The sequence below is a fragment of the Pseudophryne corroboree genome, chromosome 7, assembly GCF_028390025.1.
Source record: "Pseudophryne corroboree isolate aPseCor3 chromosome 7, aPseCor3.hap2, whole genome shotgun sequence".
NCBI classification, from domain to species: Eukaryota; Metazoa; Chordata; class Amphibia; order Anura; family Myobatrachidae; genus Pseudophryne; species Pseudophryne corroboree.
This window is the reverse complement of record NC_086450.1, coordinates 410,512,495-410,634,390: the sequence shown is the minus strand read 5'-3', so window position 1 is coordinate 410,634,390 and position 121,896 is coordinate 410,512,495. Positions and strand designations below refer to the sequence as shown.

At 47.7% G+C, this 121,896-nt stretch overlaps 1 protein-coding gene across 2 annotated transcripts; it reads right to left on the bottom strand.

Annotated features, from left to right (window-relative positions):
* Positions 1 to 1,181: 1,181 nt before the first annotated feature.
* ABCA3 (ATP binding cassette subfamily A member 3) lies at positions 1,182 to 91,657 on the bottom strand. Of its 2 annotated transcripts, none has more exons than XM_063934691.1 (31): positions 91,316 to 91,657; positions 50,390 to 50,480; positions 49,979 to 50,234; positions 48,931 to 49,058; positions 42,381 to 42,546; positions 40,833 to 41,092; positions 40,345 to 40,461; positions 39,882 to 40,002; positions 39,614 to 39,787; positions 39,307 to 39,488; positions 37,398 to 37,544; positions 36,829 to 36,958; positions 36,202 to 36,356; positions 35,965 to 36,120; positions 34,158 to 34,368; positions 33,546 to 33,696; positions 32,937 to 33,035; positions 32,624 to 32,807; positions 31,530 to 31,836; positions 30,832 to 31,105; positions 30,462 to 30,666; positions 29,925 to 30,144; positions 29,622 to 29,780; positions 26,952 to 27,109; positions 21,475 to 21,609; positions 20,182 to 20,376; positions 19,732 to 19,919; positions 5,241 to 5,411; positions 4,948 to 5,132; positions 3,416 to 3,489; positions 1,182 to 2,517 (listed from the first exon to the last, which is right to left on the bottom strand). In XM_063934691.1, exons 2-31 carry the CDS (start codon positions 50,441 to 50,443, stop codon positions 2,386 to 2,388), a joined length of 5,094 nt encoding a protein of 1,697 aa, XP_063790761.1. In that variant the 5' UTR covers positions 50,444 to 50,480; positions 91,316 to 91,657; the 3' UTR covers positions 1,182 to 2,385. The 2 variants fall into 2 exon arrangements, with proteins under 2 accessions (XP_063790761.1, XP_063790760.1); XM_063934690.1 differs by having other exon boundaries at positions 91,328 to 91,657.
* Between the last annotated feature and the right edge of the window lie 30,239 nt (positions 91,658 to 121,896).

Sequence of the window (121,896 nt, the reverse complement as noted above, 5' to 3'; positions counted from 1 at the left end):
AGTATGCCACAGAGAGACACAGATTAGAGCCAACCCACACACAGCGCTTTCTGAGGTATAAATATCTAGCACTTACTGTGTACCTTAATAGACTACACAGTATTTACACAGCCTCCCCCCTCCCTTATACAACCCCCTGGTACAGCACAGGATAGCTGGAGTTGCTTGGAGGGACAGCTCTCCCTGTCAGCGTCTCTGTAGAGGATCTACAGGCAGGAAAATGGCGCTGAACGCTGCTGGGTCCGCTCTGAGAAGCTCCGCCCCCTGAACATGGCGTTTCTTCCCGCTCTTCCATTCTTTATACTGGCCTGAGGATTTCTGCTGGCAGTGTAACCGAGGTCCCTGACAGGCTTGCTGACCAGTGTAGGTTATAGGTGCTGGTTCAGGGCGCCCCTCACAGCGCCGCACTATGTACCGCTGAGCCTTCGGAGTGCAGTTAATACTGTGATTCCACCCTGTTGCCGCAATATTCACACCGGCTCCCCGCTTGCTGAGGGGGCCGGTGACTCACTCACCACCGGAATCTTCTGGCTCTGTTAGGGGGTGGCGGCATGCTGCGGGAGTGAGCGGTCACCTGGGGGCGACATAGAGGGAGGAACCAGCCCACACACTCAAACTCTTGAGGTGCCAGTGGCTCCTAGTGGTCCTGTCTATACCCCATGGTACTAATGTGGACCCTAGCATCCTCTAGGACGTAAGAGAAATACATTTGTTAAAACAATTCCTATAGTAGAAATTAGCCCCCAGTTCCTGGTAGACATCCAGGGTATAAAGGGGGAGGAGCTTAGGCTTTTGGAAGTAATTTAAAATCTTAGATTAACAGAAAGACACTGATTCAATCTGATGTCATTTTAAAACCTTATTGCTATGAGGCAAATTATAATATTTTACTAGTCAGTCATTCCTAGCTGTCTAATAAGAAACTAAGGGGTCTATTTACTAAAGCCATGGACGGAGATAAACTGAACGTAGATAAAGTACTAGCCAATTAGCTCCTGACATTTTTTCAATCCCAGCATGTGACATGGCAGTTAGACACTGATTGGCTGGTACCTTATCTCCATCCAAGGCTTAGTAAATTGCCGCTGACTCTGTTGTTGCTCCTCCTCCTGACCTAAGGACCCGCTCTTCAAAAACAGCTAGATGATGCAATTTGACTGAAATAAAGTTGTCAAAGTCTGTGGCTTTCAAAAGAGCAGCATAAATAAGATTTATTTATATATTTTGTTTTTGTACAATCAAATGCCTGTCTGGAGCAGTTAAAATACGTTCCAAAAGACGAAGAGACCTTACATCACACACATTGTTCCCGGTTCACAGAAGAACACAAGCGTTGGGTTAGTTTCGCAACAAGGGCAATCAGTGCAGACCATGCAGTGGCTTTCTGTCCCACAGGGAAGATGTACATTCACTTTAGTTATTCCATCTTTGGGAAGGTGGAGGCTGAGTTGCATTATAAAACAGCACCCCCTCTTGTTAACAGGTAAAATATCAGCTGTTCACTCCCTAAGTTGAAGCTGACATTCCTTAAAGCTCCCGGCACCTTCGTTGGTACCCTGTAAAGCTGTAAGGCACTGTGGGAGTAGTGCCACCGCTGCATGTAATGTTACACTACAAGTAATCTCTTTAAGTATTCATGATTCTGAAATACGAAATCCCTTCTTTGCTGAACTCCCTTTTTGGCCTAAAGTGTCCACCTATATATAAAAAAACAAAAACAAACAAAAAGTTGCATGATTTGAAATCATCGTAGTGCTAGGCATGTTTTGCAATCCAGCAGTAAAACAATTAGGTCATCACAATGGTCTTCTGATGGACCAGTGCCTTGTAGGAATGGATGCCAAGCAGACAAATGTCAGTGGTTGATCTTGGTTCAGTGCGGTCACTCCCGGAAGGACAAAATGATGGACAGAGGACAAGGGAGAGGTGGACATCAGGTTATCACAATATGTAGTGGACGTATATAAAATGTAGGAAAAAAGGAGGCACCAGAGGAAATTGGTCATCATTGTAAGCGAGCTGGTCACAGTAGTCCAGCAACAGACGGCCGCAGCCCTCACTGGGATGTTTAGAATTAGGACAATCTTCGTCGTTGAGTCTGGACAGAGAAACCCTCACTGTTGTAACTGAAATGGTTAGACAGACACGGACACACTACTTCCTCTGCGGATAAAAGTCCTGGCTAGACGGCAAAAACAGAGTAGATCTGGACGGAGACACTGTTGAGGAAAACCACCCTGGACGGACACACAGAGGAAATTGTAGGACAAACATAAAATGACTGTTAAAATTATCCAGTCTATCTGCACCAAAGGCAGTGTCTGCATTCAGAAGTAGACCAACTGTGTGGTCCTTTGAGACGCCCCAAACTTCTGCCAGGTCCTTCTATACTACACATGCCTCTGGTGGCTGCTGGAAATGACTGAAGCTCAGGAAGACTTGCTCCAATGAGATCTGACTGACACAGTAATCCTCCAGGTCAAAGTTCTCCTTGGCCTTTTCTAAAGTACCGAACACCTGGCAAGAGAAAATGTATTATTGAAAACTTGGAAATAACTGGACTTAAGTTAGAAAGTCTATAATTTGTTCAGCTGTCGCATACAGGTGCTACCATGCTGTAGATAAATAAAGGAGGTATAATAACATGATAGACCATAAACATAGAAGTTTGCTTAATATGTGGTTTTCAAACAGGGATACTTCTACCCCCTATGGGTACTCGCTATGATGTTCCAGGTTTCTGTAATGGTGGGGCGGTACATCTAGCTGATAATTATACACATAGGCAAACAGAAATCCCTGGCCCCATGCATCCTAGTAGAACCATGATGACAAAATTAAGAAGTCTACCTCTGTAAAAGAAAGATTATAGGTGTTCTTAATTTTATTCTTGTGACATTTTTTGTTGTTATTGTTGAATCTTTTATCACTTTTATATATAGTGGCGCCTAAATATTTTATTTAATAACAATTATATTCATTATAAATATATTGCTTTGCAAATGGTGGGGGTACAAATAGAGCAAATAGGCTGCCAGGTGGAAAATTATGAAAAACCCAACTGATTTGACGTGGATAATGACAAAGTCAGGCTGAAGAGCATAAGGAGACCCACTAAGCAGTGTGCTGAATGGATATAGCTCTAATCTAGGAGGCAATCAACTAACCAATCAGAGGTCATCCTAAAGCACGCAGAACATTTAGACAAGGAGTCAGTGTTTAAGCAGATCACAATGGAAAAGCTATGACAAGCCAGGATTGCAGGATAAAAGTAACAGGCTTGAGGGCATTTTAAGGATATGCGAGTTAAATAGTTACCTAGTTGGTAAAGTTAAAACATTAAATGCAGATATTTTTAATCTAGTTTAATATTAACTCATTGTTATGAAATAAAGCACCAGAATCATTTTCTTACCTGTGCCCAAGTCAGCTCCTGGTTTGTTATATGGTAGTGGACCATACCCTGGTGCTCGTGTTTCAGCTGGCTGCCTGCAGGGGGCATCAAATCATATGGCAACGTAAACAAGGGCACCCAAAATCTAGTGAATATTTTCTGCAGTAGTAAAAATCAATGTAACTGCATGGATTTGACCGTTTGGTCTAGGGGGTGGTATTCATGTGACCGCCGGTCTGCTGACCGACAGTCACATGACCTCCTCCACCATCCCGCCGGCTCAGTATCCCGATGGTCGGCATGCCGACCAACAGGGACTATTTCCACTCGTGGGTGTCCACGACACCCATAGAGTGGGAATAGAACCCGTGGCGAGCGCAGCGAGGCCGCAAGGGGCTCGCTGCACTCGCCCCTCCCCGCCGGGATCCCGGCGTCGGTATGCTGCCGGGATCCCGGCGTCGGTAAGCTGACCGGCGGTCAGGAGACCGCCGGTCAGCCATACTACACCCGTTCTAGGTATAGAAATCAAACAAATAAAGTGATGACAGCCCTGGTCAAACTTTGGCATGCTACATGTTGTGGAACTGTAAGTCTACGTATGCACTGCCAGGAAGAGACAGAGCAACAGCGGTAGAATTAAGGAAAACTAAGTAGGAACATCAAAGTAAGCAGCTGTGCACGGATGATAAGAAAGCCTTGGTGAAAAGCACATAAGCCACACAAGAAGAGAGGAATGCAGTTAGTACAAGTTGTTGAAGGCAATAAAGCAGATCGTACATTTGCCTGAAGGTGGACAATAATCTTTACCTGCAAATATTAAAGATTTCCAACTGCAAATGCTGCCCCTATAGTATTCTATGGGGGCTGCTATGCAGATGGCGTTAGCCTGTGGCTACTAGATCGTAAACTTTTACGCCGGCCATCCCGTGACGCATGCGCCAGCTGACATGAACGAGGAAGTAATGTGATAACGTAAGCTATTACTCTGCTTTAAACTTTTCTTATCGGATCCCGTCTCCTAGCGAGCGCAGAATGGTGAATGTGCGTGTGCAAATTTATGCAAAAGCAATTTATCATATCTGCATTAAAACTGTGGATTGTGACAAATATGGGATACGGTCACTAAGTCGACAGTCGTTAGTTCAACCACTATTGGTCGACATGCATTAGGTTGACATGGTCACTAGGTCGACATACGTTTTAAAACATTTTTTTTTAAACTTTTTCATACTTTACAATACACGTGGACTACAATTGGGAATAGTAACATGTGCTGAGCGCAGCGGAGCGAGGCACCTTGCCCGAAGCATGGCGAGCGAAGTGGTGGGGACACGGTGCACTAATTGGGGTTCCCCGTCACTTTACGAAGAGAACAACACCAAAAAAAGTTTTCAAAAAATCATGTCGACCTTTTCACCATGTTGACCTGATGCATGTCCCGATAAATATTTCCCTTAATGTTAAAGGGGCCGATGTATCAAGCCTTGGAGAGTGATAAAGTGAAGTTGCCCAAAACAACCAATCAGCTAAGTGGTTACCATCAATTGACTCACCTGGGAAGACGCTCTGTACAAAATCTTTAAAGGCAACCAAATTCTCTCCCTCTCTGGAAGTCTTGGCAAGCAACGTGTACCCGCTACCAAACTTGCTTTTTAGGTGTTGAGGGCTGCCGAGGCACTTGAGCTGACCGTTCACCATAATGGCGAGCCGGGTACAAAGTGCTTCGCACTCCTCCATGCTGGGTGAAGAGGGGAAAAAAAGATAAAAAAGACAAATTAAATTTCCGAATCTTGGTCCATATTCCGAGCTTCATATTGCTTCACACTCCAATGTGTAACACTTTTACCTATGGGAAGTGATGATCACAGCCTTTCCACTCTCCCGCATCCTTGTCACTGCATCCCACAGCAATCTACGGGCCACGGGGTCCATTCCTGTGGATGGTTCATCCATGAAAATGACTGGTGGGCCGCCAATCAAAGCAATACCGGCACTGAGCTTTCTCTTGTTCCCACCACTAACAAAGATAAGAAAGAAAATGCGTGAGATGAAGAGTGATGCAAGAAAATAGGATTTTGGGACTTACCAGATAAATCCTTTTCTTTGAATCCATAGGGGGCACTGGAGTACTCTTGGGATATGGACGGCTTTAGCAGGACAGGCACTGAATATTTAAATTTAGTAACTCTCCTCCCCTCCATACTCCCAGAATACTTCAGTGTTTTTTACTGAGCCGAACAGGAGCGATAGAGAGGATGAACAATGGAGAATTACATATAACATTACGGACAACAATAAAGTTGACCCATAACGTAACTGACAACTAAACAGTTGACAACATAACCCAGAGCCGGCCTTAGGCATAGGCAAACTAGGCAATTGCCTAGGGCATCTGGTATGCCTAGGGGCACAAGCAGCTTCTGCTGATTAAAATGATATGCAGCATGCCTATATTCTGTGTGTAGCATTTTGTATGCAGATACAGCCACAGTCGCACACAGTATATAGGCATGCTGCATATCATTTTAATCAGCAGAAGCTGCTTGTGCATCCTAGCCACATAGCAATGCAAATAAGATGCATTTTCATAAAAAATAGGCACCAGACGTTAGCAGAGCTGCCAGTTGATTCACGGCAGGAACTACATATGTGTCATTATTTGTATAAGGACATTAATAATGTGTAACATATGTGTAAGGGGCACTATGTGTGTCATTATGTGTTTAAGGGCACTAATAATGTGCAGCATATGTGTAAGGGACATTATGGGGTATATGCAATTGCGGTCGAATTGCCGCAAATGTCGAAAAACGGGGCATTTTCTACGCAAAAAAAAAAATTCGACAATGCAATACAGTACTTTTCGACAAAAAAACGGACGTTTCAGATTCGACTTTTTGAAATTCGACAGTTGTCAAATTCGACATGTCTGCAATGGTAAAAATGCGGCTTTTCGACAAAAGTATATTCAATTGAAGAATGTCGATTCGACAACAGTGCTTTTCGACAGTAATTTCGTCAATTTCATTCCGCCTCACTTTGCTGGCGGAATCTAATAAAAATTTTTTAAAAACATGTTTTTTTTAGTCTTTTTTTTATTGCTAATAGTATATCTATTTATATTAGAAGGGATTATTTACTTGGTTTGTCTATTAGGAGACACAAGTATTATTTATATATTTTTTAAAAGAATATATATATATTTTTTTTAACTGACTAAAATATTATGGAGAGATCAGAGCATGGTTTTCAGTGGGAAGCGGTGGGAATGGGTTAAAATCAAGAAAAAAAAATGCGTGGGGTCCCCCCTCCTAAGCATAACCAGCCTCGGGCTCTTTGAGCCGGTCCTGGTTGTAAAAATACGGGGGGAAAAATGACAGGGGATCCCCCGTATTTTCACAACCAGCACTGGGCTCTGCGTCCGGTCCCGGTGCCAAAAATACGGGGGACAAAAAGCGTAGGGGTCCCCCGTATTTTTAACACCAACACCGGGCTCCACTAGTCAGAGAGATAATGCCACAGCCGGGGGACACTTTTATATCGGTCCCTGCGGCCCTGGCATTAAATCACTAACTAGTCACCCCTGGCCGGGGTACCCTGGAGTGGGGACCCCTTAAATCAAGGAGTCCCCCCCCTCCAGCCACCCAAGGGCCAGGGGTGAAGCCCGAGGCTGTCCCCCCCATCCATGGGCTGCGGATGGGAAAAAGCTGCAAGGTCTATGCAGCGAAACGCGTCATGCATTTACCCTCTGGAACAGGACAACTCTGAATTGGACCCGAACCAGCCCACATCACCAACCAGCTATCCAGTGGAGTCCTAGAGAGGCACCATCCTATTTCCGCATTGCATGAGGTACCCACTACACACGGGACATTGCTATAACCCTCTAGCGGCATATGGAACTTTCATTTGGACTCTCTATAATACCATCTAAAAGGGACTCTTTACAGTGGAATCTAACTGGACATATCATCTATGGGCAAAATGTGGAACGGATCCTAGAGAATATAAAACATCAGTCCTGAATCATTACCTGGGGTAAACTTCATCCTTCTTATACCATTGGCAAAATCACTTTTTGCTTATAATTGGCTGATTTTGCACAAAATACTGTTTTTTTTAAAAAGAGTTATTGTTTTTTAATAAATTGTTTTAAAATTTACACACTTAGTGATTGGTACTGTTCTTTCCTCTGACAGCGCAGCCTTCTTTTCCTTTTCTTTGTACTCTGAGGACACCTTGCAGAAAGGTGTGTACAGACGGCAAAAGAGCCAAACGTCTTTGAAAGTAAATTGATAAGGCAGAGACCTGCACCTTTAGTGTAGATAAACGCACTCCTCCATCCAACCCCGTCTGTAGAAATAACAAAAGACGGGATAACTTGAAAGATGATGTCGGAAACTTCCGAGCTTCACACCAACCTATATAGGCACGCCAAATTCTGTGATAATGAGCTGCCGCAACTGGCTTCCTAGCACGTAACATGGTTGGTATAACCGATTCTGGAATGCCATCTCTTCTTAAGAGGGCGGTCTCAACAGCCACCCCGTCAAACGCAGCAGCGCTAAATCAGGGTAAAGGAACGGACCCTGTTGTAACAGGTCCGGACGTAGCGGGAGCGGCCAAGGATTGTCTGCGAGTAGTCCGCGGAGATCCGAGAACCATGCTCTCCAAGGCCAATGAGGCGCCACTAGTATGACTGTGGCGGACACTCGTTTGATCAGTTTTAGCAACAGAGGGAGCAGCGGAAACGGTGGAAACAGATACACGAGGCTGTACGGCCACGCGATTGTGAGAACATCAACCGCCACTGCCTTTGGATCTCGCGTTCTGGACACATACAGGGGCGTTTTGCGATTGTGGCGAGATGCCATCAGGTCCACTTGTGGGTAACCCCACCTCTGGACCAACATGTGAAACACTTCTAGATTTAATGCCCATTCTCCTGGATGAAAATCCCGACGGCTGAGATAATCCGCCTCCCAGTTGTCCACTCCCGGAATGAACACTGCCGACAATATCACTTGGTGATGCTCGGCCCAATTGAGGATTCGAGCTACTTCCCGCATGGCCATGCGGCTTCTCGTTCCTCCTTGTTTGTTGATGTAAGCGACCGCCGTCGCGTTGTCTGACTGCACCTGGACAGTCTGAGACTGAAGCATGTTCACTGCTTGTCGTAGCGCATCGTAAATTGCCCGGAGTTCCAGGACATTTATAGATAGCAATCTTTTGTGATCCGCCCAGAGACCCTGGAGCTGACAATTTTGAACCACAGCTCCCCAACCTCTGAGACTCGCGTCCGTCGTTAGAATTATCCAATTCCAGACGCCGAACCGTTTCCCTGTGAGATTGTGTACTTTGAGCCACCAGAGTAGAGATACTCTGGCCCGTGGAGACAACCTCACCCTCTGGTGAATTTGCAGATGCGAGCCCGACCACTGTGCGAGCACATCCAGTTGAAAAGGACGTGAGTGAAATCTTCCGAACTGAAGCGCTTCGAAAGCCGCCACCATTTTCCCTAACAGTCGTATGCACAAATGTACCGAGACTGTGCGTGGTTGAGCACTAACTGTACCAGATGACGAATACTTTGCACTTTCTGGTCTGGTAAGTAAATTCTTTGATTCACCGTATCGAGAATCATTCCTAGAAATTGAAGTCGTTGCGACGGAATCAGATTCGATTTCTTGAAGTTGACAATCCAACCGTGCTGAACTAGCACATTGAATGTCAGCAAGGCATGTTGGTGGAGCATCTGTTGAGACGGAGCTTTGATGAGTAGATCGTCCAAGTACGGGGACTATTATCACTCCCAGGAATCTGAGATGAGCAATCATCACAGACATCACTTTGGCGAATACCCGAGGCGCTGACGAGAGGCCAAACGGTAGAGCCTGAAATTGGTAATGGTTTTGCCGTACCGCAAACCGTAAGTACCTCTGATGCGGTGGCCAAATCGAAATGTGTAAGTACGCATCCTTGAGATCCAGCGCAATCATGAATTCCTGTGGTTCTAAACATGCAATTACTGACCGCAGGGATTCCATCTTGAATCTGTAGTAAGTGACGTACTGATTGAGACCCTTTAAGTTAAATATTGGTCTGACCGAGCCATCCGGCTTTGGTACTACAAAAAGGCTGGAATAATAACCCTGACCTTGTTGGTGAACAGAGACCGGAATCAAAACTGCTGAATCCAGCAGAGACTGAATGGCAATTTGCAGAACCGCCATCTTGTCTTCAGACACCGGCAGTCCTGTCTTGAAAAACCGCACAGGTGGGAGACAGTCGAACTCTATTTTGTAACCTTTTAACACTAAATTGCGGATCCACCCATCTGTGGACATCTGGAACCACGCCAAATGGAACGTCTAAAGGCGTGCCCCCACAACTGGAGATCCGAGATGGGCTGGTAGCCCGTCATGCCACTGGCTTTTCGGTGACCTTAGTGTCTTGACGACTGGTGGTGGTTTGTTGAAAACCACGTCCTCTACCTCGTCTACCAGGTGTGGTTGTTCCTCTACCACGGCCTCGAAAGGGCTGAGGTCTAAAGGATTTAAACGCTGGTCCAGAGTATTTCCGTCTAGGTACCGTTGGAGGCAATGGTAGGAAAACAGACTTCCCCCCCGTGGCCTCGGAAATCCATTTGTCCAATTCAGGACCAAACAACTTCTCGCCACCCCTCTGCCTCCGCCTGCCAAGAACGCAGCCAGAGTGCTCGCCGTGCCGTAACCAGTGACGATGAAAGGCGAGAACTGACCTGATAGACGTCAGTAGAAGCTGTACAAAGATAATCAGCAGCTTTGCAGATTTGTTCAGCAAGAAGTATAAGGTGATCGTCCTGTAGGGCGGACTTGAGTTCCGTCATCCATACAATTAGCGCCTTAGTTACCCAAATGCCAACCAAACCAGGTCTAAGCAACACTCCTGCTGCTGTATACATCGACTTTAGCATAGCCTCTATTTTACGCTCTGAAGGGTCTTTAAGCATAGTAGCAGTTGGCACTGGAATGGTTAATTTTTTAGTAAGTTTTGACACAGACGAATCCACCATTGGTGGATTCTCCCATGTAGATGTCACAGACTCTGGAAATGGGTAACTAGACTTAAATCGGCGAGGTATAGAAAACCGTTTATCCGGATTCTTCCGTGACTCTATTAACATCTTGTTAAGAGATTCAGAAAAAGGAAAACACACTGAAGATCTGTGTCGTTTAGTAAATACCACCTCATCATTTGTCAGAGTCTCTTCAGGCTCTGTAAACTTCAGAGACTGATGCACCGCCCTGATGAGATTATCAATGCCCGGACTGTCAATATCCTCACTATCTGACTGCTGGTCTAATTCGCCATCCTCATGCTCATCTTGGGCCGTGAGGTCTGGCATAGAATCGTCAGAAAACAACATAGCAGAAACTGGTAAATCATAAGACAAATGAAAATTATCCTTTCTACCCGAAGTGGACTTGGACCTTTGCAAAGGCTGAGAACCTTCTGGTATCTCTGGCGGTCTCACCCTAGACTCAGATCTTGCAGTTTCCCGCTCGTGACGAGCGGCGTCCAATTCAGATTGCAACCCAGCCATTACATCCGCTAGTATTGCCCATTGAGGGTCGGGGGAAGAAACCGGAGTAGGAACCGGAGAAGAAATCGTATTTGTAGCTGAATTTACAAATCATACTGTGCACGTGGTAGAACCATCCGGTAACACACTCTTACAGACATTGCAGTGAAACTGCTTTTTTGTTTTTGCCTGTGCCTTACTCATTATGCAGGCAGACAACACAAATAGACAAAGACAGACAGCTCGCACGACTCAGTAAACTGTTACTAAGGTGTGTCTCTATATGGCCGAAATGCAGTGCACGTGGCCAGAACTATAAGAAACCTGATCCAAAATTCCCACTAACACCCCTGCGCCATCCGGTGGAGTAGTGTTGTAGGACAGGAACGTTCTGGAATCATAAACAGGAAGAAACAGGAAGCATGGTTAAAATGGCCCCCATGCCATGCTTACAGTCATAATCACAGTTTAGGTTATAAATACAGGTTGAGTATCCCATATCCAAATATTCCGAAATACGGAATATTCCGAATTACGGACTTTTTTGAGTGAGAGTGAAATAGTGAAACCTTTGTTTTTTGATGGCTCAGTGTACACAAACTTTATTTAATACACAAAGTTATTAAAAATATTGTATTACATGACCTTCAGGCTGTGTGTATAAGGTGTATATGAAACATAAATGAATTGTGTGAATGTACACATACTTTGTTTAATGCACAAAGTTATAAAAAATATTGGCTAAAATGACCTTCAGGCTGTGTGTATAAGGTGTATATGAAACATAAATGCATTCTGTGCTTAGATTTAGGTCCCATCACCATGATATCTCATTATGGTATGCAATTATTCCAAAATACGGAAAAATCCCATATCCAAAATATCTCTGGTCCCAAGCATTTTGGATAAGGGATACTCAACCTGTACTTGTCTATACATTTATAGCCTGTAACTAACCCCCTGTTAATAAAACCTTAATAGCCTATTCCTTGTTAACCCATGCAGCCTTGCTATATTTTGCTGCTGCTATGGGCATTCACTCCCCCTCACCCCGCCTGCAGCTGCGTTGCTTGTGAGGATAGGTTTCTCACCCCTACTGCTCCCCCCGTGTACCTCCGACTATCCAGCGGACGGGAGCGGGTGCAGGGAGCCGGGGAGCGCTGTGCATAGCGCCGGGGAGCTGCGGTCCGGAAGTGCGGCCGGCGTCTCCGAGTGACGTGCGGCCGCTCCGAGCGGTGTCCCCGTATACAGCGGCGGGTGGAGCGTGGCGGGCGCTGAGTAGCGGCCGAAGACAGTGGCGGGTGGAGCGGCTGGGTCGGGCGGCCCCGTAAACAGCGGCGGCTGTGGCGGGCGGCTTAGTGTGTAAGCAGCGGCGGGAGCAGGCGGCGTTAATGGAGCACGTTCCCCACACAGCGGGGCGGCAGCGTGAACTGACCGCCCTGTTCCCCAGCATACCTGATGTCCTGTAGTGAGGGCTATGACGGGGCTTCTTCTGTAAGCTTCCTCCAGCCTTTCCTGCAGCTCAGACAGAGTTGCTGTTGGCTGTGAGGGTGCTCTGTGTGAGGACCGACATGCCAGTAGCTGCCCGTGCAGCATGCACTATCCCGGACCAAGCTTCTTGCTAAGCTGGGAAGGGATGTGCTGAAGTTGTAAAAGAGAAAAAAAAAAAATAGTATAAGAATCAAAGTATGAGTGGAGGTTCCACTCGCACGCGTCACTGCTGTGAGCACAGAAAAAACACTGGGGTATTCTGGGAGTATGGAGGGGAGGAGAGTTACTAAATTTAAATATTCAGTGCCTATCCTGCTAAAGCCGTCCATATCCCAAGAGTACTCCAGTGACCCCTAGTGGATGAAAAAGAAAATAGGATTTTAAAACCTACCGGTAAATCCTTTTATCTTAGTCCGTAGAGGATGCTGGGGATGCTTCAAGAACCATGGGGTATAGACGGGATCTGCAGGAGACATGGGCACACTATAAGACTTTGAATGGGTGTGAACTGGCTCCTCCCTCTATGCCCCTCCTCCAGACTCCAGTTATAGGAACTGTGCCCAGGGAGACGGACATTTCGAGGAAAAGGATTTATTTAATTATTTTAAACTAAGGTGAGATACATACCAGCTCACACCTCAAACACGCCGTACAACATGGCATTCAACAACAACGCATGCAACGGCATTGACTAACATCAGCCACAGACTGACTGAACTCAACACAACATATGTGTAACCATAACCAATAACTGCAGATACAGCCTACACTGGGACGGGCGCCCAGCATCCTCTACGGACTAAGAGAAAAGGATTTACCGGTAGGTATTAAAATCCTATTTTCTCCTACGTCCTAGAGGATGCTGGGGATGCTTCAAGAACCATGTGGTTTATACCAAAGCTCTAGAACGGGCGGGAGAGAGCGGATGACTCTGCAGCACCGATTGACCAAACAAGAGGTCCTCCTCAGCCAGGGTATCAAACTTGTAAAACTTCGCAAAGGTGTTTGATCCCGACCAAGTAGCAACTCGGCAAAGTTGTAACGCCGAGACTCCACGGGCAACCGCCCAGGATGAGCCCACCTTCCTGGTAGAATGGGCTTTTACTGATTTCGGTAACGGCAACCCTGCCGTAGAATGAGCCTGCTGAATCATATTACAGATCCAGCGTGCAATAGTCTGCTTGGAAGCAGGAGCCCCAATCTTGGACAAACAGAGCCTCTGTTTTCCTAATCTGAGCCGTCCTGGCGACATAGATTTTCAAAGCTCTGACCACATACAGAGACTTCGATTCCGCCAGGGCGTCAGTAGCCACCGGCACCACAATAGGCTGGTTCACATGAAATGATGAAGCCACTTTCGGTAGAAATTGCTGACGAGTTCTCAACTCCACTCTATCAGCATGGAAAATTAAATATGGGGCTTTTGTGAGACAAAGCCGCCAACTCAGACACTCGACTTGCGGACGCCAAGGCCAACAACATGACTACTTTCCAAGTAAGGAATTTTAACTCAACCTTACGCAAAGGTTCAAACCAATGCGACTGCAGGAACTGCAACACCACATTAAGATCCCACGGTGCCACAGGAGGCACAAATTGAGGTTGGATGTGTAGCACGCCTTTCACGAAGGTCTGAACTTCTGGAAGGGAGGCCAATTCTTTATGAAAAAAGATCGACAAGGCCGAAATCTGTACTTTAATAGAGCCTAACTTTAGGCCCGCATCCACACCTGCTTGTAGAAAATGGAGCAAACGCCCCAGGTGAAATTCTTCCGTAGAAGCCTTCTTGGATTCACACATAGAAACATATTTTTTCCAAATACGGTGGTAATGCTTTGCCGTTACTTCTTTTCTAGCCTGAAGAAGTGTGGGAATGACTTCACTGGGAATACCCTTTGGGGCTACGACCGTCAAACGCAGCCGAGGTAAGTCCTGATACACGCACGGTCCCTGTTGTAACAGGTCCTCCCGAAGAGGAAGAGGCCAGGGATCTTCTATGAGCAACTCCTGAAGATCTGGATACCAGGCCCTTTTTGACCAATCCGGAACAATGAGGATCGCCTGAACGCTTGTTCTTCTTATAATTTTTATCACCTTTGGAATGAGTGGAAGTGGAGGGAACACATATACCGACGGAAACACCCACGGTGTCACTAGGGCATCCACCGCTATCGCTTGAGGTCCCTTGACCTGGAGCAATATCTCTGAAGTTTCTTTTTGAGGCAGGACGCCATCATGTCTACTTGAGGAACTCCCCAACGACTTGTCACTTTTGCAAAGACCTCTTGATGAAGACCCCACTCTCCTGGATGAAGATCGTGTCTGCTGAGGAAGTCTGCTTCCCAGTTGTCCACTCCTGGAATGAAGACTGCTGACAGAGCGCTGGCATGTCTTTCCGCCCAGCGAAGAATCTTCGTGGCTTCGGCCATCGCCGCTCTGCTCCTTGTTCCGCCTTGGCGGTTTATGTACGCCACCGCTGTCACATTGTCTGACTGAATCAAGACAGGCAGACCTCGAAGAAGATGTTCTGCTTGCAGTATGCCGTTGTAAATGGCCCTTAATTCCAGAATGTTTATGTGTAGACCAGCTTCCTGGCTTGACCACTTTCCCTGAAAGTTTCTTCCCTGTGTGACTGCTCCCCAGCCTCGGAGGCTTGCATCTGTGGTCACCAGGATCCAATCCTGAATCCCGAACATGCGTCCCTCCAGAAGGTGAGAACTGTGCAGCCACCACAGAAGGGAGATTCTGGTCCTGGGAGCTAGAATTATTTTCCGGTGCATGTCCAGGTGAGACCCGGACCACTGGTCCAAGAGGTTCCACTGAAACACCCTGGCATGCAACCTGCCATACGGAATGGCCTCGTAGGCCGCCACCATCTTCCCCAGCAACCGAGTGCATTGAAGAACTGACACCTTTGCTGGTTTCAAAATCTGTTTTACCATGTTCTATATTTCCAGAGCTTTTTCCACTGGAAGAAAAATTATCTGCAATTCTGTATCATTCTGAATCATACCCAGGAACGACAGCCGTGTCGTCGGATCCAACTGTGATTTTGGCAAATTTAGGAGCCAACCATGTTGTTGCAGAATCGTCAGTGAAAGGGCAACATTCTTCAGCAATTGCTCCTTGGACCTCGCCTTTATGAGGAGATCGTCCAAGTATGGGATAATTGTGATTCCCTGCGCAAGAGAACCATCATTTCCGCCATTACTTTGGTGAAAATCCTCGGAGCCGTGGACAGACCAAACGGCAACGTCTGAAATTGGTAATGACAATCCTGCACAGCAAATCTCAGGTAAGCCTGATGTGGAGGATATATGAAGACATGTAAGTAGGCATCTTTTATGTCGACCGACACCATCAAATCCCCCTCTTCCAGACTGGAGATCACTGCTCGGAGACATTCCATCTTGAATTTGAATTTTTTTAGAAAGAAATTGAGGGATTTTAGGTTCAGAATCGGTCTGACTGAGCCATCCGGCTTCAGGACCACGAACAGGCTCGAATAAAAGCCTTCCCCCTGTTGTGACGGAGGCACTGTGACAATTACTTGATTTTGACACAACTTTAGTATTGCAGCGCTTACTATCTCCCTTTCTAGAAGAGAAGCTGGCAAGGCCGATTAGAAAAATCGGTGAGGGGGCACGTCTTGAAACTCTAACTTGTATCCTTGGGTTACTATTTCTACTACCCAAGGATCCAGGTCCGAGTGCACCCAGACCTGACTGAAGAGTTGGAGACGTGCCCCCATCGGTGCCGACTCCCGCAGAGGAGCCCCAGCGTCATGCGGTGGATTTGGTAGAAGCCGGAGAGGACTTCTGCTCTTGGGAACTTGCCACAGCCTGTGACCTTTTTCCCCTTTGTCACACGCCAGGGGCAGCGGCGGCCACGCTTACCCCTGCGTGTCTGCTGGTCGGTCCGGCGGCTCTCACCTCCGGCGGTCCTCGGGTTCCGGCGTCTGGCTGGCGCGGCTCCCGGCGGTTCCCCGGAGCGTGGGCGCCGCCATGACGTCCGGCGTCACGGGGGCAGAGAGCGGCTGACGTCACCTACCCACTCCACCAATCGTGAAAAGGCGGGGAATTCAAAACCAGACGCTGGGCAGAGCCCCGGCGCCTGAGTATCGTCTTTTCCCCTAAAGTGGATGCCAGTGCTCCTGTTCACCGTGTGTCTCCCTGCAGCTGTACTCTAGTGCTTCCAGCGTTTCAGGGTGTCTTTCGGCAGCCGAGTTTCCAGAGTTCCCAGCAACCAGCGTGTTTCTTTGCAGTGCAGTCATCAGTGTCTTTCACCATCGCTCACAAGTTCTTCATTCTTCAGTGTCTTTCACCATCGCTCACAAGTTCTTAATTCTTCAGTGACTTTCACCATCGCTCACAAGTTCTTCCTTCAGCAGTGTCTTTAAACATCGCTCACAAATTCTTCAGTGTCTTTCACCATCGCTCAGAAGTTCTTCATTCAACAGTGTCTTTAAACATCGCTCACAAGTTCTTCATTCATCAAGTGTCTTTCACCATCGCTCACAAGTTCTTCATTCAACAGTGTCTTTAAACATCGCTCACAAGTTCTTCATTCATCAAGTGTCTTTCACCATCGCTCTCAAGTTCTTCATTTGTCAGTGTCTTTCACCATCGCTCACAAGTTCTTCATTCATCAAGTGTCTTTCACCATCGCTCACAAGTTCTTCATTTATCAGTGTCTTTCACCATCGCTCACAAGTTCTTCATTCATCTGTGTCTGTAGACATCGCTCACAAATTCTTCAGTAACCTTGGACATCACCCACAACTTCTCTCCCTTTTATGTGTCGCTGTATTGCTCCCGTCCCATAATAAAGTTCTTTAGCATTTTTACACCAATTCTAACTGTCAGAGTCCTGTATTAGGAAAACCTATATCCGGCCATCTCTGCTCCGACCCAGCTGTGGTTCCTCTTCCCGACCATCGGAAGAACCCCCGAGTTCACAACACCCAGGTCAGTGACACCCTGCCTCTCCCCCTCGCAAGGAAGGAGGACCCACGTCCTTTTTTGAATTTATTGGGCCAAAAGGACTGCATCTGAGAGTGAGTCGATCTCTTCTGCTGTGCAGGAACATAAGGTAAAAATGAAGACTTACCCGCGGTAGCCGTAGACACCAGGTCAGTGAGGCCGTCACCAAACAAGACCCTACCGTTAAACGGTAGAGACTCCATCCCCTTCTTAGAGTCAGCATCAGCATTCCATTGTTGAATCCACAATGTTCTCCTTGCTGAGACTGCCATGGCATTGGCCCTTGATCCCAAAAGGCCAATATCCCTTACAGCTTCTTTTAAATATGCTGCAGCGTCTCTGATGTGACCCAGAGTCAAAAGCACACTATCCCTGTCTAGGGTATCTATCTCAGATGACAAGTTATCTGCCCACTTTTCAATAGCGCTACTAACCCATGCCGAAGCAACGGCAGGTCTGAGTAGCGAACTCGTAGTGACATAAATGGATTTTAGTGTATTTTCCTGCTTACGATCCGCAGGATCCTTTAGGGCTGCCGTGTCAGGGGACGGAAGCGCCACCTTTTTGGATAGACGCGATAAAGCTTTGTCTACCGTGGGGATTGACTCCCACCTTTCCCTGTCCCCAGAGGGGAACGGATACGCCACTGGAATTCTTTTGGGAACCTGTATCTTCTTGTCAGGATTTTCCCAAGCCTTTTCAAAAAGTGCGTTCAGTTCATGAGAGGGAGGAAACGTTACCTCAGGTTTCTTTCCTTTAAACATACAGACCCTCGTATCAGGAACAGCAGGGTCCTCCGTGATATGTAATACGTCTTTTATCGCCACAATCATGTACTGAATACTCTTAGCCAGTTTTGGATGTAATCTGGCATCACTATAGTCGACACTGGAATCAGGGTCCGTGTCAGTATCTGTATCTGGGTAAATGCACGTTTCTGTGACCCCGAAGGGGTCTGGGCTTGTGACAAAGCATCCTCCATGGATTTCCTCCATGTCTGGTTTTTAGACTCAGATTTATCAAATCTCTTAGTCAACCTAGTCACATTTGCGTTTAAAACACTCAACATATTCACCCAATCATCCGTCGGCGGTGCCGACACGGCCACTCCAGCATTTTCTGTCCCCACTCCAGCCTCCTCCTGGGAAGAGCATTCAGCCTCAGACATGTCGACACACACGTACCGACACCCACAACCACACTGGGGCTATAGGAGACCCACAACAAAGCCTTTAAGAGAGACACAGAGGGAGTTCTGCCAGCTCACACCCAGCGCCTATCCCGGTACTGAAGCAAGTAAAAAAAGACTGCCCAGACCTGTTAGCGCTTTATATATATATATATATATATATATATATATATATATATATATATATATAATTTAGCACCAAATCACTTGTGCCCCCCCCCTGTTTTGCACCCTGTTACTTGTACAGCAGTGTGGAGGTCAGGGCCAGCGTCTCTGCAGCTTCTGTGAAGAGAAAATGGCGCTGGTCAGAGCTGTGTGGGCTAAGCCCCGCCACTACATGGCGCGCTTCAGTCCCACTTAAATTTATCTTTATACTGGCGGGGGTCCCTTAACTAGTGCCTAGGCACTGTTATCACTTATGCCAGTGGCGTTTGTGGTGTACATGCTGCCCAGGGCACCCCCCCCTGCGCCCTGCAGTGCCGAGTTGTGTGTGGGAGCATGGCGCGCAGTGCGGCCGCTGCGCGGTACCTCAAACGCCGTCTTCTGCCGTCACTGAAGAATTCTGTTCTTCTCATACTCACCCGGCTTCTGTCTTCTGGCTCTGTGTGGGGAGTGACGGCGCGGCTCCAGGAACAAGCAGCTAGGCGTACCAAGTGATCGAACCCTCTGGAGCTAATGGTGTCCAGTAACCTAAGAAGCAGAGCCTTTGAACTCAGAAGTAGGTCTGCTTCTCTCCCCTCACTCCCACGATGCAGGAAGCCTGTTGCCAGCAGGTCTCCCTGAAAATAATAAACCTAATTAAAAGTATTTTTCTGAGAAACTCTGGAGAGCTCCTCAGTGTGCATCCAGTCTCACTGGGCACAGAATCTAACTGGAGTCTGGAGGAGGGGCATAGAGGGAGGAGCCAGTTCACACCCATTCAATGTCTTATAGTGTGCCCATGTCTCCTGCGGATCCCGTCTATACCCCATGGTTCTTGAAGCATCCCCAGCATCCTCTAGGACGTATGAGAAAAGGGAAAGATGTGAGGAGGACAAGGAATCTGCAAATTACATTACTTGTAGCGGCACTGCATGCAGGAAGTGGTCACACACAGGGGAAATAGCCTCACCTATACGCCCGCACCAGCTTATTGGCATGGGCCTCCAGGAGCAGTCCCCGCAGCATATCCTCTACACAGCTGTTGATATAGGTCTCAGGCACGCCCCTAAGTCGAGCATACATGTACAGGGTTTCCCGGCCTGTCATGTGGTCCAGCAGGGGGTCAAACTGTGGACAATAACCAATCCTTTGCTGGACCTTAAAATAGAATGCAAAGGTAGTAAGAGGATGTTTCAAAGGTCAATAGAACTACTTCAAAATAGTTATACAAGCTGTAGCCCTGGCCTGGTCAACCTGTGGCTCTCCAGCTGTTGTGCAACTGCAAGTCCCAGCATAACCTCCCACCGATCAGCTGTTAAAGCATGCTGGGAATTGCAGTTGCACAACAGCTGTAGAGCCACAGGGTGGCCAGGCCTGCTCAAACCCATGCGCAAATTGTATCGTGTGTGTTCGCAATCACCTTCTTGATGTTGTGTAGGATGCTGTACCCATCAATATACGCATCCCCTGAGCTGACGCTTTCGTCCCCAGTTAGCATCCGGAACGTGGTGGTCTTACCCGCTCCATTAAAACCGAGTAGCCCAAAGCATTCTCCCCGGCTTATAGCTAGAGAGATACGGTCAACGGCCAGGACAAAGGCTCGGCGCCCATAAACCTTATGAATTTGCAGGGGAGAAATAACAAAAATAAATGACAACTTAACACAAAAGTAGAAAATTTGATAAAATTAAGAACTAAAACAAACTGTAGCTTAATTACAAAATCATGTTTAATGTTTAGATAGGAGATTCCCAACCCACCTCCCCCTGCTGCATGAAGGTCACAGCCACGCTAACAATCCATACAGTATCTATATCAGAATAAAAAGCTCAAATAATAAAGCGTAGCATGTCAGTTATACCTGCTGTAATATTACTGGCCAAACCAGTGCAAGAATCCACCAATTTGTGGACTATACACAGTGGCCCTCATTCCGAGTTGATCGCTAGCTGCTTTCGTTCGCAGCGCAGCGATCAGGCACAAAAAGGCGCTTCTGCGCATGCGTATGGGGCGCAATGCGCACGCGCGACGTACTTTCGCAAAAGCCATTGCAGTTTGACACAAGGTCTAGCGACGCTTTTCAATCGCACTGCTGGCCGCAGAGTGATTGACAGGAAGGGGACGTTTCTGGGAGGTAACTGACCGTTTTCGGGGAGTGTGTGTAAAAACGCAGGCGTGTCAGATAAAAACGCAGGAGTGGCTGGGGAAACATAGGCGTGGCTGCCCAAACGCAAGGCGTGTTCGTGACGTCAAAACAGGAACTAAATAGTCTGGTGATCGCAAGCTAGGAGTAGGTCTCGAGCTACTCAGAAACTGCACAATAATTTTTTGTAGCAGAGCTGCGAACCTTTCGTTTGCACTTCTGCTAAGCTAACATACACTCCCAGAGGGCGGCGGCTTAGCGTTTGCACGGCTGCTAAAAGCAGCTAGCGAGCGAACAACTCGGAATGAGGGCCAGTATTTCCATTACATTTGGAAGTCTATCACACCGGTGCTGGCTTACATCTGCTCCAGACTGATGCAAGATAGAGGAGAACCACCCATGTAAGTTGTGTCTGCTTTTCAGCAGGACGGACAGAATTAGTAATGTATAAGCTCACTGGTTATATCCCGTATATGAGTCAGCTCTATCATACAAGGGCTTTGACATACATTACTGTCCAAGACATGTTTTACTTTTGCTTAACACCCTCATTAACCAATCCCTTCTCACCTTGCTGAGTTCTCGGATTACTAGTGGGCTGCTGAGTGCAGACAGCTCCTCTACGGGAGACTCTAAAACCTTCTTCCTCTCATCAGCCACATCTCGGTCCTCTGGGGGAGTCACTGGGGACTCGGGAAACGCAGACTGCAAGATGGAGAGAGTAGGAATTGTGATATGTACGTACATGAATCATCTAAATCAGAGGTGACAAATCCTTGGTGCACACACAAAATACCACACCATTGTATATGAAGTATCTATGCATTTGGGCACCAAGTCATTCAAAGACTGAGGCTACCGATTATAATTGGGGGCTAGAGATCTGGATGGGGGATTGTGGACCCTGGTTTGGGATTCAGATGAGGTACTATGTATAATGGAGAAATCAGGCTGTGAGCAAAATACAAATAATGGAGAAAGGTAGTCAGAGAATGTTTTAGTGATTAGTAGAAAGGAGCTCTATAATGTAATGATGCTGGGGTGCGGTGTGATTTCATATACACCGAGGATGGGAGTAGCAGTGTGTGATAGGATAGATACTGTGGGGGGTGGGGGCTGTGTGATAGGATGCATGCTGTGGTGGGTGGGGATGTGTTCTGTAAATGTGTCACATACTGTGGTGGGTGGGTGGTGGTTATGTGATATATACTGTGGTGGGTGGGTGGTTGTTATGTGATATATACTGTGGTGGGTGGGTGGTTGTTATGTGATATATACTGTGGTGGGTGGGTGGTTGTTATGTGATCTATACTGTGGTGGGTGGGTGGTGGTTATGTGATACATACTGTGGTGGGTGGGTGGTGGTTATGTGATACATACTGTGGTGGGTGGGTGGTGGTTATGTGATACATACTGTGGTGGGTGGGTGGTGGTTATGTGATACATACTGTGGTGGGTGGGTGGTGGTTATGTGATACATACTGTGGTGGGTGGGTGGTGGTTATGTGATACATACTGTGGTGGGTGGGTGGTGGTTATGTGATACATACTGTGGTGGGTGGGTGGTGGTTATGTGATATATACTGTGGTGGGTGGGTGGTGGTTATGTGATATATACTGTGGTGGGTGGGTGGTGGTTATGTGATACATACTGTGGTGGGTGGGTGGTGATTATGTGATACATACTGTGGTGGGTGGGTGGTGGTTATGTGACATATACTGTGGTGGGTGGGTGGTGGTTATGTGATATATACTGTGGTGGGTGGGTGGTGATTATGTGATATATACTGTGGTGGGTGGTGGTTATGTGATATATACTGTGGTGGGTGGGTGGTGGTTATGTGATATATACTGTGGTGGGTGGGTGGTGGTTATGTGATATATACTGTGGTGGGTGGGTGGTCGTCATGTGATACATACTGTGGTGGGTGGGTGGTGGTTATGTGATATATACTGTGGTGGATGGGTGGTGATTATGTGATACATACTGTGGTGAGTGGGTGGTGGTTATGTGATATATACTGTGGTGGGTGGGTGGTGGTTATGTGATACATACTGTGGTGGGTGGGTGGTGATTATGTGATACATACTGTGGTGGGTGGGTGGTGGTTATGTGACACATACTGTGGTGGGTGGGTGGTGGTTATGTGACATATACTGTGGTGGGTGGGTGGTGGTTATGTGATATATACTGTGGTGGGTGGGTGGTGATTATGTGATATATACTGTGGTGGGTGGTGGTTATGTGATATATACTGTGGTGGGTGGGTGGTGGTTATGTGATATATACTGTGGTGGGTGGGTGGTGGTTATGTGATATATACTGTGGTGGGTGGGTGGTCGTCATGTGATACATACTGTGGTGGGTGGGTGGTGATTATGTGATATATACTGTGGTGGGTGGGTGGTTGTTATGTGATACATACTGTGGTGGGTGGGTGGTGGTTATGTGATATATACTGTGGTGGGTGGGTGGTGGTTATGTGATACATACTGTGGTGGGTGGGTGGTGATGTGATATATACTGTGGTGGGTGGTGGTGGTTATGTGATATATACTGTGGTGGGTGGGTGGGTGGGTGGTGGTTATGTGATATATACTGTGGTGGGTGGGTGGTCGTCATGTGATACATACTGTGGTGGGTGGGTGGGTGGTGGTTATGTGATATATACTGTGGTGGATGGGTGGTGATTATGTGATACATACTGGGGTGGGTGGTGGTTATGTGATACATACTGTGGTGGGTGGGTGGTGATGTGATATATACTGTGGTGGGTGGTAATTATGTGATACATACTGTGGTGGGTGGGTGGTGATTATGTGATACATACTGCGGTGGGTGGGTGATGGTTATGTGATACATACTGTGGTGGGTGGGTGGTGGTTATGTGATATATACTGTGGTGGGTGGGTGGTGATGTGATATATACTGTGGTGGGTGGTGGTTATGTGATACATACTGTGGTGGGTGGGTGGTGATTATGTGATACATACTGCGGTGGGTGGGTGATGGTTATGTGATACATACTGTGGTGGAAGTGTAGGATATGATGTATACTGTGGTGGGTGGGTGGTGGTTATGTGATATATACTGTGGTGGTTATGTGATACTGTGGTGGGTGGGTGGTGATTATGTGATACATACTGTGGTGGGTGGGTGGTGGTTATGCGATACATACTGTGGTGGGTGGGTGGTGATTATGTGATATATATACTGCGGTGGGTGGGTGGTGGTTATGCGATACATACTGTGGTGGGTGGGTAGTGGTTATGTGATATATACTGTGGTGGGTGGGTGGTGGTTATGTGATATATACTGTGGTGCGTGGGTGGTGGTTATGTAATACATACTGTGGTGGGTGGGTGGTGGTTATGTGGTACATACTGTGGTGGAAGTGTAGGATATGATGTATACTGTGGTGGGTGGTGGTTATGTGATACATACTGTGGTGGAAGTGTAGGATATGATGTATACTGTGGTGGGTGGGTGGTGGTTATGTGATATATACTGTGGTGGGTGGTGGTTATGTGATACTGTGGTGGGTGGGTGGTGATTATGTGATACATACTGTGGTGGGTGGGTGGTGGTTATGCGATACATACTGTGGTGGGTGGGTGGTGGTTATGTGATATATACTGTGGTGGGTGGGTGGTGATTATGTGATATATATACTGTGGTGGGTGGGTGGTTGTTATGTGATACATACTATGGTGGGTGGGTGGTGGTTATGTGATACATACTGTGGTGGGTGGGTAGTGGTTATGTGATATATACTGTGGTGGGTGGGTGGTGGTTATGTGATATATACTGTGGTGCGTGGGTGGTGGTTATGTAATACATACTGTGGTGGGTGGGTGGTGGTTATGTGGTACATACTGTGGTGGAAGTGTAGGATATGATGTATACTGTGGTGGGTGGTGGTTATGTGATACATACTGTGGTGCGTGGGTGGTGGTTATGTAATACATACTGTGGTGGGTGGGTGGTGGTTATGTGATACATACTGTGGTGGGTGGGTGGTGATTATGTGATACATACTGTGGTGGGTGGGTGGTGATTATGTGATACATACTGTGGTGGGTGGGTGGTGGTTATGTGATACATACTGTGGTGGGTGGGTGGTGGTTATGTGATACATACTGTGGTGGAAGTGTAGGATATGATGTATACTGTAGTGGGTGGGTGGTGGTTATGTGATACATACTGTGGTGGGTGGGTGGTGATTATGTGATACATACTGTGGTGGGTGGGTGGTGATTATGTGATACATACTGTGGTGGGTGGGTGGTGATTATGTGATACATACTGTGGTGGGTGGGTGGTGATTATGTGATACATACTGTGGTGGGTGGGTGGTGATTATGTGATACATACTGTGGTGGGTGGGTGGTGATTATGTGATACATACTGTGGTGGGTGGGTGGTGATTATGTGGTACATACTGTGGTGGGTGGGTGGTGGTTATGTGATATATACTGTGGTGGGTAAGTGGTGGTTATGTGATATATACTGTGGTGGGTGGGTGGTGGTTATGTGATATATACTGTGGTGGGTGGGTGATGGTTATGTGGTACATACTGTGGTGGAAGTGTAGGATATGATGTATACTGTGGTGGGTGGGTGGTGATTATGTGATACATACTGTGGTGGGTGGATGGTGGTTATGTGATATATACTGCGGTGGGTGGGTGATGGTTATGTGGTACATACTGCGGTGGGTGGGTGATGGTTATGTGGTACATACTGTAGTGGAAGTGTAGGATATGATGTATACTGTGGTGGGTGGGTGGTGGTTATGTGATACATACTGTGGTGGGTGGGTGGTGGTTATGTGATATATACTGTGGTGGGTGGGTGGTGGTTATGTGATACATACTGTGGTGGGTGGGTGGTGGTTATGTGATATATACTGTGGTGGGTGGGTGATGGTTATGTGGTACATACTGTAGTGGAAGTGTAGGATATGATGTATACTGTGGTGGGCAGGGGTGTGTGAGGTTGTAGGTGAACAGCTCGTTGAATTGTAGACTAATAGAGATAAAAGCATTTAATCTGTGGAGCAAATACACCTCTTGCCTGTAGAATCAGTCAGCACTGAACCCATGGATCTTAATGATCGACTAGAACTTAATAAGCTATTCACCTATACCTGGTGATATGAGAGAGAGGGACAAATGGATGGCTTCTGTGACAGCCCACCTGTGACCCCATGGGTCAGTAAGTATTTGGGCATATATTATAATTTGTGCATTATTTATCCTGGCTATTCTAAGTTGCATTCCAAACCTCTAATATCAGTACCTTGCTCAGGCCCCACCCTGAGAAATATCACCAGCCCCTATTCCTAATGCCTAAATTCAGTCCCCAATGCCTCACCGTAGCCCAAATCCCTAACATCATATACCCAATCCCTAACTGACTAACCCCAGTCCCTAAACCAGGCCTGACCAACCCTGTGGCTCTCCAGCTGTTGTAAAACTACAAGACCCATCATGCCTTGCCACAGTTTTGCTATTAGGCAATGCTAAAACTGTGGCAGGGCATGCTGGGATGTGTAGTTGGAGAGCCACAGGTTGGCCAGGCCTGCCCTAAACCAATCTCTAACCAAAATACCACTCCTCAGTCCCCAAACCATATCCCAAATCAATATGAAACCATAACCTAATACAAAACCGAGTACTTTGCCATTGCTAGAGTACCCTATATGACTTCCAAAACCCAATCCCTAGTCCCAGCCACTAGTATATATTCCAAGGATTGGCGCCCATGTGAATAGAACCATAATGAACAACATGTATCCTTATCCTATACTGCTCTATGTGCCTGGATGGACCAGAGACTTGTGAACAATACAAATACTGCAGCTTAGGAATGTCCCGATTCATGCCAGTGACTTAGGATGTGGGACAGACTTCCACGAAATGATGGCATGCAAGGAGCAACTCAGAAACGAGGTTCTAAGTAAAATATTTTTAAAACCACTGAAAGGAAACCTAGCACAATGTACTTAACAACCACCGCATTCCCCAAATGTAATTAATCATACCCAGTGATGACGTCGGAATCGGAACAATTGGCAGAGAATCTGGCTTTCGATTATGAAAAGGAGGCAAAGGAAGGTCAAGCCTTGAACAGCCATAGACGTCAAGTAGCGCCCCACTCCCGGCTCGGAGAAAGAGTAGTAGTTTGTTTGATAGGAGATGTCTGGAAGGAGGAATATGAATTAATAAAGGATTCTGTCTGTCATTACATTTACCAAAATTATTTTGTAATGGAATCATAATCAGATGTGCAAGAAGGGTTGTCTAGTCCCATCTATTTAGTGGCCACCCCTGGGTAGTAACTGGGCAGGAATTCCCCTTCTGGGACCTTAACCCATTACCTGGTTCTCACGACAGCCTGCCTGCTAGACAGGCAAATTCTCCATCCTGGAGGACCTCAGCCGCCCATGCAATTTACTCTACATGTCAGAGGTATGAACACCGGGCCTTATTCATGTTTGTAAGAAAACCAAATTAGCCAGCAATTGGGCAAAACCATACTGCACTGCAGGTGGGGCGGATGCAACATGTGCAGAGAGATTTCAATTTGGGTGTTCAAACTGAAATCTAAACTGGAGTGTAAAAATAAAGCAGTCTTAACATTTGTGAGCTGCGTGCAAAAGCAGCAAGTATTTGCCCTGCACACAAAAAATATAAATGTATTTGCACCCCTTGAATGACAACATGGTTTGTTCCAGACACAAAGTTGCTTGCTTTTTTTGCTTTACTTACAATTTGCCCTCTGCAGCGCATTAGAGCAGAAAATTGTGCTGTCAGCCTGCAGTTACATGGCAAGGACCTGCGGTTATAATCAGGCAACAGCTGGAGTCAGGTGCTTATTATGTAATAACTTCGTTACACCAAACCTTTATAAAGAGACGTGCGCACTTCCAAATAAACAGAACAGGCTTATGCGAGATCTCCTCACAATCTGACCCCAGGTTCCCAATGCAAAAGTATTTCTGGACAATACCCACATACTCTACAGTCTCCGCACATAGGGGCTGATATACCTGCCTTTAGAAAAAGACGCCCTGCTGGCGTTGAAACGCGTTAGGATACAGGCTTTTTTTTTTTTCACAAGGATCCACACTCTCATCAGCTGCTGCACCCACGGTTTGTCCGTGTAGAGAAGCCCACGGACACAGCGCTGCCATTGGGAGCACCTGCACCTGCAATCCACTTCCAATCCCCGTAGCTCCGGCTGAGCACGCCATCTGGGGAAAAGATATTCACGGGTGCTGTTCCCTTGCAAGCCCGGCGCATACCGGCGCACTCCGGAAAATCAGCCCAAATAGCCTCCTGTCTGCAAGTGCGGAGGTACCGGAGGCAGTGTGATCTACCTGCACGGCCTTACAGGCACACTGCACGGCGCAGCAATACCATACCCGCTGAGGCTCTGGTGTGTGTCTCTGACAGCACAACGAGACGACACCAGGGAGCAAGGAAAACACAGGCTCCTGCCCAGCGGAGGTAACTTACCAATGTATCTTTACAATTAACCATCTATACATATGGATCTGTGACGTATTCAGTACCTTGTGGCTTACCAAGGCGTGAGTGACTTTTATTATGTTACTATATTAATCAATTAATTCACATACATTTTATATTGAAGTTTGTTTGCATTTTAGTGCATTTAAAAAGTGAATAGCCTCAGGCACAGCTTTATATATTTTTTTCAAATATGTGCATATAAGTTTACAATTTATAACTGGTTTCCTGAGGAAATTGATTAAGAAGCTCGCATACAGTGCACAGTTTTTACAATTGTGAAATTTTGTTCTATCATTTTATTTCTCCCGGGAGTGTGTTGTAACCTTAAAAATTGTATTTGAATAAATGTTTTTATAAAATTCACCCGATTGTCCAGCGCCACCTGTTATTTTGTTGGTAGTGGTTTATGTAAGGGATTGGCAATTCCCTTTATCAGGAGGCTGCTGACAATCTCAGTGCAGTGTTTTTCACCCAAGCGCTTAGTTTCTTTTCCTTCTTATGCGAGATCTCCTCACAATCTGACCCCAGGTTCCCAATGCAAAAGTATTTCTGGACAATACCCACATACTCTACAGTCTCCGCACATAGGGGCTTATTCAGGTTGGATCACAAATAGTGATCCACCCGGGAATTTTTACGATCGCCCTGCGGGTGCATGTGCAGGGTCCATCCAGAAAACGCAAACGCCTCTGACTGTCAATCAAGCAGAGGCATTCGCGGGGCAGCAATGCACGGTTTCCTAGGCGGAAACGGAGCGTTGCAGGGGCACGGCTTAAAAATGGGGGCGGCGGTAGTCTAACGGGGGAGCATGGCGTGGGCGTGATCGGGGAGGCTGCATGACGTCACACGCAGCCGATGTGATCACAAAAATGACGGCGGGCCTCCTGGCGGCGCAGCCAGCCTGCGCCGGCAGGAGGCTATCCTATTTTTAGCAATCACGTTGAGATTTCAGCGTGCTCTGGGGGGGGGGGGGGTTGCAGTTAGCATGCTGGGCGGCCTTACCATGCGATGGGCGGCCCCCAGAATGTGATCAAAAGGATTGCAAATTCCGCTACTTAGCAGAATTTGCAATCCTTACTGAATCAGGTCTATAACCTTTATAAATAAGTTTGGTGTAACTAATATATTACATTAGAAGTGCTCGCACTTTATTCCCTGACAAGCTGCCAGATACTCACTCAGTAATTTGCAGGCAATTTCCGATGTGAGGGAGGAGGAGCAGAATTTCAGGGTGTGGTAGTTTTTGTAAAAGTCACTGAACGATTTCCCCAAGCAATAGTTGGGGAGAACCAGAAAAACAAGGTCCAGGGTCTTAGAGAGATCCACCAAACCGAGGGCTGCCAAACAAAATAAAAATGTTATAGTGAGAGCCTATGAAGGAGAAGATGACAACGTTAGCACAACAGATTGGGGGCGACAGGGACACCGGGTCTGACCACACAGCACATGAGAGTCAAATGGAAAGGGCGCAAGTTTCTCACCTGGAATGCTCATGATAGTGACAGATAGGAAGCTGGCAGTGCCTGATAGGATGTTGAAAATTGTGAGTCGGGTGTATGCAGTGGCAGTGGAGGTGAACAGAAAACTGAAGAGGTACATGAGAGGAATGACCGCCCAGCCGTACAGCAGTAACATCAGCATCACATCCACTAGGTGGTGATCATCCGTGTATGCACGCACTCCAAAGGCCTGGAATACCACCTGTAGAAGAAAAGTGACAGAGATCAAGGATGTATAGTCCACGCAGAAGGAAGGATTTAAAAAGTGGGAGTGAAAAGTGGAAGCAAATAAAAAACACAGAAAAAAAAGTGCATCCAATGCAGCGATTAAAACGGAACCCTTCCTTTTTCCTTATGTATCATCTGTAACAATGCTACCACTGCCAGAGATGATTACTCAGGCCTTCCCACCATTCCATCTGTGTAACCCAGAATTACAATATAAAATACAGGCTTACATCAAACAGCAGAACACAGAGATGCCAGAATGAAGATAATACAGATGACGGTGCTACTTACGAGCATCAGGGCACACGGTATTAGGAAGTTGAGCAAGTCCCAGGTCAGCGCAGACAGCCAGTAACTGAAGGAAGACGCCCCGCTCACGAATTGCACGTGCTTGGACTTCACCGCCCTCTCTCCAACTAACAGCAGAGAAAATGTGCTAGCCAAGGAAGCCATTCCATACAGAAGATTAATGGCGATGGCAAAACCGGTCTGACCCCTGTAGATGACACCAAATTATTACACTCTGACAACATGACCTCAATCTTTACTGTACATCTTGTGGCAGAAGCGGACAATGGCTCAGTATGGCAAAAACCCAGTAACAGCATATGGTGGTGAAAGAGTTACACCCAAGACATTCCTACCCCTACGCCCTGCTTACTCCAAAAGCTCATCCTGAGCAGTCTCGGAGGTGTTTCGTGGCTGAGGGTAGTTGGTGACTGAAATGGAAGCATTGGGGCCGGCAATCAGCTTGAAGAGAGCGTTATCAGCCAGAGCGAGGGCAGCGGCCACTGAATGATACGCCTGGTTATTGAAACGGGCCGTGACACGAGTGCGGGATCCGTCGTTCAGGATCTCAGCAGCACAGAGGCAGTGTTCGGCAAACAGGGCGCCCTCCTCAGAAGCCTTTGCCAGGAGATAGTCATCAAGGTTGCCTAAAGAAAGACATGTGAATAAAGTATATTCTAAGTAAAGTGATCAAAGATGAAACCAGGATAAGGAGACCCTTTACAGTTCCACTATAAATGTTATGACCAGAACTCCCCTTCAAGAAACCTTAAAAAGGATAGTACAGTAATGATAACAAATAAATATCAGATTATTCTGGAAACAGTCTACAGCAGGCATTCCCAACCGGTCGTCAAGGCACACCAACGGTGCAGGTTTTATTGTTATCCAGGCTTCAGCACAGATGGTTAAATCAAAATATCTGAGGTACTAATTAAGTCACCTGTGTTCAAGCCTGGATATCACTAAAACCAGGACTGTTAATGTGCCTTGAGGACCGAGGTTGGGAAACACTGGTCTACAGACTACAACACTTTAGCTGTCAATTTGAAAAATCTAAGAGGAACTCACCTAGCACTTCTTGTGGCTCCACATATTGTCCGTCAAGCTGATCTCTGAAGCTTTGCGCCAGGCTCTGCAGCAGGAGAGAAGCATTGGGAGGGAGGGAGTACGGCACAGCCGTGTATCCATAGGGTGCTAAGGTCATCTCCAATGCTGGGGAGTCTTGGGGTCCTGGGAATGTTTTCCCTACAACCAGAGCCAATGTGGTGAATACCAGAGGGACCAAGAACTGCCCCACAACCATCTTCCAGTTTCTCCAGCTGTAAGCTGCGCGTTTTACGAAAAGGGCGTAGAATTGTTGGCACCAAAGGGAAAACTGGGGATATAAAAGGCATAATATACATGTTGATTTCATCTCTCTCTAATTGTAAGACAGTAGGCAGTAAAAGGGGTAAAGAGATTGGGAGGGGGTGGTAAGGTGAAATGCAGGAGCAATAACGGGGGACACGACTCACAGAAAGCTGCAACACAGAACTGCAGTGTCTACCTTCACAGGGGTCACCAGAGTGCACAATACTAGCCAGTAAGGGAGGACAAAGAACAGTGTTCCCAAACCTCAGAGTGTAAGCTCATTTGGCCAGGTCCACCCTTACCTTCTGTTTCATATTACTGTTTGCAATTATCTCCTACGCTATTATGATCACCTCAATGTACAGTGCTGTGAAATATGTTAGCACTGTAGAAAGTTTATGAATAATAATAATAATAATAATATTAATAAAAGATCCCCATATAGAACAGGTTAAGAAACCCTTTGGAGCAAACTTTTATGCCCAGCTCCTAACAATACCTCTCCATAATTTCAATGAGGGCTCATTTCACATTGAATACACGCTCTACTACATGCTGACCGATCACTTGTGTATCCAAAGGGCTTAATGTAATAGCCAGCGCCATTCCAGCTAAATAGTCACTGCATTTATAGCACCAATTATTTTAAAGGCAAGACCAGGTTTGGTTTATCCTTTAAACTTAATTTCTGCTTTAAATGTAGTTACTACCTAGACGGAATCAAACCAGCTCCCACAAAATGGCAAGGTATTACGTCGGGGCCCATGTCATCAAACCCCAGTGCTCCTCTATTTCATGTCACTTCCGCTCACCCCTCCATTAAGCTTGATGTTGGAACAGTCATCCGTAATCAGCGTTCCGCTGTCCTCTGTGCAGTCGCTCATGGAGCAGGACTCCTCGGCTGCCCAGTCATTGGCCCGGCGTTCATGCTGATACTGGAGAGCAGGCAGCTGGATAGCCTGAAGGTCCAGACTGCTGTCCACAAGTTTCCCCACCCTAAAATGTATAACCATAGCCTCAAGATTTCCCAGCAAAGACAAAACAATAAATAAAACATGCACTATAAGTGGAAATAAAAAATTTTAAAAAAAAGGAGGGGGAAAAAAAAAAAAAAAAAGGTCTCACCGTAAAAATACTTCCTCCATAGTGGTGACAGATGCTCCATAACTGGAAATGCCCAACTCATTGTGGCGACGTTCCAGCTCCGAGAATAGTGGCTCAAATCTAAGAGTAGCGGAAGGGAGAGATTTAAAGACATCGGCAGTTCAGAACAGAGAGGATCATATCTAGGTACGGAGGACGAAGAGATTCAACATGGCGGAACAAAGGAGAAAAAGATGGGTACAAGAAGGGGGCACGGTGATGGCAGAGTCATGAGACATTAAGTTGAAGTAAAAATGAATTATAGAATGAGATGAAACAATGGTTCCCTGTGTGCACCTGCCATGCACATAAACTATGGGGGGGGGGGGCTAATGAAAAGAAGCTACAATTAGAAGCAGGAATAATGTTGCTTTCAGCCCCAAACGCCATCAAAATTGAAACGCTACAAAATGACAATGCTAAAAAATACACTTCATATTAATATCAAGTGTTAACCACCAAAAACGGAGCCTGGGACGAGCAGCACATCCTGAGGGTGCAGGCAGGTATCAGAATACAGGTTCATATTCTACACAGAATTAAAGTTCTACTATATGTACATTTTGTAAGGCCATGCCATAGGTCACCTACCTGTGGGTACTCTCTTTGGGCAAGATGTAAGATAATTCTGCTCCTGCATTACTCTCCAGGGTGGCACAGGGTACATAGCTGGTGATGAGGTCTGTGATTTCCTCCACCTGGCAGTGTGGTTGCTTTACCATCACCATATGGTATCCGGCACCTGTGAGACAGGAAAAGGTGACATTGATTGTGGGAACTTTAGCTAGAGCCCCAACCCAATGACACTTGGGGAAGGGGGAGGGGGGGGGAATATAATAGGGTGTGAGAATCAGGATGAAAACTATCTTGATTTTGCCATGTAAATGATTGCCACTTTAAAAAAACAAAACAAACAACAACAAAAAACAGGAAAACTCACAAAATCTCTCAAATCCTGATTCTCACACCCTATTATATCCCCCCCTTATGCTTCAATAAAATGTGTTTAAAAAAATAGAGCACTTTCTATTTCTGTTATATGTGTAGGACAGCAGTGATGTCTGAGGGTATCTTCTTTATAGGGGGAAAACCTGACCACTATGCAAGTCTATCCCCAATCTTCTGCTGCCTCCATCCATGTTTCTATGCCCTGAGGAATGGAGCATGGTAAGGATCTAAATGTGCCTCTCCCTCTCTCCTCACCATATTTGCTTTTGAGGAAGAGCGGAGATCCACAGCACTGCAACTGGCCCTGAGCCATTATGGCAATTCTGTCTCCCAGCAGGTCAGCCTCGTCCATGAAATGTGTGGTGAGGAGGAGGGTGCAGTTCTTTTTGTGCTGCCGCAGAAGCTCCCACGTATCTCTGCGAGAGGCTGGGTCCATGCCAGATGTAGGTTCATCCAGCATCACAACCTAAAAAGAGGAGGAAAAAAATCCCAATAAAGTCACCCAATTACATCTATTTTCTGTGGCACTCACACATGTTATATATGTATAAACATTATCACAACATTAATGCCGGACTTTTACATTAGACTTGTCGATTGTGCCCCCTTCCTCGGTGCTAGCAGATATCCTACTGGAAAGATAATAAGATTTTGGTACTTACCAGGTAAATCATTTTCTTTGAATCCATAGGGGGCACTGGAGTACTCTTGGGATATGGACGGCTTCCGCAGGAACAGGGCACTGAATATTTAAATTTAGAACTCTCCACCCCTCCATATCCCAGAGTACCTCCGTGTTTTCCTACTGGAAAGATATACTACATTCTAATGAATGTTGTTTCAGCCGACAGCTTGGATGCCTAAGCTGTATGAAGATGCTTAAAACATACCATAAGTTCAGTGGGCAAGCTCCTACGTGTGGGTGATACCTTTGATGACTTCTCTTCATAGTCCACCTCCTTCAGCAAAAGCTTAAAGGCCATATTACTTGTCATATTAATCTCATAGAGCAGACTATGTATTTATATTTTCCCCAGCATTCCATGGTTTAGATCTCTAACAAGACCTTTACAGCTATCCAGAGCCAGACTCCAGGCTTCCTATATGTAGGACTACTCTAAAGCTTCAGGGGGCTAGCCATGCCAAATGTTAGTCTCTATTACGTTGCCTCTCAGCTTGCCTATTTAGTGGAGTGGGTGCAGGATTCTCAGCTCAACACACTGGTGGGTTTCCTTATGGAACAGACAGGGTCTCCTCTAACCTCCCTACAGGTGGTTATAAGGGCTACCTCTGTTGCACCGCTTATCCAGTAGGCTTCCATCATTTCAGCGGCTAGGTTCTTGTATATTAATCTCTTTCCTTTATTCTGAACTCAATTCCCATCATCTACTGGAAGCACTTTTACCTTTGAAATTGAAACAGTAAGTGGACTTGCTCTCCCCAATAATGACTGGAGGCAGATTATTGGATGTATTGGGGGCGCTACCTCATGTCTATGATATCAGCAGGTTCATCTGTATGTGACTCAGATAATACCAATCACTCTAGGTCTGATTAATGTGCGTCTCTGCGGTAGTGCTATTTGTCTGAGGTGTGGGTCGTCTGATGGCAACTTTGGCACATGCTCTGGGGTATACAAATTCTGGGTGGGAGTTGAGAATTTATCAAGTCCATTGCTCCTGTGGTCTTGCCCCTTGATCCGAAGACCTCTTTCTTTGGGCTCCCACTTGGGTAAACTATTAATAAAGTTATTTATAAATATATGTTCTAGCTCTCCAGGTGGTCATTGCTAGAACCTGGCTTGTGCCTGAGAACCTTGCCTGCATAAGTGGAGAGTGTTTGACAATGGTACTGCTGACCATGAAAGATTTCTCTGTACCAGCAGGAATGCTATCCATAATTAACATAAGATTTGGGGTCCCAGGTGTTGCCTTAGACATGGCTTATGCCAGGATGATGCTCCTAGCAAGCTTACTCTTTCAGACCACATGTAATGCTAGGCCCTGCACACTCCCTTTTTATCGCAGCTTCTTTGTGGACATACGACTAAGGGCTCTCTTACTTTGGACCCTCCAATTAAGGCAATCCCGATAGACAGTTTGCGGCAGGTTCCCCCAGACAGCTGGGTGCTCAAAGCTGAACGTTTCTCCTCTATCCTCAGGATTTGCAGGATCTTGTCCACCTCCTCGGGGCAGCGCCAGCGCGGACATCCTTTTAACTAAATATTAGAAAAAAACTATTTAGATCCAGGCAGCATGAATACAATATTATGTAGCATTAGCGCTACAGGGACACTTACGCCTGCGTAGAAATATAGGTGCTCCTCAACTGTAAGACCCTGGAACAAGACGTCATGTTGCGGGCACAACCCCAGATTTCGTCTAATAAGAGCAGTATCTCGAGAGATCTCATAGCCACCAATATAGCATTCGCCAGAGGATGGGGGGAAAAGGCCTAAACAGAAGATGAAAATGGTGAATGGGGAATACATTAGTGACCATCTGGCTGGCAATAGTTGAGTGGAATTAAATAGCTTTATTGGGCACCATATAAAGGCTTTCTAACTATGAGAGGGTGGGGAACAGTGGAAGAGCTGAATGTACTTTACCAACAGGAGATAAAATCAATGTATACCAGGGAAGCCCCTAACTCTTATTTAAACAATAAACTCTGGTCATATTCAGGTACCATCAAATAGGCTGTCCCTTCCCCCCATTGTCATTACCCAAGGCTTCCCTGGTGTAATGCTGAAATATCTGGTTCAGTTAAGTATAAGGTAGGTGAAGGCATCTCAGCAACTACCACCGACATAAACACAGAGATTGGGAATCACTGCTAAATACACACCGTCATTACCTGCTGGTTATAGACACATTTGGAAAGAGAAGTACTGAATGTGAAGTCTGTTAGAGGCAGTGATACTCACCGGTCAGCATGGACAAGGTGGTACTCTTGCCAGCTCCATTATGTCCCAGTAGCACAGTAATCTGTCCTTCATACATGTTAAGTGTGAGATCCCTCACGGCAACACGCCTCTTACCATTGACACGGAACGCCTGAGAGATGGAGAGTGAAATGTCCAGCCGGTATTTCATCACAAGCCACACGATACATACTCTTCTCACAACTACTCACATATAACATTACGGGGGAAATACTGCAACCCAGATACGCATATAACACCCAATGGGTTATACGTGCACTAGCTGTTCCTATAAAAAAGGTACCGAGCATCTGATGACAGAGTTATGGAAATTGAGGAAAAGTCCGCAAAGAGATGATCAAGGATTGTAGTGGCAGACTCTTTCAAATGGGACATAAACGGCAAGGATGTGTCAATGAGATGATGGAACTAAGAATGCTGAAAGAGAATATGTGGTGTACAAATGATATACTGTATTTACAGGCTTCATAAAGGCAGCTATTGCTATTGGAAAGAGGAGCTCTTAAATGATCCTGATGGGGACATCTAGTGGACATGTGGCAGAAGCTCACCTTGGTTAAATGTTTAATACGGACGCCTGTTATCAAATCCGATGGGTCTTCTTCCAAGTACTCCCCTCTCAGCATCTTTTCAGGATCTTCATCATCTTCCCACTCGATGAAATCTGCGTCTCTGGGAGTCCCACACCAATATGAAGGCTACAAGGACACGGACAAACAGTTACGACAGCAGTTTAATCTGTTTAGCGCAACACTGCATTTAAGCACAGCTCGAATTGTGGTGCCCTTGTAACATCAGATTTAACTCTGTAATGGTTAACAGAAAGGGATGCGAGAAAAAGAAAAAGAAAGCAATTAAACTTAGCTAAAAGCCGAGGAGAAAAAAAAAAAATGTGTGCCTTCCTCCAAGGCACAAAAAAACAACACGGAGGTTCTACTGGAGGTGGGAGGGGTTAGAGTGGGGTGGAATTAGTTCTTAGTGGGTTTTTTTTGTGCCTAAACTCCATAGCCCACAGGCAGGGGCATCAGAACATTTATAGGTTGGGGGGGGGGGGGGGGAAGGCAAGTTAAAGCCTCAGTTTGGCGCCCCTGGGGGCGGAGCCATCAGGAGGAGGAGGCGGAACTACGAGGACAAAATAGAGACGGCACCACGGTCAGGATAAAGAGGGAGAGTGTCAAGGATAGAAAGAGGAAGAGAGAGAGGACGTGTCTGGGAGAGAGAGAGGGAGACAGTGTCAGGGAGAGAGCGAGAGGGAGAATGTCAAGTAGAGAGAGACTGTCGGGGAGAGATAAAGAGTGTCAGGGAGAGAGAGGAACAAGAGGACAGAGAGTGTTCAGGAGAGAGAGTGGGACAGGGAGAGAGACAGAGAGTGGAGCGAGCAGGAAAGACACTACCTGATTTCACAGCACACTGCACAGCCACACAGATCTCCTATGGAGACAGGCACTCCTCTGCACTAGGCCACGCCCCCTAAATAGCAGTGAATCGCGGCACTTTGATGGGAGTTGGGGGTGGGGGAGCATTGATTGGTCCCTGCACTGCACGGAGGTTGTGATGTGCGGTCTTTCAAGTTTCAACTGACCGCACGTCGCTGCCCCTGTATATCAGCCGGTGCATCTCATGTTTGGGGGGGGGAGCTGCCCCCTTGCCCCCCCTGTTCTGACGCCTTTGCCCAGAGGTAATGATGCAGCGTCCCCCAGATGGATGAGAGAGGAACGTGTACAGTCATCCCTATATTTTGTATAAAAGGGTACACCCTGAGCCTAGTATTCAGGAAACAGGACTCCCAGATGGATCAGATTTAACAGAGACTAACATCACAAATGCTTGTGTACATATTTTCATCTTGCGAAAACACCAGTTCATGAAGAAAGTCTCACTTACATGTGCACAATCTATATAAAACTTGTCCCTTCCCCAGCCAACAGTGAACCCAACTTTACAACTGCCATTAATAACGTTAGACAGACTAAACCAGGCCGCGATCAGGCCGGTAAGCAGCTGCCAGTGACTCACCCTTGAAATTCAAATTTGGGCAACCTGACTTAAGGAACAACATTAATGGTCCTTACAATTGTGCTTTGGATCAAAGAGGTGTGTACCCCAGGTGGTGGGGTACTACATGTAAGAGGGCAGGATATAGTCAACAGTGATTGGGGGCAAAAGATCTAAACAACAGTAAGGTGCCTGGCAGTGAGATGGCCATCGTTCTGTCATGTCAGGGCAGAAATAACAGGATGTTGATGGTTTGTATTCCTCACTACATAAAGCACTGGTGAAAGAAGACTTGGTTGGAAATGACAATATGTTACAGCTACCGCAATATCAATTCTAGAGAACTTACGGAATGATGTTTGGAATCCTCGTGAGTTGAGGAATTACTGGTAAACATCCTATGGGAAGGTCCTATGGGAAGTGCAATACGCTTACTGTGGGAACAGTAGAGAAATAAGTCCTCACCAGAATGCAGAAGTACCAAGGCTGGGGCACTCCATAGTCTCCCGGCATGACAGACTCCACGTACCACCCAATGATGGAGTAGAGGATAGAATCAAGCAGCAGCAGTCCCAAAACTTGACCCAGAGTGAAGTTGTCATCCACGCTGACTGGGGTAAATAAATTTGACCACTGGGCTCCCGTGCCTAAAAAACAAATCAGAAAAGCCTAATTGAAAACCAGCTGTGGTAATTGCAGAAGTCTGGCACAAGCACACTGACATTACAGACAATAAAAGGGAATGTTTCGGCCCCCGGTTGTCCACACTGACCTTTCCCCTCGAACATGCCGATAAGTTGCGCTCCCATGGCCATACCCACGTTGGAAATCAGACAAGATACCAGCTTCTCACTATGAGTTATTATGTCGTACCGTGGAGAGATGAAGAAGTAAGGGATATAGGAGAAGAAATACAGGAAACCACCAGCTGCAGCTGCCATGTTTGCTATGGGAAGGAAGACAATGTAGACGGTTAACTGTTATTTCCACCGTCAATACCATCGTCAGTGTCCACCAAGGTGTTAAGAAACATTCCTCACCTCTTGAGAAAAAGCTGCTGATCATGAAACTGAAGGAGATGGTGGACACTGCAAAGACCATGAGATAGGCAAAGACTACAGTAGGATCACTTCGTGTGAGTACTGCTCCCTGGCCACTGACCTGAAAGAAAAAGACAAATTAAAACATGTCGGGCTTACATGGTCACTTCTGACACTAACGTGCCACCAAAAAACCTAAGCTGGAAAAGGTTATCAATGTCTTTTCAAAACGTGGTGACGACTCTAGGCTGCCTAAATGAAAACCTGTTTTGCTGACACTGTTGTGACATGTCCTAGGTTATCTCAATCCAACTAGACTGACAGCTACTCGTCTATGTGACCCTCTGCTGTCCACGGTGATCTTATGTTTTTAACTGTCAATTTCTAAGGTTAAAAAACACAGAGAGAACATGTGCTGCTGCTAAATAAGGTATATTACCTGCAGAGAGCTGCTGGTACCCACCTGGACACAGAGAAGGAGAGTGACAAAGGAGACTGACACCAAGAGGAGGAGGAAGAAATGGATGAACCAAGCAAAGGAGTGGAGCCAGGACTTCAGTCCCATCACACGCATGTACTCCTGTAAAAGACAGACATGTCACCTATGTACAGCAAATGACAAAATAAAATACTACACGAATAGAAGAGGCAGAGACAGGAAAACGGATATAAGACATGGAACCACGTGTATTCATTTTACATCTTGGGTAAGTTTTTAGCCGAATTATACATGTTTTCATTGTATGGATTTTATACTTTTGTTGAGCTAGAGTACATTATGTTATGTTGCTCCAATTAGATGCGATAGGTCGATTTATCTGTGGCCCAGAAGAAAGCATTTCTAACTAATATTCACTGATTAACACAGGCACCAAAACACCAAGAGCTGGAACTCACAGGGGTGAAGTCACATAATGATGGATTCAGCTACGTACTCATCACTGTCCTCACCTTCAGTTTCCGCTCCTTCTCCAGGACCAGGGCACGCACAATGCTCAAAGAAGTGTAAGTGAAGCTGAGCATTAGGAGCAAGGGAAGCTGGTTCTGTATAGCCAGGATGAAGAGGTCATTGACATACGGTGGGAAAGGAAAGCGTCGTATGGCAACATCGACTGTTTCCAGGAAAGTCCGTCCAGTTTCATTGGCGTGATAGTACATAATCGCCCGATCTACATGGTGCTGCACTGCCAGGAAACCTTCTCGCTGATACCCTGGAAGAGGAGAAGATGTTCATTTCATACAAGGAGCCAGCAACAAAAGTGATGAATTGTAGCAGAACAGAATGACTACATAAAACTGCACATTAACAACAGCTTATTCACAGCAAAGTAACAGTATACACATAAATTACACCACCAAAGGCACTCAAATTTCCTAAAAGCCATAGTAGTACACAGACAAAATGCCTTTAAATAATAAATATAGGGAAGACACCAAGGGCGCTGATGAATGTTACATAGGTAAGAAGCAGGACAAATAGATGCAGATAACTTACTGACTGCAAAGACGCCCATATATACAGGAATCAGGGTGTAGCCAGAACTTTGTAAGCCCCATAGCAAGATATTGAAGGGGACCCGGTCTGAAAGCTTTTATAGAGACAGCTCTCCACAACAGTTGTTAATGCTATGCCCCATAGTAGTGCCCTACCTTCTTTTCTGAACCATAGTAGTGCCCAAGTTCACATGATGTCACATTGTAGGGCTGCCGGTACACATTATACAACAGTACCCCCAATTCACATTATGACATATAGTGACCCCAGTTTGTTTTATGCATTACAGTACCCCCTGTTCATACTGTGCCACACTATAGTGCCTACACTTCATATTGTGCCATATTACAGTGCCCCAATGCATATTATGTAACATTATAATACCGCCCAGTTAATTTTTTACCACATTAGCAGGTCCAGGGGCATACTTAGATATCTTGCAAGCCCCAAGGCAAGTTTGCAAGGGCCCTTATGCACCACCCAATTATGAAAAATTATATAACACATGTAACTTTGATAGGGAAGATGGGCCCCTCTCAGCTCTGGGTGCCATAGCAGCTGCACTCCCTGCACCTATGGTAGCTACGCCCCTGTATATAAACACATGTAACTGTGACAGGGAAGGTGGCTCCTCTCAGATCTGGGCCTATAGCAGCTGCACTCCCTGCACCTATAGTAGCTGCGTCCTTGTATACAACACATGTAACTGTGACTGGGAAGGTGGGCATCTCTCAGCTCTGGGCCCCATAGCAGCGGCACTCCTTGCACCTATGGTACCTACGCCCTTGTATACAACACATGTAACTGTGACTGGGAAGGTGGGCATCTCTCAGCTTTGGGCCCCATAGCAGCGGCACTCCTTGCACCTATGGTACCTACGCCCTTGTATATAACACATGTAACTGACAGGGAAAGTGGGCCTCTCTCAGCTCTGGACCCCATAGTAGCTGCACTCCCTGCACCTATGGTAGCTACACCCTTGACAGGTATAACACAATCATTACCTGGTGTGCCACCACTCGCATCTGTTCGCTCCCGTGGTCCTGGCAGCTGGAAGAGTGGATACAGGTACCTTGTACGCCAGTTACGATCCACGTTTGGGTTGATACCTATTTTTTCATTCATCGGAGCATTACGAGGGCTGTATTTAAACCGTAACTTGTACCGGACCTATGTCAATGGCATGGAAAAAGAGATTTATGGTAGACTTACCATGGTTAAATCTCTTTCTGCAAGGTACACTGGGTTCCACAGGGAATACATTGGGGTGTAGAGATGGATCTTGATCCAGAGGCACCAACAGGCTAAAGCTTTAGACTGTCCCAGAATGCACTGCGGGCCCTTCTCTATAACCCCGCCTCCAAGCTCCGTTTTGGTAACCAGTCCAATGCAGAAGCAGGTAAAAGAGAAGGCAGATGTTGGTCACATAGAACCACGTTCTCACGACAGGAGAAGGGACTAGCGGCTAATGCCATACAAACCCAAAGAAGCTAAGTGCGTCAGGGCGCCCTGTGGAACCCAGTGTACCTCGCAGAAAGAGATTTAACCATTGTAAGTCTCCTTTTCTGCAGCGGGGTAACACTGTGTTCCACACGGAATACATCGGGGATGTCCTAAAGCAGTTCCTCAAGGGAGGGGACGCACCTTAGCGGGTATGAGCACCCGGTGTCCAAAGGAAGCATCCTGGGAGGCGGAAGTATCAAAGGCATAGAAGAACCTAATAAACGTGTTCACTGAGGACCACGTAGCCGCCTTGCACAATTGTTCAGCGGACATGCTACGACGGGCCGCCCAAGATGGTCCAACAGACTGAGTAGAAAGAGCTTTAATAGCAGCAGGAGCTGAGATTCCAGCCTGCGCATAAGCTTGTGCAAACAGCATTCTAATCCATCTGGCCAAGGTTTGCCTATTCGCAGGCCTGCCACGTTTGTGGAAACCAAACAGAACAAAGAGGGTATCTGACCTCCTGATAGAGGCAGTCCTCTCCACATATATACGGAGAGCCCGTACCACATCCAAAGACCGTTCTTTGGAGGACAATTCAGAAGAGATGAAGGCTGGAACCACAATCTCTTGATTAAGGTGAAAAGATGACACCACCTTAAAAAAAACCAGGGCGAGTTCTGAGAACTGCTCGGTCACGATGAAACATCAAAAAGGGTGGACGACAGGACAAAGTCTGACACCCTTCTAGCAGAGGCAATAGCCAGCAGAAACAGGACCTTGGCTGTGAGCCATTTAAGGTCCACTGACTCGAGAGGCTCAAATGGAGACTCTTGCAGGGCATTCAGGACAACAGACAAATCCCATGGAGCCACAGGAGGGACATAGGAAGGCTGAATCCGCAGTACGCCCTGAGTGAATGTATGAACGTCAGGTATAGACGCAATTTTACTTTGAAACCACACCAACAAGGCAGATATGTGAACCTTGAGGGAGGCCAGACGAAGTCCTAAATCCAGGCCTTGTTGCAAAAAAGCCAGAAATCTGGAAGTACTAAACTTAGAAGCATCATAATTTTTAAAGAACACCAGGTGAAGTAAGAATTCCAGACCCTATAATAAATCCATGCAGACGCCGGTTTGCAAGTATTTAGCATAGTTTGGATAACCACCTCGGAGAATCCTTTGGCCCTCAGGAGTAAAGCTTCAAGAGCTACGCCGTCAAAGCCAGTCTGGCCAGGTCCGGGTAGACACAAGGGCCCTGAATGAGGTGGTCTGGGCATTGAGGAAGTAGAAGAGGACGCTCTATCAATAGACCCTGTAGGTCTGAGAACCAATGCCGTCTGGGCCACGCTAGAGCGACTAGAAGTAGTATTCCTCCTTCTTGCTTGAACTTCCGTAGTACCCTGGGTAGAAGTGACACTGGAGGGAACACGCAAGAAAGCCGAAAGTTCCATGGAATTGCCAGTGCGTCCATGAACGCTGCTTGAGGATCCCTTTTTCTTGATCCGAAGACCGGAACTTTGTGATTGTGTCGTGACACCATCAGGTCTACATCTGGTATACCTTGTACACTTGTCCACTAGGAGTTGAAAGACTTCCTGATGAAGACTCCACTCTGCGGCGTGTACGTCCTGACGACTGATGAAATCCGCTTCCTAGTTGAGGACTCCCGGAATGAACACTGCCGATATTGCTGGCAGATGGTGTTCCGCCCAACGAAGGATTTTTGACACTTCCATCATTGCCATGCGGCTTCGAGTGCCGCCTTGATGGTTTATGTATGCCACCGTGGTGGCGTTGTCTCACTGTACTTGAACAGGCCTGTTCAAAATCAGAGGCAGGGCAAGAGTCAAAGCATTGAACACTACTCGCATTTCCAGAATGTTTATCGGGAGGAGGGATTCCTCCTTGGTCCACCGATCCTGGAGAGAGTGTTGCTCCAGCACCGCGCCCCAACCCCTCAGACTGGCGTCCATAGTCAGTAGGACCCAGTTGGAGATCCAGAAAGGACGGCCCCTGCTCAACTGCTGGTCCTGTAGCCACCAGCTCAGTGACAGATGAACCTCCGGAGTCAAGGAGATCATTTGAGACCTGATCCAATGAGGCAGGCCATCCCACTTGGAAAGGATTAACCTCTGTAGAGGGCGGGAATGAAATTGAGCGTACTGTACCATGTCAAAAGTCGACACCATGAGGCTTAACACTTGCATCGCCGAGTATATCGACACTGTTGGGCGAGAGAGGAAGTATCTGATCCTGTCCTGAAGTTTCAGGACTTTCTCTGAAGACAGAAACAGTCTTTGGCTGTGTGTGTCCAGCAGTGCCTCCAGGTGCACCATGCTCCGAGCAGGGACCAGCGAGGACTTCTTCCAGTTGACGAGCCACCCGTGGGCTTGTAGGAAGTGTACCGTTAGTTGCAGATGACTGAGGAGGACATCTTGGGAGTTCGCAAGGATCAGCAAGTCGTCCAGATACAGCAGGATCGTGATACCCTGACGACGCACATGAGCCGTCATAACCTTGGTGAAGATCCGAGGAGCCTTGGCCAGTCCAAACGGCAGAGCCTGGAACTGATAATGAAGGTTGCCAATTGCAAACCGCAGATATTGCTGATGCGATATGGCAATAGGTATATGCAGATAAGCATCTTGTATATCCAGGGATACCATATAGTCTCCGGTATTGACCAGTACAATTAAGCGCAGTGTTTCCATACGGAACGTGGACACTTTCACAAACTTGTTCAGTGATTTGAGGTTGAGGATAGGTCGGAAAGACCCATCAGGTTTCGGGACTAGAAACAGGGTCGAGTAGTATCCACTGCCTCTCTGGGACAGAGGTACCGGCACTACCACTCCTGTATCCAAGTGGGAATGCACAACCATCTGTAGAGCTTGCGCCTTTAACAGATCCAAAGGGATAACCGTTGTGCAGAACTGGCGAGGGGGACGTCTCTTGAAAGAGACTGCGTAACCAAGAGAGACAACTTCTCGCATCTGTGCGTCTGAAGTGGTCATTAACCAGACCCAGATGAATGGTAGAAGTCGGCTCCCCACCCTGGGAACCCCCAGCGGGAGGCCTGTCCCGTCATGCAGCAGGCTTGTCATGAGAAGCAGGCTGACGAGCAGCCCAGGATTGTTAGGCCTTGGGCTTAGTAGTTGTTGGGAGCACGTCACAATCTTGGGTATGTCTGACTTTCGCTTTCCCTTTAGGCCAAAAGCAGGGAAAAGTGGTACCTTTTGCCTTCTGTGCTAAAGGAGTAGCATTTGGGAGAAAAGCAGTCATAGTAGCCACCGATTCAGATCCAATTTTTAATTAGGTCTTCCCCAAATAAGATGTCCCCAGTAAAGAGGAAAACCTCCAAGGACTTTTGGAGTCCAGGTCCATCTTCCATGACCTCAACCACAGAATACGGTGAGCCAGGACAGACATATTCGACGCCTTGGCAGCCAACACACCCGCCTCAGTGGACGACTCCTGGTATAGAAAAAGGTGGCAGTGGTATTGTGAGACATGGAATGTCTGGCATTGTCGGATATATCCTCGGGCAGCTCTTCCTCTAATGCCTGATCCAGTCATCAATCTATTTTGCAGCCCCAACAGGATGCAATCGCGGTCTATGTACAACACCCGTAAGGGAGTAATAGACTTCAGGCATCCCTCCACACGCTTACCTGTCGGGTCCTACAGTGAGGGGACAGTGGTGAGAGGCAGAGTGGACGACACCCGATGGGTGACACATGAGTTCACAAGCAGTGAAATATCTATTTGTTATATAACACTGCAGGGGGAAGATATCGAGCTAATGCCCGTTGTAGACAGGGGGAATGTCTTCTCTGGATTAGACCAGGGGTCTTCTTGTCTGATGTACACTTAATGGTCAGATTGTAGTAACAGAGTTTTATTTACCCTCTGCGTGTGAACATATCAGTTTGCTTAACCACAGTAGGGGAATCCTCTTATCAGTGATTTGTAGGATTTGCTTCCCAGTAACCACAGGGGCAGTGGTATCATTTAGCAATGGAAAATCCTTGTCAAAAACACCTAATATAGGGACTGACAGGACAGCATGATCCCCCTCTCTTCAGATAAAATATCAGAGAGATTATTGGATAGAGAGGAGAAAGCAGCCCGCTCAGATGACCCAGAGACATGAGAGTGACCTGGAATAGGGTTTTGCCTGACCAAGGAAGGAGTCATACACTACAACCCGTGAAGCAAAATTTTCCAGCCCAAAGCGGAGTAACCATGGGGACATCAGAGACTGTAATGTTACAGGTGGTCCCATAGGGGGCATAAAGCGTTCAACTAAAGAACCCAGTAGGTTTGAGAACACAGCCCAGGTTGGCTTCTGATTGATTACAGGAGCTGCGGACTGACTGGGAAATGTATGAGACATTGGGGGTCATTCCGACCCAATTGCTTGCTGCAGTTTATCGCAGCGCAGCGATCGGGTTGGAACTGCGCATGCGCCGGGGCTTGCCAGACGGCCGAAGCCCGTCGTTGCCTAGCGATCGCCTCTGAGGCAGAAGCGGTCGCTGGGCGGGAGGGGGCTGGACGGCGCTGTTTAAGGGGCGCGGTCCGGCCAACGCAGGCGTGGCCGGACGGTTGGGGGGGCGGGCCGCGGCGGCTGGGAGACGTCACACGCAGCTGCTGCGACCCGGGGCAGCAAAGAGGTTCTCCCGGCCAGCCGCAGGACCTGCGCTGGCCGGGAGTAACTCCTGAGATGCAAAAGTATTGCCGCTGTGCGATGCTTTTGCATTTCTGCGGGGGGGGGAAGCAGGCACTGACATGCGGGGCGGCCTAGCCCTGTGCTGGGTGTCCCCCCACATGTTGAGTGCCTGATCGTAGCTGTGCTAAATTTAGCACAGCTACGATCAACGATCTACACAGATCATCACACAAAACTTCCCCCTCAGGTAAATCCGTTGCACATGCTATGCAGGAGCGTCCCCAGATTTACTGCCCTACATGTTAAACATTATACATAAATGCAACAGAGAGCGGTTTAGTACGATGAAGCCAGCCAGAGTACAATACCTGCGAATAAATCAAAACAAAGCGCGGTCTGAGAGCGGATGTATATATCAGAATACTCATACAATATATTCTGGCACAGGTACACTTGTTCTTAGCTAACGCTGTCTTAATATTGGCATGTAGAATACTTAAGTGTTTGCAAAATCACAGCGCTGATGTACAGGCGGGTTTACAAAGGAGACCTTGCCCTGCAGTCCCGGAGACCAATTGCATCTATTTTAGAAAATGGTGCCCAGTGTCTCAGTCAGGGAGTGAGGGAGAGTGTGAGGCAGCTCCAGGGCGGGAACACCAGCAGTAAATGGCGCCCTGGGCCGGGGGAGAGGCTACAGGTCAAGCGCCGGCTCCCCTATGCTGGACTTCACCACCTGGTACTATGGAGTCTTATTAAAATGGATATTAGTATATCCGACCTGTACTCCTATGCCCTGGTGGACATAGTGGGGTCTCTGCTCAGTGACAGTGTCCACGCCAGCTTCGCAGTCCATCTCACTAGACTGTGATCGGAAACGCGATTTAATGGCGAGTCCCGCCTGGGGGACCCTCTTACCTCCTCCCTTCTGTAGCAGCCACGCGAACCAGGAGAGCGTCTGCGATCGTGTGCCTAGAGCTGGAGCGTCTCCGCCGCAAGTACCCGGGAACACAGCCAGTGGGAGTATGCGACGACGCTGGGGAGGTGATGGAGCACGCAGCACAGTATGTCACACTGACATATGAAGTGCTGCAGCCCTTGAAGTCTTCTAAAAAGCTTTTTCAGGGCTGCCTAGCGCATCCCCCCTGTTAAGTGACCTGCTTCATGCAGGCACCAACTCTAAAAATGAGCTCACAGTGCCTGGAGGCGGGGTTATAGAGGAGGCCCCGCAATGCATTCTGGGACAGTCTAAAGCTTTAGCCTGTTGGTGCCTCTGGATCAAGATCCATCTCTACACCCCCAATGTATTCCCTGTGGTACCCCGCTGCAGAAATTACAGATTTACACAATGTCTGAATACCCCCACAGCACAACCCAAGTCTTTACTATACCACTGCTGCATCCCAAAGCTATATAGGGTTGTCCCTGCCTGAGTATTACCTGAAGTGGTAAAGGATCATCACTGCTGTTGAACTGGTGCTCAAAGACCAAAGAGGCCAGGACATTACCCGACTGGTTGTCATGTTTGATAAACTCCTCAAAATCCCTTTCGGTGGGAAATCCTCTGGCTGAAGAGACGGCAAAAATACACATATACCATTACAAGGCTTTGCCTACCAAAATTGAGTAACCAAAAAATTATTATTTTATTATTATTTAAAAGATAAGGGACTTTAACCTCATTAAAACTTTTACATCTGTTGACCAAACCTTGAGAACGGTGTTTACACAATTTTTTTTACAGGTCTCTAGTTGTATATTAAACTATGAAAGTGTAGTATTGGACGATAGTGTTGGACAAACTCATCGTACCCGTGGGAAGGGAATTTAGCAAGGGACAAAGGGCCTAATTCAGACCTGATCGTAGCAGCAAATTTGTTAGCAGTTGGGCAAAACCATGTGCACTGCATGGGGGGGGCAGATGTAACATGTGCAGATGTAACATGTGCAGAGAAAGTTAGATTGGGGCGGGGTGTGTTCAAACTGAAATCTAAATTGCAGTGTAAAAATAAAGCAGCCAGTATTTACCCTGCACAGAAACAATATAACCCACCCAAATCTAACTCTCTCTGCACATGTTATATCTGCCCCACCTGCAGTGCACATGGTTTTGCCCAGCTGCTAACAAATTTGCTGCTACGATCAGGTCTGAATTAGGCCCAAAGTTAAGGAGAAGGCGTTTGACACAGGGAAAGATGATACAATGCTACTGGAGTCCACCAATGACAGTGAGACCTGCAGATGGGGACGGGTCCCTGGGTTGTGACCATCTTCTGCAAACAACCTTATTTGTTGTTACAGCCAATTAAAATGAAACCTACAACAAAATCTCACTGAGTCCCCCTCAACACTGATCCCTGTACCCACAACAATGACGTCCCTATTGGTAACAGAAGGGGAGAAAAAAGAAGCAGCTGTAAGATCCAATGGGATTGGAGAGTACCAGTAAAGAGATGGGATCCAAGAACTTGCAGCACAGCGGCCTTACCACGGATATCGATGCCCAAATTCTTCTCCACCGTCTTTACAATATCCCGAACAGAGTCACTGTGAGATGGAACATACGCTAGCTCCCATGTGCGCTTGGAGTAAAAGAACCAGGGCATGGTGGGAAAATCCATATCATTGTATATTGTAGCATTGGGGTACGTCACCGACTCAACCCTTTGTCTTAAGGCAATGAGAATAGCGGAGAACAGGAGCGGGAGTGCCAACTCAATCACCGTCACCACCACCTGGCGTTTCTGTGGAAGGAAGAGGCACAGCTATAGTTGTAACACTACCCGCGTGCAGCCATATCTATGACAAGCGCACCACACTTCTCACTAGTAATCAGTAATGCCCCAATAATGTCTACAGTCACCCTCAGTTCCCATCACTCGCTCTCATCTCATCTCACCTGTAGAATGTAATTCTTCCAGAGTAGGAGCCCCAGCTGTCGGAACACGGCCATGGTGAGTTAATCTGGGCTTCGGGAGGCCTCGGAGCAGCTGTGTAAGAGAAGACCAATGTCAGCAGTCACAATTTGTCTGATCCTAACTCAATTTCCATTCCAGTTTCTTACATCATCGCAAAAGCAATAATAGTCCAACTTCACTCATCAGATACATAGTACATCCTTAACAACCTCCCCAAGGTAAAGAATCACTGCGTCCTTACCAGAGCTCTGACCCTAAAGCACTGCTCTATGCAGAGAGCTACTCACTTCACCATCTGACCTAGGGACCAGAAAATCCACCTGAAGCAGAAGTTTCCTATGTGCACTCCACACAGGGAGGCTCTTACACCACATTGTGTAATTGCTTTTTGTAAATCACCATTCAGCCCTTATTAAGTACAAATCCCATAGGCGCGCTCCTCTTTGAGCACACAGTACTTGTTGCTTTTAAGTGTCCTACAGGTTTAACTATCAGTACAAGTGGAATACCTAGGATGGGGGAAAGGGAGAGCCTAATGACGCAGACTATTGCAACACGCATGCCATAGTGCAAAGCTATGCAAAGTGTGCACTCCTGAGCTGCCACGTACCAGGAATAAAACAGTTGTAAGAACAATGCTCTGCAGATCTAGTGGTTGTTAGATGTGACGCTCTGCAGAACTTTCTATAATGAAGGTTATAATGGGATGTTGAGCATGAAGCAGAGTGTATGGAGCACTCTAGAGACAGCAAACTTAAATATAGGACTGTCTTCACATAACCGTGACACAAGACAGCATACGGTGTTATAGTGCAGCTTATAGTGTCACAAGATGTAAGAGAAATGCATAGATCTGTGGGTTAGATGGGCATACAGTGATTCCGTGCCCTACATACAGCAGCTAGGCCGCTTCATTTCCAGGAACAGTGCAGCAATAAGTCCCTATACTGCACAGTACCACTTCCCTGTGTTCTCTACACAAATCTCGTTCTATATGTAGAAGAAAGGGTTCAGAAGGATGGTATTGAAAGTCCAATAACAATGGCATGTAAGGCATCACATTTTACCAACTATGACCATGGTATGCCACTTTTTGCAGATCGATATAAAATAAGTATTTTAGTAGCTGATGCCTGCACTTCTCCAAAAGAGCAGAAAGCAATGTTCTGTATTATCACATTCGGACTGTGAATCTCAAGCTGCAGTTATTGGGCAAAACGCATTTAGCCAAAATGCTAAATAAACAATTCCTTGCAGATCTATAACAAGAATACTGTATAGCAGCGCTGTAGAAAGGGGGAGATGTATCAAAGCTTGATGAGAGATAATTTAGAGAGAGACAAAGCGCCAACCAATCGGCACCTGACATTTTTCAAACACAGGGGCAGATGTATTAAGAAGGGATAAAGAGGTGATAAAGCAGTGATAAGCGCAAGGCATACTTACCAACTTTTTGGCTGCTCTCACTCGCTAAGTGGGCGGCTGGGCAGGGGGGGACCCCTGTAATCGGGAGATTTGCCTGCTCTTCCGGGGGGCCGGGAGGGTCACCCGATTTTCGGGAGCCTCCCGGCCATTCCGGGAGAGTAGGCAAGTCTGGCGCAAGGTGATAATGCAGGCAGCTCCTAACTGTAATTTTTCAAATTCGTAATGATTGGCTGGTGCGATTGGCTGGTGAGTTATCACCTTGCACTTATCACTGCTTTATCACTTCTTTATCATTTCTCCAGGTTAATACATCTGTCCCCCAGCTTGTAACATGGCAGTTAGGAGCTGATCATCGAGTACGTTATCTCTTTCCAAGCTTTACTAAATCTCCCCTTTAATCTCCTGGAACGGACAGTGTATTTGGGTCACAGAACAGTGCTTCCACTTGCATTTCCAACTACTCCATATTTTGTCTCATTACAGGGCAATTCAATTCTGATTAAAAATTATCTTTTCACGTTTTTTTCCTACACACTCAACCAGTGAATGAACGGTTAAGGGAATTTTCTTGTTTGAAAGAGTATGGTATTTGTAGCGGTACAATAAAAAAACTATTTTGAGACCTGTGTCATCATTGTTACTAGAAAATAGGATTTTGGTACTTACCGATAAATCCTTTTCTCCTAGTCCGTAGAGGATGCTGGGGACTCCAAAAGGACCATGGGGTATAGACGGGATCCGCAGGAGTTTTGGCACACTGAAAAGACTTAATCTGGGTGTGAACTGGCTCCTCCCTCTATGCCCCTCCTCCAGACCTCAGTTATAGGAACTGTGCCCAGGAGAGACTGACATTTCGAGGAAAGATTTTTGTTTAAACTAAGGGCTACCAACATACCAGCCCACACCACAAACATACCGTACAACGAGAGTAACATTAAACCAGATAACAGTATGAATTAACAACAGCAACAAGCTGAAACAAGAATACATAACCCGTGTATAAACTAATTTAACTAGCAAGAAAACACTGCAAGTAACAGTTCGCACTGGGATGGGCGCCCAGCATCCTCTACGGACTAGGAGAAAATAAGATTTTACTTACCGATAAATCTATTTCTCGTAGTCCGTAGTGGATGCTGGGGACTCCGTCAGGACCATGGGGAATAGCGGCTCCGCAGGAGACAGGGCACAAAAGTAAAAGCCCTAGGATCAGGTGGTGTGCACTGGCTCCTCCCCCCATGACCCTCCCCCAAGCCCCAGTCAGGATACTGTGCCCGGACGAGCGTACACAATAAGGAAGGATTTTGAATCCCGGGTAAGACTCATACCAGCCACACCAATCACACCGTATAACCTGTGATCTGAACCCAGTTAACAGCATGATAACAGCGGAGCCTCTGAAAAGATGGCTCACAACAATAATAACCCGATTTTTGTAACAATAACTATGTACAAGTATTGCAGACAATCCGCACTTGGGATGGGCGCCCAGCATCCACTACGGACTACGAGAAATAGATTTATCGGTAAGTAAAATCTTATTTTCTCTGACGTCCTAGTGGATGCTGGGGACTCCGTCAGGACCATGGGGATTATACCAAAGCTCCCAAACGGGCGGGAGAGTGCGGATGACTCTGCAGCACCGAATGAGAGAACTCCAGGTCCTCTTTAGCCAGGGTATCAAATTTGTAGAATTTTACAAACGTGTTCTCCCCCGACCACGTAGCTGCTCGGCAGAGTTGTAATGCCGAGACCCCTCGGGCAGCCGCCCAGGATGAGCCCACCTTCCTTGTGGAATGGGCCTTGACAGATTTAGGCTGTGGCAGGCCTGCCACAGAATGTGCAAGTTGAAATGTGCTACAAATCCAACGAGCAATCGTCTGCTTAGAAGCAAGAGCACCCAGTTTGTTGGGTGCATACAGGATAACAGCGAGTCAGTTTTCCTGACTCCAGCCGTCCTGGAAACCTATATTTTCAGGGCCCTGACAACATCTAGCAACTTGGAGTCCTCCAAGTCCCTAGTAGCCGCAGGTACCACAATAAGCTGGTTCAGGTGAAACGCTGACACCACCTTAGGAAGAAACTGGGGACGAGTCCGCAGTTCTGCCCTGTCCGAATGGACAATCAGATATGGCTTTTGTGAGACAAAGCCGCCAATTCTGACACTCGCCTGGCCGAGGCCAGGGCCAACAGCATGGTCACTTTTCATGTGAGATATTTCAAATCCACAGATTTGAGCGGTTTAAAATGTGATTTGAGGAATCCCAGAACTACGTTGAGATCCCACAGTGCCACTGGAGGCACAAAAGGGGGGTTGTATATGCAATACTCCCTTGACAAACTTCTGGACTTCAGGAACTGAAGCCAATTCTTTCTGGAAGAAAATTTACAGGGCCGAAATTTGAACCTTAATGGACCCCAATTTGAGGCCCATAGACACTCCTGTTTGCAGGAAATGCAGGAATCGACCGAGTTGAAATTTCTTCGTGGGGCCTTCCTGGCCTCACACCACGCAACATATTTTCGCCACATGTGGTGATAATGTTTTGCGGTCACCTCCTTCCTGGCTTTGACCAGGGTAGGAATGACCTCTTCCGGAATGCCTTTTTCCCTTAGGATCTGGCGTTCCACCGCCATGCCGTCAAACGCATCCGCGGTAAGTCTTGGAACAGACCTGGTACTTGCTGAAGCAAGTCCCTTCTTAGCGGCAGAGGCCATGAGTCCTCTGTGAGCATTTCTTGAAGTTCCGGGTGCCACGTCCTTCTTGGCCAATCCGGAGCCACGAGTATAGTTCTTACTCCTCTACGTCTTATAATTCTCAGTACCTTGGTTATGAGAAGCAGAGGAGGGAACACATACACCGACTGGTACACCCACGGTGTTACCAGAACGTCCACAGATATTGCTTGAGGGTCTCTTGACCTGGCGCAATACCTGTCCAGTTTTTTGTTCAGGCGGGACGCCATCATGTCCACCTTTGGTCTTTCCCAACGGTTCACAATCATGTGGAATACTTCCCGATGAAGTCCCCACTCTCCCGGGTGGAGGTCGTGCCTGCTGAGGAAGTCTGCTTCCCAGTTGTCCACTCCCGGAATGAACACTGCTGACAGTGCTATCACATGATTTTTCGCCCAGCGAAGAATCCTTGCAGTTTCTGCCATTGCCCTCCTGCTTCTTGTGCCGCCCTGTCTGTTTACGTGGGCGACTGCCGTGATGTTGTCCCACTGGATCAATACCGGCTGACCTTGAAGCAGAGGTCTTGCTAAGCTTAGAACATTGTAAATTGCCCTTAGCTCCAGTATATTTATGTGGAGAGAAGTCTCCAGACTTGATCACACTCCCTGGAATTTTTTTCCCTGTGTGACTGCTCCCCAGCCTCTCAGGCTGGCATCCGTGGTCACCAGGACCCAGTCCTGAATGCCGAGTCTGCGGCCCTTTAGTAGATGAGCACTCTGCAGCCACCGCAGAAGAAACACCCTTGTCCTTGGAGACAGGGTTATCCGCTGATGCATCTGAAGATGCGATCCGGACCATTTTTCCAGCAGATCCCACTGAAAAGTTCTTGCGTGAAATCTACCGAATGGAATCGCTTCGTAAGAAGCCACCATTTTTCCCAGGACCCTTGTGCAATGATGCACTGACACTTTTCCTGGTTTTAGGAGGTTCCTGACTAGCTCGGATAACTCCCTGGCTTTCTTCTCCGGGAGAAACACCTTTTTCTGGACTGTGTCCAGAATCATCCCTAGGAACAGCAGACGTGTCGTCGGAAACAGCTGCGGTTTTGGAATATTTAGAATCCACCCGTGCTGTCGTAGAACTACTTGAGATAGTGCTACTCCGACCTCCAACTGTTCTCTGGACCTTGCCCCTATCAGGAGATCGTCCATTTTCTTTGAAGAAGAATCATCATTTCGGCCATTACCTTGGTAAGGACCCGGGGTGCCGTGGACAATCCAACCGGCAGCGTCTGAAACTGATAGTGCCAGTTCTGTACCACGAACCTGAGGTACCCTTGGTGAGAAGGGCAAATCGGGACATGGAGGTAAGCATCCCTGATGTCCCGGGACACCATATAGTCCCCTTCTTCCTGGTTCGCTATCACTGCTCTGAGTGACTCCATCTTGATTTGAACCTTTGTATGTAAGTGTTCAACTATTTCAGATTTAGAATAGGTCTCACCGAGCCGTCTGGCTTCAGTACCACAATATAGTGTGGAATAATACCCCTTTCCTTGTTGTAGGAGGGGTACTTTGATTATCACCTGCTGGGAATACAGCTTGTGAATTGTTTCCACTACTGCCTCCCTGTCGGAGGGAGACGTTGGTAAAGCAGACTTCAGGAACCTGCGAGGGGGAGACGTCTCGAATTTCCAATCTGTACCCCTGGGATACTACTTGTAGGATCCAGGGGTCCACTTGCGAGTGAGCCCACTGCGTGCTGAAACTCTTGAGACGACCCCCCCCACCGCACCTGAGTCCGCTTGTACGGCCCCAGCGTCATGCTGAGGACTTGGCAGAAGCGGTGGAGGGCTTCTGTTTCTGGGAATGGGCTGCCTGCTGCAGTCTTCTTCCCTTTCCTCTATCCCATGGCAGATATGACTGGCCTTTTGCCCGCTTGCCCTTATGGGGACGAAAGGACTGAGGCTGAAAAGACGTTGTCTTTTTCTCCTTTATACGGCAATACTTCCATGTGCCGTTTGGAATCTGCATCACCTGACCACTGTCGTGTCCATAAACAACTTCTGGCAGATATGGACATCGCACTTACTCTTGATGCCAGAGTGCAAATATCCCTCTGTGCATCTCGCATATATAGAAATGCATCCTTTAAATGCTCTATAGTCAATAAAATACTGTCCCTGTCAAGGGTATCAATATTTTCAGTCAGGGAATCCGACCAAGCCACCCCAGCGCTGCACATCCAGGCTGAGGCGATCGCTGGTCGCAGTATAACACCAGTATGTGTGTATATACTTTTTAGGATATTTTCCAGCCTCCTATCAGCTGGCTCCTTGAGGGCGGCCCTATCTGGAGACGGTACCGCCACTTGTTTTGATAAGCGTGTGAGCGCCTTATGCACCCTAAGGGGTGTTTCCCAACGCGCCCTAACTTCTGGCGGGAAAGGGTATACCGCCAATAATTTTCTATCGGGGGAAACCCACGCATCATCACACACTTCATTTAATTTATCTGATTCAGGAAAAACTACAGGTAGTTTTTTCACACTCCACATAATACCCTTTTTTGTGGTACTTGTAGTATCAGAAATATGTAACACCTCCTTCATTGCCCTTAACAAGTAACGTGTGGCCCTAACGGAAAATACGTTTGTTTCTTCACCGTCGACACTGGAGTCAGTGTCCGTGTCTGTGTCGACCGACTGAGGTAAAAGGACGTTTTAACGCCCCTGACGGTGTTTGAGACGCCTGGACAGGTACTAATTGGTTTGCCGGCAGTCTCATGTCGTCAACCGACCTTGCAGCGTGTTGACATTATCACGTAATTCCTTAAATAAGCCATCCATTCCGGTGTCGACTCCCTAGAGAGTGACATCACCATTACAGGCAATTGCTCCGCCTCCTCACCAACATCGTCCTCATACATGTCGACACACACGTACCGACACACAGCAGACACACAGGGAATGCTCTGATAGAGGACAGGACCCCACTAGCCCTTTGGGGAGACAGAGGGAGAGTTTGCCAGCACACACCAAAAACGCTATAATTATACAGGGACAACCTTTATATAAGTGTTTTTCCCCTTATAGCATTTTAATATATATAGTCATATCGCCAAATAAGTGCCCCCCCTCTCTGTTTTAACCCTGTTTCTGTAGTGCAGTGCAGGGGAGAGCCTGGGAGCCTTCCCACCAGCATTTCTGTGAGGGAAAATGGCGCTGTGTGCTGAGGAGAATAGGCCCCGCCCCCTTTTCGGCGGGCTTCTTCTCCCGTTTTTCTGAGACCTGGCAGGGGTTAAATACATCCATATAGCCCCCAGGGGCTATATGTGATGTATTTTTAGCCAGAATAAGGTACTATCATTGCTGCCCAGGGCGCCCCCCCCAGCGCCCTGCACCCTCAGTGACCGCTGCTATGAAGTGTGCTGACAACAATGGCGCACAGCTGCAGTGCTGTGCGCTACCTTATGAAGACTGAAAAGTCTTCTGCCGCCGGTTTCTGGACCTCTTCACTTTTCGGCATCTGCAAGGGGGTCGGCGGCGCGGCTCCAGGACGAACCCCAGGGTGAGACCTGTGTTCCGACTCCCTCTGGAGCTAATGGTGTCCAGTAGCCTAAGAAGCCAATCCATCCTGCACGCAGGTGAGTTCACTTCTCTCCCCTAAGTCCCTCGATGCAGTGAGCCTGTTGCCAGCAGGACTCACTGAAAATAAAAAACCTAACAAAACTTTTTCTCTAAGCAGCTCTTTAGGAGAGCCACCTAGATTGCACCCTTCTCGGCCGGGCACAAAAATCTAACTGGGGCTTGGGGGAGGGTCATGGGGGGAGGAGCCAGTGCACACCACCTGATCCTAGGGCTTTTACTTTTGTGCCCTGTCTCCTGCGGAGCCGCTATTCCCCATGGTCCTGACGGAGTCCCCAGCATCCACTAGGACGTCAGAGAAAAGGATTTATCGGTAAGTACCAAAATCCTATTTTCTCTTACGTCCTAGAGGATGCTGGGGACTCCAAAAGGACCATGGGGTTTATACCAAAGCTCCAGAACGGGCGGGAGAGTGCGGACGACTCTGCAGCACCGACTGAGCAAACGCAAGGTCCTCATCAGCCAGGGTATCAAACTTATAGAACTTAGCAAAAGTGTTTGAACCCGACCAAGTAGCTGCTCGGCAAAGCTGTAACGCCGAGACGCCTCGGGCAGCCGCCCAAGATGAGCCCACTTTTCTGGTAGAATGGGCTTTTACTGACTTCGGCACCGGTAGTCTGGCCGAAGAATGAGTCTGCTGAACCGTACTACAAATCCAGCGTGCAATAGTCTGTTTTGAAGCAGGATGACCAATTTTGTTGGAAGCATACAAGACAAAAAACGCCTCAGTTTTTCTGGCAACAGCTGTCCTAGTGACCTAGATCTTCAACGCTCTTACAACATCCAGAGATTTTGGAATCGCCACAGCCTCCGTAGCCACCGGGACCACAATAGGTTGGTTAATGTGAAATGAAGAAACCACCTTCGGCAGAAATTGTTGACGAGTCCTCAATTCCGCCCTATCCGAATGAAAAATCAAGTACGGGCTCTTATGAGATAAGGCCGCCAACTCTGACACCCGCCTGGCAGACGCCAGCGCCAACAGCATAACTACCTTCCAAGTGAGAAATTTCAATTCAACCTTACGCAAAGGTTCAAACCAGGAAGACATGAGAAACCGTAAGACCACATCCAGCTCCCATGGAGCTACAGGAGGCACAAACGGAGGATTGATATGCATTACTACTTTCACAAAAGTCTGAACCTCTGGGAGGACAGCTAATTCTTTTTGAAAGAAAATAGACAAAGGCGAAATCTGCACTTTGATGGAACCTAATTTCAGGCCTGCTTCTACTCCCGCCTGTAAAAAGTGGAGAAAGCGCCCCCCCCCCCCAAGTGAAAATCTTCCACAGGAGCCATTTTAGACTCACACCAGGAAACATACTTTCTCCAAATACGGTGATAATGTTTCGCCGTAACCTCCTTCCTAGCCTTAATGAGAGTTGGAATGACCTCCCTGGGGATACCCTTACGAGCTAAGATCTGGCGCTCAACCTCCATGCCGTCAAACGCAGCCGCGGTAAGTCTGGAAACACGCATGGACCCTGCAACAACAGGTCCTCTCTTAGAGGAAGCGGCCAAGGATCTTCCACCAGTAATTCCTGAAGATCCGGGTACCAGGCCCTTCTTGGCCAATCTGGAACGACGAGAATCGCCTGAACCCTTGCTCGTCAAGTGATCCCCAGTACCTTTGGAATGAGAGGAAGTGGAGGGAACACATACACCGACTGGAACACCCACGGAGACACCAGGGCGTCCACAGCACTGGCTTGGGGGTCCCTTGACCTGGAACAATACCTCGGGAGCTTCTTGTTGAGACGAGACGCCATCATGTCGATCAATGGAATTGGTGAAGAGCCCACTCTCCCGGATGGAGATAGTGTCTGCTGAGGAAATCTGCTTCCCAGTTGTCCACTCCCGGTAGGAAGACTGCTGACAGGGCGCTCACGTGTTGTTCCGCCCAGCGAAGGATTCTTGTGGCCTCCGCCATTGCCGCTCTGCTCCTTGTTCCGCCTTGATGGTTTATATGTGCCACCGCTGTGATGTTGTCTGACTGTACCAGGACAGGTAGACCCTGAAGAAGGCTTCTTGCTTGCAGCAGGCCGTTGTAAATGGCTCTTAACTCGAGAACATTTATGTGGAGACAAGCTTCCTGGAGCGACCATTTCCCCTGGAAGTTCCTTCCTTGGGTGACTGCGCCCCAGCCCCGAAGACTTGCATCTGTTTGTCAGAAGTACCGAATCCTGGATACCGAACCGGCGTCCCCCTAGGAGGTGAGGACTTTGTAGCCACTACAGGAGAGAAATTCTGGCTCTGGGAGATAGACTTATCTTCCGGTGCATGTGCAGGTGAGACCCGGACCATTTGCTCAGCAAGTCCCACTGAAACACCCGGGCATGAAACCTGCCAAATGGAATGGCTTCGTACGCCGCAACCATTTCCCCCAGAACCCGAGTACAGTGATGGATCGACACACTCGTTGGCCTCAGAAGTTCCCTGACCATCGTCTGCAGTTCCAGAGCTTTTTCTTCAGGAAGAAATACTTTCTGTAAATCCGTGTCCAGAATCATGTCCAGAAAAGGCAGCCGAGTGGTCGGAATCAACTGAGATTTTGGCAAATTGAGTACCCAACCGTGCTGTCGCAGAACCGACAGTGACAAATTTACACTTCTCAGCAACCGTTCCTTGGACCTCGCCTTTATCAGGAGATCGTCCAAGTACGGGATAATTGTAACCCCTTGTTTGCGAAGGAGAACCATCATTTCCGCCATGACCTTGGTGAAAATCCTCAGAACCGTGGAAAGCCCAAATGGCAACGTCTGAAATTGGTAATGAGAATCCTGTTTCGCAAACCTGAGGAAGGCCTGATGTGAAGGACATATCGGGACATGTAAGTAGGCATCCTTTATGTCGACTGACGCCATAAAATCCCCCACTTCCAGGCTGGCAATTACCGCTCGAAGAGATTCCATCTTGAACTTGAAAACTTTCAAGTATAGATTGAGGGATTTTAGATTTAGAATTGGTCTGACCGAACCGTCCGGTTTCGGCACAACAAAGAGGCTCGAGTAGAACCCCTCCCCCCGTTGGGACGAGGGAACGGGAACAATGACCCTCTGTAGACACAATTTTTGTATCGCTGCCAGCACCACCTCCCTGTCCGGAAGAGCTACTGGTAACGCCGAAATGAAGAACCGGTGAGGGGGTATCTCCCGAAACTCCAGTTTGTATCCCTGGGACACAATCTCTAGGACCCAAGGATCCAGGTCTGATTGAATCCAGACCTGACTGAATATTTGTATTTGTCATGCGGTGGACTTGGTAGAAGCAGGGGAGGACTTTTGGTCCTGGGCACCTGACACTGCAGGTGGTTTCCTTCCCCTTCCTCTACCTTTTGAAGCGAGGAAGGACGAACCTTTTCCACGCCTGTATTTATTGTGACGAAAGGACCATCTGCTGATGTGGTGCCTTTTTCTGTTGTGTGGGAACATAAGGAAGAAAAGAGGACTTACCAGCAGTCGCGGTCGAGACCAGGTCAGCCAAGCCATCCCCAAACAAGACAGTACCTTTGAAGGGTAACGCTTCCATAGCCCTCTTGGAGTCGGCATCAGCATTCCATTGATGGATCCACAACGCCCTCCTGGCTGATATCGACATGGCATTGGCTCTTGATCCCAAGAGACAGACATCCCTCGCCGCATCCTTCAGGTAATCTGCAGCGTCCTTGATATAACCAAGAGTCAAAAGAACATTATCTTTATCAAGGGTATCCATATCATTAGCTAAATTCTCAGCCCATTTAGCAATAGCACTACTCACCCATACAGACGCCACAGCAGGTCTGAGCAATGCACCCGAATTAGCGAAAATGGACTTCAGAGACGTCTCCAGCTTGCGATCCGCCGGATCTTTGAGAGCTGCCGTGTCAGGAGACGGAAGCGCCACTTTCTTAGACAAGCGAGATAGAGCTTTGTCAACATTTGGAGACGCCTCCCATTTTTCCCTGTCATCAGAGGGGAACGGATATGCCATGTAAATCCTCTTGGGAATCTGCCACCTCTTATCCGGCGACTCCCAAGCCTTTTCACAAAGAGTATTCATTTCATGACAGGGGGGAAACTTCACCTCAGGTTTTTTTTCCCAAATCCTTGTTTCCTGTACCGCAGGTTCATCAGAAATGTGTAAAACATCTTTTATAGCCACAATCATGTACTGAATATTCTTAACTAATCGTGGATGTAAAGCAGCCTCAGTGAAATCGACCTCGGAATCAGAGTCCGTGTCGGTATCAGTATCTACCACTTGAGTAAATAGCCGCTTTTGCGACCCAGATGGGGTCTGTACCTGAGACACAGCCTCTTCCATGGACTTTTTCCACACCTGTGTCTGTGACTCAGACTTATCCAACCTCTTTGATAAAGAAGCTACATTCGAATTTATCGTACTGAGCAATGCGAGTAAATCAGGTGTCGGCTGCATCGACAGTCCCAAATCTAGCCCCGCATCCGCTCCCCCAATAACCTCCTCTGGTGAATAACATTCAGCCTCAGACATGCCGACACGTAGTACCGACACACAGAACGTCCCAGCTAGGTGACAGGCCCACAATGAAGCCCAGATAGAGGACACAGAGGGAGTATGCCAGCTCACACCCCAGCGCCCATATATCCCGACAAAAGATATATGTACCCAGCGCTGCTTAATTTATAATGATAAGAAGCACCACACTGCGGCCCCCCCCTTCTGAATATATCCCCGTTACTTGTGAGAGGAATGTGGAGGTCCCGGCAGCGTCTCCTTCAGCCGCGTGTTGAAGGAGAAGATGGCGCCTGTGAGCAGCGGGATGAAGCTCCGCCCCCTTCCCGGCGCGCTTTGGCCCGCCAAATTTGAAAATGAAAAAGATGCCGGCGGGGGTTTAAGAAACGGTGCCGAGGCACCGAAAGCCTTCTGCCGGTCCCCGACCTCAGTAACATGCTGCCCAGGGCGCCCCCCCAGCGCCCTGCACCCTGTAACTACCGTTGGTGATGCGTGTGGGAGCATGGAGCACAGCGTTACCGCTGTGCTGTACCTTCCCTTACTGAAGTCTTCTGCCGTCCTGAAGTCTTCTGATCTTCTCGTACTCACCCGACTTCTTTCTTCTGGCTTCTGTGAGGGGGTGACGGCGTGGCTCCGGGAACAAGCAGCTAGGCGCACCAAGTGATCGAACCCTCTGGAGCTAATAGTGTCCAGTAGCCGAGAAGCAGAGCCCTCAGCAGGTCTCCCTGAAAATAAAAAACCTAACAAAAAGTCTTTTCCAGAGAAACTCAGGAGAGCTCCAATGTGAGTGTCCAGTCAGTCCTGGGCACAAAGTCTAACTGAGGTCTGGAGGAGGGGCATAGAGGGAGGAGCCAGTTCACACCCAGATTAAGTCTTATCAGTGTGCCCAAGCTCCTGCGGATCCCGTCTATACCCCATGGTCCTTTTGGAGTCCCCAGCATCCTCTAGGACATAAGAGAAATACTTTATTTATTTTTTGTTCTGTTTAGAGATTGAAGTAATAGTTAAAATTTTACAATCAAAAAATAAACAGGAGAGGTGCAGAAATGACCAGCGACTGAACGCACAAAAGGGCCTGATTCACAGTCTAACTCAAGTGTGTCTGCAGACACATCTCGCAGATTACAGCCCACTGCGCATCTGCTGTAGAAAGAGATCAGCAACTGCGCTCGCGCCAAATCAGTCATCCGCACACGTACAGAGATCGGACCGCTCTGTCTGGGTGGTAACTGGGCTGAGACTATGCAGACACACAGGAACTGTTCTATCTAGTGTGCGTGAAAGTATGCGGACGGAGGTGGGATACCCGTTTCAGATGGGTCTTTTGCACCTACACTGGAGTGGATCGTGCCCATATATGAATGAGGACAGTTGTGGCAGGAGACAGAAAACCACTGGGCCGGATGGCATTCCCCATGCAGAGGCACAGATGGTCAGCATACACGGGCGGATTCTCGCATAAAGCTAGTAAGGAGGCTGATACAGCTGGACGGAAAGCCTTGCCGCAGGTGCGCCTGACACAAAAGTCCAGTGAATGGCCAATGGGAGTTACTTTTGTAAAACAAAGGCAACAGATCAACTTACACAGGTAACAGGCTATTATACAGTTTGTTCTACTGCATTTAACCTGATAATGTTCATTCACTGGCTAATGCACCCTACATAATTTGTTAGCTGTCATATTGGGTGCGATACAATATACCGGCAGTCGAGATGCCGGATGTCACATGACTGGCACCGGCGTCCCAACAATGAGAACGCCAACAGGGGACAGGGTAATTATTTTACCCCTCCCTTGACGCTTACCCAAACCTGCCTGGGGTGGCGACTAGGGCCATCCCGCCCCTCTAATGCCTAACCCTAACAGTCACCCTGATACTTACCTTCAGGATGTCAGCGGTCAGGATTCCGGAGTCGGCCTCATGGCCGCTGGCTTCCCGACGGGAGAGATGCTATCCACATCCAGTCATATTATGAATGTACACCAGCATTTAAGTGCACATTTTGACAGGGAAATTTACGATTCGGACTAGGGAAAACTAGCCGGAGACCAGGAAACGAGAAATTAGAGAAGAGACTCACTAGCCATGATATGGATGGGGTGGATGTGGATTAACAGATCACCAATGTATTTGTCAACAGTCAATAGGTCGCCAGGTACAAAAAGGTTTTTTTTTTTCTGTCCAAAATCTATAATTATTCCTGTTATCTGACCACCATCAGCTGATACTTCTGTCCTCGCCACAGGTTACTCATCCCAATAGATGTTCACTTGGATAGTAAATAAAGCAGATGTTGAAAAAACATCTGTCGACCATTGAAAACATGTTGACCATTTGTGTGTCGACTATTTTCATGTTGACCTTTTGAACCTGCCGACCATATGGTGTCAAACTAATGTCGATCTATCATCCGGATACCGTATAGCTGTGCCATCAAAATCTGAAAACCCTTCCTCCATTAACATCCTGTAGCTTAGCTTAGTAAACAAACCCATTACTGAACATCACTGTAAAACGTCTATATTACTGAGCTAAATGATGTATCTAAAATAACTGTGATGTCTGAAGCAAATTAAAAATGTATTCCCCTTTGCAGACCTGAATACACTAAAACGTCATGGCCCTTTCGAGTCATTATGATTGACATTCCCATTAACCGTTAAAAGAGATCTTCAGTCAAAATGAATTTTTATCCTGAAGCATGACTTGCGTTATCCAGTAGAACTAGGAGTGTCCCAACCTAATCCTCCTGGAACCAGCATTGACTTTTAAATCTGATGGATCAGCCATCTAGTCAGCCTCACTGACACCTTGACCAAGCCACAGTCCAAGTCAAAATGTTCCCTTCTGTTTAAATGAGTTAAACATTGAGAGTGTCAGCAGATCTCGCCCTCCACAAGGGTCCGGGCCGTAGAATAGTCGCAGTTCTCATAGTAGGGAAACGGAGGGGTCCACGAAATTGGATAACGTTCTACAAGAAACTTTAATAAAATAGTTTATACTCAAACCTTATTCTACCATACATTGACCAGCATCACACCTGCTTATAAGCAACGCACATGAGCACTTAAACCAGGCCTGGCAAAAATCCACGCTTCATTAGCTAGTCCCCCCACCACCCTGTGTCTCATTGGTGGTTCATGTTCAAGATTAAACACTGGTCTGCAGAAGGTGAAACCACCTTTACCCCTATAGTGTGATCTGACTAACAATGAGTATTGCACACAGCACTAGGTGATGCAGAACGGAAACAGTGCTGAGGCAAGGCAACCCATTAGAGCATGTCTACTCTCCAACGGGTGTGGAGCTACAAATCCCAGCATGCACTGTCATCAGGCAACAGTTAGAAAGCCACAGGATGCCACATATTATATTCTAATATACATTACATCAGACACACAATAAGTTATCTTTATTAGCACTGATACGAAGACAATAAAACATTATTCACACATTCATATCACTCACCTCTATAACCATCTTCCTATGTCCGCCAGCTACATGCAAACAGCTATAGCATTGTCTATTCCAAATGCAAGGAAAGCATTACAAGGACTTCTTACAACACAACAACAATGCAGCCCTCACAATAGGGGCAGATGAATTAAGTCTGGAGCCAATCAGCTCCAATATGTAAATTGACAGGAGCTGACTGGCTGCTGCGTTATCACCTTGCACTTATCACTACTTTATCACTTCTCCAGGCTTAATACATCTGCTCCAATATCTGCAATCTAGGTAAGGTGCTGTTCTTGTTTCCCAGCAGTGGGTAACATGTATGCTATAACATTACTGCATGCGTCCACTACAAAAGCCTTTATTTATTATGCTATGAAGAAAGCCAGCGGACACACAGTCCATCTGTTTCTCAGGGCACCTGCTGAATAGATATTCCCGACTCACATCATCCCATCCTCTTTCCTGCTAGACCAGATCATCTTATCTTTCCACACAACTAGCCCTCCCTACAACAAACACACAAGATTACATTACTACCACCATAATAACAGATTACCAGCGGTTATGTTCTTTTCTCTTCGCTCCCAAGGAAACATAAATAGTGATTTGGATGGTCAGCGAGATGGTCTGGGGACAAATTGCTCAGCAGGCGGTCACAAAACGACCTCCGAATCCAATGGAAATGGTAGCTGTACAAAAGCAATGACATCACTTGACCCTCAGACCACTGTAATGGTATAGGGTCCAGTTGGGAGTATGGACTGCCAGATCTGCCCAATTTGGTAGCGGACTTATAAGCAGGGATGTGTCAGGTCACGTGTTTCTTGGGGATGTAGAGATGTGACCGGCGGTCTCACAATACCGGCACCTACATCCCGCGCCCTCACAATCCTGACGGTCGGCATGCCAACCAACAGGGACTATTCCCACTTGCGGGTGTCCATGACACCCATAGAGTGGGAGTAGAACCTCGCCACAGGCCCGCAAGGGGCTTCGTTGCCCTTGCATATCCCCCCCAACCCCCGCTGGGCATCTCATTGTCTCCAGAATACAGGTCAAGCGATACACACCCTCCAATGAACAGCCAGGCCTGCCCGTATGGGGAGAGAGATAAAGTTGAGTACTTACCAGAAGCCTGCAATCAGCTTGTAACTAAAATGTATTTTAAATCCAGTGCCGGGGAAACCTACACAAACCATAAGCTCCAATGGGACAAAGACTGATATGAAAAACAAACATACTCTGAAGAGCTGTATACATAAATGATAGCTCTCTAAGTGTTAGGTTCCTGGTGCTCAGAACAAGGGAGATGTTATGAAGCGAGTCCAGAGCACCAGGACGTAATGCTGGGAAAGGGGAATGGAAAGGGAATAGCCCCTGGCGCCCTAACTCCGTTGTCTCGCCCGTGTGGTCAGAAATCCCCTGCGAGACTATGGTTGCTTGAGCCCATGGCAGCCGCGTTTGAAGGGCGGATTATGTCTGCCCAACTCCGATGCCCCCTCAGGTCTTAATGGGAGACAAAGGGAAATCCGAGACAGGGTGATAACAAGGGGCCCTCTGACTAAACAACCAGGCCAGGGGCTACAAGCTAACTGACTAAACCTGAGGTATGTGCGGTAACCCGCCAGGGAAAAGGACAACCAAAATCCACTAGTCCGTACTCCTACCCAGCACCGCTGGATACCAGAGTGGATCTGTGGGAGCGGAATCATCCGCAAAAGCTCCGGAACACAAATAATAAAAGATAAATAATTAAGCGGCCCAAGCCGCAACACACGGCTACGCCGTGACTCACGAACACCACTGGATGTTCAAAGGTGCTCAGTCAGGACTCCAGGAACAGATGACGACTTCCGAGTACAGGACAACTGAGAACAGGAACGACCGGATACAGCAGGACTGGAAACACTTTCAGCAAACAGATTCAGCATTCAGGAAGCTCAGGAACTAGCAGGAACCAAGCTCAGAACTCAAGCAGACTGAAAACCCAGAAATATCCCCAGCATCTGCGAACTGCAATCAGACAGCATATAACAGAGAGGCCTAATTAATAATCCAGTGCAGCTGGCCTATTGCAGGACTCCAAGCTGACAAGATGCAATTAGCAGCCAGATGAGGCTGAACACATGGGAACAAGCTGCAATTGCACAGACTCACCAGCGGCAGCAGACAAGAGTAATCTAAAACAGAGCAATGGGAAATCCTGGCATGCAAGACAACTAAATAAACATAAAATAGAAATGAACCACTACCTGTAGTTCATAACAGTATCCCCTCCTTAAGGGTGAGCTCCGAGCACCCCATGACACCCACAGGGAACATAAACAGAAGTATAACATAAAATACATAACAAAAATGCAAAACAGGAATGAGCCACAGCCGTGGCTCATAACATTACCCCCCCCCCTTGAGGAGGGGTCAAAAGACCCCAAAATTCAGACTATCCAGAACAAGGGATACAAAAAAAAAAAAAAACCTGACACACTGGTCTAACAGACAAGAAAACAAAAACAAGCTGTAGCAACAACTTGTAACAGTGCCCTCCCCCTAACGGTGGCCACAGGACACAAGACAAGGAGAAAAAAAAAAATCTCTTTTTTTTTTTTTTTTTTAAATCAAGGCAAGAGTCAAAAAATTATTTCTTTTCTTCTTCTTCTTCTTCTTCTTCTTCTTCTTCTTCTTCTTTTTACAAAGCTCTTTAGGTCTGACCAAGGTAATTCCCCAAACATTGTCTGAACTGATGGTACCACCCAGCAAGGCTGCGTTCAAATCAGAGACAGGTTTCTTACCCTTGGGAGCTGAACTTTCTGGTAAAGTACTATTATTATTAGAAGAAGAAGAAGTCAAAAAAGCACATCCTGCAGTCAAAACATCGGGCTGGGACTCTTGTGCAGAGTTTACAGTATTTGGTGGACTCTCAGCAGACAAGACGGGTGACTTAGAGGAACCTGAACCAATTTCTTTGGAACCGTATCTTTTAACAATTGCATCACAGAATGCTAGGGGATCCTGAAGAATGGGATCTTCAGCTTTCATTAGGCTGGTTGCCCACTCAGAAGGCTCTCCTCTAAAAGAATAAATCAGATAGAGCCCAAGGTTTTCTGAAGTGATGCCCAGAAATGGTCTAGACAACATAATAGTGTAATAGTGTTTGAAAAGCGCCAGAAATTGGGCGAAGTCCCCATCAAAGGTTATGGATGTTGAGATATCAGAGTCAGGATCTGTTTCCTTCTCATCTGACTGACTGGAGTGCTTTGCTAGGACCTGGTCACTATTGACCTTACTCGAGGCTGAGACTCTCTGAACCCCACCCGGGGCTGAGACTTTCTGAACCCCACCCGGGGCAGTGACTTTCTGAACCCCACCCGGGGCAGTGACTTTCTGAACCCCACCCGGGGCAGTGACTTCCGGGGACCCCGATGGGGCAGTGGCCTCCGGGAACCCCGCTGGGGCAGTGGCCTCCGGGAACCCCGCTGGGGCAGTGGCCTCCGGGAACCCCGCTGGGGCAGTGGCCTCCGGGAACCCCGCTGGGACAGTGGCGTCCGGGAACCCTGCTGGGGCAGTGGCCTCCGAGAACCCCGCTGGGGCAGTGGCCTCCGAGAACCCCGCTGGGGCCAGCACCTCGGATTCTTTTACTGGGACCGGGCCGTTGGCCTCCCTGACTGGGATCGGGCCATCGGCCTCCCTCTCTGAGTCGATAATTATCGAAAGTTCTCCCGGGACTATGACTTCCGGGACTTTTGCTGAAGCAATAACGTTCAGATCCTCCACTAATGCTATGCTTCTTAAGTTCTTTCCTGGGGAAGCGACTTCTAGACCCTTCTTTGGGGCTGCGTCTCTCGAGACCCCACTTGGGGATATTACTTCAAAGATCCCTTCTGGGGTTTTGCTTCCTGAGTTCCCCTCAAGAACTATGGTTTTAGAGACCCTTTCTAGGGTTGCGCTTTTCAAGTCCCTACCTGGGGTAACAGCTTCTGAGACCCCTTCCGATATGGACACCTGAACTATAATATTTGATGTCCCTCTATAAGCTAGGGCATCAGGTACCGCTCCAGCACTCTGGGCATCGGGTACCGCTCCAGCACTCTGGGCATCGGGTACCGCTCCAGCACTCTGGGCATCGGGTACCGCTCCAGCACTCTGGGCATCGGGTACCGCTCCAGCACTCTGGGCATCGGGCACCGCTCCAGCACCCTGGGCATCGGGCACCACTCCAGGACCCTGGGCTACGGGCACCACTCCAGGACCCTGGGCTACGGGCACCACTCCAGGACCCTGGGCTACGGGCACCACTCCAGGACCCTGGGCTACGGGCACCACTCCAGGACCCTGGGCATCGGGCACCACTCCAGGAACCTGGGCATCGGGCACCACTCCAGGAACCTGGGCATCGGGCACCACTCCAGGAACCTGGGCATCAGGCACCACTCCAGGAACCTGGGCATCAGGCACCACTCCAGGAACCTGGGCATCAGGCACCACTCCAGGAACCTGGGCATCAGGCACCACTCCAGGAACCTGGGCATCAGGCATCACTCCAGGGACTTGCAACTCCGCTTCCACAGGAACCTCAAGAGAGGAGAGAAACATTCTCTTTTGATTCCTGAATCTATAATGGGGCTCCCTTGCCCAAGGACCCCAATTATAGGACAGAGAGCTTTTTTGTGTGGGTTGTGTGACAAGTGCCTCTGCCACAGTAGAGACAGGAGTAGGTCTTGTATCATGACTCAACTTGGCCAGAGGGCAAGACTCGTCACCACACTTTGGCTTGCGCAACTCACAGGTCTGCAGATAATGGCCTAAACCCCCACAATATAGGCATAAGTTTAAGTTTCTGCGACGCAGACGCTCCTCTTCTGAGAGCCTGGGCCGCAGAAAACTTTTAAACCTTTTCTCTTCAATTAGACCAGAGGATTCTCTTGTCACCATACTGTGAGCAAGAGTCTCTTTAGAGATAGATGTACTCTCAACGACTTCTGGCAAAATGAGCAAGATTTTAGTCAGAAGGTTTTTCAGTTGCTTAAGGGATTGCTGCAAAACTTCTAGTCGCTCTGGTCTCAAAGCACTGAATACAGAGTTCAGAGCTGCGAGAGATGCCTGCAGGGCTTGCATAGTAGACATAGGAGGATTTAAAACTAGACGAGACAAGACAAGACAAGGCAAGACAAGGCAAGGCAAGACAAGGCAAGGCAAGACAAGGCAAGGCAAGGCAAGACAAGGCAAGACGAGGCAAGGCAAGACGAGGCAAGGCAAGACGAGGCAAGGCAAGACGAGGCAAGGCAAGACGAGGCAAGGCAAGACTAAATTTTGCTAAACAAAACAAGACTTTTTTTTTTTTTTTTTAAACACCGGACTGGATTCTAAACACCGGACTGGATTCTAAACACCGGACTGGATTCTAAACACCGGACTGGATTCTAAACACCGGACTGGATTCTAAACACCGGACTGGATTCTAAACACCGGACTGGATTCTAAACACCGGACTGGATTCTAGACTAGACACTGGACTGGGCCAAAAAAGAAAAAAAAGTTTTATTTCTTTTTTGTGGTATGGCTGGTGATAATGTTAGGTTCCTGGTGCTCAGAACAAGGGAGATGTTATGAAGCGAGTCCAGAGCACCAGGACGTAATGCTGGGAAAGGGGAATGGAAAGGGAATAGCCCCTGGCGCCCTAACTCCGTTGTCTCGCCCGTGTGGTCAGAAATCCCCTGCGAGACTATGGTTGCTTGAGCCCATGGCAGCCGCGTTTGAAGGGCGGATTATGTCTGCCCAACTCCGATGCCCCCTCAGGTCTTAATGGGAGACAAAGGGAAATCCGAGACAGGGTGATAACAAGGGGCCCTCTGACTAAACAACCAGGCCAGGGGCTACAAGCTAACTGACTAAACCTGAGGTATGTGCGGTAACCCGCCAGGGAAAAGGACAACCAAAATCCACTAGTCCGTACTCCTACCCAGCACCGCTGGATACCAGAGTGGATCTGTGGGAGCGGAATCCTCCGCAAAAGCTCCGGAACACAAATAATAAAAGATAAATAATTAAGCGGCCCAAGCCGCAACACACGGCTACGCCGTGACTCACGAACACCACTGGATGTTCAAAGGTGCTCAGTCAGGACTCCAGGAACAGATGACGACTTCCGAGTACAGGACAACTGAGAACAGGAACGACCGGATACAGCAGGACTGGAAACACTTTCAGCAAACAGATTCAGCATTCAGGAAGCTCAGGAACTAGCAGGAACCAAGCTCAGAACTCAAGCAGACTGAAAACCCAGAAATATCACCAGCATCTGCGAACTGCAATCAGCCAGCATATAACAGAGAGGCCTAATTAATAATCCAGTGCAGCTGGCCTATTGCAGGACTCCAAGCTGACAAGATGCAATTAGCAGCCAGATGAGGCTGAACACATGGGAACAAGCTGCAATTGCACAGACTCACCAGCGGCAGCAGACAAGAGTAATCTAAAACAGAGCAATGGGAAATCCTGGCATGCAAGACAACTAAATAAACATAAAATAGAAATGAACCACTACCTGTGGTTCATAACAGTATCCCCTCCTTAAGGGTGAGCTCCGAGCACCCCATGACACCCACAGGGAACATAAACAGAAGTATAACATAAAATACATAACAAAAATGCAAAACAGGAATGAGCCACAGCCGTGGCTCATAACACTAAGCGCTTACGGAGTTATGCTAATGGAATGACTGACTGGAATATACCCATAGAGGACAAAAAGACTCATTTATATGTGAAGAATGAGATAAAAGCAGCTTTACCGAAGGACTTGGTACATATAACTGAGATTATTTAGGCAGCTCTAGAAACTGGTTAAAGAGGTTTTCAGTCCTATTACAGACTACCAGCTCCGGGTAAGGAGCTGGGGAAGTTATGGTGGGAAATCATGGAGATGTCAATGAAAAGTGAGGGGATAGACCCCAGCTGTCGCTGCTGACCCCATCCCTGCAATTTTGTTTTTTCAAATTGGAACTTCTGTACCTACAGACACGTTTATAGATAACCCAACAGAATGTATCCTCTATGGTACAACCCATTTTAGCTCCAAAGCAATATAAAGCTGGACAAACCTAATGAAAACTAAAGTGCCACATGAACTTCACTGGTAGGACGACACTGGAGACACTTGAACATTAAGACCAATAAGAGAAGATACTGAAAAGCTCAATGGTGCTGGGTTCCATTACGAGTAACAGACGTACCCTCATCAAGGGGCCTATATATCAAATAACATTTACGGATATTCCATGAAAAAGCCAGTTGTTTTTGTTGGGGAGGGGCGGAGGGGGGGGGGGGGTACCTGCAAATATTAAGGATCACCCAATGTACTATGGAGGTCCCTCCATTTCCGAAAGCAGCTGCAGCCACCATAGGTTTCTACCATGCTTCACATTTCAAAGCTGGGACGCGGCAACAAACACCATCTTTAAGTGGCGTTAGCCCATTGTAGCATATGGGTTACAGTCTGCTGACTGCTGCCAACTTAGCGCATGCACAGCTGGCCGTAATAGAAAGAAAAGTGTTTGCGGTTGCGACTCAGTGATAATACAAGCCATCAGTGGCAGGATTGTGGTAGTGAGGGTGCCCTGTCCGACACCTCGGTGGTCCTGTTTCAAGACAGAGCAGTTTAGGCGGTATGTGCAAAACTGAATAGTGCAATCACACATATACAACACATGCTTTATCTCATATATACCCCTCCTACCAACTACAGGTCTGCAGAATCACACTTGTAACACATAAGCCACATACAGCAAGTGTAGATAGGCAACTACATGAGTAAGTAAACCGATGCTCCCACACACCACACACTTACCAACACAGTCTGTCAAAAAATGCTAAGCTGGATCTCCTGCAACATCCACGATCATCCTACATGATCTGACTCCTAATCGTTAAGGATCTCTTTCGGGCCTTCTAAATTGATGTGCAAATCCAAGGTCCAGTCCCCTTTCCCTTATCTTCTGTCCCAGGATTATCTCAAAAGAAGCATCCCAACGATTACCGCCTTCTTACCTAAACTGAAGGATTATATTTATTGAGGCCTCTATCACTTGATCTAGCTCATGTTTCTGCTTTGTAAATGACTTCATTACTGCATTTGTTTCATTTACACGACAATTACAGCATATGCCAGTTTATGTGATAGCAATCTCTCATCCCTTTTACGTGTCTCTACCCCCAACCCACCTCTGCCACATACATGTGACATGCCAATAGAAAAAAATAAATATAAATATGGGAAAAAAAATGTTATACAGAAATATGGGAGATTTAATAAACGTGATGCAAGAATAAAAGGTGTTGAGGAAACCCTGCTCGTGAGAACTAATAAAAGGAGATTTATGGTAAGACTTATCATTGTTAAATCTCTTTCTGAGAGGTATACTGGTTTCGGGAATAACATCGGGGTGTAGAGTTGGATCTTGTTCCGAGGCACCAATAGCCTAAAGCTTTGACTGTTCCGAGGATGCACTGCACCGCCTCCTCTATAGCCCCGCCTCCAAGCACTGGAGATCAGTTTTGTTAACCAGTCCAATGCAGTAGCAGGTAAGAGGAACGGTAGATGTTAGTCACATAGACCCACATTCTCACGACAGGAGAAGGGACCAGCTGCTAATGCCATACAAACACAAAGAAGCTAAGTGCGTCAGGGTGGGTCCCTGTGGAAACCAGTGTACCTCGCAGAAAGAGATTTAACAATGGTAAGTCTTACCATAAATTTCCTTTTCTGCAGCGGGGTACAGCGATATTCCACAGGGAATAACATCGGGGATGTCCTAAAGCAGTTCCTCATGGGAGGGGATGCACTGTAGCAGGCACAAGAACCCGGCGTCCAAAGGAAGCATCCTGGGAGGCAGAAGTATCAAAGGCATAGAACCTGATGAACATGTTCACTGAGGACCATGTAGCGCCTTGCACACTTGTTCAGCGGACGCGCCACGGTGGGCCGCCCAAGAAGGTCCAACAGACCGAGTACAATTGGCCTTGATAGCAGCAGGAGCTGGAAGTCCAGCCTGCGCATAAGTTTGTGCAATCACCATTCTAATCCATCTGGCCAAGGTCTGCTTATTCGCAGGCCAGCCACGATTGTGAAAATCAAAAAGTACAAAGAGAGAATCTGATCTCCTGATAGAGGCAGTCATTTCTACATATATATGGAGAGCCCGTACCACATCTAAAGACTGCTGTTTGGGGGACAAACAAGGCGAGATAAAGGCCGGAACCACAATCTCTTGGTTAAAGGTGGAAAGATGACACCACCTTAGGTAGATAAGCAGTGCAAGTTCTAAGAACTGCCTGGTCACGGTGAAAAATTAGAAAGAGTGGACGACAGGACAAATCGCCTAAGTCAGACAGCCTCCTAGCAGAGGCAATAGCCAACAGAAAAATGACCTTAAACGTAAGGCATTTAAGGCCCAAAGACTCAAGAAGTTTAAACGGAGACTCTTGAAGGGCATTAAGGAAAAAAGACAATCACATGGAGCCACAAGAGGGACATAGGGAGGCTGAATCCGCAGTACGCCCTGAGTGAATGTATGAACATCATGAATAGATACAATTTTCCACTGAAACCACACCGACAAGGCAGATATGTGAACCTTAAGGGAGGCCAGGCGAAGCCCTAAATCCAGGCCTTGTTGCAAAAAAGCCAGAAGTCTGGAAGTAGTAAACTTGTATGAATCGTATTTCTTAGCAGCACACCAGGTGAAGTAAGAATTCCAGACCTTATAATAAATCCGTGCAGAAGCCGGTTTGCGGGTCTTCAACACAGTTTGAATAACCGCCTCAGAAAATCCTTTGGCCCTCAGGAGTGAAGCTTCAAGAGCCACGCCGTCAAAGCCAGTCTTGCCAGGTCCTGGTAAACACAAGGGCCCTGAACGAGGAAGTCTGGGCATTGAGGAAGTAGAAGAGGACGCTCGATCAAGAGAACCTGCAGGTCTGAGAACCAATGCCATCTGGGCCACGCTGGAGTGACTAGAAGCAGTATTCCTCCTTCTTGCTTGAACTTCCGTAGTATCCTGGGCAGGAGTGACACTGGAGGGAACACGTATGACAGCCGAAAGTTCCATGGAATTGCCAGTGCGTCCACGAATGCTGCTTGAGGATCCCTTGTCCTTGCTCCGAAGAACGGAACCTTGTGATTGTGTCGAGACGCCATCAGTTCTACATCTGGTAGACCCCCACTTGTCCACAAGGAGATGAAGACCTCCGGATGAAAACTCCACTCCCCGGCGTGTACATCCTGTCGACTGAGGAAGTCCGCTTCCCAGTTGAGGACCCATGGAATGAACACTGCCGATATTGCTGGCAGATGGCGTTCCGCCCATTGAAGAATGTTTGACACTTCCATCATTGCCATGCGGCTTCGAGTGCCACCTTGATGATTTATGTACACCACCATGGTGGCGTTGTCTGATTGTACTTGTACAGGCCTGTTCTGTACGAAAGTCAGGGCCAGTGTCAACGCATTGAACACTGCCTGCATTTCCAGAATGTTTATCGGGAGGAGAGATTCCTCCCTGGTCCACCGACCCTGGAGAGAGTGTTGCTCCAACACCGCGCCCCAACCCCTCAGACTGGCATCCGTCGTTATGAGGACCCAGTTGGAGATCCAGAAGGGACGACCCCTGCTCAATTGTTGGTCCTATAAGCAACCAACTTAGTGACAGACGAACCTCCGGAGTCAAGGAGATCATTTGAGACCTGATCCGGTGAGGCAGGCCATCCCAATTGGAAAGGATTGACCTCTGCAGAGGGCATGAATGAAATTGAGCGTACTTTACCATGTCGAAAGCCGACACCATGAGGCCTAGTACTTGCATAGCCGATTGTATCGACACTCTTTGGCGAGAGAGGAAGCATCTGATTCTGTCCTGAAGTTTCAGGACCTTCTCTGGAGACAAGAACAAATGTTGGTTGTCCAGTAATGCCCCCAGGTGCACCATGTTCTGAGCAGGGACCAGTGAAGATTTCTTCCAGTTGATGAGCCACCCGTGGGCTTGTAGGAATTGGACCATCAGTTCCAGATGACTGAGGAGAACCTCTGGGGAGTTCGCCAGGATCAACAAATCGTCCAGATACGGCAGGATCCCAATACCCTGACAGCGGAGAAGGGCCGTCATGACCTTGGTGAAGATCAGAGGAGCCGTGGTCAGTCCAAAAGGCAAGGCTTGGAACTGATAATGAAGGTTGCCAATAGCAAACAGTAGATATTGCTGATGCGACGTGGCAATAGGTATGTGTAGGTAAGCATCCTGTATATCCAGGGATACCATATAGTCCTTGTGTTCCAAAGACAGTACAATAGAGCGCAGAGTTTCCATACGGAATTTGGACACCCTCACAAATTTGTTCAAAGATTTGAGGTTGAGTATAGGCCGGGAGGATCCATTCGGCTTCGGAACTAGAAACAGCGTCGAATAGTATCCTCTGCCTCTCTGAGACAGAGGCACCGGCACTATTACTCCTGTATCCAGGAGGGATTGGACAACCAAATGTAGGAGATTGTGCTTTTAACGGATCCGAAGGGATAACAGTTGAGAAAAACAGGCAAGGCCGACGTCTCTTGAAAGAGATCGCATACCTGTGAGAGACCACTTCCTGCACCCAGGCATCCGAAGTGGTCTTTAACCATACCTGGGCGAACTGCAGAAGTCGGCCTCCCACCCTGGGGTCACCCAGGGGGAGGCCCGCCCCGTCATGCAGCAAGCTTGTCCGGTTTGGAAGCAGGCTGACGGGCGGGCCAAGAACGTTTAGGTTTGGGCTTAGAGGACTTGGAAGTGTGAGCCTGTCTCTGGTACGCCTGACCCTTTGCTTTACCTGGAGCTCGAAAGGAACGAAAAGTAGCACTCTCAGCCTTCAGGACCGAAGGATTAGTACTAGGGAGAAAAGCAGTCTTGGCTGACGCCAAGTCGGTCACAATCTTGTTCAGATCATCTCCAAATGGTATATCTCCCTTAAAAGGAAGTACCTCCAGGGTCTTCTTAGAGTCCAGGTCCATCAACCAGGACCGTAACCACAGAATCCTGTGAGCCAGGATACACGCAGTAGATGCCTTTGCCGCCATAAAGCCTGCATCAGAGGCCGCCTCCTGAATATACTGGGAGGCTGTGGTAGTATAGGACAGATATTATCTGGCAGTGTCAGAAAAATTCAGAGGTAGCTCTTCCTCAATTGTTTGAACCCATGCTTCAATGCCTTTTGCAGCCCAAGAGGCTGCGATAGTGGGTCTATATACAGCACCTATAAGAGTGTAAATAGACTTCAAGCAACCCTCCACACGCTTATCCGTCGGTTCCTTCAAAGAGGTGACGGTGGTGACAGGCAGAGTAGATGACACCACAAAACGGGCTACATGTGAGTCCACTGGTGGTGGGGTTTCCCACTTGTTACTCAACTCCGCAGAGATAGGATAACGAGCTAGCATCTTTATAGAAAGGGAAATTTCTTTCCTGGAGAAGACTAGGATTCCTGACATATGTCAATTAAATGGTCAGAATGTGGTAAGACTAATTTAGTATCCTTCGGACGTTTGAATTTATAAGGTTTCTTAGACGTATCAGGAGGGTCAATCTCATCATCAATTTGATAGCCTCCACTAAGTCAGGAACATCAACCTGTGTTGTAGAATCTTCATTAGAAGCAGCGGTATCAGCATCTTATGGATCAGTACATTCCCCATCCGAATCTGAAGAATCATCCGAAATATTAGTGGCTTGTGAGGAAAAATAAGAATTTACTTACCGATAATTCTATTTCTCATAGTCCGTAGTGGATGCTGGGGACTCCGTAAGGACCATGGGGAATAGCGGCTCCGCAGGAGACTGGGCACATCTAAAGAAAGCTTTAGGACTAACTGGTGTGCACTGGTTCCTCCCCCTATGACCCTCCTCCAAGCCTCAGTTAGGATACTGTGCCCGGACGAGCGTACACAATAAGGAAGGATTTTGAATCCCGGGTAAGACTCATACCAGCCACACCAATCACACCGTATAACTTGTGATCTGAACCCAGTTAACAGTATGATAACAGAGGAGCCTCTGAAAAGATGTCTCCCAACAATAATAACCCGATTTTTGTAACAATAACTATGTACAAGTATTGCAGACAATCCGCACTTGCGATGGGCGCCCAGCATCCACTACGGACTATGAGAAATAGAATTATCGGTAAGTAAATTCTTATTTTCTCTAACGTCCTAAGTGGATGCTGGGGACTCCGTAAGGACCATGGGGATTATACCAAAGCTCCCAAACGGGCGGGAGAGTGCGGATGACTCTGCAGCACCGAATGAGAGAACTCCAGGTCCTCCTCAGCCAGGGTATCAAATTTGTAGAATTTAGCAAACGTGTTTGCCCCTGACCAAGTAGCTGCTCGGCAAAGTTGTAAAGCCGAGACCCCTCGGGCAGCCGCCCAAGATGAGCCCACTTTCCTTGTGGAACGGGCTTTTACAGATTTTAGCTGTGGCAGGCCTGCCACAGAATGTGCAAGCTGAATTGTACTACAAATCCAACGAGCAATAGTCTGCTTAGAAGCAGGAGCACCCAGCTTGTTGGGTGCATACAGGATAAACAGCGAGTCAGATTTCCTGACTCCAGCCGTCCTGGAAATATTTTCAGGGCCCTGACAACATCCAGCAACTTGGATTCCTCCAAGTCCCTAGTAGCCGCAGGCACCACAATAGGTTGGTTCAGGTGAAAACGCTGGAACCACCTTAGGGAGAAACTGAGGACGAGTCCTCAATTCCGCCCAGTCCGAATGGAAAATCAGATAAGGGCTTTTACAAGATAAAGCCGCCAATTCTGACACGCGCCTGGCCCAGGCCAGGGCCAACAGCATGACCACTTTCCATGTGAGATATTTTAACTCCACAGATTTAAGTGGTTCAAACCAATGTGACTTTTGGAACCCAAACTACATTGAGATCCCAAATTGCCACTGGAGGCACAAAAGGAGGCTGTATATGCAGTACCCCTTTTACAAACGTCTAAACTTCAGGGACTGAAGCTAGTTCTTTTTTGGAAGAAAATTGACAGGGCCGAAATCTGAACCTTAATGGACCCCAATTTCAGGCCCAAAGACACTCCTGTTTGCAGGAAATGTAGGAATCGACCCAGTTGAATTTCCTCCGTCGGGCCTTACTGGCCTCGCACTACGCAACATATTTTCGCCAATTGCGGTGATAATGTTTTTGCGGTTACATCCTTCCTGGCTTTAGATCAGGATATGGATGACTTCATCCGGAATGCCTTTTTTCCTTCAGGATCCGGTGTTCAACCGGCATGCCGTCAAACGCAGCCGCGGTAAGTCTTGGAACAGACAAGGTCCTTGCTGGAGCAGGTCCCTTCTTAGAGGTAGAGGCCACGGATCCTCCGTGAGCATCTCTTGAAGTTCCGGTTACCAAGTCCTTCTTGGCCAATCCGGAGCCACGAATATAGTGCTTTCTCCTCTCCATCTTATCAATCTCAGTACCTTGGGTATGAGAGGCAGAGGAGGGAACACATACACTGACTGGTACACCCACGGTGTTACCAGAGCGTCTACAACTATTGCCTGAGGGTCTCTTGACCTGGCGCAATACCTGTCGAGTTTTTTAATCATGTGGACGACTTCTGGGTGAAGTCCCCACTCTCCCGGGTGGAGGTCGTGCTGAGGAAGTCTGCTTCCCAGTTGTCCACTCCCGGAATGAATACTGTTGACAGTGCTATCACATGATTTTCCGCCCAGCGAAGAATCCCTGCAGCTTCTGCCATTGCCCTCCTGCTTCTTGTGCCACCCTGTCTGTTTACGTGGGTGACTGCCATGATGTTGTCCGACTGGATCAACACCGGCTGACCTTGAAGCAGAGGTCTTGCTAAGCTTAGAGCATTGTAAATGGCCCTTAGCTTCAGGATATTTATGTGAAGTGATGTATCCAGGCTTGACCCTAAGCCCTGGATATTCCTTCCCTGTGTGACTGCTCCCCAGCCTCGCAGGCTGGCATCCGTGGTCACCAGGACCCAGTCCTGAATGCCGAATCTGCGGCCCTCTAGAAGATGAGCACTCTGCAACCACCACAGGATGGATACCCTTGTCCTTGGTGACAGGGTTATCCGCTGATGCATCTGAAAATGCGACCCGGACCATTTGTCCAGTAGGTTCCACTGGAAAGTTCTTGCGTGGAATCTAACGAATGGGATTGCTTCGTAGGAAGCCACCATTTTTACCCAGAACCCTTGTGCATTGATGCACTGAGACTTGGCTCGGTTTTAGGAGGTTCCTGACTAGCTCGGATAACTCCCTGGCTTTCTCTTCCGGGAGAAACACCTTTTTTCTGGACTGTGTCCAGGAACATCCCTAGGAAACAGAAGACAAGTCGTCGGAACCAGCTGCGATTTTGGAATATTGAGAATCCAATCGTGCTGCTGCAACACTACCTGAGATAGTGCTACACCGACTTCCAACTGTTCCCTGGATCTTACCCTTATCAGGGAATAGTCCAAGTAAGGGATAACTAAAATTCCCTTCCTTCGAAGGGATATCATTTCGGCCATTACCTTGGTAAAGACCCGGGGTGCCGTGGACCATCCCTACGGCAGCGTCTGAACTGATAGTGACAGTTCTGTACCATAACCTGAGGTACCCTTGGTGAGAAGGGTAAATTTTGACATGAAGGTAAGCATCCTTGAAGTCCCGAGACATCATGTAGTCCCCTTCTTCCAGGTTCGCAATCACTGCTCTGAGTGACTCAATCTTGAATTTGAACCTCTGTATGTAAGTGTTCAAAGATTTTAGATTTAGATTTAGAATCGGTCTCACCGAGCCATCTGGCTTCGGTACCACAATAGTGTGGAATAATACCCCGTTCCCTGTTGCAGGAGGGGTACCTTGATTATCACCTGCTGGGAATACAGCTTGTGAATGGCTTCCAAAACTGCCTCCCTGTCAGAGGGAGACGTCGGTAAAGCCGACTTTTGGAAACGGCGAGGGGGAGACGTCTCGAATTCCAATATGTACCCTTGAGATATTACCTGAAGGATCCAGGGGTCTACTTGCGAGTGAGCCCACTGCGCACTGAAATTCATTGAGAACGGGCCCCCACCGTGCCTGAGCTTGTAAGGCCCTAGCGTCATACTGAGGGCTTGGCAGAGGCGGTAGAGGGTTTCTGTTCCTGGGAACTGGCTAATCTCTTCAGCCTTTTTCCTCTCCCTCTGTCACGAGCAGAAAAGAGGAACCTTTTGTCCGCTTGCCAACAAAGGACTGCGCCTGATAATACGGCGTCTTATTTTGAGAGGCGACCTGGGGTACAAACGTGGATTTCCCAGTTGTTGCCGTGGCCACCAGGTCTAAAAGACCGACCCCAAATGTCCCTTTTCAAAGGCAATACTTCCAAATGCCGTTTGGAATCCGCATCACCTGACCATTTTACTGGTAGAATTGGACAACGCACTTATACTTGATGCCAGTCGGCAAATATTCCGCTGTGCATCATGCATATATAGAAATGCATCTTTTAAATGCTCTATAGGCAATAATATACTATCCTTATCTAGGATATCAATATTTCCAGTCAGGGAATCCGACCATGCCAACCCAGCACTGCACCTCCAGGCTGAGGCGATTGCTGGTCGCAGTATAACACCAGTATGTGTGTGAATACATTTTTGGATACCCTCCTGCTTTCTATCAGCAGGATCCTTAAGGGCGGCCATCTCATAAGAGGGTAGAGCCCTTGTTCTTACAAGCGTGTGAGCGCCTTATCCCCCCTAGGGGGTGTTTCCCAACGCACCCTAACCTCTGGCGGGAAAGGGTATACACCAATACTTTTTAAGAAATTATCAATTGTTATCGGGGGGAAACCCACGCATCATCACACACCTCATTTTATTTCTCAGATTCAGGAAAACTACAGGTAGTTTTTCCCTCACCGAACATAATAGCCCTTTTTGGTGGTACTCGTATTATCAGAAATGTATAAAACATTTTCCATTGTCTCAATAATGTAACGTGTGGCCCTACTGGAAATCACGGTTGTCTCTTCACCGTCGACACAGGAGTCAGTATCCGTGTCGGCGTCTGTATCTGCCATCTGAGGTAACGGGCGCTTTAGAGCCCCTGACGGCCTATGAGACGTCTGGACAGGCACAAGCTGAGTAGCCGGCTGTCTCATGTCAACCACTGTTTTTTTATACAGAGCTGACACTGTCACGTAATTTTCAACAGTACATCCACTCAGGTGTCGACCCCCTAGGTGGTGACATCACTGTTACAGACACTCTGCTCCGTCTCCACATCATTTTTCTCCTCATACATGTCGACACAAACGTACCGACACACAGCACACACACAGGGAATGCTCTGATAGAGGACAGGACCCCACTAGCCCTTTGGGGAGACAGAGGGAGAGTATGCCAGCACACACCAGAGCGCTATATATATATATATATATATATATATATATATATATATACAGGGATAACCTTATATAAGTGTTTTTCCCCTTATAGCTGCTGTATGTTTTAATACTGCGCCTAATTTGTGCCCCCCTCTCTTTTTTTAACCCTTTCTGTAGTGTAGTGACTGCAGGGAAGAACCAGGGAGCTTCCCTCCAACTGAGCTGTGAGGGAAAATGGCGCCAGTGTGCTGAGGAGATAGGCTCCGCCCCCTTTTCGGCGGCCTTATCTCCCGTTTTTCTGTATATTCTGGCAGGGGTTAAATGCATCCATATAGCCCAGGAGCTATATGTGATGTATTTTTTGCCATGTAAGGTATTTTTATCATGTTTTATTGCGTCTCAGGGCGCCCCCCCCAGCGCCCTGCACCCTCAGTGACCGGAGTATGAAGTGTGCTGAGAGCAATGGCGCACAGCTGCAGTGCTGTGCGCTACCTTATTGAAGACAGGAATGTCTTCTGCCGCCGATTTTTCCGGACCTCTTCGCTCTTCTGGCTCTGTAAGGGGGCCGGCGGCGCGGCTCCGGGACCCATCCAGGCTGGGCCTGTGATCGTCCCTCTGGAGCTAATGTCCAGTAGCCAAGAAGCCCAATCCACTCTGCACGCAGGTGAGTTCGCTTCTTCTCCCCTTAGTCCCTCGATGCAGTGAGCCTGTTGCCAGCAGGTCTCACTGAAAATAACAAACCTAAACTAAAACTTTCACTAAGAAGCTCAGGAGAGCCCCTAGTGTGCACCCTTCTCGTCGGGCACAGAAATCTAACTGAGGCTTGGAGGAGGGTCATAGGGGGAGGAGCCAGTGCACACCAGTTAGTCCTAAAGCTTTCTTTAGATGTGCCCAGTCTCCTGCGGAGCCGCTATTCCCCATGGTCCTTACGGAGTCCCCAGCATCCACTTAGGACGTTAGAGAAAAATGGCCCGCTTAGATGACCCTTTGGTCCCAGTAGGGCGAGGGTTAGGTTTTTGTTTAACCAAGGACTGATTTAATTGCTGTAACTGGCTTGACAGAGTATCCGCCCATGGTGGATTAACTACAGGGACAATATGTGGCTGTAATGGCAAAGGAGGTCCCACCGGGGGCGCAAGTCTTGTTACAAGCGTAGTCAGCATATTTGAAAATGCAGCCCAAGGTGGATCTGCCACAGGTGCTGCGGGCTGACTAGGGGGTGCAGAACACCCAGTACCTGAACCCTCAGCAGAAATCATTTCCTCAAGTAAATCCGTTGCGCCAGCACTGCATGATGCAGGAGCGTCTGTGGATTTCCCGCCCTGTGTAGCAGACATTATTGGGAATGTAGCCTTAGGGCGTATCAGTACAATATAGCCAGACAAACACAATACCTGACAAAAAACCCCTAAGATATGTAAGCAGAAGGATTGGAGTTCTTGAAATGTGCACAAGGCAGCTTTAACCGGTGTAAATTGTCTAGCAGGATGCCACCCCACCCCGAAAAGACAGAAATTTCACAAGAAAAAGACTGGGCAATACTGGGCACTGTGCAACCCCTTTTACTCCAAGAAGCCAACCTTTGAGGTATTTTTATCATTTAATGCATTTTATGAATTTTGGATTTTTTTAAAATATATTTTTGGATGCGATTTATGTTTTTAATTGAGTCTCCTTCCAAGGAGTGACTAGTGACTGCTTATGTACGTGTTTTGTTTCCCAACAATGGGATGTCTGTATGAATTAAATTTTTTATAAAAATGGATTGATTGGCACCATTTTTTATTTCTGGATTTGGAACTGCCAAACGACACACTGGTTCTCTGAAGTCTGAAATAATTGTGGACTCAAAGATACCTTGATAAGAATATCTTCACTTCTTGTCCTGTGAGTGTGGTATGCACCTTTATTGATACAACAATATAGGAGAAAGATACCTTTATACACTTGACTCTCCCCACTTTAAAGTGAGTTTAGGTATGCTTTTCCATGCATACTATATGGTGAAGGACACTTAAAGAGGGTGAAGAATTCCAAAAGAAACCTTTCTGTGCACACATCTGTTCTCCTTAGTGTGAGTTGGGGTACGCACTCTATACGGATCCCCTGTTTATATTAGTGTCCCTTTCTATTTTGATGGGATAAGGACAGCTCTATCTATCTAAAAAGAAAATAGTGCATAAAATAATATCACACATTGTACGTTTGCTTCTTCTGTCTTTATATACAACCACTGGATATCAACTGCACCAATTGAGAAACACTTGTTGAGCCATCGGTTGCTTGAAGTCTGAATTGGTTGTGGATTCTAAAGATACCTTGATAGGAATATCTCCATTTTTTGTCCTGTGAGTGTGGTATGCATTTCCATTTGATACAGCAGTAACAGGAGAAAAGATACCTTTATATATTTGACTCATTCCCACTTTAAAGTGAGTTTAGGTATGCTTTTCCCTGCATACTTTATGGTGAAGGACACACAAAGAGGGTGAAGATTTTCAAAAGAAACCTTTCTGCATACATATCCGCTTCTCCTAGTGTGAGTTGGGGTACGCACCTCATATAGATCCCCCACCTATGCTATTGCTTCTCTTTTCTTGATGGGATCAGGTTGATTTTATATATGAAAAGAAAAATTATCACATGAAACAATACTACACATTGCATGTTTGCTTTTTCTGTTTTCATATAAAATCATTGGACATTAACTACATCATTTGAGAACGTCCTTTGAACATTTGAGGATCAACCCAACGAGAAGATCTCCAAGGGACGTATATATTATATTTATTTTATTTTTTACTTTGGCGCTTATACTGAAAAAAATTCCCCTAAGATATGTAACCGCAATTGCAGAGCACAAAAAGAGGATTTAAGTGGTATGAGGTGACTGAAACACACAGTGAAAAATACAAAACAGTATATCCTGTGGATCACTATATGGTATATGAGACCCTGACGCACTTAGACCCCCAGGGCACAGAATATAGTGATAGCAATATGTGTGATACACAGTACAGAATCCACACAACAGCTATAGGCACACACAGTCACAGGTACAATGCAGAAATGATTACATATAAAAAATAAAACTGCACTGGACTAGTAATACTACATATAGAAATGTATGTATACAGATATAACAATGCACAGTAAATACTGGATGTGTATCACAGAATACTAAATATTCATATAGCAGTACACTTGTTCTTAACTAACGCTGTCTAAACGACATGTAGAATACTTAAGTGTCCTGTAAATGTGTAAATGCACAGCGCTGATGAGGCAAGCGGCTTTCCAGAGGAGACAGTGCCCAGCAGTCCCATGATCAGCGCAGCTCTGTGTAATGGCGCCCAAACGCTGACAGGGAGTGAGGGAATGAGAGAGAGAGAAATGCAGCTCCAGGGCGGGGACACCTGCTGTAGATGGAGCTATGGGAGGGGCTACAGGTCAGCGCCTTATCCCCTCTACTGGACTTCACCACCGGGTACTATGGAGCCTATAATAAATGGATTTTAGTAAATCCGACCTGTGCTCAGCGCGCGGTCCGTCTCCAGGGACCACGACCGGGTTGCGATTTCGGCGGGTCCCACCTGGGGGACCCTCTTACCTCCTCCCTGAAGTGAGGCCACGCGATCCAGGAGAGCAGCAGCGGTGATGTGTGCCTGATGGCCGGAGCCCCTTCGCTGCAAGTACCCGCAACCAGGACGCAGGAGTATGCAGCGCTGCTGGGGGAGGTGGTGGAGCCGCAGCCCAGAATGTCAGCATGACACACACAGCATCTAGTGCCTATGCTGTGGCCCCTGAAGTCTTCTTTCTTCTTAAAAAGCTCTTATTAGGGCTGCCCTGCCTGCACTGCAAGCACCAACTTACAAACTGAACTCCAGAGCCTGGAGGCAGGGCTATAGAGGAGGCGGTGCAGTGCATCCTGGGAACAGTCAAAGCTTTAGCCCGTTGGTGCCTCGGATCAAGATCCAACTCTACACCCCAATATTAATCCCTGTGGAATACCAGTGTACCCCGCTGCAGAAAGTACTATTTAGGGTAGAGATTGAGACAGCAGGGAGTGGTATCGATGTGAGACATACAGGTGTGAGTAGGGTGGGCACAAGTAAGGCGATGGGATTTCAGACAAGGAGAAGGACAGGAGAGGAGATTATGTCATCAGCATAGCGGTGGCACTGTGGATAAATAAGTTAATTGATTAATATATATAAGAGATGTATAGAGGTGTAGGAATTGAGCTTCATGGGAATCCAACAGACAGACAATGGGTGAGATCCAATTAGCACCAGAGCTTGCCAATTGACTGCATCATGCCAGGCACTTAACCCAAGCGATCACATATCTATATATTAATTGTGTAAGGTCTGTCCCAGTTCCAGCATGCAGTGAGAGGTGGGCACGGGGACACAGGACAAGCAGCTGTAGCAGTCAGAGCTGGCTGTGGAGCTACAAATAGAGGGGGTGGGGCTGGACAGAATGTGGGTGGGGCAAAGCAGGGGGAGGGTAGACTGAGGTGACCTTTACTAAGAATAATAATTTGATATAGTGCTTATCTCCAATATAACGCAATATAGAAACTCATGTACATATTATCAGAATAAACAGCCAGTAGCGTGTTCACCAATTCAAAATTAAGACCGCCTGTGTATAATAACCAACAGTGTACACCATACCATACAGAATATACAGATTAATGTTACCCCTAATGCAAATTAGAAAAATATTAAGCAGTCAGAGACCATACAAAAGGGATAAGATATTTTACACTGGTCTGGTACTCTAAAATCCCATTAGAAACAGTAGGGAGTACATTACTTCTTAAGGGGGGTACACACGGAGAGATCCGTGCTTAAAATCTAAGCAATCTTGCTAGATTGCTTAGATTTTAAGCACGGATCTGCCGTGTGTATGCCCTCCAGCGATAGCGATGCGCGGCCCCGCGCATCGCTATCGCCGATGCTAGATTGAGCTGCATGCAGGCTCAATCTAGCGGGTCGCTCACTTCACCGTTGTGTGAAGTGAGCGGCCCCCCCGTCGGCTTTCCCCCTGTGCTGAGCGGGGTGAGAGATGTGTGTTGAGCGGTCTGTGTTAAGATCGCTCAGCACACATCTCTCCCGTGAGTACCCCCCTTTATACTACACAATGGGGCAGATGTATTAACCTGGAGAAGGCATAAGGAAGTGATAAACCAGTGATAAGTGTAAGGTGATAAAGGAACCAGCCAATCGGATCCTAACTGTTAATTTACATATTGGAGCTGATTGGCTGGTGTCTTTCACCTTGCACTTATCACTGGATCCTTATGCCTTCTCCAGGTTAATACATCTGCCCCAATGTTACATTTACAAAAAGTCCATATATGAGCCCTTTTTAACTTAAACACAACGGTTTCAACACAGACGTGACAAAAGGCATCATTAATCAGCACTGATCAATACGCCCACAGAGATAGAATAATCTGGTGATGCTACTATAGTCTGTAATGTCTGTAAATACAAACGTGGATTCTGATGTCATTGCTTGTAATCAGTGATTTCTGAGGTCATCACTTCAGTGTTCATTAAGAAAATGTAAACTTGGATGTCAGTGACCTGTATAACTGCACTAGGAGCTGTGACTCCATGCTTTTATATGGTCATGGAATTCCTGGTAACTTCTGATATTATTTATTTATTACCAGTTATTTATATAGCACACACATATTCCGCATCGCTTTACAGAGAACACTTGCCCATTCACATCAGTCCCTGCCCCAGTGGAGCTTACAATCTATATTCCCGATCACATGTGCACGCACACACATTCACACTAGGGTTAATATTGTTGGGAGCCAATTAACCTACCTGTATATTTTTGGATTGTGGGAGGAAACCGTAGTACCCGGTGGAAACCCACGCAAGTACGGGAAGAATATACAAACTCCACACAGTTAGGGCCATGGTGGGAATCGAACCCATGACCTCAGTGCTGTGAGGCAGTAATGATAACCATTACACCATCCTTACTGATATCAATACAGATTACAATTGGAGTACAGTATTCCATATCTAACTTACAAGATTTCTACATAGTACATTAAGTCCCACACAAACACACACAATATCCTTCCCAACCCCTACTAACATATACAATCACATGCTAGTGCAAAGCTCCAGTTACCCAGTTTATGCATATGCAGCTTATAGAAAATGTCCTTAAAAAAAAAAAAAAAAAATACTCATACCCATTTTCCCCCTACTAAGCACGGGTCGCAGCCGGGAGCCTGACACGGGTGCTACCCGGCTGCGGCCCGTGCTCAGCCCCCTTTCCCACTGCGCTCACCAACCCGGCAGGAGACCCTTTTCCCACTAGCAAGAAATACGGGTAAATGCGCGCCCTTGTGCATTTACCCGTGTTTTTTGAGCTAGTGGAAAAGGGGTATAAGACATATTCATGTTGACAAATATACACGGTCGGAATAACCACTTGTCTAGTATCTGTTTTGCACTGTGCATTACAGATTGAAGTCTTACTTCTGTTTGTAAGTAGGGTGGGGGATGGGGTTTTTTCTGAACAATAAATAAGGCTATGCAATTTTACTGACTGCTAGTACATATGCAGACAGTCTTCTACTGTGACTAAAGGCTACTTAGCAAACTCATAAAATACTATAATAAAATGAGTGGATTCTGCTCTGTACATAATTCTGCAAATGTTTTCTTTTGACTCAGAAAGTCATAGACAATATATCATTGTCAGTACAAGTAATGTGATTGTATACTATTTAATATACAACAGGGTACTTCCACTAACCAGTGCCCCCTTTCTATCAAGGGTATGGAACAGATGTCACGACAGGTTTTTAGGCAGATTAATCCATACAGATTAAACATGAGATAAAAGGGGACTGCACATCTTTGTGATGCATGTCACACCTAGGTTACCTACAACACGCTACCATAAACATCTGCTGTGCGTAAAACCACCGCCTAAACCGGGGAGCTCAGTAAAGCCGTACAGAGAGCAAGCTCTTGGGTACAGCATCCTTCCTGTTAGTACTCAGCAATTTATGCACTGCCTTAAACATTGTATATAAAAAAAGAGCAAGGTAACATATTTTCATGACTTTGTACCATACCATGGTATATGTTTTGGTCCCTGTTATTTTACAACCTGACATGCACAAGGCCTCTTTTAGATGGCGTGTGCCAACAATGGCTGTAACCTGCAGGTATACAAGGCTTAAATGTATGTGCTTTCCCTATACATAAAAAGAAATAAACAGTACTATAGAACACAGAATAATGTTTACAATAAACAAGGGAAAGTTGGCCCTAGTGAGCAATGCAAACCGGTAATTCTTGATGTTCAGGATTCTTAGTCCAGAAATAGAACTTACCTTTGCAATGATCTTAAATATTAAATATTCACCTTCAGCAATTTTGTTTCTTTCAACAAATATAACTATATAACTGTGCGGCACAGGCAGGCTCCTGTGGACGGGGTAAGGGATGGCGGAACCTTCCACTCAGTATACCATGGAACCCCAAGAACCCATAGCTAGTGAGCCAGTCGCTCAGATCCCTCTAACAAAGGATGCACTGACTGGCTTTATTACTATGGGTTGCTAGGCTCTGAATGAGGTAGGGGGGGTCTTCCCCTGAGTACAGGACTCTCTGCTGCTTATTGTCCCTGGGGTCACCTGCTCTCTGCATAGGATCAGATGCTCAGAGGTTATTGCATGGGGTAGGGTCTGTCACTGCAGATGATCTCCCCTAATACTAATGCAGCCAGCAATATAGGAGGCCTGACACTGGGCGTTGATCAGTGTATACCTCAGTACATACCAGCCTCCCTCTGTCTGTATTATCCAGTACAGGACACCTCTTAGGCCAGGGGCTGTGGTCTCATTGTGTCTCCTGCTCTCGGTGAGTGTCTCAGGTCCTCCGGTATCTGCTCTTTGTGCAGCATAAGGCCTCAGGCAATGCCCTCTCACTGTATCCAGCTATCGGCAGCTGCCTCCCTCTCTGGGTGGCTGTCTCTCAGTATGTCGGAGGACAGGTGCAGCAGTCTCACACCGGGGCTGTCTCGCAGGGAAAACAGACAGCCGGTGACGTCACCTCCCTCCCAGAGACACCAACAACTCCAGCCTCATCCTCCAGCCGCTTCCGGGTACGGTCACATGACCCGAGCCAGGCTACCAGTCACGTGATGCCAGCACTCTAAACAAAAACTCTATGACAATAGTAGGGTATAGGTTTCAGTGAATGTGTATATATGTATTATTATTATTACTACTACTATTATTATTATTATTATTAGCATCATTATTTTTATTTCTCTATTTACCTGGGGGGGGGGGGCAGTCTATTGTTAACTAAATGCTATTGATAGGACTGGCAGGGACTTGTAGTTCTACAACAGCTAGAACAGGACAAGTTGTTATGGAGTGTTATAGATAAGGTTATGATTTACTAGCTGGGTGTACAAATTATAACCTGCTAGATCTGCCAGCATTTTCCTGTCTTTCCTCACTGGTAATAATAATAAGATTTTACTTACCGGTAAATCTATTTCTCGTAGTCCGTAGTGGATGCTGGGGACTCCGTAAGGACCATGGGGAATAGAAGGGCTCCGCAGGAGACATGGGCACTTTAAGAAACAATTTAGATTCTGGTGTGCTCTGGCGCCTCCCTCTATGTCCCTCCTCCAGACCTCAGTTAGAGAAACTGTGCCCGGAAGAGCTGACAGTACAAGGAAAGGATTTTGGAAATCCAGGGCAAGACTCATACCAGCCACACCAATCACACCGTATAACTTGTGAAAAACTTACCCAGTCAACAGTATGAACAACAACAGAGCATCAGTTCAACCCTGATGCAACAATAACATAGCCCTTATTGCAGCAATAACTATATACAAGTATTGCAGAAAAAGTCCGCACTTGGGACGGGCGCCCAGCATCCACTACGGACTACGAGAAATAGATTTACCGGTAAGTAAAATCTTATTTTCTCTAACGTCCTAGTGGATGCTGGGGACTCCGTAAGGACCATGGGGATTATACCAAAGCTCCCAAACGGGCGGGAGAGTGCGGATGACTCTACAGCACCGATTGAGCAAACAATAGGTTGTCCTCAGCCAGGGTATCAAACTTGTAGAACTTTGCAAAAGTGTTTGAACCTGACCAAGTAGCAGCTCGGCATAGTTGTAACGCCGAGACCCCTCGGGTAGTCGCCCAAGAAGAGCCCACCTTCCTAGTGGAATGGGCTTTAACTGATTTTGGCAGCGGCAATCCAGCCGCAGAATGAGCCTGCTGAATCGTGTTACAGATCCAGCGAGCAATAGTTTGCTTTGAAGCAGGAGCACCCAGCTTGTTGGATGCATACAGGATAAACAGTGACTCCGTTTTCCTGACTCTAGCCGTTCTGGCTACATAAACCTTCAAAGCCCTGACCACATCCAGTAACTCGGAATCCTCCAAGTCACGAGTAGCCACAGGCACCACAATAGGTTGGTTCATATGAAAAAAGATGACACCACTTTTGAAAGAAATTGTGGACGGGTCCGCAATTCTGCTCTATCTATATGTAAAACCAGATAGGGGCTTTTATGTGACAAAGCCGCTAATTCTGACACACGCCTAGCCGAAGCCAAGGCTAATAGCATGACCACTTTCCACGTGAGATATTTTAACTCCACGGTTTTAAGTGGTTCAAACCAGTGTAATTTCAGGAAACTTAACACCACGTTAAGATCCCAAGGTGCCACTGGAGGCACAAAAGGAGGCTGAATATGCAGCACTCCCTTACAGACGTCTGAACTTCTGGTAGAGAACCCAACTCTTTTCGAAAGAAAATGGATAGGGACGAAATCTGGACCTTAATGGAACCCAATTTTAGGCCCAAATTCACTCCTGACTGTAGGAAGTGAAGGAAACGGCCCAGCTGGAATTCCTCTGTAGAAGCATTCCTGGCCTCACACCAAGAAACATATTTTCGCCATACACGGTGATAATGTTTAGCTGTCACGTCCTTCCTAGCCTTTATCCGCGTAGGAATGACCTCATCCGGAATGCCCTTTTCTGCTAGGATCCGGCGTTCAACCGCCATGCCGTCAAACGCAGCCGCGGTAAGTCTTGGAACAGACAGGGCCCCTGTTGCAACAGGTCCTGTCTTAGAGGAAGAGGCCACGGGTCCTCTGTGAGCATTTCTTTCAGATCTGGATACCAGGTCCGTCGTGGCCAATCTGGAACAATGAGGATTGTTCTCACTCCTCTTTTTCTTATTATCCTCAGCACCTTGGGTATGAGAGGCAGAGGAGGAAATAAATAGACCGACTGGAACACCCACGGTGTCACCAGTGCGTCCACAGCTATCGCCTGAGGGTCTCATGACCTGGCGCAATACCTCTGTAGCTTTTTGTTGAGGCGGGATGCCATCATATCCACCTGTGGCAGTTCCCACCGACTTGCAATCTGCGTGAAGACTTCTTCATGAAGTCCCCACTCTCCCGGGTGGAGGTCGTGCCTGCTGAGGAAGTCTGCTTCTCAGTTGTCCACTCCCGGGATGAACCCTGCTGACAGTGCGCTTACGTGATTCTACGCCCAGCGAAGAATTCTGGTGGCTTCTGACTGAGTCAGAACCGGTTGGTCGCGAAGCAGGGTCTTCGCTTGACGTAGGGCGTTGTATACGGCCCTTAGTTCCAGGATGTTGATGTGAAGGCAAGTCTCCTGACTTACCCACAGAGCTTGGAACTTTTTTCCCTGTGTGACTGCTCCCTACCCTCATAGGCTTGCATCCGTGGTCACCAGGATCCAGTCCTGAATGCCGAATCTGCGGCCCTCGAGAAGATGAGCACTCTGCAGCCACCACAGGAGAGACACCCTGGTCCTGGGGGATAGGGTGATTAACCGATGCATCTGAAGATGTGATCCGGACCACTTGTCCAGTAAGTCCCATTGAAAGGTCCTCGCATGGAACCTGCCGAAGGGAATGGCCTCGTATGATGCCACCATCCTTCCCAGGACTCGAGTGCAGTGATGCACTGACACCTGTTTTGGTTTTAATAGGTTCCTGACCAGTGTCATGAGCTCCTGAGCTCTCTCTATCGGGAGATAAACCCTTTTGTCTAGAATCATGCCTAGGAAAGGCAGATGAGCCGTAGGAACCAACTGCGACTTTGGAATATTTAGAATCCAGCCGTGTTGCCGGTACACTTCCAGAGAAAGTGATACGCTGTTCAGCAACTGCTCTCTTGATCTCGCTTTTATGAGATCGTCCCAGTACGGGATAATTGTGACACCTTGCTTCCGCAGGAGCACCATCATTTCCGCCATTACCTTGGTGAAGATTCTCGGGGCCGTGGAGAGACCAAACGGCAACGTCTGAAATTGGTAATGACAATCCTGTACCGCAAATCTGAGGTACGCCTGATGAGGTGGATAAACGGGGACATGAAGGTATGCATCCTTTATGTCCAGAGACACCATAAAATCTCCCCCTTTCAGGCTTGCTATGACCGCTCTTAGCGATTCCATCTTGAACTTGAACCCTTTCAGGTATATGTTCAGGGATTTTAAATTCAATATGGGTCTGACCGGACCGTCCGGTTTCGGGACTACAACATGGTCGAATAATAACCCCCTCCTTGTTGAAGGAGGGGAACCTTGACCACCACCTGTTGAAGATACAATTTGTGAATTGCAGTTAACACTATTTCCCTCTCGTGGGGGGAAGCCGGCAGGGCCGTCGGTGAGGGGGCATCTCCTCAAAGTCCAGCTTGTATCCCTGAGACACAATATTGCCCAGGGATCTAACAGGGAGTGAACCCACTTGTGGCTGAAATTACGAAGACGTGCCCCCACCGGGCCTTGCTCCGCCTGTGGAGCCCCAGCGACATGCGGTGGATTTTGTAGCGGCCGGGGAGGACTTCTGTTCCTGGGAACTAGCTCTGTTGTGCAGCTTCTTTCCTCTGCCCCTGCCTCTGGCAAGAAAGGACGTACCTCGGACTTTCTTGTTTCTTTGTGATCGAAAGGATGCATTTGATAATGTCGTGCTTTCCTAGGCTGTGCAGGAATATAAGGCAAAAGATCAGAATTACCAGCCATAGCTGTGGAGATCAGGTCCGAGATCCCTTCTCCACACAATCCTCAGCCTTCCATATGCCTCTTAAGTCGGCATCACCTGTCCATTGCATATCTACAGGACACGTCAAGCAGAAATCGACACAGCGTTGACTCTAGAACCCAGTAGACTAATGCCTTTTTGGGCATGTTTAATATATATATCTTAAGACAGCATATTTAATATATATATATCTATATATATATATATATATATATATATATACACATATACACATACTAGGGTCTCAATCTCTGCTGATAAGGTACCTGTCCACGCTGCTACAGCGCTATAAACCCATGCCGACACAATCGCCGGTCTGAGTAGTGTACCAGAATGTGCACGCTATCTGCAGGATCCCTGAGGATAGCTGTTAAGTCAAGGCTACCTTTTGTGACACCCTAGGGGAAGATTCCCACCGTATCCTGGCCCTAGTAGGGGAAGGATACTCCCTGAGAATTCTTTGTGGGAAACTGCAGTCTCTTGTCTGGAGATTCCCGCTCTTTTTCATCATGAGAGGAGGGAAATTTACCTCAGCTTTCTTCCCCTTAAACATGTGTACCCTTGTGTCAGTGACAGATGAGTCATCAGTGATATGCAAATCATCTTTTATTACAATAATCATATATTGAATACTTTCCTGCCATTTTGGCTGTAACTTTGCATTATCGTAGTCGACACTGAAGTCAGACTCCGTGTCGATATCAGTGTCTATTATTTTGGATAGTGAGCATTGAGAGACTCTGAAGGTCTCTGCGACATAGGGACAGACATGGGTAGAGTCCCTGTCTGTTCTCTAATCTTTTGTGCATTAAATTCACCTTAGCACTTAATTACACATATCCAAACAGGTGTCGGCGTTGTCGACGGAGACACCCCTCACACACATATTTGCTCCATCTCCTCCTTAGGGGAGCCTTTTACCTCAGACATGTCGACACACACGTACCGACACACCACACACTCAGGGAATGCTCATCTGAAGACAATTCCCCCACAAGGCCCTTTGGAGAGACAGAGAGAGAGTATGCCAGCACACACCCCAGCGCTATTAACCCAGGAATAACACAGTAACTTAATGTTAACCCAGTAGCTGCTGTTTATAATGATTTTTGCGCCTAATTATGTGCCCCCCCTCTCTTTTTACCCTCTTCTACCGTGTATCTGCAGGGGAGAGGCTGGGGAGCTTCCTCTCAGCGGTGCTGTGGAGAAAAACATGGCGCTGGTGAGTGCTGAGGAAGAAGCCCCGCCCCCTCGACGGCGGGCTTCTGTCCAGCTTAAATGCACATTTTCTTACAGTGCCCATATATGCTAAACTTTTGCCAAAGAGGTCCCAATTGCTGCCCAGGCTGCTCCCCCCCCGCCCCCTTACAGTGACCGGAGTATGTGAGGTGTGTGTGGGAGCAATGGCGCACAGCTGCAGTGCTGTGCGCTACCTCAGTGAAGACTGGAGTCTTCTGCCGCCGATTTCGAAGTCTTCTTACTTCTTATGCTCACCCGGCTTCTGCCTTCCGGCTCTGCGAGGGGGACAGCGGCGCGGCTCTGGGATCGGACGACGAGGGTGAGATCCTGTGTACGATCCCTCTGGAGCTAATGGTGTCCAGTAGCCTAAGAAGCAGGACCTATCTTCAGAGAGTAGGGCTGCTTCTCTCCCCTCTGTCCCACGATGCAGGGAGTCTGTTGCCAGCAGAGCTCCCTGAAAATAAAAAACCTAACAAAATACTTTCTTACAGCAAGCTCAGGAGAGCTCACTGAACAGCACCCAGCTCGTCCAGGCACAGATTCAAACTGAGGTCTGGAGGAGGGACATAGAGGGAGGAGCCAGAGCACACCAGAATCTAAATTCTTTCTTAAAGTGCCCATGTCTCCTGCGGAGCCCGTCTATTCCCCATGGTCCTTACGGAGTCCCCAGCATCCACTAGGACGTTAGAGAAAATAGTAATAAGGGATTGAAAGTCACACCATCAAGGCGACATTGACAGTACTGCACCATCAGACAGTAAAGTAACCGAATAGGTACATTGCCGTTGGTCCCATTGAAGTTTTGTCTTTCAACACAGTCCCTGACACCGGCATGCGTCCCGCCACCAAGCTAGTCACCACCCAGGAACATTGTGTTATGCTAGCCATACATCAGACCAACTTTCCACCAACTCTCGAAACCTCCAACCGTCCAACTTGTCTGTCCAACTAAAACAGTGCTCCACACATCTAACCAACTTTTCAGCAGACCAGCCAACTTCTCATGCCACAGAAGTAGGCGGACAGTGCCTGCCTAGTTCTGCATGTTTTGAATAGTGGGTGGAGATATGGCAGTGAGACTTGCAGCTACAGGTCCCGTCCTCTCCCGCAGGTTGGGTGCGGGTTGGGTGGAGCGGATGCATGGCCGAACATTCGCTATGGATTATAAATGAGGCATCAGTCCCTTCGCCCTCTCAGGATTTGACAGCCAGAGAATAGAGTGTATGGCAGAGATGTTTTATATCCTAAAAAAACCACATTAATATACTTATAAACTCCAGTTATTATTACTACCAGAGTACTCAGTGCTTAGTGACATCTCCATCACAGAAATACATAACATTACACAACCGCCGATAGGAAATAAGACAGCGGCCACTAACCGGTGTATCAGACCTCAGCCTGGGAGTTTGTCTGTTATAAGAACTCAGAGACAACCTTATAATTTACAGAAGGGGGAGCATAAAAAATAAATAATATTTCTGCTCGGATACACGCGTCCATCAGCAATACTGTAACCACTTACAGTGTATTATAGAGTTATAACTGGTGACAGGGACATCACTATTTTGGCATCTAGTATTAGGCACAGCATTTAATATCCCTGTGAGTACAGTGTTGCGCTTTGACATGGCTAAAACATTCCATAACCCTTATTATGGGACGCAGCGTTAGCAATGACACCACTGTAGCACTTAGGGCATAGTGGCTTTTATTACAGAACCTGACCCAAGCCCAGTGTCCAGTCCCATAACACTATCTCAGTTACCAGCGCGACACCATTTAGTAACAGGAAAGGATCCGTCATGCAGGGAATGCGGAGGCAGCAGCCGGACAGTCCAATCACAGCCAATAGACAGATCAGGAAACAGATATTGAGGTCCTTCAATTAAGCTTTGTAAATTACTGTAGATAGGAATCACGGGGAATGGAGTGATACAAAAAAAAACTCATCAACACAGGAACTTAGGGGGTCATTCAGACCCATTCGCTCGCTGCTTTTTATCGCAGCCAATCGAACGGGTACCCACTGTGCATGCACTGCAGTGCGCCTGCGCATGACATACGTGGGCTGCGAGCGCCTCTGCCTGATTGACAGGCAGAGGCGGTCGCTGAGCGGGAGGGGGCGGAACGGTGGTGTTTGGCCTCCGTTTCGTGGGCACGGTCCGGCCAACGCAGGAGTGGCCGGACTGCGCGGGGAGTGGCCCGCAGCGGCTGCGTGACGTCATACGCAGCCGCTGCGGGCCGTGGAGCGACAAGTAGCTACCGGCCAGCACGCTAAAGCTGCGCTGGTCGGGAGCTACTCTTGAAGTGCAAAGGCATTGCCGCTGTGCGATGCCTTTGCACTTCTGCGAGGGGGGGGGGGGCGGCACTGACATGCGGGGCGGACTAGCCCTGTGCTGGGCGTCCCCCCGCATGTCTGAGTGCCTGATCGTAGCTGTGCATCGCTATCGCTGTGAGGGGTACACACGGAGTGATCGCTGCTTAAAATCTAAGCAATCTAGTCCGATTGCTTAGATTTTAAGCAGCGATCGCTCCGTGAGTACCCCCCTTAAGAGATCCAGGTCACAGACAAGTCTGGAGGCTGATTATGATTCTGATAGTCTGGTAATAGCAGACTGTGCGGATAGTCTTTCCAGTACAGAGTCTAAGGAAGTCCAGGAGCCGGATAGAGCATTTAACCTGGATATAGTGGACAGTCTGTTAAGAAACATGTATAAGGCTTTAAATATTAAGGAAGCTTCCCAGACTAATGTCGGTCTGGATCCCCTGTTTGAAGATAAAATAAAGAAGAATAGATGCTTCCCAGTATACAAGGTATTGAAAGAGATAATGTCTGTTCAGTGGCAGAATGTGGATAAGCGTCTGAGTAACTTTAAGAGAATAGATTGCATGTTCCCTATAGAGGATGAAGAACTGATCAAATGGTGTGTTTTACCTAAAATTGATGCCGCAGTCTCTAAAACAACTATTTTGTTGGATGATGGCGCAGTCCTTAACGATAGCATGGATAAAAAGATGGGAGTTGTCTAAAGAAGGTACATAACTCATCTGCAGTATCGTTGAAGGCTGGGGTGGCAATAGCATCAACAGCCAGAACACTGAGATTGTGGGGAACATCTTTAAATACCGACATAGAGGAGCAGACATCTAGGCCAGTGGTTCCCAAACTGTGCGCCGCGGCTCCCTGGGGTGCCGCGGCGCTGTGACAGGGGTGCCGCAGCCTAGCAGCCGAGTGTCCGCTTTTTTATTATTTTTTTTTATTTTTACTTCCGCCTGTCGCTACGGAAGGGGAGTGCTGGCAACAGGAGAGGCAGGCCAGTGTGGCCGGCGCCGGGACGTGCTGTGCTGTACTGTGCGGAATGTGTCCGCATGTGGCTTCGGGAGGGGAGTGCGGGCAGCAGGAGGAGGCAGGATCAGTGTCACAGTAGTCCGCTCAGTTAGCCGGCGCCGGGGCTAGCGGGTGCTGGCGGCAGCAGCTGATATACAGTGCGCACAGTTAGGGTCCGGGGGGCGAGCCGGAGGGAGAGAGTGCAGGCTGATTACCACAGTGTGCACAGAGCCGGCGCCCGGAGGGGAGGGGAGGGGAGGGCGCAGGGGCAGGGAGAGAGTGCAGGCGGCAAGCTGCAGCTGGGCAGTGTGGAGTGGCTTGCAGCTGGGCAGTGTGGAGTTAGCCGGCGGGGGAGGGAGGAAGAGGAGAGCTGCGGCTGGCCAGTGTGGAGTTAGCCAGCACAGAGGGGGGGGTTGTGCGGGATGTGCTGTGGCTGTGCCCAAAGTTAGCCAGCTCAGGTGCTGGGGGAGTCACCCTGTGGGGAGGGGAGGTGTTATTGTGCAGGTTGTGACCGGGTGCTTTGGGGAACCTGTGACTGGAATCAGCCGGCAGGGGGTGCAGGTGTAAGCAGGTTGCAGTGGCCGAGCAGTGCCCTGGAGTGACCGAGAAGTGCGTTGAAGTGGCCGAGGAGTGCCCTGGAGTGACCGAGGAGTGCGCTGAAGTGGCCGAGGAGTGCCCTGGAGTGACCGAGGAGTGCGCTGAAGTGGCCGAGGAGTGCCCTGGAGTGACCGAGAAGTGCGCTGAAGTGGCCGAGGAGTGCCCTGGAGTAACCGAGGAGTGCGCTGAAGTGGCCGAGGAGTGCCCTGGAGTGACCGAGAGGTGCGTTGAAGTGGCCGAGAAGTGCCCTGGAGTGACAGAGGAGTGCGCTGGGCAAGGGTCCTGACGGCTGATTGAAGTCCTGGCCGCTGTGACAGAGGAGCTGGCTGAGAAAGTGAGTAAAATATTAATATTAATGTGATACTGTATGTGAGATGCTGCATAGGGAAATCTATAGGAGGGGGGTGCCTGCTATAAGTGACTTATATCTCCCATAGTTAGTAGCGCTGCTGATAGCCCTCTGAACACTAGAGACTCTACAGTGCATGCGCAGGACGCCGAAAAAATAGGCTCAGCACCATTTTTTCGGAGTCTTGTGCATGCGCTGTGGACTCTGGCACTGTGCCAGAATCTCTAGTGCTCAGTGCGCTAGCAGCAGCGGTGGCGGCTACGGGAGAGGAGGGGGCCCACACGAACACCAATGGACGCCGGAAAGGTAAGTATCGAATAAATGGGTGCAGTGTGTGCGGTGCGGCCCCCCTCTGGACCCAGGGGCCCGCACACTCTGCACCAGTGGCGGAACTAGCAAGCGGTGGGCCCAGGTGCGACAAAATGCTTTACCCCCCTCCCCCCATCCCATCCAAGTCCACCCCCTCACCCCTGGAGAGGATCTGGTGAGGGGAATTTGCTCAGGGCCAGGGAAATGGATACCTAGCAACAGTGCCGTAACTAGACATTTTAGCGCTGTGTGCAAGAAACGGCATCTGAGCCCCACACAATGTAAAACAGGGGCAATGCAATTACGCCAGGTAGAGCCCCTTTTACACATTACGGCGGACAGATTCCCCTTTTTACACATTAGGGCAGAGAGCGTCCCCTTTTTATACATTACGGCAGACAGCTTCCCCCTTTTTTACACATTACGGCAGACAGCGTCCCCTTTTTTGCACATTACGGCAGACAGACAGAATATATATAGACAGACAGATAGAGAGATAGATAGAATAGATTATACATTTTTTCCTCATCTAAATACTGATAACATTGGTTTGACCCAACTACTTTAAAAAAAAGGGACAGTTCGGTAATTATTTTGGCTTAAGGGTGCCTTGAAAAAGTCAGGAAGACCCAAAGGGTGCCTTGGACTAAAAAAGTTTGGGAACCACTGATCTAGGCAATATCTGCAAAAGTCTCTTGCCGTTATAATGAAGGCTGTAGAGTATATTTGTGAGGCCTCTCTGGATGTGGTAGAATATGCAGCGAAGTCCATGGCAGCAGGTGTTGCTGCAAGAAGGGCATTGTGACTACGCTCGTGGACAGCAGATGTTCATTCAAAGAATAGGTTGGTGTCTCTTCCGTACGAAGGCTCTCGTTTGTTTGGCAGTAAATTAGAATCTATAATTAACATTATGTCAGTGGGTAAGTCGGCAAAGTTGTCCCATGATAGAACAACAAGATATAGGGCTTTTTCTCCTAAACAGCAGTTTAGGGATGCTAGATCTTACAGACCTGGAAGACAATATGGAAGGTATACTTAAAAATACATCAAGGCAGCCCTTTTGCCAGCCTGCCAGAAGAGGTAGTCGGAAATTCTGACTATATGGCTCTTCAGTAGAACCCACCGGTCGGAGGCAGATTGATAAAGTTCATGGATCGGTGGCAAATGTCAGTCCAGGACAGCTGGGTTTTAACAGTAATATCTCAGGGATATCGTATAGAATTTGCAAAAAAGCCAGTAGGACAAAGGTTTCTGAAATCACAGGTGTCCATGGTAAAGGAAGAAATCAAAGCTTTTCAGAACATTATACAGGACCTTCTCGGCTCAGAAGCAGTAGAACAGGTGCCAGCACTAGAAAGAAAGGTTTCTATTCCAAAATGTTCCTTGTTCAGAAACCATCAAAGGAGTTCAGAGCGATCCTAGATTTAAGAAGGCTGAACAAGTTCGTTGTAAAGAAAAGATTCCATATGGAAACATTGGCCCTCATTCCGAGTTGATCGGTCGCAAGGCGAATTTAGCAGAGTTACACACGCTAAGCCTACGCCTACTGGGAGTGTATCTTAGCTTCTTAAAATTGCGACCGATGTATTCGCAATATTGCGATTACAAACTACTGAGCAGTTTCTGAGTAACTTCAACCTTACTCTGCCTGTGCGATCAGTTCAGTGCTTGTCGTTCCTGGTTTGACGTCACAAACACACCCAGCGTTCGCCCAGACACTCCTCCGTTTCTCCAGCCACTCCTGCGTTTTTTCCGGAAACGGTAGCGTTTTCAACCACACGCCCATAAAACGCTGTGTTTCCGCCCAGTAACACCCATTTCCTGTCAATCACATTACGATCGCCGGAGCGACGAAAAAGCCGTGAGTAAAAATACTATCTTCATTGTTAAATTACTTGGCGCAGTCGCAGTGCGAATATTGCGCATGCGTACTAAGCGGATTTTCATTGCGATGCAATGAAAAATACAGAGCGAACAACTCGGAATGAGGGCCATTGAAAACTATATTACAAGTAATAAAACGGCACGATTTTATGGCCTCCATAGATCTGAAGGACGCCTACTTCCATGTACCAATTCACAGAGAAGACAGAAGATTACTGAGATTTTGTGTGCTAGGAAAACACCTGCAGTTCACCTGTCTCCCGTTCGGTCTGTCTTCATCGCTGAGAGTCTTCACGAAGGTACTTCTAGCTCTTGTGGCACACATGAGAGTGGTGGGCATAACAGTGTAGCCTTACCTGGACGATCTATTAGTCTGCGGGAGTTCAGAGTTAATTTTGAAGAAGGCAGTGGAGGATACTCTTCGGATTCTTCTGTGTCATGGATGGCTGGTGAACTGGAAGAAAAGCAAATTGGATCCGACTCATGAGATTGAGTTCTTAGGGGTCTGGATAAACTCAGAAAGATTCAACATCACACTATCAGAAGACAGGTGCAACAAAATCAGAGTTATCATCCCTAGTGCAGTCGTAGGACAAAATTTCGCTCCATCTTCTGGGGATGCTATCTTCTACAGTAGATGTTGTACCCTGGGCCAGATGGAGAATGAGAGAGCTTCAGTGGCACATAATCAAGTTTGTCCGGGTCGGTACGGTGCTGGATCACAAGATAAGGCTCACTCAGGTGGTGAAAAAATCTCTTCATCACCAATATGTAGTACTGACAACAGATGTAAGCGCTACAGGATGGGGAAGTCATCTGTCAGGACAAACCTGTCAAGGTCGGTGGTCCAATCAAGAAAAGTTCATGTCCTCAAACAGAAGAGAAATGAGGGCAGTATGGAATTCGATGGTTTATTTTAACAGCCAGTTGAGACATTTACATGTCAGAGTGTTCTCAGACAATGTGACAGTTGTGGCCTACCTAAACCATCAGGGGGGTACCAGAAGTCGGCCCCTGTGGGAAGAAGTGACAAAAATATTAAGCTGGGCAGAACAAATCCTAAGTTCCATATCAGCTCTCCATGTTCCAGGAGAAACCATCTTAATCGCAGATTATCTCAGCAGACACGAGGAGTTGCCAGGAGAGTGGGAACTCAGTCCTCAGGCATTCCAGCTGATAGTTCAGAGGTTTGGGCATCCTCAGATAGACCTGATGGCCACGCTTCAGAATGCAAAAAATAAGAATTTACTTACCGATAATTCTATTTCTCGTAGTCCGTAGTGGATGCTGGGAACTCCGTAAGGACCATGGGGAATAGCGGCTCCGCAGGAGACTGGGCACAAAAGTAAAAGCTTTAGGACTACCTGGTGTGCACTGGCTCCTCCCCCTATGACCCTCCTCCAAGCCTCAGTTAGGATACTGTGCCCGGACGAGCGTACACAATAAGGAAGGATTTTGAATCCCGGGTAAGACTCATACCAGCCACACCAATCACACCGTACAACCTGTGATCTGAACCCAGTTAACAGCATGATAACAGGGGAGCCTCTGAAAAGATGGCTCCCAACAATAATAACCCGATTTTTGTAACAATAACTATGTACAAATATTGCAGACAATCCGCACTTGGGATGGGCGCCCAGCATCCACTACGGACTATGAGAAATAGAATTATCGGTAAGTAAATTCTTATTTTCTCTGACGTCCTAGTGGATGCTGGGAACTCCGTAAGGACCATGGGGATTATACCAAAGCTCCCAAACGGGCGGGAGAGTGCGGATGACTCTGCAGCACCGAATGAGAGAACTCAAGGTCCTCCTCAGCCAGGGTATCAAATTTGTAGAATTTAGCAAACGTGTTTGCCCCTGACCAAGTAGCTGCTCGGCAAAGTTGTAAAGCCGAGACCCCTCGGGCAGCCGCCCAAGATGAGCCCACCTTCCTTGTGGAATGGGCTTTTACAGATTTTGGCTGTGGCAGGCCTGCCACAGAATGTGCAAGCTGAATTGTACTACAAATCCAACGAGCAATAGTTTGCTTAGAAGCAGGAGCACCCAGCTTGTTGGGTGCATACAGGATAAACAGCGAGTCAGATTTCCTGACTCCAGCCGTCCTGGAAACATATATTTTCAGGGCCCTGACTACGTCCAGCAACTTGGAGTCCTCCAAGTCCCTAGTAGCCGCAGGTACCACAATAGGCTGGTTCAAGTGAAACGCTGAAACCACCTTAGGGAGAAATTGAGGACGAGTCCTCAATTCTGCCCTGTCCGTATGAAAAATTAGGTAAGGGCTTTTATAGGATAAAGCCGCCAATTCTGAGACACGCCTGGCTGAAGCCAGGGCTAACAGCATTACAAGCAGTGAGATATTTTAAGTCTACAGTGGAGAGTGGTTCAAACCAATGTGATTTTAGGAACCCCAAAACTACATTGAGATCCCAAGGTGCCACTGGAGGCACAAAAGGAGGCTGTATATGCAGTACCCCCTTGACAAACGTCTGAACTTCAGGAACTGAAGCCAGTTCTTTCTGGAAGAAAATCGACAGGGCCGAAATTTGAACCTTAATGGACCCTAATTTTAAGGCCTATAGACAGTCCTGTTTGCAGGAAATGCAGGAAACGACCCAGTTGAAATTCCTCTGTAGGGGCCTTCCTGGCCTCGCACCACGCAACATATTTACGCCAAATACGGTGATAATGCTGTACGGTTACATCCTTCCTGGCTTTGATCAGGGTAGGGATGACTTCATCCGGAATGCCTTTTTCCTTCAGGATCCGGCGTTCAACCGCCATGCCGTCAAACGCAGCCGCGGTAAGTCTTGGAACAGACAGGGTCCCTGCTGGAGCAGGTCCTTTCTTAGAGGTAGAGGCCACGGGTCCTCTGTGAGCATCTCTTGAAGTTCCGGGTACCAAGTCCTTCTTGGCCAATCCAGAGCCACGAGTATAGTCCTTACTCCTCTCCTTCTTATGATTCTCAGTACCTTGGGTATGAGAGGCAGAGGAGGGAACACATACACTGACTGGTACACCCACGGTGTTACCAGAGCGTCCACAGCTATTGCCTGAGGGTCCCTTGACCTGGCGCAATACCTGTCTAGTTTTTTGTTGAGGCGGGACGCCATCATGTCCACCTTTGGTTTTTCCCAACGGTTCACAATCATGTGGAAGACTTCTGGGTGAAGTCCCCACTCCCCCGGGTGGAGGTCATGTCTGCTGAGGAAGTCTGCTTCCCAGTTGTCCACTCCCGGAATGAACACTGCTGACAGTGCTATCACATGATTTTCCGCCCAGCGGAGAATCCTTGCAACTTCTGTCATTGCCCTCCTGCTTCTCGTGCCGCCCTGTCTGTTTACGTGGGCGACTGCCGTGATGTTGTCTGACTGGATCAGCACCGGCTGACCTTGAAGCAGAGGTCTTGCTAGGCTTAGAGCATTGTAGATGGCCCTTAGCTCCAGGATATTTATGTGAAGTAATGTCTCCAGGCTTGACCACAAGCCCTGGAAATTTCTTCCCTGTGTGACTGCTCCCCAGCCTCTCAGGCTGGCATCCGTGGTCACCAGGACCCAGTCCTGAATGCCGAATCTGCGGCCCTCTAGAAGATGAGCACTCTGCAACCACCACAGGAGAGACACCCTTGTCCTTGGTGACAAGATTATCCGCTGATGCATCTGAAGATGCGACCCGGACCATTTGTCTAGCAGATCCCACTGGAAGGTTCTTGCGTGGAATCTGCCGAATGGGATTGCTTCGTAAGAAGCCACCATCTTTCCCAGGACCCTTGTGCATTGATGCACTGAGACTTGGCCTGGTTTTAGGAGATTTCTGACTAGTTCGGATAACTCCCTGGCTTTCTCCTCCGGGAGAAACACCTTTTTCTGGACTGTGTCCAGGATCATCCCTAGGAATAGAAGTCGTGTCGTAGGGATCAGCTGTGATTTTGGAATATTGAGAATCCAACCGTGCTGGCGCAGCACTATCTGAGATAGTGCTACCCCGACTTCCAACTGTTCCCTGGATCTTGCCCTTATCAGGAGATCGTCCAAGTAAGGGATAACTAAAACTCCCTTCCTTCGAAGGAGTATCATCATTTCGGCCATTACCTTGGTAAAGACCCTGGGTGCCGTGGACAATCCAAACGGCAGCGTCTGAAACTGATAGTGACAGTTCTGTACCACAAACCTGAGGTACCCTTGGTGAGAAGGGTAAATTGGGACATGTAGGTAAGCATCTTTGATGTCCAGAGACACCATATAGTCCCCTTCTTCCAGGTTTGCAATCACTGCTCTGAGTGACTCCATCTTGAATTTAAACCTTTGTATGTAAGTGTTCAAGGATTTTAGGTTTAAAATTGGTCTCACCGAGCCGTCCGGCTTCGGTACCACAAATAGTGTGGAATAGTACCCCTTTCCCTGTTGTAGGAGGGGTACCTTGATTATCACCTGCTGGGAATACAGCTTGTGAATGGCTTCCAATACTGCCTCCCTGTCTGAGGGAGACGTCGGTAAAGCAGACTTTAGAAAACGGCGAGGGGGAGACGTCTCGAATTCCAATTTGTACCCCTGAGATACCACTTGAAGGATCCAGGGGTCCACTTGCGAGTGGGCCCACTGCGCACTGAACTTCTTGAGACGGGCCCCCACCGTGCCTGAGTCCGCTTGTAAAGCCCCAGCGTCATGCTGAGGACTTTGCGGAGGCGGGAGAGGGCTTTTGTTCCTGGGAACTGGCTGTTTGTTGCAGCCTTTTCCCTCTCCCTCTGCCACGGGGCAGAAATGAGGCGCCTTTTGCCCGCTTGCCCTTATGGGGCCGAAAGGACTGCGCCTGATAATACGGCGTCTTCTTAGGTTGAGAAGCTACCTGGGGTAAAAATGTGGATTTTCCAGCAGTTGCCGTGGCTACCAGGTCTGATAGACCTACCCCAAATAACTCCTCCCCCTTATAAGGCAATACTTCCATGTGCCTTTTAGAATCCGCATCGCCTGACCACTGCCGCGTCCATAAACCTCTTCTTGCAGAAATGGACAGCGCGCTAACTCTTGATGCCAGTCGGCAAATATCCCTCTGTGCATCATGCATATATAGAAATGCATCCTTCAAATGCTCTATAGTCAGTAATATACTGTCCCTATCTAGGGTATCAATATTTTCAGTCAGGGAATCCGACCACGCCAGGCCCGCACTGCACATCCAGGCTGAGGCGATTGCTGGTCGCAGTATAACACCCGTGTGAGAGTATATACATTTTAGGATATTCTCCAGCTTTCTATCGGCAGGTTCCTTTAGGGCGGCCGTATCAGGAGAGGGTAGTGCTACCTGTTTAGACAAGCGTGTGAGCGCTTTATCCACCCTAGGGGGTGTTTCCCAACGTGCCCTATCCTCTGGCGGGAAAGGGTACGATGCCAATAACCTTTTCGGAATTATCAGTTTTTTATCGGGGGAAACCCACGCCTCATCACACACTTCATTTAATTCCTCGGATACAGGAAAAACTACAGGCAGTTTTTTCTCACCAAACATAATACCCTTTTTAGTGGTACTTGTATTATCAGAGATATGCAATACATTTTTCATTGCTTCAATCATGTAACGTGTGGCCCTAGTGGAAGTCACGTATGTCTCCTCATCATCGACACTGGAGTCAGTATCCGTGTCTGTGTCTGCCATTTGAGGTAACGGGCGTTTTAAAGCCCCTGATGGCGTTTGAGACCCCTGGACAGGCACAAGCTGAGTAGCCGGCTGTCTCATGTCGTCAACTGTCTGTCGTAAAGAGCTGACACTGTCACGCAATTCCTTCCATAAGCTCATCCACTCAGGTGTCGACTCCCTAGGGGGTGACAACTGTATAATAGGCAATTGCTCCGCCTCCATCTCATTTTCCTCCTCAAACATGTCGACACAATCGTACCGACACACTGCACACACACAGGGAATGCTCTGATAGAGGACAGGACCCCACTAGCCCTTTGGGGAGACAGAGGGAGAGTATGCCAGCACACACCAGAGCGCTATATATAGACAGGAATACCACTATAAAATGTGCTTTTCCCTTTATAGCTGCTGTTAGTATCAAAACTGCGCCAAATTAGTGCCCCCCTCTCTTTTTTACCCTTTTCTGTAGTGCAGGACTGCAGGGGAGAGTCAGGGAGACGTCCTTCCAGCGGAGCTGTGATGGAAAATGGCGCCCGTGTGCTGAGGAGATAGGCTCCGCCCCCTTCTCGACGGCCTTTTCTCCCGCTTTTTTGGTGAGTTCTGGCAGGGGTTAAAATACATCCATATAGCCCTGGGGGTTATATGTGGTGTATTTATGCCAGCCAAGGTGTTTTACATTGCTGCTCAGGGCGCCCCCCCTAGCGCCCTGCACCCTCAATGACCGGAGTGTGAAGTGTGCCTGAGTAACAATGGCGCACAGCTGCAGTGCTGTGCGCTACCTTGTTGAAGACTGATGTCTTCTGCCGCCGATTTTTCCGGACCTCTTCTTGCTTCTGGCTCTGTAAGGGGGCCGGCGGCGCGGCTCTGGGACCGAGCTCCGAGGCTGGGCCTGTGTTCGGTCCCTCTGGAGCTAATGGTGTCCAGTAGCCTAAGAAGCCCAATCCACTCTGCACTCAGGTGAGTTCGCTTCTTCTCCCCTTAGTCCCTCGATGCAGTGAGCCTGTTGCCAGCAGGTCTCACTGAAAATAAAAAACCTAAACTTAAACTTTCACTAAGAAGCTCAGGAGAGCCCCTAGTGTGCACCCTTCGCGGCCGGGCACAAAAATCTAACTGAGGCTTGGAGGAGGGTCATACGGGGAGGAGCCAGTGCACACCAGGTAGTCCTAAAGCTTTTACTTTTGTGCCCAGTCTCCTGCGGAGCCGCTATTCCCCATGGTCCTTACGGAGTTCCCAGCATCCACTAGGACGTCAGAGAAACATAATGTTTCTTCTCAAGGTACCAGACTCCGGGTTCAAGCGGGATAGATGCATTCTCCCAGAAATGGAACTTCAGCCTTGGTTATGTATTTCCACCGCTACCAGTGATAGCTCGTGTGCTCAAGAAAATCAGAGAGAAGAAAGCGGTTGTGATAGTAGTCCTGCCTCTTTGGCCAAAGAGAGCCTGGTTCCCAACAGTGTTGAGGATGGCAATACAGGGTCCGTGGACATTACCCGTGGAGCCGGTGTTACTTCGGCAGGGGCCACTTGTTCACCCGAACCTACAAAGCCTTCATTTGACGGTGTGGAAGTTGAGCGGTCAATTCTACAAAATAAGGGTCTTCCAGAGCAAGTTATAAGTTTGCTGATGAAGGCAATGAAGAAAGTTTCCTCAAACTCCCACTACAGGGTGTGGAAAAAGTTTATCGCCTGGTCCGGGAAGGACACGGATAGTTCCAATATCGAAATTCCGAAAATATTACAGTTTTTATCTGAGGGATTTGAAAAAGGCCTAGCAGTTTCAACAGTCAAAGTTCATATATCAGCTTTAAGCGTCCTATTGGATAAAAAAATTTGTCAGAGGATAATTTGATAAGAATATTTTGTCAGGCTATCAAAAAAGAGCGTCCTAGGATCAGGTCACTACTACCACCTTGGGACCTAAATCTCATTCTTAACACCTTAATGGGTCCTCCTTTTGAACCTCTACAGGAAATTTCCTTCAAATTATTAACCTGGAAGGTGGTCTTTCTTACAGCTATAACTTCTGCAAAGAGAGTTGGGGAGTTACAGGCTCTGTGGGCGGAGGAGCCCATCTCAATATCTTCCCAGATAGGGCAGTGCTCAGAATTAATCCCGAGTTCCTACCAAAGGTTGTCTCATCTTTCCACATGAACCAGGAGATTGTTTGCAGTCTTTTTTTCCACATCTTATAAACAATCAGGAAAAGAAGCTACATATGTTAGATGTATTATGAGCAGTCTCTATATACCTAGAGAGAATAAACGAATTCCGGAAAGTGAAAAATCTATTTATTCTGCACTCCGGAGTCAGGAAAGGTGAAACTCCATCAAAAATTACCATTTCAAGGTGGATTACAGAATTGCGTTTGTCTGCGAGCAAAATGAGCGGCCAGTTCCGGAACACATAAGGAGACACTCGAAGACTGAGGGAACAGGGGAGGAGCAGAGTTATATTCCCAGAGTGGGCAGAGCCTAGTATGAAAACTTCCTGTCTAAACTTTGGAGTAGGGAATAAATCCCTGAGTAATGGCTGCCATGGAGTACCTTGAAGAAATGAAATTATCGGTAAGTATTACTTTTGCGGATATGCACACGTCCGTCAATTCGCCTATTCAATTGCAAATATGCAAAAACGGTTATTGTTGCTGGCAATGAAACATGGATCAATCTGCCTGCTTGTGGGTTTTTTTACCGTGAAAACCAGTCCCTCAAGCGGAATAGTTACAGGGGAGGGAGATGGGGGAAATGATAAATAGGCAGAGTCCCTACAACTTACCTTAGGATGTAATAAATGCCTTTAATAAATATACTCCTATTGCCAGTCCTGTTTGAAAGTGTCTTTGCTATAGTTTTTCTGTACCTTTTTCTTGCAAGTGTTTACCCTTTGGTATTGGGGTGTTTTTATTACTGTGAATTCCTATCAAGAGTTGTAGTTTGTTATGAAACAAAGCAAAAAAAAATACTTTTTTTTCCCTGTGTATATGTTGAATGCTGTGTTTGTATATACAATGGTTCATAGAATGTTGATATGTCAGTGTATATAGTAGACGCCTCCCTCGAACAAGGTAGTGCAAAGCTCAAGGGAACCTGTCCGATCTCCCGGGCTGCAGCATGTAGGTCACTTGTAAGGATGCTCTTCTGTCTCTCTCTCTGTTCCTAAATTGCTGATGATTGGCAACCTAATAACCCGCTCATTTTGGGTCTATTTTTTTTCTGCTGTTGTCATGTATTTGTGAATCTAATCACAGATCAAATCGGCAGCTTGGGTCCTTGTTCTCCTGGATGATCTTTTCCAGTCACTTGCTCTATAGCTGCCGTGAGCTCAGATTGTAATGTGCATTTACAAAGAATCTGCTCACACAGCAGGGGCTGCTTCTGGGTCAGACACAAATCAGGATTTTGGTACTTACCGATAAATCCCTTTCTCCGATTCCACAGGGGCCACTGGAGCGTAGTTACAATGGGGATATAGTAGGCAGTAATTGGGAGCTGGCACTTTAAAAATTCTCACACTGTGGCTAGCTCCTCCCCTACTATCTCCCCTCCAAGCCAGTCTACGTAAAACTGTGCCCGATGAGAGATGGAATAAACAAACCTTAAGGTAGAGTAGGTTAATGACGCCCTGTAAACCAGGATAAACCAAACTAAACCTGGAACAGAACCTGACAAAAACCAGGCTAGCCTGAACTCAACAAGCAGTCATATATTGATCTGCAAACAAAAAACAAGGAGGAACAGCGCTGGGCGGGCGTCCAGTGGCCCCTGTGGAATCGGAGAAAGGGATTTATCGGTAAGTACCAAAATCCTGATTTCTCCTTCATCCACTAGGGGCCACTGGAGCGTAGTTACAATGGGGATGTCCCAGAGCTCCCAAAAACGGGTGGGAGAGCGCTGAGAGTCTTGTAAAAACTGCTTGGCCAAACTGTGATGCAGAGGCCGCAAAATTGTCAAACTTGTAGAATTTGACAAAACGAATGTCGGTCCGACCAAGTCGCAGCCCGACAAACCATTTATGAAGACCCCACGGGCAGCCGCCCCCGAAGGACTTACCACGCGCATAAAGTGCGCTGAAATGGAAAACGGAGGCTCCCTAGCAACCGCCAAGAAGACTGTCTGATGGTCAGATGTAGCCAACGTCCCAGCGTATGCTGGGACCCCGGCTATTTAGCACGGGAGCATCGTACAGCACCAAGAAGAAAACACTTCGTCGAATAGCCGAAGACCTCTGTAGAGAGAGTCGGCGAACCCTGACAACATTCATAGAGGACCAAAAAAAAAACACTAGTGTCAGATTTATCTGAAAAATGGACATTCCCTCTGGAAGAAACGACCGCTGAGACCGAAGCTCGGCCGGGGGAGTTGCCCATAGAGTACTCCCTGAAAAAGAGGCCGAACTGACGGCCGCTAGGCTAATCTCTTTTGGAAGAAAACCGAAAAAGGCAGAGACCTAAAATTCAGGTCAGTGTGGTTTGAAGCGCAGCGGAGCAAAACCTCCCAGAGAAACCAAAGATGATGGCTGAATGGTAACTGAAAAAAGGGGAAAACCCCTTTTATGCTTATTATGTCCCATACAGTTTTCCAAAAGTGGCAAAAGCGAGAAGAGATAACAGACTTCTGAAATCGAGGCCCAGTAGGCCTAACCGAACTAGGGAACTCCTCCCTTCTGAGGTCTCGAGAACAATCACACGGTTAAACGAGACCAGTGTCGAGGTAGGAGCCAAGGCTCCTCTACTAACAACAGGTGTATCTGTATCTTCAAGTCATGCGTGGCCCAACCAGAGCCACCGAGAGGGCTAGCGCACATAATCCATTCCTGTGTTAGCGAACATGAGGTAGAAATCAAAAAGGGAGGCAGGATAGAATAACCAGAAAACTCCCCGGAGCCCTGAGGGCCTCCTCGGCTACTGCCACCCGAGCTCACGTCCGAGAGTAGTAAAGGGCTAAAGAGTCAGTCAGAACGCCCTGAGGTCCATCCGAAATCTCCGCCCACAGCGGACCAGCTGACAAAACTCCGGAGGAATGTTTCCTCACCTGGGAGTCTGACCTGGTGGTTTGACCTTTTTGGAAAGAAGATTGTTGTCCCCCGCTCAGAGAGGAATGTTGTCCCCTGCTCAGAGAGGAATGTAGGCGACCACTCAATGCGTCGCAACTTGACAGAAGGAATAGAGTACATGGTGCCGAGGAAGGAAAAATCCTCTGACGGACCGTGTTGAGAAACGTCTACGAGGAGAATAAATTGGATCTGTGTTGAACCAGAAACTCCTGGATTCTCCGGATATTCAGAAGCCACCTAATGTACAGAGTGGGAAAGTAGCAGTATATTGTCCCATTAGGGAACCAATGTCACCTACTGCCCTTGAAAAGAGAGTTATTCTGTGATCTTCCTGAACTCTGTGGGAGCGGAAGAGAGACCGAAAGGAAAGGACTGACAGTGAAAATGAGAATCCTGTAATGCGAATCTGAGAAAAGCCCGTCCAGCGGAAATGAGTAAACAGGCATCTCTGAAGACAAGGGACACGTAAAACTCCCTTTCTTGTTAAAACTAGCAATCACAGGCTGAAAGGATTCTAAGGCCAGAATAGGTCTGGCCGAGCCAACTGGCTTCGGAACGTGAGAAGAAAACAAAGGCCTGAGAACTGTCCCGATTCAAATGATATGTGAAAAACATGGATCAACACTCTTTGCGGTTAGAAGCATATGGAGCGCCGCCTGTAGTATGACTTTCTTGTCATCGTAAATCGGCCGACCCCTGCCGAGGGACTCCTGAGATGGTTGTACTCCAAAATCTAGTTTGTAACCGCCCAAGCCTTCTCAGTTCTCCCCACAGGACCACCGACCTGCGCCTACCCTGGGACCCTCCAGGTGGTAGGAAAGTCTAAAATCAGACTGGACCTAGGATGCTGAACCTCTGCTTCAGCCTTTTACCCTGAGATCCCCTGGCGACTGAGATATCGCCCGTGTGGAGTCGAAAGTTTGAAGGGGCCCGGAAAAATCTAAAGGAAAGACCGGTAAAGGTCTGTCTTGGAGCTGGGGCAGTATTAGGAGCAAGCAAAGTGGACTTACCTCCCATGGTTCAAGAAATCCTGCAGAAAGTTCCTTCCCCTGAACCATCTGCCCCGTAGGATTACATGTTCACCTGTCACTGTCGCAGACCCAGAGGTCGTCGGGTTAAGACAGCCCAAGAGAAAATGCAGGGTCCGAGTCTGCAGACGTGGAGACCTCCAAAGATCATAAAGCAGAATCCTGATTCGGACCTGTACCAAGGTATCAATTGATCCTGATGCGAAACATCCTACAACCTAGAGGACAATTGTTCCACAACCTACCTGCTCCAGACGAGGTAGAACCGCGCTGCCGTATATGTCTTTGATGGATCCCTGAGCAAGGCTGCCTCAGGAAAACAGCAGCTTGTTGGACCGGCGATACATCAAGGGGTATACCCTGGAGAGGTTCTGATACCTTCTCCTGCCGTCTGCGGGGAAAGGGTAGGAAAAAACAAACATTGTTTGATACCTGATATTGTGTATTCGGGCTTCTGCCGGCCGCCTACCGGAGCCTGCCCAGCTCATCCGAAACTGGACCAGTCGCTGTCATTTCGTCATCGGCGTCGAACCCTGATGGACTTGACGTGTCCGCCTCCTTTACCTGCAGTATCAGACGAACTGCTGTATAATGCACCTGGATATTCTGAGACACTGGTTCAGACTCCACAGAAAACAGACATCATCAGTATTGTAACATGGAAGGTTAGCAAGGTTCCCTTAGAAACCTGGAGAGGTGAAATGACGTACAAGGTCTCTGGTTACCAGTGACATTACCTGCATAATCTGAGCTGTTCAAACAGGAGCGTCCTGCAGGTGCGTGGAGGGCTAAGCAGATGGCTCCACCGCATACTTCACACCTAAGAGGGAATTCTTTGACTATCCCAGGTGAGACAAACGAAAGGAGAAAAGGTGGGTTAAATAAACACAGCCCTATGCAAGGTCTGTATTATAATGTGTAGTGACCGACATGATTCAACTAAACTTTCTGGAGCAGCGGAGACCTGAACCAGTAGCGTTGCGCTGTGGGACAGGAGTCTTAGCCCTAGACTATAGGAGCTCCCCTTAAAGTTTTTCAAACCCTGGTCCCCCTGTACAGATACCCGCTACTAGCGTACTGAGCCGCAGCGCTATTTGTCTGATGCCTTACACACATTTCTCAAATTACAAATAGCATTAGTAACTAGTGACACCAAGGAATAATAAAGGGAAGGCAACACCCCGCCCTGTATGTAGTGTACCGCTAATTTAGGTGCACCAGATGTTTCTTGGAGGTTCCGCTGGCTTTTTAAAATGTTGACCAGACTGCGAGAAAAGATGGGGGGAAATGTTATGTGGTAAGGAGGTATTGTGCGGAAACGGTTTGTTTTATCCTAAGGATGTATGTGGACACATCTGTACAAACTACCCACAGCTAGGGCCACGGTGGGAACCCAACCCACGACCTCCAATGCCGCGAAGCAGCAATGCCAACCGCCACACCATCCGCACTGCCCTATATACGGTATTGTATGCATATATCTATATACATACCTCCACACATATACATATTCATACATACATATCTATATATATATATATATACATACATACACACCCACAGTGAATCCAACCGTGTATGTGAACCCACTAGGGTAGATAAATACTGTGCCTGTGTAAATACTGTCTATTTGAACCTAATAGTATTTGTAGGGTAAGGCACAGTATATTTTTAATCATTAATAAGATGAGCCCCAGCTCCTGTAATAGAGCAGGCTCCATGTATGAACTGCCTGGCAGAGGACTCTCCTGCAGGGAGGAATGGCTGACAGTGTCAGATATTACAAATATGTCAGCAACTGCACAGAAAAACGAAAACCCCCTGAGACAGGATTTATGCCTAGAGACAGTGAACGCTGAGATCCGCCGCCGGGAGCCCGCTGAGCAAAGCGGGAATAGCCTTCACCCCCACATCCTACCTTTATCCTCCCTGAACAGCCCGGAGAGGGAAGGGAGCTTGCAGCGGCCGGGGAGCGGTGTGACAGTGAAGCGGCGGTCCTGTAGCGGCCGGGGGACGGAGAGCGCTTAACCCGCCGAACCGAGCGGGAGTTAGCTCCGCCCCCCCTGTTTCGGCGCCAAATTCAAACCTGCTCTACAGTAAGCGGGAAGCGCCCTGTATCTCCCCGGCCGCTTGTATGCTGCGGCCGGGGAGAGGTCCATTACACAACGCTGACCTAAGATAAAGGCAGCAACTGTAAAAAGCAACCAGTCTTACTTACATCTCACTTGTATCCCCCGGCTGCCTTCTGCTGCAGCCGGGTAGTGAAGAGCGCTGAGCCCGTCTACAGAGCGGGCTGAAGCTCCGCCCTCCATATAATGGCGCCAAGTTCAAATTAGTAAGCGCCTTTGATGCACTCCAGTCTTCTATGACTGGAGATAGATATGTCTGTAAAAGCATACATCATGGAGGGGGGGGATGTTTGTACTCACCACACTTTAGGCGTACTCTGTTCGACCCCGCGGCCCCAACACGCGCCGCACGCAGCGGTGTTCGGCTCCTTTACTCATCTTCTGATGGTGTGGCCCCGACACGCGCCGCACGCAGCGGTGTCCGGCCACATTTGATACTCACCGCTGCCCTTTTGCCGGAATCTTCTGCTGGATGGAGTGGTCGCGACACGCGCCGCACGCAGCGGTGTCCGCCAACTCAGGAGAGCTCAGTGTCTCCCTCAGCCGGGGCCCATCCCGAGCCGCACGCAGCTGCGATGGGACCCCGCCGGCAGCTCCCACGGTGCAGACTGGCAGTGGCAGAGCTGCCAGTCTGTGAGTGTAAGTTAGAAAAATAAAACAATAAAGAAAAAATAAAAATTTCTTCAGCTAAACCCAAGTGAACCAGCTCACATAGGGCACTAACTAAGACTGGCTTGGAGGGGAGATAGTAGGGGAGGAGCTAGCCACAGTGTGAGAATTTTTAAAGTGCCAGCTCCCAATTACTGCCTACTATATCCCCATTGTAACTACGCTCCAGTGGCCCCTAGTGGATGAAGGAGAAAGGGGTACATTTACTAAGATGGGAGTTCTGTTTAAGTTGGGACGTTGATCATAGAAACCAGTCAGAATCCAGAGGAGGATCTTTGTCACCTCTGCCATTGCCGCTCTGCTTTTCGTTCCGCCCTGCCTGTTTATGTACGCGACTGCTGTTATATTGTCCGACTGGATCTGCACGGGATGATCTTGCAGAAGATGTACCGCTTGTTGAAGGCCGTTGTAAATGGCTCTCAATTCCAGCACATTTATGTTAAGGCAAGTTTCCTGACTTGACCATTTTCCATGGAAGCTTTCCCCCTGAGTGACAGCTCTCCAGCCTCAGAGACTTGCATCCGTGGTTACCAGGAGCCAGTCCTGAATCCCGAACCTGCGTCCCTCTAGTAGGTGAGAACTGTGTAGCCACCACAGGAGCGAAATCCTGGCTTTTGACGACAGGGTTATCTTCTGGTGCATGTGTAGGTGGGAACCCGACCACTTGTCCAACAGGTCCCACTGGAATACTCTGGCATGGAACCTGCCAAACTGTATGTCCTCGTAGGCCGCCACCATCTTTCCCAACAATCGAATGCACTTGTTGGCTTTAATATCTGTTTCACCATTTTCTGGATTTCCAGAGCCTTTTCCACCGGAAGAAAAACTCTCTGAACCTCTGTGTCCAGAATCATTCCGAGGAAAGACAATCTTGTCGTCGGTTCCAACTGTGACTTTGGAAAATTTATGATCCAACCGTGTTGTTGGAGTATGGACAGGGAGAGTGTGATGTTCTGTAGCAACTGCTCCCTGGATCTCGCCTTTATCAGGAGATCATCCAGATAAGGAATTATACGAACTCCTTTTTGACGAAGGAGGACCATCATCTCCGCCATCACCTTGGTGAATACCCTCGGCGCCGTGGAGACACCGAAAGGCAACGTCTGGAATTGGTAATGGCAATCCTGAACCGCGAATCTCAGATAAGCCTGGTGGGGCGGATAAATGGGAACATGCAGGTAAGCATCCTTTATGTCTACTGACACCATGTAGTCCCCTTCCTCCAGACTGGAAATCACTGCCCTCAGTGATTCCATTTTGAACTTGAACCGTTTCAAGTAAAGATTCAGATTTTTTAGGTTTAGGATCGGTCTGACCGAGCCGTCCGGCTTCGGAACTACAAAGAGGCTTGAATAAAACCCCTCCCCTTGTTGTGAGAAAGGTACCAGGACTATGACCTGATCCTGACATAATTTTTGAATTGCCATTGTTACTGCCTCTCTTTCTGGAAGAGAAACTGGCAAGGTCAATTTGAAAAATCGGCATGGGGGGGAAACTTCTTGAAACTCCAGCTTGTACCCCTGGGACACTATTTGTAAAACCCAGGGATCCAGGCCAGATTGAATCCAACCTTGACTGAACCGTTTTAGACGTGCCCCCACCCGAGCGGCCTCCCGCAAGGGAGCCCCAACGTCATGCTGTAGATTTGGCAGAAGTAGGGGTTGACTTTTGCTCCTGGGATCCTGAAGCCGCTGTGGACTTCTTTCCTTTTCCCCTACCTGTAAAGAAGGGGGAACCTTTGGCCTTTTTGTATTTATTGGGCCGAAAGGACTGCATGTGAGAGTGATGTCTTTTTTGCCGGTGACGGAGCAGAAGGCAAAAAGGTCGACTTACCTGCGGTAGCTGCCGAGACTAACGCATCCAGTCCATCACCAAATAAGGCCTCACCTTTATACGGGAGAGAGCCTCCATATTCTTTTTGGAATCTGCATCTGCGTTCCACTGGCGAATCCACAACGCCCGCCTAGCCGATACTGCCATGGTAGCGGCTGTTGAACCCAAGAGTCCAATATCTTTCATGGCTTCTACCATGTATGCGGCAGTGTCTTTGATATTCCCTAACTTAAGGAGTATCTCATCTTTATCAATCGGGTAAATTTCTGATGACAAGCTTTCAGACCATTTTTCAATAGCGCGACTCACCCACGCGCAAGCAATTGTGGGCCTGAGCAGCGTACCATTGGCAACATAAATGGATTTTAATGTAGTCTCCATTTTGCGGGCTGCCGGCTCCTTTAGTGAAGCCGTCCCAGGTGCAGGGAGAATCACTTTCTTTGTCAACCTGTACAGTGCACGGTCTAACACCGGGGGTGACTCCCACTTTTTCCTGTCTTCTGCAGGGAAAGGATAAGCCATCTGAATCCTTTTGGGAATACGAAATTTCTTTTCGGGATTCACGCACACCCCTTCAAAGAGTATTTAGCTCATGGGAAGGAGGGAAAGTAACCTTAGATTTCTTTTCTTTATAGAAAATAAGATTTTACTCACCGGTAAATCTATTTCTCGTAGTCCGTAGTGGATGCTGGGAACTCCGAAAGGACCATGGGGAATAGCGGCTCCGCAGGAGTCTGGGCACAACTAAAAGAAAGCTTTTAGACTACCTGGTGTGCACTGGCTCCTCCCACTATGACCCTCCTCCAAGCCTCAGTTAGGATACTGTGCCCGGAAGAGCTGACACAATAAGGAAGGATTTTGAGTCCCGGGTAAGACTCATACCAGCCACACCAATCACACCGTACAACACGTGATACCATATCCAGTTAACAGTATGAAACATAACTGAGCCTCTCAACAGATTGCTCATAACAATAACCCGTTATTAAACAATAACTATGTACAAATATTGCAGACAATCCGCACTAGGGACGGGCGCCCAGCATCCACTACGGACTACGAGAAATAGATTTACCGGTGAGTAAATTCTTATTTTCTCTGACGTCCTAGTGGATGCTGGGAACTCCGAAAGGACCATGGGGATTATACCAAAGCTCCCAAACGGGCGGGAGAGTGCGGATGACTCTGCAGCACCGAATGAGAGAACTCAAGGTCCTCCTCAGCCAGGGTATCAAATTTGTAGAATTTTGCAAACGTGTTTGCCCCTGACCAAGTAGCAGCTCGGCAAAGTTGTAAAGCCGAGACCCCTCGGGCAGCCGCCCAAGATGAGCCCACCTTCCTTGTAGAATGGGCTTTAACTGATTTAGGACGCGGCAGTCCAACCGCAGAATGCGCCAGCTGAATTGTGCTACAAATCCAGCGAGCAATAGTCTGCTTAGAAGCAGGAGCACCCAGTTTGTTGGGTGCATACAGGATAAATAGCGAGTCAATTTTCCTGACTCCAGCCGTCTTGGAAACATAAATTTTCAAGGCCCTGACTACGTCCAGCAACTTGGAATCCTCCACGTTACTAGTAGCCGCAGGCACTATAATAGGTTGGTTCAAGTGAAAAGCTGATACCACCTTAGGGAGAAACTGGGGACGAGTCCTCAATTCTGCCCTATCCATATGGAAAATCAGATAAGGGCTTTTGCATGACAAAGCCGACAATTCTGAAACACGCCTGGCCGAAGCCAAGGCCAATAAGATGACCACTTTCCACGTGAGATATTTAAGATCCACGGTCTTCAGTGGTTCAAACCAATGTGATTTTAGGAAATTCAACACCACGTTGAGATCCCAGGGTACCACTGGAGGCACAAAAGGGGGCTGAATATGCAGCACTCCTTTTACAAATGTCTGAACTTCAGGTAGTGAAGCTAGTTCTTTTTGGAAGAAAATCGACAGAGCCGATATCTGCACCTTAATGGAGCCTAATTTTAGGCCCATAGACACTCCTGCCTGTTAGAAGTGCAGAAATCGACCCAGCTGAAACTCCTCTGTTGGGGCCTTATTGGCCTCACACCAAGCAACATATTTCCGCCATATGCGGTGATAATGTTTAACAGTTACATCTTTCCTGGCTTTAATCAGCGTAGGAATGACATCCTCCGGAATGCCTTTCTCCTTTAGGATCCGGTGTTCAACCGCCATGCCGTCAAACGCAGCCGCGGTAAGTCTTGGAAC

What these genes read in the sequence shown, in the direction of transcription:
- ABCA3 (XM_063934691.1), bottom strand. Translation starts at nt 50,443, where the DNA reads ATGGCCGTGTTCCGACAGCTGGGGCTCCTACTCTGGAAGAATTACATT. An exon ending in GTATTAAACATTTAACCAAG is followed by an intron (nt 36,959 to 37,397) that starts GTGAGCTTCTGC and finishes TCCATCTCTCAG; the next exon opens with GCGTTCCGTGTCAATGGTAA. An exon ending in GTGATCATCACTTCCCATAG is followed by an intron (nt 5,133 to 5,240) that starts GTAAAAGTGTTA and finishes CTCTTCACCCAG; the next exon opens with CATGGAGGAGTGCGAAGCAC.